Source organism: Vicugna pacos, chromosome 2, assembly GCF_048564905.1.
Source record: "Vicugna pacos chromosome 2, VicPac4, whole genome shotgun sequence".
NCBI lineage: Eukaryota > Metazoa > Chordata > Mammalia > Artiodactyla > Camelidae > Vicugna > Vicugna pacos.
This window is the reverse complement of record NC_132988.1, coordinates 71,841,060-71,962,955: the sequence shown is the minus strand read 5'-3', so window position 1 is coordinate 71,962,955 and position 121,896 is coordinate 71,841,060. Positions and strand designations below refer to the sequence as shown.

General features: G+C 39.1%; 3 protein-coding genes across 16 annotated transcripts; 1 reads left to right on the top strand and 2 right to left on the bottom strand.

Annotated features, from left to right (window-relative positions):
• Positions 1-225: 225 nt before the first annotated feature.
• Positions 226-8,488, bottom strand: ODAPH (odontogenesis associated phosphoprotein). The gene is made up of 3 exons (XM_072948635.1): positions 8,334-8,488; positions 1,936-2,324; positions 226-366 (listed from the first exon to the last, which is right to left on the bottom strand). Exons 1-3 carry the CDS (start codon positions 8,398-8,400, stop codon positions 226-228), a joined length of 597 nt encoding a protein of 198 aa, XP_072804736.1. The 5' UTR covers positions 8,401-8,488.
• Positions 8,489-13,721: 5,233 nt separating this feature from the next.
• THAP6 (THAP domain containing 6) lies at positions 13,722-37,083 on the bottom strand. Of its 14 annotated transcripts, none has more exons than XM_072941498.1 (8): positions 36,994-37,083; positions 35,977-36,079; positions 34,584-34,791; positions 31,132-31,225; positions 21,583-21,706; positions 20,876-20,946; positions 14,338-14,480; positions 13,722-14,189 (listed from the first exon to the last, which is right to left on the bottom strand). In XM_072941498.1, exons 2-8 carry the CDS (start codon positions 36,054-36,056, stop codon positions 14,160-14,162), a joined length of 750 nt encoding a protein of 249 aa, XP_072797599.1. In that variant the 5' UTR covers positions 36,057-36,079; positions 36,994-37,083; the 3' UTR covers positions 13,722-14,159. The 14 variants fall into 14 exon arrangements, 12 of the variants coding, with proteins under 12 accessions (XP_072797599.1, XP_072797606.1, XP_072797638.1 ...); XM_072941505.1 differs by lacking the exon at positions 36,994-37,083 and adding an exon at positions 36,705-36,785; XM_072941537.1 differs by lacking the exons at positions 35,977-36,079; positions 36,994-37,083 and adding an exon at positions 36,140-36,680.
• Positions 37,084-37,144: 61 nt separating this feature from the next.
• RCHY1 (ring finger and CHY zinc finger domain containing 1) lies at positions 37,145-52,602 on the top strand. The gene is made up of 9 exons (XM_006198250.3): positions 37,145-37,316; positions 42,054-42,173; positions 42,413-42,528; positions 46,725-46,803; positions 48,363-48,407; positions 48,514-48,572; positions 48,662-48,688; positions 49,759-49,879; positions 51,930-52,602. The coding sequence occupies exons 1-9, from the start codon at positions 37,227-37,229 to the stop codon at positions 52,056-52,058; spliced, it is 786 nt and encodes a 261-aa protein (XP_006198312.1). The 5' UTR covers positions 37,145-37,226; the 3' UTR covers positions 52,059-52,602.
• Positions 52,603-121,896: the final 69,294 nt, after the last annotated feature.

Here is a 121,896-nt window from a genome sequence, read left to right as displayed (position 1 = left end):
TAAAAAGGACCTCATTGTGAAACACTCCAGGAATAGTCCACTTTCTGTAACAGATGCACTGAAGCTATTACTCCATCTTTCGTTTGTCTTAGTTTTCCTGAGGTTTATATACCACCTAGAAAAGGCCTTCAGGGACTGGATTCCAGAGCAGTTACGTTTTGAATGACAAAAGTTTGAACCTTTGGGAAGAGAAAGCCCTGCCAGAGCCAGGTTGGTTTTGGGCAATCAGAGCGCTGAACAGCTGGTGAACAGAGGGAGGTGAGCGAGCCGTCGTGAAGAGAGGTCCAGGGATGGGGGGAGATTCAAATACAGCACTGATCCATCTTCAAGTTTGCCCAAGGTTGGCCCTTTTCTGATTATGCCCCACTAACCAAAAAGAAGGGGAGAGCAAGTGTATTCAAAAATACAGAATTTTTTACTTAATGAAGACTTCAAAGAAGATACAAGTTTTATTTAATCATAATTTTGAAACAAACACCTGTTCTTAGAATGAAAATTTGCTATAAAGTGAGTGAGGGCAAGGGTCTTTTTTCTCTTTATCTTTCCATATAGCAAGAAAAGAGAACATGATGATTTCATATCTCTTTTCATTTCCCAGGCATTCCCAGTGTCCTCAGGTCTTTATGTTCCTTTTCTTTTCTTTTTTCTTTTCCTTTGTAGAAGCAGCAGCAGCATCTTTGCATGTAGTTCTTGGGAGGAACAGGTGTAAGCACTGACCTCATATGAGAAACCAAAGTTCCTACCTTACAGGCAAGGTGAGTAGCACAAACAGGAGGCGGTATTTTGCGGAATGGCTGAAGGAATAACCGGAGTGCAGTCTGTGGGACTTACTACTTACACTGCATCCTCAGAACACCAGGTTCCTCCAGTTGTGCGAATTTGTGCCTGTGGATTTCTAGAGTTACCAGAACATCCTGGTAAACTTTTAATTGGAATATTGAACCTGGAATGATGTTAAAAGTCTTAGGGGAAGTATATCATTTAAGCTGGTATCCAAATGATGATAACAGAAGAAACAGTGAGACATTCATCAAGCTAATTTGCACACGTTGCTTGAAAAATGGATTTAGATAGTACAGATTAAAAAAAGAGGTTTTTTGATTAGGTAATTTAGTTTATAGAATCTTTTAAGTATTATCTATAGTCAGACTCCTCATTACTTTGTTTTGTTTTAATCTTTGTAATTTCTTTCTTGTTGTTGTTGTCAGAAAACTGAGTGGATTGTGAAAGTTCTCATTACAAGAAAAAGCTTTTTTGTAACTGTGTAAGGTGAGAGATGTTAACTGGACTTATTGTGGCGATCATTTTGCAACATATACAAATATTGAATCATTACATTGTACACCTGAATCTAAAGTAATGTTATGCTAATTATACCTCAATAAAAACGAATAAATAACCACTGTCAAGCAGAGAATAAAGTAAAGCTTTCAGTTTTTAAAAAAATTTCTTTTAAAGTTCACTTTGTCCTGTAAGTTTTCCAGTGACTATGAAAAAGTGTCATTAACATCTCCGTTTGGTTGATGACAATCTCTTTTTAAATGCTCTTCACTCTATTTTAGAAGATGGAGCTGATTCTTCTGGCATCTCAGGATGATAGAAATGACTGGAACCACTCATTTTAGAACATTCCTTGCATAAAATCCTGTGATCATGAGAAGTTGGGGATAAGACTAACATAGTTACTGCTCCTATTTTGCAAAGATGAATAACCTATAAAACAGTATCTTTACTGCTGACAAGGAGAACAGTTTCCAGTCACTGGTGTTTAAGGTGCTTAATCTTCCAATCCAACAGCTTTAGTTTTGAAAAAGAAAAGAGAAATCCTTTCTTCATCCTTCCTGAGGCACTGGCTTCTTTTTTTTCAGTGGAGGCACTGGGGATTGAAGCCAGGACTCAGGCATGCTGAGCATGCGCTCTACCACTCAGCTTTACCCTCCCCATCATGGGCTTCTTTTCCTTCAGTATGTCTGGGGCCTCTCTCTTCGCCCGGCTTTCCTCAGAGGAACTTCCTCTCCAGAGTGGTCTCCTGGGAAAATAACGATAATGAGGAGGAAGGCGCCTGTGTGGCCAAAAAAATGGGTGGATCTGAAAACGGTGGTTGCACGTCGGAGGGTGGAAAGGTCTGTATGGAAACCTAAGGTGGACTCTGGGGCATCGTGGCGGAAAAAAATGCAAGGGACACCTGGGTGTCCTTGTGATGGGCTGGATCCTCGTCACTGGCTTCCTTGTGGTGGGGGGAGGGGTGAGTGTAAAGATCTGGCAGTCTGTAGGGTCTGCATTATGTTGTGAGTCTCCAGGAGGGGTGACCACCCCTTCTTGTCCTGTGGGGAGGAAAGTGTAAGTCAGGAAACAGGCCTGATGGCAGAAGCAGAGGGCAGCCTTCAGGTGGTAGCAGGGGAGTGAGTGGAAGAGAGAACTCAAGAGTCAGGTTTCAAAGAACTGCCCAGGTCAGCAACATGAGACATGGACACTCCTATGACCCAGTGGTCCCACGCTGAGGAATTTACCCAAAGAAATGAGTGCTCATGTCTACAAAAGACTAGGTCAGGAGAGTTCACAGCAGTCTTATTCCTATGTGCCCAAACCTAGAAACAATGCAAGTGTCCATCACCAGGAAGATGGATAAACTGTGCATGCTCATACAATGAAAGACTACTCAGCCATGAAAAGGAAGACTTACTAAAACGACAACGTGGGTGCCTCCCATGATGTTATGCTGAGCGAAAGAAGACATGAAAGACTGCATACTGTAAGATTCCATTTATATGACGTTCAAGACCAAGCAAAACTAATCTATAGCGAAAAAAAAAAAAGAAAGTAAAAAACAGCTTAGGGTTAGGGTCGGTGTTATTTAGTGGAAAAGTAACCAGTAAGTTCTTTAGATCTTGAGCTGAGTGGTTGTTACATGATATGGAGATACACACACATATTTACACACACGTACACAAAAATACATACACACAGACATTTATATGCACACGCACATATATGAGCAATCTGTATTTTTAAGATTTGTGCATTTTATTGTGCATAAGTTATAAATAAATAAAGAAAATTCAGTGGAAAAAAATATAATAATGTTGAGAAAATTAAAAATAACTGCCTCCCAGGGCCCGCCGTGAAGGCCATAACTTCAAAAGACCTCCTTCACTTCCTGAGCAGTGAGATCAGTCCCTGAAGAGAAGGGAAGAGGACATCCACATGCAGCAGGGGAATGAGCTCTGAGGACAAGGATGAAATTAGTCTCTGAGAAGAAATTTGGATCAATCTCCAGTGTCAGGGTCTTCCCTATAGTGGTGTCATATCATTAAATTGCCTATGAAAAAGCAAGCTTTCCTTTAGAAAACTATTTTTCACTTCCTTAGAGACTTACCAATACAGGCCTTGGAAGGCCTGCTAAGTGTGAACGATGGAAAAATGAATTCCTCACAGGAAGTTGAGATTTCTGAGGCACTTAAAAAGAGCTAGATTCCCCTCACCTTTGGAACAGCTGAATTCAGGTTTCTTGGTTGTATTGGATATGCTTACTGCCTGCCTATGTTCATAGCCTCTTCTAGAGATTCTGCTTCACCTGCAGCCCCTGGAAGGGTCAGTCCCACGCACCTTTGGCTACGGCTGGCTGGACTGCTGTCAGACACTTGACTCACTCGTTGGCTGGCCCGTGACTGGATTCTCACTTGAGAATTTCAACAAAGAGACATAGATAGTGGAAGATGTAAATAGAAGGTGGAGGGCAGGGGCTGGAGTGTCAGGTGTTGACCCATTGAATGCTGAATAAACAGAGAAGCCACTCTTTCTATAGAAGCTGTAAAATGGGAAAGGCCTCTCAAAGAGAAAAAGAGACAAGACACCATGTGGTAACAGAGCGATGGTGAGAGTGATCTTGGCTCTTGACTTTCTGAGGGCTGTTTTTTTTGAGGGCTGGCTATACTTAAGGTTCTTGGGACTCTCTATAATAGTCATTCCATCTCCAGTTCTAGTTTCTTTTTTTCTTTAAGCCAGCTTGAATGGGTGTCTGTTTCTTGAATGAAATACTGACCCTTTTCTCCCATACCCACCCAGGCTCCTAAGTATTAAGATCTTATAGTTGAAATCATATTAAGACATTTCCAACTACAGAAGATGATTGATTAAATCTCACATTATTCATTCTTTCCCCCTCCACAATCAGATCGATTCTGAACCTTTGTAACATGAAAATTTCTGTTGAGAATCCAGTCGTTCTGGGAGAAGTTAGTCTTACACTTAAGCTGCATTTTGACATTTTGCTGTCAGATCAGGCTTGGCCTTGGGCTCTGCCTCTCAATTAGCTGGAATCCAGCTTTTAAAAACACCCACCTCTTGTGCTCATTTCATGTCTTAAAACCTTTCGCTACTCTCCAAATCTTCCTTGTGACAATGGGGTGTTAGAGCCGCTAGACAGTGTTTCTCTGACTCCGGGGGGATATCCAGTATTAATCAATGCTCTCTTGAGAATTTCTCCTGGGAATTTCTAAGGGCTCAAGACTAAGATACAAGCTTGTCCTACTAACCAACCCACATAAATCCACCTCATCCCAGCAGACTAGATACATGGCGACTATTTCAGGTCACTGGTTGGCTCGCTCCAGTGTTCTGAGTTTGGGAAACTCACCGGTTCTTTACAAGGTTAAGGCTACACCTCTGAGTGAGTGGGTTGGTGCTATTCATGGTCTCCCCCCAGTTAACACTGCTCATCACTTCTGTTGTTTATCCTTGCTCGGCTCCATTCCCCCTGTCTCCTAAACCTTTGACAGTCTCATCAAAGCCCCTTCAAAATTCTCACTCTTCTTTATTCATTCGAAGAATTCTCTTCAAAATTCTACCTAAGTAGATTACTCAGCTTCATATTTCAGAGAGAAGAATATCAGTGATCGGCCTGAAATTCTTTGGCTCCTGCTTCTCTCACTTCAAAGAGACGTCTACACACGTCTGACCCCATTTTTTCCCCCACCTATTTAATCCATTGGAATCTGACTCTGTTTCCTCCATGCTACAAAAACACTTTGACAAAAATTATCAATGGTCCTGGGCTTTTAAGAAGCTGGTTCCAGGTGCCCGGAGCACTTTCCTGCCTTCTTTGCTCTGTTGCAGATTTCACATCTCATTTCCTCAGGGAGGTCTTCTCTCCCCAGAAGCTGGCTCAAGGCCCCTGGCAGCACGCTGCCGTAGCACCCTTTGAGTCCACTTTCATCATACTGTCGTGTGATTACTGTCCAGCAAATACTGATCATCAGTCATGTGATTACATTCCTCCTGCACTGAAGTAGCTGCGAGACCATCCCATAGACTGTGCCCCTTGTCCCTAGCGCAGTGCCTGCAGGGGACTCGACTGAGAGAAATCTCAGTCTCTATAGTTGCAAAAGTTACACGTTCCTACCTCTCAAAGATGATGCAATCATTAATAAGCAAAAGTTTCTTGTTATGTAACATACTGACACGACACCAAAGGCACTGAACATCAAAGACGAGAACATTTTTGCAAACTTAATTAAACCAAAGTAGGTCAAATGTTTAAATGCAAATTGAAAACATTCTTAGAGGCAGAGTAGCATAGTGTCGAAAAGTATAGGATCCCATTTTATAACCGTGTGACCATGGGCAGCTTCCTTAACTTCTCCGGGTCTTCTTTTCCTTGTTTGTAAAGTGGAGAAAATACTACTCCCTATGTCATTGGCTTGTTGTGTCTGGAATGACACAAGTAAAGTGCTCAGAACATGCCTGACACACAGCACGCGTTTAGTAGTTGTTAGCTGTTATTACTAACCTTGAATGTTACAGAGAACTATTGTTAACATGAGCCTCATTTTCTTGGACCCATATGGTTATATGATATACATACAATTTGTGCACTGTTGATAGGACTAAAGCGTACGGACGTTATTAGAACCAGCCTGCTTGAATATAAGGACTGTGGACACTGTTGGTCACTGCTATGTCCTCTGTACCTAGAACAGTCTCTGGCTTAGAGTGGTGCCCAGTACAGAGCTGATAAACTAAATGAATGGCCAGGCAGATGCTGGCCATTTGAATGAGTTCCTCTCTGTAGACTTTTGTGAAGCTCACTGAGGATTTAATTCTAGTCCCAGGAAATTTGCAACCATAACTTACATTTAAAATTAGAGTAGAATAAAAAATCAAGCCAAAATATTGCTTTGAGTTTGGACATCAATTTTAAGTGGGTTTATTATAGTCTAGACATGAAATTCATAGTATGCCAACAACTAGTACTTTAGAAAAAGAACGTAAGGATGAGATGACCTTTTTAAAAAAATATAATTACCTGTAGTCTGTGGTTATTTGGGCAGACAATAGCTGGTCTGTAGTGAACCATCCTGATTTTTAAGAGAAGTAAGCTTTATACTTGATGTGGAGTATTAGAAAAATTCTCAAGTGCTTTCAGAGTTGAAGCAGAGAGAAATATACGTCCTGTGATACAATTTGCTTACAATAACTGCAACTTTATTCCTTTTGTAGACTTGCGGGGTGACTGGCTACTTGCGGGGTGACTGGCTACTTTCGTCAAACCTCTGGTTTTACAGATAAAGACTTTTGAGCCCAGTTCACACAAGTTCACACATGCCTCCTTCAACCCTATGCTATAGGCCTAGTCATTTCAACAGTTTGCAGGTTCTTATGTTAGGTGCTGTGGCAGGTGCAGAGATGATAAAGACACAGAGAAGTGGGGAGATGCTACAAACACATGGATCTGTAAATACAGGGCAGAATGCAGTGCATGTCATTGGTGATGTACACATGGCTATGGGAATTCAAATCCCTCTGTGAAAGAGAGACTGAAGTTTTAAAATTGTGTCTTAAGAAAGCCTTTGTGAAGGTCATGTCATAGTGACATTTACACACCATCAGGGAAGCGGAATTACAATCAACAGAGGTGAAAGCAGGACAAGGCGGCAGCCATAGCTGCTGCCCTGGAGGAGAGAGAGAACGGGGTGAGTTTGGACTGCCCCACATGACCCCGTCTGGCCAAGCCAGGGCAGGTATAAGTGGGCAATGACCTGGGACCAGGGCTGTCTGGAGAGAGTGAAGCTGCAAGCTGCATTTGAAAGACTTCGATGCCAGTCTGAGGGACAGTGGGGAAGAGTGAGCCAAAATCAGAAGTCAATTCTCACATTTTAAAGATTTTTTTTTAAATGTGAATGAATCTCTGATCTCATTATAACTTATGTAGCCACATAGTTACAAAGTTTCCTGAAGAGTAGTTCATTTTCTGGAAAGGTGTCAGGTGACAAGATCTGTTTTATGATGCATCTCTCAGATGTCACTTTTAGCAGGTGATGCTTATGCGCCTCGTCTTGGGAATTGGGCAGGTATTCTTGGTTATCCATGTCTCCTACCCTCTGATCGCCAGAATTCATGCAGAGACTGGGCAAGGTGCTCTCTGGTAGTCTTACCACCAGCTCTGATGTCCCTGCCCCTCTCCGCTCATTGTGAGCATTGGGAGATGGGCACAGGGAACTTACGGAGGATGACGAGGTTCTGGCTGAACCCATGCAAAGCCCCAGGGCCATGAGGAAAGGGCGGAAGATGCAGTCTGACTCCTGGGACTCTCCTGCCTGACAGTATCTAGTTCTAAACTACGGTGAACTGTGAAATAAACATCAGACCCCAGTCCCCCAGGTTCCCTTGTTCTCTGCCCCCTTCCTTCTCTATCTTTTTCTTTCCTTTCCCCAGGGTTTGCAAACCAATTCTCCAGCACAGGCCACCTGGACATTTTGTAGTGGGGGAAAGGAAAGAGAAAGGGGCGGTGGAAAAATTGAATCTAATATAAGCCTAAAGAAAGAAGTCTATGCTCACCGCTGTAGCACCAAGACACAGCTGACTAAAGCAATTAATAAACAGACTAAACACCCACCATGGGCAAATTACTATGCTGTTGGGGATATACAGAGGGGGCCATTGTTGTAATTCAGGGAGGAAATTGTTAGTTCTATAACAGTCATTACTAGTATTCATACAGTGCTTGAAGCTTGAAGAGCTTTTCTTGCATGACAGCTCTTTTGGTCCTCACAACCCCCATAAGAATGAATATCATTACTGCTGTCACCTCACATTTGAGGAGGCAGATGCCAGAGAGGTTAAGTGAATCTAGGGTCATATAGCTAGGGCTGAGACTAGGACCAAGGTCTTCAGATGATAAAATTCAACCTCTTTCTCTCTGACCACACAGGCTGATGGAAGCTGACGTAAATATTTCCAATTCATGGATATGTATAATCACGGAACCAAATTTTGTCTTTACACACAACTTATTAATTAGTGGATCCACAGTCAAATAAAAAGAAAACCCTTACCTTCTGCCACAGTTACCACCAACCAGCAGACCAACAGGCAGTAGGAGTAGCTGAGTCTGTGAGCCATGGCTTCTGCCCTGAGCAGTCACTACCTTGCCCAACGTGGCTTTAAAGGGGTCGGTGAGTCACCCGCAGCCTGATTCCAGGAGTCTGCATTTGCATAGTGGACCGCAGTGATCAGAGCCTGCGGTGTGAGGGTAAGAAATCAGAAAGGAGATACCAGACAGTATTTAGCAACCAGAACTTCTCGTAATGACAGCCAAACATCATTCATCCGTCCTTGGAGGTGGATTGTGGGCAACCACACCCCCGCTATCCTTTTAATTCCTTCAAATCTTCGCCCCTGTTAGTGCCTGCTCTTTACTTGTGTGTACACAGATCTCCCTCAGCAAGGGAAAGAATCTGCGCAGGAAATGCCCAGCAGCGCTTCCCTCTTTGTAGCTTACTTACTTACTTACCAAAGCCAGACAGAATGGGGAGGGCGTTATCCAGGTGCTTCGTGACCCACGTGGTTTGAAGAGGCTGTTTGTTCACAGACCTCAGATTAGGGATTATGGCTTCTCTGCTTTTGTTCAGGAGCCAAGAGCTGCAGGGGCAGAGAACTACCTTCCCTGGCAACCATTGTGGTCCCTGTCTAAACGACATGAAAATCTGGGGGGATTAACTTAGTGAGTTGTCCTCCCATGGCTCCTTTTGATTCATCAAATTGTCACTAAGATGCCTGGTTTGTTTGCTGTCAGCTGCTGGAGGAGTGGGAGGGGATGGTCACAAGTGATTAAGAGCACAGACCTTGGAATTAGAAAAAACTGGCTCCCATTTTGGCTCCTTTTCAAACTACTGGGTGACCATGAGTGAGCCCCTGAGACTTGAAGGCTCAGGTGCCTCATCTGTAAAATGGGGCTGGTAATATCTCCCTCAGAGGATTACTGTGATGGATAAAAGAGGTGATTGACAGAAAGCTGCAACCACAGTGCCTGGTGGGTGAAAGGGACTTGTGGCTGCAATTAAATTACAGTGACTCTAATTCTTTGTTCTCTTAGGAGGCTATACTTGCTAAATCATGCAATCAAATGCGTCCACATTGGGCAGAACATTTTCCTGACCATTGCAGAAAGAACAAAACAGATCGCAGTCCCTGGCTTTGAAGGGCTGACAATCTAATGAGGGATTCTGTGTAAACTGAGAATGGAAATGAAGAAGAATGCAAACACTCACTAGCTAGAAAATGGTACATTCCACAGGCTTGATGATAATTTGAGGCAAAATTTTAGAACAGAGGATTCAATGGATGATTTGCCAGCAGTTTGAAAAGAAAGTAAGGAACATCTGGAACAAGCTCAGTCCTCCAGGTTCAGTGGCTCTGTGGACCACGTGTCCTGTGCCACATCTAGGTCTGGTGTAGGTGCTGGGGCCACAGAGGGTGTCTGGGGAGGGAGCAGGGAAGGGTCTCAGCCTATGCACGCAAGTTCATGCCCCTCAGTGTCCAGCTGGTCCCTATCAGGGAAGGACCTGTGGTCAGGAAGGTGGCTTTTCCCTGGGTCTCTAGCTTTCTGCCACACCCTGCTTTTTGGATCTGAGCTCAGGACAATGTCGCCTCCTTTCTTTCTCCCCTCCACTGACCCCCTGAACTGGGTAACTTTACGTGTCAACTTGGCTGGGACGTGATGCCCAGATATTTGATTAAATACTACTCTGGATGTTTCTGTGAGGATGTTTTGGGATGAGATTCACAAATGGGTGGATTTTCAGTGAAGCAGAATGCCCTACATAGTGTGGGTGGGTCTCACACAATCAGTTGAAAGCCTGAAGAGAACAAAAGATTGACCTCCCTTGAGCAAGAGGACATTCCTTTGGCCTTGAACTGCAACATCAGCTCTTCCCTAGGTCTCCAGCCTGATGATTGACCCTGCAGATTGTGGACTTGCCAGCATCCCTAAACATGGGAGCCAGTTCCTTCAAACAAATCTCTTCTCTCTCTCTCTGTACACATTCTATTGGTTCTGTTTCTCTGGAAAACACTCATGAATACACACCTATATTCTCTCTCACTTTCATGTGTATATCTGCTGCTCTGCAGATTTAGGGGACTAGCATGAAGACACTTAATAAGTCCAATTCTTCTAAATAAGAACCTGGGAGTTTATGGTTAATGAAGACACAGCCATGTGCTCCTTGACCAGAAATGTGTGGGGTGACTTTAGGAATTTCAAGCAGATTTGTGAGCATTGAGCTGCCTCTAATAAATATGCTTCTGAAATATGTCAGCAAGGAAAGCAGCCTCTCCCTGTCTCAGGACGGCCTTTCTTTCAACTGGAGCCAAACATCTGTGCTTCAGGGAGAATCTCACAGCCAACTCCTACTTTGCTCCTCATCCCAGTCTCCCTCCCCCTCCTTCCTAGTGGTTTAAAAATCTGTTTAGAATTTCAGGGAGCTCAAACTCTGAAGATACTGGGTTGGATACAATAAAAACGGTTTTTGGTAAATAATTTATGTTAGGTGCTCAAATTGAGACCATATAAACCATACTTCTGTAGTCACTGAAATGGAAACAAGCAGCCTGAGATGGGGGCGGCTGGTGTGGGGTGGGTAATGGTGGTGGAATGGGACCAGCCATCGGTGGTTTAGACCAGCGATGCTCAGAAAGACCGGACTGCTCTAGCTGTGGCTTCCTGTGCTGCTCTGCCTTTCACATGCTCAAGGATCTGGGGATGTCTGCCCATGGGATGGTCGCCTGCACCTTGCCTTGCTTATCTCTGCAGTCCTGTGGGGGTGAAGTCCCTGTTTTGCCACCAGAGATTGGAGCAGCAAAGACGAGCTACAGTCATGTCCAGTGTGGCTAGTCTCCTGCTGCAGAAACCGCTGAAGCTGTCTAGGGGAGGTGTTCCCCTTCTCAGGCCACGGGAGTAACTCAGGAAGCTGTCGTTAGGGCCGCTATGAGTCAGGATGACAGGTAATGTGGGGAACGGTGGGTACCGGGCCTGCCCCTGAGTCAGGCTAAGGGAGTAGCGAGCGCTGCGAGGCTGACTTCCCGTAGGCCTGGGGGTGGATCGGCGTTCTCTGTAGGAAGGACCGGGGCTGATGCTCCTTCGGGGAATCTAAAGGTTCTGTGGCTGGCGCCCGTCTGATGGTGCTGCTTCTGGGATGGCCTGCATGACTCTTCTGCTGGGCTTGCTAGGGCATCTTCTGCTAGGATTTCTCCTAAAAGGGATTTCAGGCGATTTAGACACATCTCCAACTCCACCATTTTGCAGATCAGGAGACAGGCCTAGAGATGGTACCTAGCCATCCCAGTGACTTAACAAGAGAATGGCAATAACATCTTGGTCAGGGGCAGAGGGATGCCCACTACGTGAGAGCCCTTACCAGTGGTTTGAAACAGCATGAAACTGGTGGGATAAATCAGTGTTCTCCTTTGCCCCATTAGCGGTGAGACCTTGGACCAGTCAGCTTCACTGACCCTCAATTTCCTCATCTGTATTATATAACATTTGCTGTATTCTAAGCATCACTGTTCTAATTATTGCACCTACATTAAGCCATTTAATTATCAACCCAACAAGGAAGGTACTACTGTCATCCCCATTTAAAGATGAGAAAACTGAGGCACAGAGAGGTCAAGTCATGTGGCTAATAAGTGGTAGAGTCATGATACGAACAGAGACAGTTCGGCTGTAGAATTCTTGGTCTAATCACTGTGCTAGGTGGGCTCTGACACTCTGTCAACTTATGTCTGTAAAAATATCCTTAAAACTCACCCATGTACTGTAGGACAAGAGACTTGGTTTGTTAACAATTTTTTTTTCAAGGCAAAATAAATAAAAGAGTTTTGGGGAAAATTAAAGATTAAAAGAGATTAAAGAGACATATAAAATAATTACAATATTTGGACTTTACTTGGGTCCTGTTTTAAATAAACAAATCATTAAAAAGAAAACAGTTGGAGAAATGTAAACACTGACTAGGCATTTGATGATATTAAGTGATTATTGTAGGTGTGATAATAATAAATGGCTTTGTCAAGAAAAAAAAAACCAAAATAGAGTCTTTACTTTTCAGAGACAGATGCTGAACTATTTACAGATTGTATTTTGTCCTGGATTTACTTCAAAATATTCAGAGGATGGGGAGTGAGTGGGGGTATTGATGCAGCAAGATTGTCCATGTTTAATAATTGTTTAATCTGGGTAATGGGTACACTCAAGTTTATTATACTATCCACTTTTGTTTGAAATCTTATAAAAAATTTTTTTAAGAAGATCACACTGTATAAATTTTTGTTTTATTCTCTCAGAAACGTCAGAGTCCCACCGACCTACTTCACAAACTGGTGGGAACAGTGACTGCCCACAGGGAGAGGGAGGGTGGGACACTGCTTAGGAGATTCACCTTCCAGGGTGTCACTGATTGAAGGTGACTTCCAGTGCTGCCCATGTGGCAGACTCCTAGAAGATTCTTCTGGACTGTGAGAGTGCATAAGTATAGGGATGGATGACTACGAATGAATCTGGTCCCCAGTGAGCTAGAGAACCAGCTCACAAGATCAGGAACAGAATCTAATTTCTGGGCCAAATATAATGAAAGAGTGATTCTGTATGTTTCCTAATGAACCAAATTATGCATTTAAAGGCATCTTTATCTATCACAATCATACCAAGGACCAAAATACTACCATACCTTCCCCCCTTATCCAGCAGACAAATGTGCATAAAGAGATTTATTGACACAAAAATCTTCACTCTGAAGCTATATCCCCACTACTGCACCTCTCAGAGACCACACTGTGCTCTGTTGCCATTATTTTTGCTTGCCCCACCCTGCAACCACCTCAGTTTGTCTGCTTACTCTGAGTTCCCTCGGGGGAACCAACCCTACACTCCTGGCTCCAGGATTGTCTGCAACCTACACCTGCCAATCATAGCATAGCATAGCATTTCTGTGGGCACAGTGATTGGCTTAGGGGTGGGCATTTGACTCAAGCCAAGCAAACCAGGCCCAGTCAAAACTAGCCTTGGGATTTTTGTATAAGTGACTAGAAAAGAGGCACACATTTTGCCTTTGGACTTAAAGTTGGGAAGAGACATACCTATATGAAGGGAGAGTTTGCTCAGTAAAATGGGGTGGAGAGATGTCAGATTCTGATGACATCATTTGAACCCCTGGATCCAGCTATACCTGAAGCCACTCACAGTGTACTGCATGTTTTCTTAAACTGATTGTAAAATAGAACCAACACAGTCTTATAGTAACAAATCACATAGAGAATGAAGATTCCATTTTAAGCCTAGTGTTACTTTCTAAGTAGAAGGAAGAGCTATAAACTTTTAGATTTTTGTATTTGATTACAAACTATAGATGTAGACAGGGAGTAGAAAATTACTTCAGTTCCAGTTATGCATTTAAAGGCATCTTTATCTATCACAATTGGGTTGGGTAAGGCATTTGCAGAGATTAAGACCCATCTTATTATCATTCCATGCATTCTTCTTGAGAGCCGAGAGAAACTGAGTGACTAGACAGACTCCTGGGCAGGTGGAAGCTGTGGAGACCTGAATGTCTTGGCTATGGATGCGGTGACGTGACTTCACCCTGAGTGCTCAGCCGCCTTGCTTATCCTTGTCGGTAGCATCAGACAGATCCAGATTGCGGTGATGAGTAACTATGGGCTTTCCCCAGCTTCAGACACAAGGTGAGTTCACACGTTATCCTTCAGCTTTTCACCACCCCAGCTGGAGCCTCTGAATGGAATGACTGAAGTCTGGCCTTCGGATGTTGTGAATGTTCAACTGCAATTCAGCACCAAGGGACTCGAAAGTGCTAGGTCTGGTGTTATAGATTGGAGTTGACAATACCGCCTCTCTTTACAAAAAGATATTTCAAGAGACATCATTATACATAATGATGAGAATATATATCATTAGATGAGCTGTGAGACTATGGGCAAGTTATTCAACTTTTCTCGGTTTATTTTCCTTGTCTCTAAAAGAAGAATAATAATAGTACCTACCTCACATTTTGTGGGGAATTTAAATGAGTTAATAACATCTAAGCACTTTCGATGGAGATTGGCACCTTGTAAATGTTTGCTATCGTTACTACTAAAAGGTAACGTTCTGTCTCCAACAAACATTTCTTCTAGAACCTGGATATCTGAAACAAAACAAAGAAAAGGCAGAATATGAGGATTTATGAAAATTGGGAAAAGTTCCAGCAGAGTATGCAATACTTCTCAGTATCAGTACTTTGAAGTCCTGTTTTTCAGTTCTCTGAGGCACTGAGTCAGTTGGAAAGCTGAATGGGAAGGTTCTCAGATGGGGATAAAGGGGGTTTTCTTCAGGGTTCTGCCAGGGGAAGAGTCACAGGCAAGCTAACTAAAATCTTTTAACTGTACCTACCCAGACAGTGGTTTCTGTAAATCTCAGTAGTTAAGCTCTCAGGGGTTTGAGAGAGTTCTTTGAAATGTGCAGGAGTTACAGGAAGTGGTAGTAATTTAAGACTTGGATCCAACCTTAGCCAATGTCTCCAGGAGATGATGAGGGACATAGTAACAAGCAACTCCTAGTTTTTCAGAAATGACACGGTTTTGATTTAAATGTGTAGAATGCTGTTAAATTTTTCATTTTCTCTCCCTCCCTCCCTGCCTGCCTCTTCTCTCTCCCTCCCTCTGCCCCCACTCCACACACAAAGTATATGCTCCCCTCTCTAGAACAAACCACTTTTTAACAGTTTGCCATATATCCTTCCATTCCTTTTTCTATATATTTACACACACACATTCAGAAATTTTGTAGGCGGCTTTAAATTTTTTTTATATGAAAGGGATAATGTTTCTAGTTGCCTTCTTAATTATTTCTTTTCACTTAAAATGTGTCTTTTCTTTCTGTCCCAATACATATAATCAACTCCTTTTTTTTTTTGAATTCTTGCTTACTGCTGCCTTATATGGGTGCTCCATAGTTTTATCAATTCACTACTTGATGGAATTTGGGTTGCTTCCCATTTTCTGCTCTTACAAACAATCCTCCTATAGTTCTCTTTGGGCACATGCAGAGTGCCTCTGCCATAAGGTACATTTGAAAATAACTTGCTGAAAGGCTGAAAATAGACTTCGCATATGATCCAGCAATCTCACTCCTGGGCATATATCCAGGAGTGGGATTGCTGGATTTAATTAGAAAAGATACATGCACCCCGATGTTCATAGAAGCACGATTTACAATAGCCAAGACATGGAAGCAATCTAAATGTCCAATGTCAGATGACTGGATAAAGAAGTTGTGGTATATTTATACAATGGAATACTACTCAGCCATAAAAAATAATAAAATAATGCCATTTGCAGCAACATGGATGGACCTGGAGAATGTCATTCTAAGTGAAGTAAACCAGAAAGAGAAAGAAAAATACCATATGATACCATTTATGTGTGGAATCTAAAAAAAGACAAATGAACTCATTTATGAAACAGAAACAGACTCACAGACATAGGAAACAAACTTATGGTTACAGGGTGGGAGTGGATGGAAAGGGATAAATTGGGAGTTCGAGATTTGCAGATACTAAGTATTATATACAAAATAGATAAACAAGTTTATACTGTATAGCACAGGGAACTATATTTAATATCTTGTAGTAACCTATAATGAAAAAGAATATGAAAACAAATTAATGTATATGTATGACTGAACTATTATGCTGTACACCAGAAATTGACACAGCATTGTAAACTGACTATACTTCAATAAAACAAACAAACAGACAAACAAAGAAAAGTAAAAATAACTTGCTAGACCTGGTTTTAGATTTAAATTATAGAATACATTTTCATTTCACTCTAAAATTTTCTGTTCCCTATGGGGCCTTGGTGAGTTTGATTCCTTAATTTTATTATTATTATTATTTTTAATGGAAGTACTGGGGATTGAACCCAGGACCTCACACATGCTAAGCTCATGCTCTACCACAGAGCTGTACCCCACCTCCTTGATCCTTTGGATAGTCACATTTCATTGCTAGCTAAAACTATTCCTTACCTTTTTAACAAAATATGTCCAGAAAATGGGATGGCCAAGCAAAGGTGAAATGGACATCTCAATAAGGCGTTTCCTACTCTTAAGACCCACCCACAAGTGTCCTAGTAAGAGTGGTAGCCAAAATATTGTTTTAAATCCTTTGGATTTCAGAGGTAAGTTCCTTCAGCTGTACAGCCTGGCAACACTTCGTAGCATTATAGTCTCCTTCTTTCACAAGCACCAGTACCCTTCATTTTTTGTGAAATTGCATGTTGAGTACACCTGGCTGGCAAGTCTGCAGCTGATGCCTGTCTCCACAAGGGGCTCATCCCAGGATTTGTGGTTAGCATCTTGCACAGCCCATATGCTTCACTACCTTTGTTTAATAAAACCCTTCTGTTTTTCAGAAAGCATGAGGCCCACATTCACTGAGTCAGAGGTGATGTTATTTTTCAACTGTGCAAGCTCTACCACCAGGATTTGGGAAATTTATTATCTGACACAAATCTGTCGGGGACTCCTTTGCTGTCAACTGACCACAAACCATGGAGCTAAGGTTAATTCCAAGGCTGTTTAGTAAATGACTTGATAACTCTGAGACAGTGCTACCCAAAGTAGCAAGTCGAGAATAAGTCGCTCATTCTAGAATGTAAATCAACACATTGTTTCATTCATGGAGAAAATCTTGCTATGAAAAAATGATAAATAAATTAAATAGTGTGCTCGGTGCTGTAGTTGATTTCCATCCTGGGGCAAGCTCCTTAACTTCTACACTGGTCTCTGAACCACATCGTGAGCAGCACTGTCCGTGGTGCTTGATGAAGTGGAATGTAAAAAACAAGTGAGTGAATGAGACATATCTAAGATAGATTAAATGACCTTTTAGGGTTGACATAGGAAGATGTGATGAAGTAGAATTCCCTCTTTCAGTGGGACAGTGTTCCTTGCCTGCTTTTGAGATGCCACAGAGAGGGAAGGTTTATTTAAGGCACAAGTAGCGCGCCTGGCCACTGTTGCCTGTGCTGCTATACAGCCCATCAAGTGCGTTTTCCCATCTTGCCTTGTGCCCTTCCTGTTCTTGTCTTCTTCTCTCATGCTCCTGCCAGGGATTTAAAGAAAGAAAAACCTTATGTGTATATTTTTAAAAGTTTTAATTGAAGTATAGTTGATTTACAATGTTGTGTTAGTTTCCGGTGTACAGCAAAGTGATTCAGTTGTATATACATTCTTTTTCATATTCTTTTCCATTATGGTTTATAACAGAATATTGAATGCAGTTCCCCATGCTATACAGTAGGACCTTGTTGTTTATCTATTCTGTATATAGTAGTTTGTATCTGCTAACCCCAAACTCTCAGTTTATCCCTCCCCACTTTCCCCTTTGGTAACCATGTTTGTTTTCTATGTCTGTGAGTCTCCTTCTATTTTGCAAATAAGTTCACTTGTATATTTTTTTAGGTTCTACATATAAGTGATATCATATGATATTTGTCTTTCTATTTCTGACTTACTTCACTTAATATGACAACTTCTAGGTTCATCCATGTTGTTGCAAATGGCATTATTTCATTGTTTTTTTATGGCTGAGTAGTATTTCATTGTATGTATGTATCATATCTTCTTTATCCATTCGTGGACATTTAGGTTGCTTCCATGCCTCGGCTATTGTAAACAGTGCTGCTATGAGCATTGGGGTGCATGTATCTTTTCTAATTAGAGAGAAAAAAAATACATGGAAAGCTCACTGTATGGTCTATGTTTTACACACAATTAAATACAATCCTTACCACAATAGGGTGAGGAAAGTATCATTGTCTACTTTGTAAATACTCAGAGAGGTTCAGTAACTTGGCCCAGGTCCCATATGTAATAAACTGGCAGGCTTGGGACTTGGACCTAGGTCTGTTTAGTTCTCTTTGGTTGGTCTGGTCTCCTACTTTGACATCTGAGGAGGGTGCTGACAGAATCCAGGTCCTGGGACAGAGCCTTAAAAGTGCCCACATTGACACACTTAAGTTCCATTTTGGAACTCTGAGGCCCTGTTAATTTTATAGTCACCTACTTTAATTGCCACAGTCCTGCCACCTTGTCCACTTCTATGTGTTTGTGTTATGTACATGTGTGTTCCTGTAGGCTGTGAATGCCCACATCATTTTTGTACCCCTCAAAATAGCTTATGAGGCTTTGAAAGCACATGTCATGGGTGATTACATTAAATATGCTCATCTATAAACTTCACTTGCCTAAGATAAATATTAAATGAATGAGACAGACACACAAACTTGATGATGTGGTGTGAATTCTACTGAGCATGTGTATCTACTAATAAAGCCATGCACAGTGAGGAAAAAGGCATCAGGCAACCCATCCTCCTGAAGTGTACTCCTTGGTATCCCTGGATTATGGCTTTTGGAACTTCTTGCTAGTCTCTAAGCTCTCTGAGGGCAGGAACTGGTCTTTTCTTTGTTGGTTCTCTAGTGCCTAGCACATTTCCTGGCATAACAGTTCCTGGAACTTGAAAAATACATGTGAAATGGTTGGATGTGCTAAATTCTCAGCATTTCCTCTTAAACTGCTGTTACTAGTGCTCACTCTCCACCCCCAGGTGGTTCTTAGATTAAAAATTGTATCTGTCTTCTGCTCCTGGGTTTCCTGGTCCTGATCTAACATTTTCTTCTTCTGACTCCTCCTTTGCATCAGGCAGTATTCCATGATCAGAAGTAGAGCCGGGAGGAAGGAGAGGGATGTGGGAGCATGGGCACCGTTGTTTCTCCTGAGCACATCTCTAAAGGCCTTTTATTTTAACCTGTTGTATCTTTGTATTTAAAGTCACTGCTTGAACACAGCTTATAGTTGAGTCTTCCTTTCCTAACCAGTCTCACAATTCTGTCTTTTAATTGGGGCGTTTAGGTAATTTTTGTTTAATGTGATTATTGACATACGCATTTTAGAGAAACCTTCCTGGAGGCAGACTGGAGACAGGGAAACCAAGGAGTCTGTTGCAGTAATCAAGGTTAAGAAAAAGGGCTTAAACCAAGGCAATGGTCCTGGAGATGGTGTAGGGAGGGGGCTGTATCTGAAAAATGTCAAGAGTATACAATCAATAGAAATGGAGTTTGGGCATAGAGTTGTGAGTCATTGGTGTAGGTACTCGGTGGGTTCCACTGTTTGGAAGATATGTATATTACATGATAAATTTATATAATTTTTAACTGAGGTATAATTGATATACAGCATTATATTAATTTCAGATGTACAACTATATATATTTATGAATATAAGTTTATATATTATCTCTTTCAAACACTGGAATCCAGCTAGGTACTTACACTGATGACCCACAAATCTCTGTCCAGATTCTATTTCTATTGATTGTACTGTTGTACTTGAGCTTTTGTTTATTTACTTATTTATTACCTTATGTATCAGCCCATCTCCAGTTTCCTATCTTTACCTAGACTATGTTGAATCTAATGTAAATGGTACCAAATATTACAAACCATAAGAAGTCCCCTACATGCAACAGAACTATCTTTGAAGAATTCATATTTTCATAACTAGAGGAACTTGATAGAACAGTTTTACTGTGGTGTTGGTTGATGTGTCACTAATTTGACCATTAATGAGAGCATTCTAGAATAACTGTGGGTTAAAGCAAAATGAAGAAGAGTGAGCGCCAGAGAGAGTGCAAGGAAGCAGTGGACACTCTTGATGTAACACCCAGAACCCCCTTCAGGAACAAAGGAAGGACTTATTCCTCCAGCTGCTGGGAGTGACAGCCCTAAGCTCACAGCCCTCTTCAGATACTGCCTCAGTTGAAGTGAACTGCCTTGCCTAACGGCATTCCCTCTTTCTGGGGCTGCCCACATCCAATGACTGATGAAAGGCTCAGATTCTTTGCCCCAGCTCAGGGCGATTTTAGAAGACCGTCTGTGTTGGGAGTCCCCAAGAGCACCCCCAGGTTTGATAAGTCACTAGGAGGACTCATAGAATTCAGCATATAGCTGTACTCATTGCTACATGGCTAGGATTGTCGCAAAACAATACAAAGATAAAGCAAAATCAGTAAAGGGAAATAGGACATGTGCAAAGTCTGGAGGTAAACAGGTGAAAGCCTCCAGGAGCCCCCTTCAGCCAGCATGGAATTGTGACAACACATACGAAATGCTGTCTACCAGGAAATCTCATTAAAGATTCAGGGCCCAAGGTTTTACTGGGGGCTGGTTACGTAGGCACTCTTTGCCTAAGATGTTCCCAAATTCCAGACTCCCAGAAGGAGAGCAGATGTTCAGCATAAACCACATTGTTTCTACAAATTGTTAAGGCACAGAGAGCCCCTCTTACTAGTTAGGAAATGGTGGGAATCCTCCTGAAATCCAAATTCCCAGATGCCAGCCAAGAGCCAAACTTGTAAGCAGGACTTTCTAAAGATAGCGGTCTCTATCTTTAGAGACTTACAGGCCTGCTACGTTAATTCCTCTCTTCACACACCCCTGGCTTCAGATTTTTCTGTGGGGTTGGCTAAGGTGCTACCTTTACAGAACTTCCAGGTTGTACGAGCAGTGGCCCCCATCGTATCTCCATTTAATTCTCCAGTCTGGTTCCTGCAAAATTTAGACAGTTGCTGCAGGATGACAGTGGACTAAGGCAAATTCAGCCCAGTAGTAGCCCTGACTACAGCTGTGTGCCAGATGTGGTATCTTGCCAGAGCCAATTGATGAGGCTATGGGCACGTGGTATGTGACCACTGATCAGGTGGGTGCGTGCTTTTCCACCCGCCTAAAAAGAACAGGTCAGAAACAGTTCACATTCACACGGAAAGAGCAAAAAGCGATGTGAACAGCCTAAGTTATGTTGTAACTCTCTTGCTTCTGTTGTAACTAAAATAGACCTAGACCAGATAAACATTCTACAGAAAAATCACTGTTCACTATATTGACGGATTATGTTAATTGAACGGGATGAGCAAGATGTGGCTAGTAAGTAAATTTGAGGCCTTGATGAAGTACATGTGCTCCAGAGGCTGAGACAAAAACCATGAAATTCAGGGGTCTGCCACATCAGTAAAATTTGGGGGGAGGAGTATCGAGTGATGAGGGCATGTTAGGACATCCCCTCTGAAATAACAGACAAATTAGTACAACTTGCATCTCCCACTACGAATAAGGAGGCACAATGCCTATTAAGCCTTTCTGGGTTCTGAAGGCAGCATATTTCACACCTGAGGGTACTGCTCTCACCTATATACTGGTGACATGAAGGCTGCTAGTTCTGCGTGAGGCCAAAAGCAGGAAAGAGGTCCATAGCAGGTCCACACTGTAGTGGAATCAGGTCTGCCACTTGGGTCATCTAACCTAGCAGACTCTATGATATCAGTTATTGGTGGAGGAAAAAATGTGGAATGAATTAAAGCAAAACCACTGTATACATACTCTTGATTTTTCTCTGCTCATTTTATTGAATAACTGAATGTATAAAAACCACATAGAGCACATTACTGGAAAAAATACTTTATTTTTCAAATACATAATGGATTCTTCACTGCTCAATTATTTCTATAATAATTTTATCTTTTTATTAAAACTAAATATATATTAATACATTTCATCTTTTCTCAAATTAAAGACTATGGTATAATTGTGATTATCTTTAGCAAAGTCTATTTCCAGAGATTCAAAGTTCACATGGAGAAAAACGCCATGACAAGTCCTTCATACCTGATTTGATGCTGAGGTTGAACTGGTGGCCTGGTTTGTTTTAGGACCCAGAGGCTATTCCAAGCCTTAACGCAAACTGCAACCCTTAGGTTGGCCTTGGCTGCTTGAGGAACCTCTGGATGGGGGATGACTGGTTTTGCTCTGCACAGAACAGTTCTTCCTTAGGCTAAGCTGGAATCTCTGGGAACAGTGGGCTGAGGTATATACTGTGTTCAGGTATTTGTTTGGGTGGCAGCTGGGGAAGACCCTATTTCTTATGTCAGGTTTCTACTGGTAATCATTTCTTCATAAAAATAAAGGGCAAATGGGTAGCTCCAGGTCCTTGATGATACCAATACTTTGCCCACAGCTCTCTCTCTCAATGGTACTAAGACTAACGAGAAAGGGGACAAGAGCTGAGTTCACTGTGAACACAAGTAGTAAAAGTGACTGTCGCACCTGTGTTGATAGTGGCAGAAACTGGGGATTTACTCTTGGAAAGGTCTTCTGGGCTTGATTTAGTCTAAGCAGCCAGTAAAGGGCTAGGATTTGGACATACTGTGTTTGGATCGATCTTCTTACTTTTCTTCCCTGTCCACTGACTTTTAATTTTTTTGCTCAAAAATAGAGTGAGGGTCATTCTCCATCTCTATCAAAGAATCTCCATAAAACTAAGATCATACACAAACTCCCCATTAGAGTGTCCATTATGAATTCAAAATTAAATAACTAAAATAAATAATGGGTAGCAAATGAGCTTTTTTTTAAGGTAGCAAAAAGATAGAACATCAGTGATTTCTTCTTAGCATAATGCTAATCTCTCAAATGTGGGTAAAATACCAGAGGGAAGGTTTGGAATCTTACATAAAAATATGACATGAGCTAAAAGAGAAACTTCTTAAATATAAAAAATTCAAGTGACCTTATCTTTACCGATATTAATATAACACAAATAAAATTACAATGAATATTTTAGCACAAAATGCAGTTCATTTCTAGTTAACACATTGAAATAATTGATATTCAAGTTCTAACTATTATAGTATAGATGTGTGAATGAAGGCCATATATGTACATGTGCTTCAAAGTAGAATTTGGCTTTGGGCTAGTAATTTTTAATTCTAATCCACAGTGTTCATGACAGTTAATTTAGTAATTTCAGTTGTTTTTGCTAAGAAGTTAGGAAAAAACTTAATGACCTAAAACCTTCTGACACCTGGATCAATCAGAAAATAACTAAGAGATATTCTTTTGGAAATTCAGTAAGAAGCTATTCTAAAATTGCTGTTTTACTTATCTATTTCTCTAAATAAAAACTCTTGGATAGTAATCTACCCTCCTAATTAAAGGGAAGTATTACAATCCTTTCTCCAATTCCTACTTTAACTAGAAGAACCACATTATTATTTTTAATGGGTTCTTCTATATTTTATATTTTTAAAAATGTTAGTAATACTGCTTTCTATAAAATATGAAACAACATTAAAAGTATTAGCTACTACTGGCATTTACACCTCTATGATGAAATAATAGTCATGAAACAAAATGTTCAGAAAAACTGTCAGAGTAACTAACCATTTAAAAATCATATTTATGACCCTCCTTAAAAATCTGTTAAAGCTATGCTGGTTTACATCAAAGTACTCCTAGTGAGCAGAAATGATGTACTGTACCGAAAAACAGAGACCTCACCATGGATCTTCTTAATTTGGCTCTGAACAACTTTAAAAGCCAAAAGATCTGCACCATATGCTGTTCTCAAGGTCAGTACTATGGGATGCCTTGTAAAAAGATCTTTTGGTATTATTGATAACAGAAGCACCTTGGATTGGATCCAAGATGGGCATGTGTTATAAATGAATTCTGCTTTATAGTAAAATACATTTAAAGTACAATTCAACTTAGCCAAAAATCTGATGTTGCTTAAGTATCCAGTTCTTACTACTACAGCTTAATGTGGCTGATTTGATACCATCTCCTTAGTCCTACAGAATTTTCTTGATCCTTTAACATCTTACAATGGCGATCTAGCACTAGTGTAGGTCTGTAAAAACATAATTATCACAAGTCACACAAAAACATGACAACTAGCACAAATTTCTGCACATCTTCAAAAAAGAAGTCTTTGGATAATAACTCTAATGTATAATGCTGCAGAGGATCCAAAGAATCACTCCAAATGATGGATATTATTTAATGATGGTAAATGAGAATTATTTTCTAAAAAGCTGTACCAATGTCAATTTCAGGTAGAACATAACATAAAATCATTTCATGAAATACAGTCTTGTTCTATGTTTTCCTGATAATACTCCCAACAGAAAGCTTCCAGTCTATTTGCTGTTTCTTGGCTGATGAGACACTCATCCTTTAATTCCCTGATTGTCTTCCTCAATGATTTTTGGAAACGTTTTTCTCGGTCTAAAACGTTCCGCAGACTTTTCTTGGTATCCTCTAGCTCGCTGATCACATGATCTAATTTATGCTTAAGTTTCTTTGGACTGTCCATTACACTGTAACTATGTTCCTAAAAACATAAACATCAAGTTATTAAACCAAACAGACAAGTAGATAAAAGATTATAAGTAGGCCTCCACAGTTTCTCCACTTACTATGCTTAGAGAAGATCTTTAAGTTGGTGATACTAGGGTTTAAAGAACAAAGGAAGAGGAGTGGGTAGAAGCAGTATTCCAGGTGCCTCAGGCCAGGCCCACATGAGAAGGACAGAATCCTGTGGATGGGAATCCCGTCTCATCTGCAGGTAGGTATCTGCTTATGAACACCATGGCCCTTGCAATGACTACACAGCTTTCAGTCCCTAAGTGTAAGGCTGCTGAGCTTAAGTATTACCTGTCAAACAAACTTACTTTAAAACTTTTAACTGAATTGCTTTATTTTGATAAATATTTCACTTTCTATGGGAATGAAAGGAAAGGGACACTGAAGCAGGTCCTCAGGCTGGGTGTTAGGGGATTTAGATGGGCCTCTAGTCTTGGAGTTTTAAAGAGATAACAAGCTTTCAATACTTTTTATGGTTATGTTTACATTTGCTGAGTGTGTATACACACACACACACACACACACATATACATACACACACATATATATATATATTCATTTGAAAATAAGGAAGACAACACTGACATATCTTATAAATGTACCATAGAATAATTTTGAAAACCTGTTACTAAACATTAAAATTAGTTAAGAGAACTTTGCTTCCAGCCAAGATGAAATAACAGAGACTGGATTGACTCTTATCTAAACAAAAACCAACACATGGTCAAAAGACATAAAAATAAGTTTTGAAGATAATGGACATCAGACAAGGAAAGCAGAGATCACAGAGAGATGGGAAACAAAGAGATGAGCCCTATGATCGCTCAGCTTACTGCCCTGATAGAGTTCCAGGCCTCAGTGCAAGGAGAGGAAACCCAGGCAGAGCTTGGTAAACTGAGCCAACGAGAAAGTGCAAAGCACCCAGGGAGACCAAGGTGGCTACAGTTCACAGGACAAAGTACTAGAAAGGAAAGAGCTGCACAGAGAGAGAACCTGGAGCTCTTCAGAGGCTCCCCTTCAAGTATTCCTCTGAGTCAGATCAGAGCATGTGTGTAGGAAACTGCTCACGGCTGAGGGAGAGTGACCAGAAAAGATCAGGAGTGCCCTGAGCTCACAGGGAACAGACACCTCTCCCACCAGCCAGACCAGAATCATGGGGCACTGAGTGGAGTATACAAAAGGATATTGCCTCAGGAGTGGAGAACAAATAGTCCAAGGCTGAGCACTGTTCTAGTCTGCCTAACAAAGCAAAACCTGAAAGGATCAAACTGCCTCCAAATAACTTAACTACCCCAGAACAAAGCTCAAGAATACAGGATACAAAAATATCCAGCAAAGTAAAATCCACAGTGTGTGGCACACAGAATTTACCAGGCATGCAAAGCAGCAGGAAAAAATGAGCCTTAATAAGAGATAAACCAATCAATAGAAACCAATCCAGAACTAGGAAATATTAGACATAGCAAACAAGGGAATTAAGAAAGTTATTAAAACTGCATTATATATGTTAAAAAGTTAAGTAGAGACATGAAAGACATAAAAAAGAATAAAGTAGAACATCTAGAGATTAAAATTACAATGTGTGAGGTGAAAAATATTTGTAGAGACTTAATGGCAAATTAGACATTTCAGAAAAAAAGATTAGTGAAGGTGAAGATATAGCAACAGGAACTATCTAGACAGGACTACAGAGAGAAAAGGGAGTATTAAAAAAAAACAGAATAATTAATAGAGCATCAGTGGGAGGTGACAACTTCAGACAGCCTAGTATACATGTAACTAGACTCCCCAAAGGGGAAGGAAGAAAAGTTGAGGCAGAAAGAAGTATTTGAACAAATCATGGCCAAAAATTTTCCAAGTTTTATGAAAACTATAAACCCACAGATAAAGAAGCTCAGCAAATCCTAAGCACAAGAAACATGAAGAAAACTAAAGTGGGACACACCAAAATCAAATTCTTCAAAACAACTAGAAAAGAAAAATTCTTAAAAGCAAAGCAAAGAAAAAAAAGAACTGTTAGGTACAGAGGATAAAGATAAGCATGATAGTAGATTTTGATTAGAAACAATGTGTGTGAGAATGTAGTGGAGCAGCATCTTAAAAAATCTAAAAACAATCAAACCCCAACACTGTCAATCTAGAATTTGATACCTAGTGAAAATATCTTTTAAAAAGGAAGACAAAATAATGACTTTTCAGACATTTAAAGGCTAAAAGAATTTATCACCAGTACAGCAGCACTGTAAAGAATTAAAGTAGACCTATTTGTCTTTTTATCTTTAAAGTGTGTTTTTTATAGGAAGCATGTACTTTTGGGTCTTGATTTCTTTTTAATATAATCTGATAATTTCTGCCTTTTAATTGGATTATTTAGACCCTTTACGCTTAATATGATTATTATCACATTTCTTTATATTACTTTATGTCACATTACTTAATGTGATATGGTTTGGTTTAAACCTGACACCTTACTTGTTTCCTATTTGTGCCATTTGTTCTTTGTTCTCATTTTATTCTTTTTCTGCTTCCTTTTGGATTAACTGAATTTTTTTTGATTCCATTTATCTCCTTTTTCTCACTCATTAGCCACAGCTCTGTGTATATAATAGTTAAATAGTTAACAGTTTAATAGTTAATAGCTATTTAATAGTTGCTTTTGGGTCTGTAGCATCTGTCTTTAACTTACCACAAGCTATGTGGTAAGTGATACTATTCCACTTAACACAGAGTATAAGAATCTTCCCATAGTACACTTTCATTTCTCCTCTTCAACTTTTTTGCTATGCTGTTATGTATTTATTTCACTTTTACATATGCTATGAACCCCATACCACATTGGTATTATTTTTGTACTTTAAAGATAAAAAGACAAATAGGTTGAAAGTAAGGGTGGAAAAAGATATACTACAATAACTAATAAACAGAGAGCTAGAGTGGGTATATTACTATCAGACAAAGTAGATTTCAGAGCAAAGAATATTACCAAGGATAAAAAGGGCCATTTCTTTATAATAAAGGGGTTAATTTTATCAAGACATAAGAATACTAAATATTTAGCATCTAATGCCAGTGCTGCAAAATGTAACAAGCAAAAACTGACAACTGCAAGGAGAATGAAACAAATCCAGAAGTATACTAGGGGAGTGAACACCTCTCTCTCTCAATAACAGAACAAGTAGACAGAAACTCATTAAGATTGAAGACTTGAACATCATCAAACCATTTGACCTAACTGAAGATTCCAGCTAACATCAGCGGAATATACATTTTTTGCAAATGCATGTAGAACATCTGCCAAGATAAACTATATTCTAAGCTATAAGTCTTAAGAAATTTAAAAGCATTCAAGCCACACAATGTGTATTCGTGCTGATCACAACAGAATTAAGTTGGAAATTAATAATAGAAAGATATCTGGGAAATTCCCCAATATTTGGAAACTATATAGCACACTTCTAAATAACCCAAGGGTCAAATAACAAATCAAAATGGGATCTGGAAATATTTTGAATCAAATGAAAATAAAAACATATCTAATTTGTGGAATTAAAGCACAGGGAGAAATTAGTATCACTAAATGGCAAACATCAGAAAGGAAGAGGCTTCAAATCAATGACGTCAGCTTAAGAAACTAGAAATATGAGCAAATTTTACTGAAATAAGTAGAAGGAAAGAACAAAGATGAGTAGAAATCAGTGAAGTAGAAAGCAAAAATAACAAAAAAGAAAAATGAGAAAGTCAATGAAACCTAGTTCTAGACAAGATCATAAAACTGATATATCTCTAGGCAGACTGATCACCAATAAAAGAGAAAGAAACAAATTACTGATATCAGAAATGAAAGAGATGGTATCACTACAGATTCTACATATATTGAAAGGATAATAAGAAAATGTTTTGAACAATTTTAAGCTAATAAACTTGACAACTGAAATAAAATGGACAAATCCCTTCGAAGATATAAGCTACCAAAAAAACTTTCCCACAAAGAAAACTGTAGTCACAGATAACTTTACTGGGGAAGTTTACCAAATATTTATAGAAAAAATAATTGCAACTCTATACAATATATTCCAGAAAACTGAAAAAGAACACAGTACTTTCTAACTTGTTCTTTGATGTTATTAGCATTATTCTAATATTGAAACCAGGCAAAGACATTCCAAGAAAAGAAAACTCCAGACCAATGTCCACATACAAGAAAAAATTCTCAACAAAAAGTTATATCTAATCCAACAATACATATAAGGGATAATATCATGAAGAATTTATTCCAGAATGCAAGGCTGGTTTAATATTAAAAAAAATCAATTGATGCAACTAATCACATTAACAAACTAAAAAATAGAAACCTTATGATCTCTCAACAGGTACAGGAAAAGCACTTGACAAAACTGATATTCCTTTCTGATAAAAATTCTCAGCAAACTAGGAATAGAAAGTCACCTCCCCGGTGACGACATGGATAGACCTAGAGGGTATTATGTTAAGTGAGATAAGTCAGACAGAGGAAGACAAACACTGTATGACTTCGCTTATATGTGGAATCTAGAAAAAAAAAAAAGAAAAAACATAACAAAGCAGAAAGAGAATTATAGATACAGAGAACAAACAGGTGGTTGCCAGAGGGGAGGAGGAGGGAAGAAACAGGTGAAGGAGTAAGAGTTACAAACTTCCAGTTATAAAATAAACAAATCATGGGTATGAAATGTACAATGTGGGGAAAATAGTCAATAGCTACGTAATTTCTTTGTATGGTGATATATCATAACTAGACTTATTGTGGTGATCAGTTTGAAATATATAAAAATATAGAATCACTATGTTGTGTAACAGGAACTAACATAGTGTTACAGGTGAATAACAGTTCAAAAAAAACCAAAGAAACTCGTAGAAAAAAAGTTCAGATTGTGATTATCAGAGGCAAGGGATGAGGGGAGGGAGAACTGGATGAAGGCAGTCAAAAAGTATAAGCTTCTAGTTATAAGAGAAATAAGTACTAGGGATATAGTGTACAACATGATAAATATAATTAACACTGCTGTATATTATATATGAAAGTTGCTAAGAGAGTAAATCCTAAGAGTTCTTATAAGAAAAAAGTTTGTTTCTCCTGTTTCTTTAACTTTGTTTTATATGAGATGATGGATGTCCACTAAACTTATTGTGATGATCATTTCATGATGTATGTAAATCAAATCATTACTGTACACCTTAAACTTATATAGTTCTTTAAGTCAATTATATCTCAATAAAACTGGAAGAAAAAGGAGAAAGGCACTTGCTAAATCTGATAAACGGTATTTATGAAAAACCTACAGTTAACATCATATTTAATATTATATTAATGTCTTTAATGGTGAAAAGCTGATGCCTTCCTCCTAATATCAGGTCCAAGACATAAAGATCAGTTCTCAGTACTTCTATTCTGCACAGCCTTGGAAGTTCAAGGTAGTGCAATAAAGCAAAACAAAGAAATGAAAGAAAGGCATTCATATTAGAAAGGAAGAATTTAAACTGTTTCTAATGACAGACAACATAATTGTCTATGTAGAAAATCGGATAACCTCAACAAAAAAGCTTTGATAATTAATGTGAGTTTAGCAAGTTTGACAGATACAAGATCAATAAAGAAAAGTCAATTTATTTCCATATACTAACAGTAAATAAAACAATACCATTTAAAATAGCATCCAAATATACAAAATACTTAGGGATAAATCTGACAAAAGAAGTGAAAGACCTGTGCACTGAAAACTACAAAACACTGCTGAGAAGGTTTAAATAATTGAAGAGATATAATGAGTCTATGGGTTGAAAGACATAAAAATAGTCTTATTAAGATGTCAGTTCTTCCCAAATGGGTCTGTAGATTGAACACAATCCCAGCCAAAACTCTAGCAGGATTTTTGTAAAAATTTACAAGGTGATTCTAAAACTCATATAAAAATGCAAAGGACCTATAATATCCAAAACACCTTTGAAAAAGAATAAAGTTGAATGAGTAACATTGCCTGATTTCAAGAATTATTATTAAGTTACAGGAACCAAGATAGTAAAACAGATTTGGATTTCAGGTCTGGTTCTCACATGAAAAGGCAATGAGATGAATGAAATAAATGCAAGCTTCAATACTCGATAATGTGTATGATTCTTCTTCAAGAAAACCTAAAAACAACTATTTTTTAAATTATATATTTTCATATAGGAAGTATGACATCTAAAGGGAGGAATTAATTATTGCATTTTTATGGTTGAAATAGCCTTGTGAAAGTACTCTTTGAACTAAATATATAAGAAAAGATTAACTACCTGTGTATTATTATTGCAAATATATAAAACTATAATGGCCCTGGGAAGCAATATTATTTTTTAATATTACATATTTAAAAAAGCCTCATCTCCTCGTTGTTCAATGTGATTATGAAAAGCTTAATCCTAATGGAGAGGACATGTTCATCTTAAAAATATCAACACTAGCCCAGTAAGTAGTTTTACTTACAAAAGTGAATTGGGACTGGAATTCTTCAGTACCTGAGGAAGCACCAACAAGCTGGTGATTGTGGTTTGTGACTGGAAGGGTTTTGAGGGTGAAGTTTTTCCTACAATGAAGCTTTTCTTTTTTCCCCTGTTAAGAATAGTTAATAACAATCATTGTAGATACCTTTGTCCTTACATAATTGTCCTTACATAATAGTTAAAATAGTATACCACTCTTTTGGAAAAATCTGAATAGATCAAGTGGAGAAAAGCCTTTAGGATAAAAAATGGAATTCTGAGTAAGTGGAGGAAGGCTATAAATCATGAAAAAATGAACTAATTAAGAAAAACAGTTATATCCTTTATATATAATAAACCACAATGAAATTCTATGTACTGAAAAGGTATGTAAGAATGAAAACCATGAGGAACCAGAAAAATATATGGGAAATATTTATATAATCTTAAGGTGGGGAAGGCTAAAGTTAGATAGCACAAGAGAAAACACAGAACTACTTTTAAAAAGTCTGAATTTCAAAAAACAAAACAAACCAACCCCATAATTAGAACTAAAAATAAGAAAAAATAACTGCAACATAGATGGCAGTTAAATGATTCAAATCCTTAGTATCTAGTGTTGTTACAAAACAGCTTAGAAAAAGATGAAAACAAAAGAGGACCTGAATAAGTAATTCACAAAAGAAGAAATACAAATGTCTACTAAACACATGAAAAAATGTAGAAACTCACTAACATTTAAAGATAAATTAAAATAATAAGATGCCATTTTTGCCTATCAATTCTAGCAAAGGTTAAAAACACAACTTATACTAAGGATTAGGGTGGACAGATACTTTTAAGCATTACTGTGGGCCTTTGGGAGGTCTGTATCAAAAGCCAAATCCTTTAAAGTGTGTATAATTTTTGACTCAACAAAATTTATTTCCAGGAATTCAGTTTGAGGAAGTAAGGCTATCTACATAGATTCAACTACAATAATGTTCATCATAATGATGTTTAAAATAGTGAAAGATGACAACCTATATACAATAGAGGGGACTGATTACAATAAACTGTTGTTCATACATATGATCAACTGCTATATGGTCATTAAAAACACTCTGCAAAGATGACACCACCAAGTACTAGCAAGGATTCAGAAGTAGAGGAACTTTTATAAGCTGATGGTGGTTCTACAAATTGGCAAAGCCACTTTGGAAAACTATGGCAATATCTACTCAGGCTGAACCCTAGGACCAAGCAAATCTACTTCTAACAGAAGTGTACACATACTCTGTAGAAATGCGTACGTAAGTGCATTAAAACATGGACAAAAATGTTTGTAGTTGCACTGTTCATAATAGCCCCAAGTGAAACAATCCAAATATTCACCAACAGGAGAATGGAGAAATTATATCTTGTTTATACAATGGAATATTATAGCACAAAGATAATAAATGGACTAGTATCACATGTTACAATGTGGATAAATCACATGCACAAAATGTTGAGCTGAAGAAGCCAGAGTACAGTGTACCTACCGTATGACTCCATTTCTATAACTGATAGGGTAGAAGCCAGTGGTTACCTTTGGGGCTGTAGTGATTGGGAAGGAGCATGAGGGAAGCTTCTGGGTCACTGGTAATATTCTGTATCTTGGTCTGAGGGGAGTTACATGAGTGTATTCACTTCGTGAAAATTCACTGGTCTATACACTTAGGGTGTGTGCACTTTTCCACACACATGTTATATTTCAATAAGAAGTTTAGTTAAAAAGTTTATTTTCTATGTAGGTTTCTCTTAAAAATGTGATCCATAAAGCTGTAACACAATCCTGTGAGGTGCTTGTTAAAAAGTGCAGATTCCTAGACTCCAAACCAAACTTACTGAATCAAATTCTTTGGGAGAGAGGCACAGGATTCTGCATTTTAAACAAGTTCCCTGGAAAATGCTTATGTAGACTAAAGTTTGAAAGCCACTGTTGTGAAAAAATATTTCACATCATGGAAAATAGTAGATAAGAGTGAACTTTGGAGCCATAATGCCTGGGTTCAAATCCAGCCTCTGCCATTTAACAGCAGTGTGACCTGGGGAAGGAATACCAACTTTCTGTGCCTAAGTTTCCTCAAGTGGTCAATGAGAATAATAATAGTATTTATTTCTTATGTTGTTGTGAGGACTAAATGAGTTAATACATATGTAAAGTGCTTAGAATAGTGTCTGGCACACAGTAAGCACTATATGAATGTTAAAAAAAGGAAGAAATATATAAAAAAGGATATACAATATAATTATTTTTGTAAGAATATATAACACAGATGACTTTACATACAAACATACACAAACAAATGACATCAGAGTATTATCTCTGGATTATGTGATTATTGTTAATTTTTCTTTTTTGATTGTATCCATCTAATTTCCTATAACGAAAAATATCTTTGTTATTAGGAAAGAGTTCTTGAAAGTAATTTATGGTTTATTTCACTTATTATGTTCATACTTCTTAAGGTCCTCTTAATATTATAGATGACACCTTGCTACAGGAAAGAAACTCCTTAGAGCAAATTGTACAGGATACTGTACATTTACTAACATGGAAAACAGTGAAGCAGTCTCTACTTGATAATGCACGTGTTGCAATATGAACAGCTGCGGAGAGTGACCAAGACTTCGTGGGAGTAGGCACACTTCTGGACTACTCCCTTGTTTCCAGCTGTCAGGAGGGAGATACTTTTCAATGGAGGTTCATTACTATTGTTGTGGGAACTCACAGGCTCTCCCTGAAATGTCCACATTGGAATCAGTCTGGAAGCAAATACACTTTCAGGTACATAGTCAAGAGAGATATTGAGGGTGAGGCAGCCCACTCTGGGCACTAATATCACTGAGAAAAAACAGATAATTCACTAGAGTTTACTTAATCCTTCTCTTTTCTTTTTCTGATCTTTTCTCTCCTTTCCTTCTCCTGTCCTTATTTCTTTTGATTTTTTTCCTTTTAGTCCTACCTAGGTGTTAAGCTTGAATGTATGTGGCTCTAAAAGTATGTTTTGGGACTGTTAGAAGCTCTGCTCTAGACTTCTGCTCTAATGTGAAGAGGACTGCCAACTTGGAACTTCAGTTCAACCCTCTTATGTTCCTCCATTTTCTGACACAAATCTCGAGCTGTATCAATTCCTAAGGTCAGTCCCCTTCACCAAACCTTAGTAATGTACAGCTGTTTCTGAGTGGCTACTGGTAAAATACTCCTATTATTTTTTGCAAAAGCTGAAATAGCAGTTTATACATCTAAAAACTTGAAGAATGGACTTCAAATTAATAAGCAAACAATAAAAATGTTAGCAAATATGAAGGTTCTTAAATAGTATCATAAAAAGTAATAAACAAGTTTATACTGTATAGAACAGGAAACTATATTCAAAATCTTATATTAACCTATGATGAAAAAGAATATGAAAACAAACAAACAAAAAATTAGTAATGGTAAGTAGCATCTCATCACAAACCTGTAAGTGAGATGGGGAATCAAAGATAGAAGGTATGACTCCAGGTTTCAGTTTAATATTTGGAGCACTTCTGTCAAAATCTGTCTTCTTAAAGTGCCTTGAACACAACACATCTCCTTTTTTAGGCTCCCAAATGCCTGCAGCATTCACATCAAGTCTTTTCATTGCTAATACCCATTTTCTTTTGACCTTTTCATCTGTTGGGAATCTAGAAAAAATACACAAAATATTTTAGAATTAAACACTATTGATATACACTTGAATTAAGGCTGTGATTACATTGATTCTTTAGTTTGTTACTATTTTCAGGAACTAGAATATTTAGGAAACCATCATGATTCATGCTGTCATAACTTTCAGTTTTAACAGTCAGATCTTTGTACCAAACATGCTGCAGGCAGATGGCCCTTGTTTAAATTATACTCATGTCATAAAAAAGAAAAATTTCAAAGAATATTTAACACTTTATAGTAAGATCCACAATTGAAGGTTTTTCTTGGTGATAAAGAATATCACTTGAGCCTTTTCCTATCTGAGGAATTTATCTCAGAGACACTTGTTCTTTCATTCCTCTGACAGCATCAAAAAAATTGCTTAGTACAGCATTTTATAGAAAACGGGTCTATAAATGCTTAGTGAATGAATGCAGAGAACACCTGCAGAGTTCGGAGTTCTGGAGATCAGCACTAGTCCTTTTGAGATCTGGAGGCCAATAACTGTATCTTTTCCGATTTTCCATGCTGGTTCAAATCCTTTTTGGAACAAGGTAGGGTACACATACTCATTTTTGATTTTCTCTTAACCTAGCAAAGTAGTTAGCAGATCTTTCTCTAGCACACAGCACAGTCCGTGGTACAAAAGCAACAAAATGAACCTTTAGCAAATGAGTAATTATTAAATCTTATTGCTCCTTCTTTCCTATGCCAGAAGAATGGCTAAAATACCAAATTAGGACCATCTTGATTTCTCTGCAATACACCTAAAGAACACTTGGACTGAATTTGTAACTTACATTTTCTTTCTCTACAACATAAGCTTCATCTATTTCTAAATAGAAAGGATAGAATATAATTGGGCAAAGATCATTCAGATTGTAAACTACATGTAAACAACACTGAATTTCTTTGAAGGTATGTTAAGATGCAAAGTAACAATATTTGCAAAAATGAGTTTGATATTTTTGTTAATCAGCTGGTGATACCTTGTCAAGTATCTTAAGTTCCCAAACTAAATTGTAAACGGGTAAAAGTATCACTGCCACTTCCAATTCAACTAAAAAGGTTATTTAAAGAGAACTTGGGAACGAAAGTTCAAACTTGAAAATTTAAAGAGAACTGTCTTTTGCTTTTTCTAACATTCAAAAGTACTTGGTTTAACTGCAGCAAAATCTTACACGTGAAATGTCAGTCCTTTTAACTTGGAATTTGGTAAACAGCGAGAAGCACATCCAATGGCCGAGCAACATTTCACCATGATTTTAGCAACTCATAACAGAACTGAAAGAAAATTAAGAGGGCAAGAGTTAGTAACTTCAAAGCTAGGGGGACAATATTTACCTTTCCCAGTATGTTCCAGTACGTTTTAGGTAACATGAAATCACGTTACAAAGCCAAAGGCAAAAATTTTCTTCCAACACCTGCACCTTTGCTCATAAAATTTTCTCTGGGTTTGGCTCTTTAATAGGGCAAGTCATATTAGCTATGCACTGAGGCGCCTGATTTCAGTTTTAAAGGCTGAAACGTTTCCTTTCCACTGCATTTTACAGGCACGACGTTCTCTCTGCCACAAGGCCTTGTCACACTAGCTCCTCCTCAGCCTTCAGCTCAAGTGCTGCTTCCCCAAGGACACCTTCCTTGACACCCAGATTAAGTCAGAGCCCCTCTGGTACCAGCTCTTGAGGAACACACACTTCTTCCTAGCACTTCTCAAGGCTGTAATCCTACATTTATTTCAGAGATTCTCTGATGAACACCTTTCTCCCCTACCAGTCTGTGAGTTCATGAAGCCATGGTGGGGCGTGTTTTTTTTCCTTTTGTCCCCACGGCGTAGCTGGTGATTGGTACGTAGTACTTGTTAATATATATTCTGAAGGTATGAACAGGAAGTAAAGGGGAACGGGACCTAAGCAAGGTGTTCACTGCGATGGAGAGCACCTGAGCGCCCAGCAGAGGCGGCTACCCGCTCGGAGACAGGAGACAGGGCCGAGCTCCGCCCCATTCTCGAGGCTCCGGCCGCCGCCGGGCGAGGGCGGGGCCGCCCTGTCACAAGTGCGGATGCGGCTGGAGGCCGGCCCTTCCCCAGGGACCACCGAACGTCTCCGCGCCGCTGCGGTTCTCCTCGCCCCGAACCACGCCCAGGGTGTGGGCGGGTAGCGATGGAGGAAAAGGAAAAGCAACCTAAGAGTTATTACCGTTAGCAGCGAAAGCCGACTAACGCCGACGACAGAGATTGCGTCTCCCTTCGCTTCCGGCCCGTCGTCCTGGGAACCGGAAATCCGGCTGCCCCGGGTCACGTGATCCACCGCCATCTTGGTTCCGGTGGCAGCTGCAGCCGGGAAGGGGTGGGCTAGAGCGGTGCTGCTGCTGCGGGCTCAGTTTTCATCCTCGGGGAAGGGTTCTTGGATTGCGAGGGGAGGTGGAGGAGATGGCGGCCTCGGCGCGGGAAGATGGCGCCCGCGGAGAGGAGCAAGGGCAGCGGGGCTGCGAGCATTATGACAGAGGATGTCTCCTGAAGGTGACGACTTCAGTGGGCTCTTCCCCCACGAGCTTCCGCCGGGCCGGGCTGGGGGCGGGGTGGGCAGGCGGTTAGGTTGGGCTAACTTTGAGGCCAAGCTGTTTGTCAGAATGCCTTCCTTCACGTACCTGGGTTCCTGCGGTCGAGAGCGTTTTGTCACGGCGACGACGGCTCACCTTTCCTCCTGTTTTGTATTTTATAAGCAGAACTCTTCTTGCTTGGGAAGAGCATGGGCTTGCACATCGGTTACTTTGTCAATGGGTTTAATTATTTAGTCCTTTGCTGCTGAAAGTAGACTGAGGCATCCCCAGGCCTGTGCTGGCTTTTTCCCAGGATCACTTACAGGTGTGTGATGAAATAGCAGAAGCGGGATAAGCAAGTGGAGGAGAATCGGAGTACGATTTTACCTCCCGTAGTAAATACGTTTTATAGCTTGCCAGCTTTATTTCAGTGGCAGTGAGTATGCCTAAGCCTGCCAAGGAGAAAAACCTGTGTGGAATAGGAAAATAGTCATGTAATTGCCACTAAATAGGAACTTACGTATAGGAGAATGCTTAGTATGTATCCACTGTTACTTTTGCTGTTTGAGAAAAATTCCTCGCCAATCTAGAACTTTAAAAACTGGCATCCATTCAGTTAAAGTTAGTTAATTTTTCTTGCAAGAAGCAGTTTAAAGATTTTGCTTAGAAAGCTTCAGGTTTGAAATTCCCTAGTCCTACTCCCAGATCTTAGCTCTGCTCCTTAATAACGCAGTACTTTTGAGAAAACTACTGTTTAAGTGCCCCATGTGTAAAATAGGGGTGATAGAAGTTCCTGTTTAATAAAAAAAAAATTATGAGGCCAGTTTAAAGATTTTGCTTAGAAAGCTTCAGGTTTGAAATTCCCTAGTCCTACTCCCAGATCTTAGCTCTGCTCCTTAATAACGCAGTACTTTTGAGAAAACTACTGTTTAAGTGCCCCATGTGTAAAATAGGGGTGATAGAAGTTCCTGTTTAATAAAAAAAAAATTATGAGGCCTGTAAGGACAGCCTAAAGCCTTTTCTGTAGGCTGTGGTGTGGTGAACGTTGCGCACTGGATGAAGCTCTTTGACAGTAGGTCATTCACCAGGTGTTCTGTAAGGAAACTGAATGCTATCCTTATGATTTCATTTCCACTGAGATGTTCTGTTAGTTTCAAACTTGAGGCCTAAAACTGAATTCAGCATCTTAGCCCTCATCTCATTTCCCCAAGAAACCATGCAGGTAACATTTGTGTTTTAGAGCACTGAGATACTTGACCATGAGTAGAAAATGCTTTTTTGCCTCCCCAGCTTTGTTAAATATCAGAGACCTAGTGAAGAGTTTTAAGGAGGAAGTAATCAACCAAATCAAATGCTGCTGTTTGGGTAAGATGAGAACTGAAAATTGACGTTTAAATTTGGCAAGGAGGTCACTGGTGATCCTGACAAGAAAAGTCTCAGTGGAGGCATAAGGACAAAGCCTGCTTGGCACGGATTCAAGAGAGAAGGGCGATAGTGGAAATGGAAATGGCTTTTGTAGACAATTCTTAGAGTTTTGCTGTGAAAGAGAGCAAAATAAATAAATAAAATGATGCTGTAGTTGCTGGGAGATTGGGATCATGGTTTTTTTTCCCCTTAAGATGGGAGGTGTTGCAGCATATTTGTATATTCTTAGAAATGACCCAATTTATCATGCAGGAGGGAGAGGGAAAACTAGGAGCTCTGCCTTTGAGTAGCCCAGCAGAAGATTGGTTCCAGTGCATGAGTAGAGGAGGTGGCTTTAGATGAAAACATGGGCTGTAGACTGCAGAAGGAAGAACAGTGACATACATTTTCAAGTAGGTTGACAGAGTTTGTGGGAGGATGTTCTCTTTTGATTATTTCTGTTTCACAGTGAAATAAGCAAGGTCATCAGTAAGTGGGGAAGAAGGGGTGTTTGAGGTTTAAAGAGAAAGGAGAAGATGTGAAGTAATCATCTAGGTCTTAGGTGCTCGACTCTAGAAGAATGAGGGAATTGACTAGGGAAACATGGAAGTAAGAGCCTACTTTTTATTAGTGGTTGTGACTTACAAGAGAGACCAGCCAGTGTGGCGGTGCTTTTACTTTAGCCATATTTATCTGTTCCAATGCAGGTTGAGTGGGTGACAATTGGATTTAACCAGAGTTGGGATTCTGGGTAGGTGAGTACGTAGAGGAAGAAGAGAAGGAAGAAACTGGGGTGTGTGCAAGGGAGGAACTGGAATGAGTTGAAAAAGAGAGGGTGGAGTGGTTAGAGAATTTCATACTTGAGATTAAGATACAAACAGGATTCAGTTCTTGTTCTAGAGTAGTGGTTCTGAAAGTATGGTGACTGGCCTCCTGGGGATTCCTGAGGGCCATTAGAAAACTACTTTCTAATACTAAGACATTACTTGTCTTTTTCAGCGTGTGTAAGACAAACAGTTAAAACTGCTGGCACCTTAGCACAAATCAAGGCAGTGGCACTGAACTGTATTACACCTATAGTTTAAAAAAAAAAGTTTCACTTAAAATGTCATTGATAAAATTAAAGCAATAAAATTATCAGTTGTATAAAATCCCAGTCCTTGAAGTCATGTCTTTTTATATGTTTGATGAAATGGGATGTTTTCATCAAGCACTTCTGCAAACTGAAGTTAGGCGATTGTTCTGAGGAGAAGCTCTTATGCAACTGGATATGAACTGAACTAGTTCCTTTTTTTAGTGGCACACTTTTTACTTGAACTGTAGTTTTTCAAACTTGTGCATTTGGTGGATATTTTCTCAAATAGGGAAATTAGACGCTCATTACAAGGAAGACAGTCAGCAGTGACAAAATTCAAACTTTCATGTAAAAATTAGAATTTTACAAACTTGTGTTAGCCTTTCTTAGCTTGAAAGCTTCACAGTACCTAAAGACTTTTCTGATAATATGGGTAGTGATGTTAATGTGATTTTTTTGATACTGCATATCGGTTGTGGGCACATCGGGAAGATTTGCATAACTCAGTGAATTGGTATTTTCCAAATGACCAATGCATGGATAAAAGGTCCATTCAAAATGCAAGATAGATCAATGGATTTTAATGTAACAGGCAGAAAAGTTCACTGATTAATTTCAGATTCCATGTTGTAGCTTGTGGTTTTTAAGAGTTGTTGAGTTTTGGTGTAGTATCAGAGAATAATATCCATAATTCTCTGAAAAAGCTGTTAAAATACACCTCCCTTTTCCAACTGCATATTTGTGTAAGGCCAAAATTTCTTTATATACTTAACCAAAACTGATTGAATACAGAAACAGATATGAGAATCTACCTATTTTGTGGGAAAATGTAGCCATTTTTCATTCAAATATGTTATTTATGTTAACATGTAATTGGTTGCTATTTTAGAAAGAAGTAAGTATTTAAAAAATCTTTTGAGTTTTAATTTATAATATGGTAAGTATCAATAGATATAATTCACATAAACAAAACCTCTTTGGGATCCTTACTAATTTTTAAGAGTGTAAATGGGTCCTGAAGCCAAAACATTTGAGAACCACTGTGGTATGCCTGAGAGTACGTGGCTGAGGAGCCTTGGAGGACAAGGCCATTGGAAGTGAGAAAGGAACGGAGAGCTCAGGGTGTTGGAGGGATTACCATTGAATGTGCAGGTCACTAAGATTTAGGACAAAAGTAGAATTAGAAAGAAAGGGAGCCAGTTGAGTGTTAAACAAGGAAGGAACTGTGTTACAGAAAGTCACAGCATAGGAAGTCTTCAGAAATAAGGGGATTTGAAAGGTCACAGTGTACTAGAAAGTGTTAGGTTAGCTTACTGGCCTGGAAACTTCTTGATGTACTGGTTAGGGTAAGGCTAAGTTGCTGTAACAAAAAGTCTCAATAGTAAGTGTGAACTAAAGTTTATTTATTCTTACCTAACAATTCAAGGTAAGTCATCTAGTTTGGAAATGAGGTTTTGTTCCACAGGATCACTCCAGGGACAGGTCTTTTCCCATTGTGTTATTTTGCCATGTTTTAGGGCATATAGTCATCAGCTGAGTTGCTGCCATATCCAGGTTTCAGTTGTTGGAAAGGGAGAAGGGAGCAGGGAGGAGGCATGTCCAGTTTCTTAATATTCAGGCCTAGGAGTGGCACTGAATGTTTCTGCTCATATTCTGTTGGTAAGAACTTAATCACTTGGCTACAGCTAACATTAAGGAAACTAGTACAGCTGGGTAATCGTGTGCCCAGGAAGAAGGAGAGAGTAGATTTTGTTGAACAGCTGTTAGTCTTTGCCATTCTTGAAAACAAGGACTATCTTTATTGCGTCCTTTAAAGTATCAGGGACATAGTTGATGGTTAATAAACATCACTGAACTAAAATATAATCTTTATAATATTTAATGCTTAGGGGTTGAAATAGGTAAATGAATTTATCTGAAAATGTCTGAATAAAAGTTGCCTGCCTGCCATTTAGGTTGAAAATGAATTTAGGGTGTTGTGAGATTAGTTTTTCAGTCTGTACTGCCATCCTTCACAGTTCTTCTGTCTTTGAGGACAAGGTTGTGTTCAACTTGATACAGATGTATAGGTGTTGAAGGGAAAACAGTGAAATGTTATGTTTAGGATCAGTTTACCAAATGAGTTACTGGTTGTAATCTTTGACCTTGTTCCAGGAGGAGGAGGAAAGACATTTCTTTTTACATTACAAACTTGTCTTCTCTTGCTTCTTATAACTCTTTTTCTCTCCTGGGGTTTAGGCACCTTGTTGTGACAAGCTGTATACTTGCCGGTTGTGTCATGATAAACATGAAGATCATCAGCTAGATCGCTTTAAAGTAAAGGAGGTGCAGTGCATAAACTGTGAAAAAATTCAACATGTAAGATTTTATCACATATTTCTATTATCTTTCTTTTAAAAAATTTACTAAGGTGGTTTAAGAAATTTAAGACTATTGTAAATAAGACTTCTTTAACTCTTAAAATAAGCAATATCTTGGATTTAAATGTTTTCAAACTTATAAAGATAAAACATGTTAACAAAAATTCTGGATATTCAAATAGTAATTCAAAATGTTTTGATACATTTATTCTAATTTTTTAGTTTTTTTTTTTTTAGGCACAACAGACTTGTGAAGAATGTAACACATTGTTTGGAGAATATTATTGCAGTATATGCCATCTATTTGACAAGGACAAGAAACAGTATCATTGTGAAAACTGTGGAATTTGTAGGTACTGTATGTAAAATGTCCTTTCCTAATTACTTGTAATATATCTGAGCAATACAGTTTTTAAAATCAAACTTAATTGGAATATAATTACCTCTTATAAAGTGCATTCATTTTAAGTGTCCAGTTCTGTAGCTTTTGACAAATATATATCCTGTGTTACTACCAACACAAGATTAAAAAATTTCCATTATTCTAAAAAGTTTTTTTATGCCTCTTTTGCCATAATCATTTAACTAGCCCATCAGCAATTTAAAATGTATTTAAAATTTTAACTTTGGGGTAGAAAGTATGCTTTTATAGGAAGTGTTTTGTAGGCAACTAAGGTAGAAAGTTAGGGCAGATTTTTCCTTTTTATAAATTACTTCTTGAAAAAATATCGGAAATTTTGATAAAGTCAATTCAGGCTTAAAAATTGGAAAATACAGAAAAGTAGAAAGAATAGAAAATGAACCAACCTGCAGTCCAACCACTCACTGACAAGCTGCTACTAGCATGTTGGTATATTGGAACTTTTTTCTTTCTAAGAATCCTGAAGTGTTAGATATATACAAAAGCATATATGTAACATATGTGTGTTTTAAAGTATGCTAGTACAACAGGCTACTCATTTTAGGAAATGGAATGTTGCTGTTGGAGCTCTAAGTGTTCTATGTCAGTCCTTTCTCCTTGTTCCCATTCAGTTTGCAAGGAAGGATAAAAAAACATACCAAAAGATGTAGAAATCATAAGCAAACAACCATTTCTAGTTTTTATCTCTAGAAGTTTAATTTGGGTCTTTTTTATATCTTTCATGTCTATACTATTTGAGGTTATGGAATACGGTTATAATAATCGGTTTAATGTCCTTCTCTGCTAATTCTAACATCTGTGTCATTTCTGAATTAATTTTGATTGATTGACTATTCTTTTCTTTTTGGGTTAGGTTTTCCTGCCTCTTTGCATGCCTGGTCATTGTTGATTGGACAGCAAGCATTGTGATTTTTACCATGTTAGGTGCTGAATATTTTTATATTCCTGTAAATTTTTTTGAGCTTTATTTTGTTGTGATGCAGTTAAGTTACTTGGAAACAGTTTGAAACTTTTGGGACTTGTTAGATGGATCTGGAGGTGTGCTTGTTCTAGGAGTAATCATTCCTCACTACTGAGGCAGTACCTTCCGGGTACTCTTACCTGATACTCCATGAATTCTAAGGTTTTCCAGTCTGACTTATGGAAATAAGCACTGATCCTGGCCATGTGTGAAAGGCGAGCACTGTGCCTTCAGTTCCCTTGGATGATTCTTTCCCTGGCCTTGGGTGGTTTCCCACATGCATGCACTGATGTGTATCCTGCTAAACTTGAGAGGGTCCTCCGTGCAGCTCTGCCCTCTCTCGTACTTTGTCCTGTGAACTCCAGCTGCTTTGGTTTCCTTGGACTCTCAATTCATCTTCTCAATCAGGAAGTCTTCCTGACTCTGCCTCACCTCCTCCAGCTTGTCCTACTACCTGAAAATGCTCTAGGCAATAAGCTGGGGCGGTTGTAGGGTTCACTTAATTTGTTTCCTGTATCTCACAGATCCCTGTCTTTCATTGCCTGATGTTCAGTGACACTTGTTTCGTAGATCTTGTTTGGGTTTTGTGGCTGTTTTAGGTAGGAGGGTAGATCCAGTCTCTGTCTGTTATTCTATCTTGGGCAGTAGTGAAAAGCTTCCCTGCAGGGTTTTACCTGTGGAGCTTGATAGGCTGATTGTAAATTTCATCTGGAAGAGAAAATTCACAGCTAAGCAGATTTTGAAAAGGAAGAAAAAGGAGGGGATTGCCTTTGCACATTTCAAAACATGGTAAAGTTACAGTAATTTGAATGGTGTGTTCTTTGTGAAAGAACAGACATTGATAAAGGGAAAACACTTTGTGTATATACATTCACATATTTATAAATATGGATTTATAACAAGTGATATTTCAAATCAGGGGAAAGGACATTAAGGTAATTACCCATTTGGGAAACAAAAATTGATTGCTAAAACTGTGCATTCATTAGAATACGTTTTTAGTGTGTTGCAACAGAAACCCAAATTAACAAGTGGCTCAAGAAAGACAGAAGTTTGTATTTCTCATGGAAAAATCTGAACCATGTAGTTATTTTTTTTGCCTGGCCGTCCATAAGATACTTTCTTGTCTGCATAATTTAAAAGACCTCATATTCTGGTCAGTGGAAAGGGGAAAATAGGTGAAAGAAAGTTATACTCTTTTCTCCTGAGGGCACAGAATAGAATTTTCATTTGTATCTTCTGTTCACAACCTCCAGAGAAGTTAGAAAATAGTCTTTATTCAGGCAGCCCTGTGCCTAGCTAAATGTTCTGTTGTTGTCCAAGAAGGGGATAAAAGAAATTTGGGGACAACTAGCAATCTCATGTTTACTGTACATACTACATTTCAAATGGATGGAAACAAAATATAAAAATTAAAGTCATAGTATTAGAAGTGTATATGTTTATGACCTATAGGTTTCAAAAGTTTTTCTAAAACAAGAGGCAGGAGCATAAGCCATAAAGTAGAGTATCATTGGCTTTTTATTACACAGGCATTAAAATGGCTGTATGACAAAACATACCAAAAAAAAAAAAAAAGATGATATACCAGAAGAGTAATTGTAGCATATGCAAATGAAAAAAATTAATACCCAAGATATGTAAAGAGTTCCTTTAAATTAGGTTCCTCAAAAAACTAAAAATATAACGACCACATGCTCTTCTGTTCCTGGGTAACATATCTGAAAAAAAATGGAAACACTAATTCAAAAAGGTACGTGCACTCCAATGTTCATAAACAGCATAATTTACAGTAGCCAAGATATGGAAGCAACCCAAGTGTACACCAACAGATGAATGGTTAAAGAAGATGTATTATTGTGTATATACATACACATATACACAGAGACACAAAATGGAATATTACTCAGCTATAGAAAAGAGTGAAATTCTGCCATTTACGATGCCATGGATGGACCTACAGAATATTATGCTTAGGAAAAGTCAGAGAAAGACAATGATGTATGTTATTGCTTACATGTGGAATCTAAAAAAATAAAAGAAACGAATGTATATAACAAAACAAAAACCAACTCACAGATACAGAAAACAAACTAGTGGATACCAAGTGGTGAGAAAGATGGGAGGGAGAGATAAGATACAGGGTAAGTGATTAAGAGATACAGACTCCTATGCATAAAATAGATAAGCAGCAAGGATATATGGTTCTGCACAGGAAAACATAGCCATTACTTTGTAATAACTCTAAATGGAGTATAATTTATAAAAATATTTGATCACTATGCTCTACACTTGAAACTAATATGATACTGTAAATCAGTTACATACTTCAATTAAAAAATAAAAAGAGCTCCTTTAAATTGATAAAAAGACAAATACCCTAGTAGAAAAATGAACCGGGTACATGAATAGAAAATCCACAAGAGAAATCCAGATAGTTCATAAACATTAAAATGTGCTCTGTCTCATTTGAAAAATACAAATTAAAATGACATTTTTTAGTTGTCTGTCATATAGGTAACCAGTTTTGGCTAGGGGTGGGGAGCATGGGTGCTGTCACGCACTGTTGTGGAAGTATAAATTAGTATATCTTTGGAGGTCGGTTTGGCAGTATAAGAACTGATGATGCAGTGCCCTCTGACGCCATAGTTTCACTTCTAGGAAATTTATAAAAAGTCATCAACATATAGGTTAAGTGATGTGTGTATACGGGTATTTATTATGTATTGTATTAACTAAAGATAGTAAAGTATATAATAAAGGAATACTAAAAAATTACGACATATCCATACCATGTAGTACAATGTAACTATAAAGAAGAATGAGGTCGTATGTAGTCATTCATAGAATACTCTTCAGGAAAAATTGTGAAGTGGAAAAAAAGTTGCAGAACAGGATGTGTAGAAAGAATCAATTTATGTAAAAAATAAAACGCTAAGTGTGTATGTCTGTATATATATGTGCAATTTTGTAGGAAAAACATGGAAGGGTAGATACCATTCTGTTTATAGTGCTTACATTTGGGGAGTGATGTTGGAAAGGTAGGGGTGTACCTCATATTCCTCAGTGTGGTTTGAACTTTCTTTACAGTGAAACTGAACCTTTGTAATGAACAAATCACTGCAGTAAAAACGAATCTAATCTTTTGTTTTTCATGTATTTTTTAGGATTGGTCCAAAGGAAGATTTTTTCCACTGTTCGAAATGTAACTTATGCCTCGCTATGAATCTTCGAGGAAAGCACAAGGTATATAATTCAGTTTGTGAGATTTGAAAAGTATTACAATGTTTTTGAAAACAGCTTAAATCCTAATTTGTTTAAAAGCATGCTAATTATCAGATATTACCAAGCTCAACCGTATCGCTTTTTATTTTTAAGCATTATTAAGAAGTAGATGTTCTAAAGTATACACCTCAGAATGTCTGGTCTACAGTTCCTTTTCTTTATAGGTGTAAGAATGCTTATATCAATTATTAGTTAAGTGTAGACAACTTCTAAATTAGCTTATGGTACTGGTTTTAAGAATAGCTTTCAAGATGTCTAGTACAGGAGAAATACAGAGTGGTGTAACCTTTTGTTAGCACAGCATTCCAAGAAAATTCAGTATTTCTTTCATAATTAGACAGAAATATTTTTAATTTGGATGTAGCTGTTATATCATGATCCCAGGCCCTTTAAAAATTATTTTTCATTATTTAGGAAAAAATCTAATAAACTGTCATCTATATTACTGATTCTATCCAGTAATTTACAGAATGGAGAGACTAATGAGGGTTTTTAAAAAATAGATACTAGATAATAATGTACCTAAAATCCTAAAGTGGTGAGAGAAATTGAGTTGAGTAATGAACATATGGGATATGATGACAAGGTATAAGGGAGAAAGAACGGGGCTGAATAAAGATGACTCCCAAGGTTTTTAGCCCTGGCTTAAAGTACTTGATTAATAGATTGAAATTTGTAGAAGATACAAGATTGAGTTGGGTTTTACGGACTTGAGTTTGGGGTGATAGCAAGATATGCCATGCTATCTTTAGGAAACTGTATATTTACTTTCTCTTGTGGTGTTTTTATTTGATTTCTCAGTTGTTTTTTACTGTCTATGTTAGTAAATGGTCCTACATCTATTTAAGTGCTTAAAAAAACCTGGGCATCGTCCATAGTTTGGTGCTTTCTTTTACCTCCCCACACCTAATCAGACACTGTCTTGTGAAGTTAAGAATGCAGGCCGTGGGTGCGGACTGTTGGTGCTCAAATTATATTTTTACCTCTTGCTAGTGTGTAATTTTGGGAGTTATTTAGCTTCTCTGGGCCTCAAATACCTCACCTGTAAAATGGGGTAATTATACCTGTTTCATTTAGAGTTGTGGGAATTAATGAGCTAATGCTGGTAATAAACTTGATATATGGCATGTAGTAAAAACTCTATAATATGAACTGTTAACTATTAATAGCATTATTAAGCAGTTTAGCTTTAGAGTAAAAGACATATAAAATAAAAGGGTTCCAAACATTGTTATCTCTGAATGTTTGGTAAATCTTGGCTCAACTAAATTTCCTTATCTGTAAAATAAAGATAATTTGAATAAGGTGTAATAAGCAATTTCATTGTTTCAGGTAATGTGCAAAGCCTGAAATAGTTGTGAGTTTATCAGTCAGTTCTTGTCTGACGTATAAGAAACATGTATTAATGTTAATAATTACTATCTTTAGTAAGTTGATATTGTTTCCATTGTTAGTTTTTATTAGTTATATCATTTCCATCTAGTTAAGCTTGTGGTAATTTTAGTTTCCGTTTTGAACAGTGTATTGAAAATGTTTCCCGGCAGGATTGTCCAATATGTTTGGAGGTAAGCTTAAAGTATTTTTTGCTTTGGAAATATCCTCTCTTGAATTTAAAATACTGGGTATTTATATTGTCTTCATGTAAGCACTAATGTTTGTTTACTTTTGCAGGACATTCACACATCCCGTATTGTTGCTCATGTCTTGCCATGTGGACATCTTCTACATAGGTAAAGTAACCTGTGTTTTTCCTCAAAAATATTTGAAAATAGTGGAGATACTTTTTGCTTTACTAAAATAATGTTATGTTTACTTTCAGAACGTGTTATGAAGAAATGTTGAAAGAGTGAGTATGTGATGGGATTTAAAAAAATTGTAATTGTAAGATGTCCGTTTTCTTTTTTAGTTTTCTTGAGAGGAGGAAGAAATAGGCAAACCTTGCAGTAGGATATGGCACATATATTTCTCAAGATAGGTAGGGTAGATGAGTGGTGTTAAATTGGAGAAAGCTTGTTGGGGGGTGTGGGACTACACCATTGTTCCCATGTTTCTATTATGCCTTGTCTCATCCCACAACGTGAGACAGATTCCTCTTATTTTCTGGCTATGCTTACTGGGGAGTTCAGTCTTTGCCAGTGACAGTCATAGTGTTGTAAAAAGTAAAGATGCTGAGGCATGTTGTGCAAAATTCTGAGTTATGTTGGCCAAGTATAATGACGTGCAAAAAAGTCTGATAACAGGATTTAGTTAATGCTGACTTTATCGTGGGGAAGGGATGGTAAATGAGATGCAAATAGGAAAGAGGAGACTGTGTAAATGTGTTTTGCTCCTGCAAATTAATGAGCAGAAATTTTAATTTTATTTAAGAGCCTGATAAAAGGAAACTTTTTCTGAAGTTTTAGAAAGGAAGTAATATAGGGGGTGGGTATAGCTGAGTGGTAGAGCATGTGCTTAGCATGCATGAGATTCTGGGTTCAATCTCCGGTACCTCTAATTAAAAAAAAACCAAAGAGCAAAAAAGGTAGAAAGGAAATAATATGATCTGAATTAAGTTTTAAGGAATGCAGTCTCTTCTTTGACTGAATATATTAAGAAATTAAGGTTGTTTAGCTAAAAAGCAGATTAATTGGTTTTTAAAATATATAGAGTGTATTCTACAAAGAGCATAGAATAATTTCTCTCTATTTTAGAGAACTGAGGGAAAAAATGTAGATTTTAAAAAGTACCCTATGATCAAGATTTAATAGAAAACTTTTATAGTATAAAGTACCCAGGTTTGTAATGGATTATCTTAAAATATAGAATAATGCCCTGTCTTGGATGGTTTGTGTACCAGTTAGCATGTGTCTTCTTGTTTGCCTGAGCTGATATACTCTCCATTTACTGTTTGGAAAATAACTCTTCTGTCTTTTCTAGAGGCTACAGATGTCCATTATGTATGCACTCTGCTTTAGATATGACTAGGTACTGGAGGCAGCTGGATGATGAGGTAGCACAGACTCCTATGCCATCAGAGTATCAGAACATGACTGTGGATGTGAGTAGAATCAGTGCTTAAAACTATTCAGGTTCCTTGTTGCTGTTCATGTTTATTTTTGCCCCTTTGCTCAAGTCTGTCTGAAAAACACTGTTTTGGCATAGATGCCAATGTGGTGATTACTGGAAGGACAAAGTAATCTTTAAATTTTAGTTAACTGTGAACTCAAAAGACGAAAAAGAAAAATCAAAGAATACCTTTGTGGCAATTCTTCCCAACACTAGATGGCAGGCAAAACTTTATTCTAAATTATTTACACATTACTTAGCAGAGTCAGTAATGTAACTGAGTAGAGGTGGATTACTGATCTGATGTTTTATTTTAATTATGTTTTAATTTTAACTATTTAAAATTTTATTTCAGGCAAACATGTTTGTGGATTTTGTTTTTGAAGGTTAATTTTGGTTTTTAATGTTTATTGTCCTTTTTATTCTAAGACTTTTAAAACCCGGTCTTAGTCTGCAACCTAACATAGAAGTATTTCTCTGCCATTTGCCTTATGGAGAACGATCATCTTTTCTCCATTAATTGAAATGTGCTGTTGTTTAGTCCCAGCCTAGTGATTGAATTATAGATTAGAATTGAAAAGTAGATAGCTTTCTGGTGCTTTAATAATTTTTGGACATACGAATTTTCAAAACACCTTTGGTTGAAACACTTCTACACAAAAGGATAAAAACCACATAAAAAGCCAAATAAAAATTATTTTTTGTTTTATTCACACTGGAGCATTTCGTAAATCATGTGGATAATTGAATTGTTGGTAGAGTCAATGAAAGATGGCTTTTGTAGTACTAACTGATAATCATGTGATGTTGTACTGGAGGCTGTAGAGTGCCACGTCCTCTTCAGATCATTTTTTAAAAGACAGCTTTTATTGAGATATAATTCACATACCATATGACTCATCCATTTAAAATGTACAATTCAGTGCTTTTTAGTATACTGGAGTTTTGCAACATAACCACCATTAATTTTAGAATATTTTTTCACCCCAGAAGGAAACCCCATACCCATTAGCAACCATTCCTCAATCCCCTAGTTCTAGGCAATGACCAGTCTACTTTCTGCATTTAGATCATATTCTTAAAAGAATTATTTTCCAAATTATAATTTATAGCAAACTTGGACATTTTCTACTTATTACGGTGTGACTATTCTAAAGCTAGTACTTTTCTTATGTAGTGATGTATTGATCTATTTTAGGTTTTTTTTTTATTATTCTAATACAGTCAATTACAATGTGTCTTTCTCTGGTGTACAGCACAATATCCCAGTTATGCATATACATACATATATTCATTTTTCCATTAAAGGTTATTACAAGATACTGAAGATAGTTCCCTGTGTTATACAAAAGTAACTTTGAAAAAAAAAATCTATTTTTATATATAATGGCTAACATTGGTAAATCTCAAACTTCTGAATTTACCCCTTCCACCCACTTTTCCTGGTAACCATAAATACGTTCAGGTTAATACCTTTTTTATTTTGGGGGATCTCAGTACTAGAAGAGATTAATTCCTACATGGCATCTTGTTATTTTAGGGATGAGCTAAAAAAGCTTGTCTGTTCAACTTTAGAAAATACTCTTTTGGACTGTAATTCATTCTTGAGGCATGGAAGATTAGGAATTTAGTATATATTAAAGAGTGAGCAAAAATACTATATGTAAAAATTTGTTTTATTAACTAAGATAATTTTCTCAGTGTCAATGAAAAATAATGAAATCATATGTAATTTGTATAGGTGTTGATCTGATTATGCCTATGTTAATTTTTGTGCTGGTACTATTTGTAATATTTGGGAACTATTTTAAAATAAGACTTCTTGGCTCAAATCTACATTTTCATTTTCTAAATTCAAAGCTACCTTAATAGCCTCTTAGAGTTTTCAGTGAACGAATAAAAGATATATCTATTTATGGAAATATTTAGACTTTTAAATGTGTGTTTTCACATCTTCAGTGTGATTTTTAAGAAATTATTTTGAGCAGACAATGCCGCTTTATAAGGTTTAATACACTTAATTTGAATTCATCTCTTTTCAGATTCTTTGCAATGATTGCAATGGAAGATCTACAGTCCAGTTCCATATATTAGGCATGAAATGTAATATTTGTGAATCCTACAATACTGCTCAGGCTGGAGGATATAGAATTTCACTAGATCAGCAATGACCAGCCTACACTACACTGGAAAACTCAGCATTTTCTGATACAGAAAAAGGCTATCTTTAATATCCTGTTGTCATAATGTGTCAGAATCTATGCATTAGTGTTGATGTGTTTTGTACTAGTGTCACAGCATAAAATCATATTATAAGACTTAAGAATTCAGGGTCTCTTTATAGGATTATCATAGCTCTATATTAATTGAAAGCCTCTGTGCTTGTGTTTTGATTGGGAATTCCTTTGGTGTCAGTTGGTTTGAAGTCAGTGATGTTTGCCACTGAAATTCACATCCATAGACATGTATTATACTTCCATGGAACTTTAAGTGACACTATGCACACAGAATTCGTTTCTAGTTCTTGATAGAACTGTACTTAATTCTCAGTATTATTCTTGACTTCTTAAGGGCTGTGCTGTAATGAGAATATGTTCTACCTTACTGTTAAAATCTAATTACATATACTTTAGAATTTTCTAAGGCAGTCCTTTGGAACCTGTAAATGTGAATTCTGATGTTAATAACTGCTAATAAAATTATATTGAAACAGTGTTTTATAGAAAAATTTTTCCAAAGTTATCTCTTTTTGGCTCAGTTAGAGCAATATAGTCTTACAACATGAAAGAAATCCTTTCTTTTGAGGTATTCTTCCATAAGAGTAATTGGGAAAAATGTAAAATAATAGAACTCTTCTAAGCCTTAAGAAAACCATCAGAATTGAAAATAATTTTGATTTGGTTGCTCCAAATTATTTTTCGAAGAATAGTGTATTCATTCAGTCAGCAAATATCTAGTGAGCAACTGTTATGTCCTGGATATAGTTCTGGATGCTTTAGAGGCAACAGTGAACAATATAGACAGAAATACCTGCCCTTGTAGTGTTACATTCTAGTGTTCTTCATACTTAACTAGCTTTTTCCTTGTTTTTCTTTATGTGTATGGTGGTTGTCTTTGTTGTAAATGAAGTGTGGATTGTTTCTTTCCTAAATGCTTAGAAGTAGGTATGGATAAGTAGAAGTGGCATGGAATGTAACTTTTTGGGGGGACTTGTGATAGAATTAATACACTTCTTAATTCAGAAACATGGTACACAAAAATGTTTGATGATCCTGTGCTTGTTTTATAATAGTGTCCTAGTATCCAACTTAGCCTGTTTATAAAAAGCGTTAGGTTAGGAAGTAAAATGTATATGGGTCAATTGACAAGTATATTTTAAACACCAATTATATTTCTAACTTTGAGCTAGTTAAATCTGTGAATAAGGAAGATAGCCTTATAAGTAGAAACATTTCTGGTACATTTATTTCTTTTGTTGAAATCTCTTTACTTGGATACAGGCAGCAGTATTGATTTCCAGCTTTGGGCCCAGGTCTTCTTTATTCTATCCTGCCTTCCTGTCTTCCGTGTTCTGCTCTGTGTTCTCTCCTTTTGTCCATTTCCTTGGCCTGGGCAGAGCACTAGTGCTGATCTTGGTTTGGGGAAGGAGTGGGATATCTTGCTAGGTATCAGCAGTCAGTATACAGATAAGGAAAGACTAGTTTTCAAGTTGTATTACTTGTCTGTTATCTCATCCTGCTAAATAATTTAAATCATATTGTTGCGTTTAACCGTAGAATCATTGAATCTTTGAGTAGGAGTAAGTATATAATAGTAACAGAGCTCTGTTTTGAGCATCTACTGTCTGCCAGGCTTACACATTAGCATTAATCATAATTCTGTAGGGAGGTGTTATCTTCATTTTATAGATGAGAAAGCTGAGGTCTAGAGGTTAAGTGACATGCTTGAGTAAGTGACAGGTACTCATTGTTGGAACTGGGACTCAAAGATTCAGGTGTGTGACCCCAAACCCACTATACCATGCTGCCTTTGACTCCAACTTCCATTTTGCTAAACTACCCTTGATGGCTAAGTCATATATCCTGGAGGAACTCATGATCTGATAGACCTTCGATTTTTAGATGTCTTCTTTTAATTCAAAATTTGGCTACTTATGCCTTCAACTCAGGATCTAAATTTATCCAACATAATGCAGAGTTAGTATGTAATCGCTGTATATGATGTCCAGTCATGTGGTTGAAGCAGTTTTCAGATGCCCTTGAAGTCTGTAGTACCAAGGATTTCTTCAGGAATTTGTCAATGACGTGTCAATTCAGTGCTTAAAATCCTTCAGCAATTCTCATTCACAGTCAGAAGCTCCTTAGCATTTAGTATGTAATACCTAAAGTGGAAAAAATCTTATTTTTTTTTGACATTTTCTGATTCAAAAATATCTTTATTGTAGAAAATAGGAAGAGAAGGTGAAAAACTCATAATCTCATCTTCCAGACATAACTACTGTTAACATTTTAACAGATAACTTCATTCTTTTCTTTTCCTGTTCATAGAGACTTTGAAAAAGCTTGCAAGGAATGTTAAACACTTAGTCTGATTTTGCGTACGATGGTATGGTAGAATTGTGTGTCCCTGAAGTAAGTCAGATTACCCTGCCACAGAGTTTTATGTGCAGTGTACTTATTTGAAAAACTAGTGACTCAGTATGTGTATGAATTTCTTGATGCACAGAAGCTTGTTGGCTCCTTTTATCTTTAACGGAACGTGTGTCAAGTTTATTTTTTATCTCATGTAGTTTTCTAGAGTCTTCTTCAGCTCATATTTGAAGAAGTAGTATGTTCATGGTGTCATAGATTTTAAACTGAATTTTTTCACTAAAACCTATTTTCATATTGTATACATATTTTAAGAAATTTTTGGTCATGAATCAAAATGGATGTCAGTAGTAAGGAGTCAGCATCACTTATAAGTGTTTAATACTTAATCGGTGTTCAGTAGTGAATAAGTCAATTTGAAAATGAATTTATTTGAAATGTGGATGTTCAAAAGTCTATGCCATTTCTTTAAATAATCATCTCTGCTGTAGTTCTCTTACAGTTTTTGCTTTTGGCATTAGTTCTCTGAATTTATTTTTTACTAGGTGGACTTGTTTCTTACTGTCATCTTAATGTGGATTTTTCCCTTGTGCCTGTCCAGTTAACCCTTCGGATTATATGCCTCCTTTGGATTATATGCCACCTTTGGGCAGGTCTGCTTTTTTTGTTTGTTCTTACACATCCCTTTTTGTTCCTGTAGTAGTTTAGTACCAACCTGGTTATCTTCTGTCTGGTTTCAGTTTTTTTCTCCCCTCATATCCATCCTGCCAGATCACTATTCCTAAGATTAAATTTGTTATAATTTTGGTCAAAATAATGTACATGTTTCCTACTGTGTATTTGGTTAAGACCAGATTCCTCACATTGAAGACTTTACAGTGTTTTTCCAATTTTATCTTTCAGTGTTATTTTTCTTTGTTCGTTTACATACGTTTCTTAAACACACCTCCTTTGAATTTTTGGTCTTTGCTTTTGCACACATGGTTCCGTCATGGAATGATTGTTCTCAGAAAAATGTAGTTGTCAAAGAATAAAGAAGACCTGGGCCCAAAGCTGCCTCTTCTTCCTAGTCCAGCTCAAAGTTGACCTTTTCCATGAATGCTAATTAACATCCCAAACTCTTTTGTAACCTCTCCCTCTTCTAAACTAGAGCACTTTGAGTCTTAAAAAGACCTGACATTTACTTTTATGATTGTTCAATTTTTGCCTTTCCCCTTGTCATCTCCGCATTGTATATGAAAAAGTATGTAAAGCTTCTCATGGACAAAATTGGGTGGGGTGAGGATACAACCAAAACCCCTGAAAGCCCTCTAGCAGTTGACTCGTGGAGGCCACACGCTGGCAAGAACTGCAGCGCACGCCTAGGTGGAGGTAAGCCAGGTGGGCTGTGGCCGCACACTAACCCAGTGGGGTTGGGGGTGAGAAAGAGCCTGTTACGTTTTGAGGGCAGTGATGGAGCTTCTCATCTCTTAAAATACCTTGTCATAAGAATTTGTTGAATTTCTGGTGAAGTTGAAAAAACAAACAAACAAAAAAAACTTGTTCCCAAGTGTTACTGTATATAAACCTTTGATAGAAATGTGTGTGTATTTGTGTACATGTATGTGCAAAAATTCCTTAAGAAGACCCTGAAAAGTGTTTAGTCCTAGAAGATACTGACTGAAATGTGATGGGGTTATATGTTTCTCAGACTAGAAGACAGGAATCAAGTCATGCTGGAATCTGGTCAATAGGTTCATCTGTCCGTTTGTCCCATTTAACAAACATTTATTTTGCACCAGTTATGTGCCAGGCACAATATCTAGAGCGGGGCCATTAAAAAAATGAGTGAGACAGTAAATGACCTCAAGTTGTTCCTGGCCTAGGAAAGGTGGGTGTGTGACTGGTGGTGCTGCTGGGGTGCTTTTGCTGATTTCTAAGAGTCAAGTGGCTCAGTAAGTCCAGCCTTTTAGAAACAGCTTCTCCAGGACAGCTTTCTGGCTTGGTTCTGCCACGCAGGGAACACAAAAATACGGTCTTTGGGAGGTTTGTAAACCTGTAACTTACGTGTTCTCTATTTTAGAGTAAGTGAAACTTAAACTCCTATGAATGTCAACTAACAGGCCCACTCTGATCTGTGATGCGCAGAGTCCCCGGTGTAACGCCTGCCGTTCCGCGATTCATTAAGGATCGTCCTTGTCCAGATTTTGTTGCCAAGCATCTTCTCTTGTAAACCTCTGATCTGGATCAAAGCGTCAGGCTGGTTGCACTTTGTTTTCCCCTCAGGGGCAAACAACATGATATTCAAACGCGTCAAAACTTCCCTTAATCACTTACGTGCTTTCAATTACTTTGTCCCATTTTCACATTTTGTCCTTTTTGCCATCTTGCATATCCTCTTTTTCTAGAGTCAGAATTCAGAATGAGCTAAATGTGGGAAACATTCCTGTCGCCTCTGTGGAAGCTGTTGTAATTTCAGCCTTTGCTGCTCATCCTCTTACATAGGTGGGTTTTGTATTGCGAAGTTTAAATAAATTCTAAAGCACTGATGATAGTGCCTGTGCATGACTGGGCTCTCAGTAGACACACTCTTCCCATTTGCAGCATTCAGTGATCTCCAGTGTGTGCTCCGATTGAACTGTGCCAGTGTGTCCAGTGACTGAAACAGTCTAGCCTTACCATAATTACCTAGGTTCTGGTTGAGGAGGGTTTGGAAGTCTGCCCAGGGACAAATGGCCTGCAGTGGATTGGGCTTTGCTTTTTCCTCTGCCTGGAAGGCCTCCCTAAACCATGAGGTTCTCCTAGATCCATACTGGGAATGTGGGTCTGTTCCATTCAGCCTGCATCCCAGCGCTCTCCAACCCCTTGGACATCCTCTTCACCCTGCCCAAGACCTGTTAGACTCATTTTTCCTATTGAGGACAGGAACCAGTTCCTCTGTCCTTCATGAGGAACAGTTTTTTTTTCCCTCTCCAGCAAGTGAACCAGACTTCAGATTTGGAACATCCTGAGTGGCTCTGCTCAGCTGACTGGTTGGTTGGTGGATGAATTGGTCTGGCTGTACAGGCCTCAAACTTCTTAGAGGAGAGTTACTCTCTGTAAAAGCAGCTGATGGATTTTAGTGAGGTGGTGATGAGAGATTACTTTTGGTGTCCTTGTAATACATTTTGAATTCTAAAAAGAACAAAGTTGTTCCTAAATTTAGAAGGGAAAAAATCTTTTAAACCTCAGAATAGTTTTATTGTGGATGGGAGAATTGGATTACTTCCTAATTTTTCTGCTTAGCACAGGGCAGGTAGTTTTCCTGGCAAAAGTTTTAGGTAAGAGCAATGATACCTAATAATAACTCTTCATACATTTAAAGAAGTAACCCCGCTCCCAATTAATAGTCATAATTATTTCTTAGGCAGTAGAGCAGAGTGGTGAAGGACATGGGCTCTGGAGACAAATTGCTGGGATTTGCATCCTGGCCCTGCCATTTACTTGCTGTGTCACCCTGGGCAACTTACCTAACCATTCTGTGTTTCATGGGTTATTTGTGGAGATTGACTCTACTTATGTAAATGGTTGAGATGCAGATAGCTACATCTGCTGCATCCTGAGATTCTCTGCTTGGCTCCCTTTTTCCTTTTCTATTTATTACCATTCAGCTACACATACTGATTGGATTTTCATTCTTTACCTTTACTGTCTTGCTGGAATTAAGCCCCATAAATTTCCTCCCCTCTCTGATTTATGCTTTTACATCTGGGTAAGATGATTGATAGCCTATGGACAAGGATGTTGGAGAATCCTGCAGAAAAAATAAACCCAGAGTACCTTAAACTTTGTTTCCTGACAGCAGAGGGTGCCACAGTGTTTCTGGTGACAGGAATCTTTTGTGCAGAATGATTTTTTTTTTTCCCTTACCTGGTACTGAAAAGTAAGAGCTTTCCCTGGATACTGACATTGAGGACTTTTATTGTCCATTATATAATAATGACATAAACCAACATCAGTGATGCACAGTCTTTGAACAGCTTTAAAATTTAATTAAGTATTTCTATCACTACCATATTTTATATCTGCCTGTTTGTATTCCTTGGGCTAGGTTTGTAAAGGTAGAGTATTGTCAAGGACAATGTTATCTGCTAATGTTACGTCCTTATACATTTTGGAATGGGCAAGAGGGGAGGGAGGAGGAATGATGAGCATTAAGGGGTAGAGGCAGCAGTCTGGGAACAGGCAGCACTAGTGCTGGAATGAGGCAAATTTTGGTGTCAAGGGGAATCTGCAAGCTGAGCAGGGGCAGATGGATGATAGTTCTAGGCAGAAAAGTGCTGTTTGGCTTGCTGATAATTGGGAACTGATCGGAGCCAGAGAAACAAATGTGCATACCAAGGGGGACCCAAAGTATAGCAGATGGAGTTTTCTAAGATAGCTGCAACAAGATCTTCCTTCCACATGCCCATCTTCCAGTGTGACATTGACACTCCTTTCATCAGGACATGGGACCTGCCTTTCTCCCCTTGAATGTGTGCGGCCAGTGACTATGGTTGAAGTGATGTTTTCTAAACTAGGTTATGAAGGTGGTAGACTTGCAACCTGGGATATTATGGGGAGACTAGCTCTTGGAACCTCACCACTATGCAATGAGGAAGTCTGGTCACATGGAGAGCGCACAAGTGGATGTTCTGGCTGACAGCCTCAGCTGACATCCGCACCAACGACCAGCATGGATTGCCAGACTTAGGAGTGAGGAGGCCTTCTGATGGTTCTGGTCTCAATCAGTACCACCTTCTGATTGTAACTATGTGACAGACTGGGTGAGAGCAGCCCAGTTCAACTTAGTCAATCCTAAGAACCATGAGTGATAATAAGAAAATGATTGTTGTTGTTTTAATCCACCAAGTTTTGGGGTGATTTGTTACCCAGCAATAGTAACTGAAATAAGAAGTTAAGATTAGCCAGAGGGTCTGGGATAAGAGAGTTAAATCAAGGCTGAATTTCCAAAATAAAAGCTGAACAGTGTAGAGGAGTTTGAGCATATTTGAAGGATGGAGTTGGATGGGGTAGGTAATAAGGGAGTCTGTCAGGGCTCTGTGATATGGCAGACTACTTACTATCTTGTTCTAATAGTAAGCCCAGTTGTAGCCTCATCCACTTTCCTTCTAACTTTTTATCATGGAAAATGTTAGACACACAAAAGTGGAGCAACTAAAACAGTGAACCCCATATTCACTGTGCAGTTTCGACATGATCAACTCATGGCCAACTGTTTTTATTTATACCTTTATTTGTTTTCTCCTGTCACATTATTTTTTTTAACATTTTTTATTGATTCATAATCATTTTACAGTGTTGTGTCAAATTCCAGTGTTCAGCACAATTTTTCAGTCATTCATGGACATATACACACTCATTGTCACATTTTTTTCTCTGTGATTTATCATAACATTTTGTGTATATTTCCCTGTGCTATACAGTGTAATCTTGTTTATCTATTCTACAATTTTGAAACCCCAGTCTATCCCTTCCCACCCTCTACCCCGCCCCCCACCCCGGTAACCACAAGTCTGTATTCTCTGTCCATGAGTCTATTTCTGTCCTGTATTTATGCTTTGTTTTTGTTTGTTTGTTTGTTTTTGTTTTTTAGATTCCACATATGAGCGATCTCATATGGTATTTTTTTTTCTCTTTCTGGCTTACTTCACTTAGAATGACATTCTCTAGGAGCATCCATGTTGCTGCAAATGGCATTATGTTGTCGGTTTTTATGGCTGAGTAGTATTCCATTGTATAAATATACCACATCTTCTTTATCCAGTCACCTGTTGATGGACGTTTAGGTTGTTTCCATGTTTTGGCTATTGTAAATAGTGCTGCTATGAACATTGGGGTGCAGGTGTCGTCCTGAAGTAGATTTCCTTCTGGGTACAAGCCCAGGAGTGGGATTCCTGGGTCATATGGTAAGTCTATTCCTAGTCTTTTGAGGAATCTCCACACTGTTTTCCATAGTGGCTGCACCAAACTGCATTCCCACCAGCAGTGTAGGAGGGTTCCCCTTTCTCCACAGCCTCTCCAGCATTTGTCATTTTTGGATTTTTGAATGACGGCCATTCTGACTGGTGTGAGGTGATACCTCATTGTAGTTTTGATTTGCATTTCTCTGATAATTAGTGATATTGAACATTTTTTCATGTGTTTTTTGATCATTTGTATGTCTTCCTTGAAGAATTGCTTGTTTAGGTCTTCTGCCCATTTTTGGATTGGGTTGTTTATTTTTTTCTTATGAGTCGTATGAGCTGCTTATATATTTTGGAGATCAAGCCTTTGTCGGCTTCACTTGCAAGAATTTTCTCCCATTCCGTAGGTTTTCTTCTTGTTTTATTTCTGGTTTCCTTTGCTGTGCAGAAGCTTGTAAGTTTCATTAGGTCCCATTTGTTTATTCTTGCTTTTATTTCTTGTAGGAGAAAATTTTTGAAATGTATATCAGATAATGTTTTGCCTATGTTTTCCTCTAGGAGGTTTATTGTATCTTGTCTTATGTTTAAGTCTTTAATCCATTTTGAGTTGATTTTTGTATATGGTGTAAGGGTGTGTTCTAGCTTCATTGTTTTACATGCTGCTGTCCAGTTTTCCCAACACCATTTGCTGAAGAGACTGTCTTTATTCCATTGTATATTCTTGCCTCCTTTGTCGAAGATGAGTTGACCAAACATTTGTGGGTTCATTTCTGGGCTCTCTATTCTGTTCCATTGGTCTATATGTCTGTTTTGGTACCATTACCATGCTGTCTTGATGACTGTAGCTCTATAGTATTGTCTGAAGTCTGGGAGAGTTATTCCTCCAGCCTCTTTCTTTCTCTTCAGTAATGCTTTAGCAATTCTAGGTCTTTGATGGTTCCATATAAATTTTATTATGATTTGTTCTAGTTCTGTGAAATATGTCCTGGGTAATTGGATAGGGATTGCATTAAATCTGTAGATTGCCTTTGGCATTGTGACCATTTTAACAATATTGATTCTTCCAATCCAAGAGCATGGAACATCTTTCCATTTTTTAAAGTCTTCTTTAATTTCCTTCATCAATGGTTTATAGTTTTCTGTGTATAATTCTTTCGCCTCCTTGGTTAGATTTATTCCCAGATATTTTATTACTTTGGGTGCTATTTTAAAGGGGATTGTTTCTTTACTTTCTTTTTCTGTTGATTTATCGTTAGTGTAAAGAAAGGCAACTGATTTTTGAACATTAATTTTGTAACCTGCTACCTTGCTGAATTCTTCGATCAGCTCTAGTAGCTTTTTTGTGGACCTTTTAGGTTTTTCTATATATAGTAACATGTCATCAGCATATAATGACACTTTTACCTCTTCTTTTCCAATTTGGATCCCTTTTATTTCTTTCTCTTGCCTGATTGCTGTGGCTAGGACTTCCAGGACTATATTGAATAGGAGTGGTGATAGTGGGCATCCTTGTCTTGTCCCAGATTTTAGTGGGAAGCTTTTGAGTTTTTCACCGTTGAGAACTATGCTGGCTATAGGTTTGTCATATATAGCTTTTATTATGTTGAGATATGTTCCCTCTATACCCACTTTGGCGAGAGTTTTTATCATAAATGGGTGTTGAATTTTATCAAATGCTTTTTCTGCATCGATTGAGATGATCATGTGGTTTTTGTCCTTTCTCTTGTTGATGTGATGTATTACATTGATTGATTTGCGTATGTTGAACCAGCCTTGTGTCCCTGGGATGAACCCCACTTGGTCATGATGTATAATCTTTTTTATGTGTTGTTGGATTCTATTTGCTAAAATTTTGGTGAGGATTTTGGCGTCTATGTTCATCAGTGATATTGGCCTATAATTCTCTTTTTTTGTAGTGTCTTTGCCTGGTTTTGGTATCAGGGTGATGGTGGCTTCATAGAATGAGTTTGGGAGTATTCCCTCCTTTTCAATCGTCTGGAAGAGTTTGAGAAGGACTGGTATGAGTTCTTTGTATGTTTGGTAGAATTCCCCGGTGAAGCCGTCCGGTCCTGGACTTTTATTTGTAGGGAGGTTTTTAATTGCTATTTCTATTTCCTTTCTAGTGATCGGATTGTTCAAGTGTTCAGTTTCTTCTTGATTCAGTTTTGGTGGACAGTATGTTTCCAGAAACTTGTCCATCTCCTCTAGGTTATCCAGTTTGGTTCCATATAGTTTTTCATAATATTCTCGTATGATATTCTGTATTTCTATTTTGTTTGTTGTAATTTCTCCATTTTCCTTTCTTATTTTGCTAATTTGTGCTCTCTCTTTTTTCTTCTTTGTGAGTTTGGCCAGAGGTTTGTCGATTTTATTTACTTTTTCAAAAAACCAGCTTTTGGTTTGGTTGATTTTTTCTATGGTCTTGTTAATCTCTATTGTATTTAATTCCTCTCTGATCTTTATTATTTCCTTCCTTCTGCTGCTTTTTGGGGCTTTTTGTTCTTCTTTTTCTAATTGATTTAGGTGGTGGGTTAACTTGTTTATTTGAGATTGTTCTTCTTTTTTGAGGAAGGCCTGTATCGCTATAAACTTCCCTCTTAGCACTGCCTTTGCTGTGTCCCATAGGTTTTGAGTGGTTGTCTGTCACATTATTTTGAAGCAAGTCTCAGTCATAATATTATTCCTACATATTTCAGTATAGCTCTAAAAGATAAAGAGTATTTATTCATTTATTTATTTTAACATTTTTATTGAGTTATAGTCATTTTACAATGTGTCAAATTCCAGTGTAGAGCACAATTTTTCAGTTATACATGAACATGCATATGTTCATTGTCACATTCTTTTTCACTATGAGCTACTACAAGATCTTGTATATATTTCCCTGTGCTATATACAATGTAATCTTGTTTATCTATTCTGCATATGCCTGTCAGTATCTACAAATTTTGAAATCCCAATCCGTCCCTTCCTACCCTCCTCTCCCTTGGCAACCACAAGTTTGTATTCTATGTCTGAGTCTGTTTCTATTTTGTATTTATGTACTTTTTTTTTTTTTTTAGATTCCACATATGAATGATCTCATATGGTATTTTTCTTTCTCTTTCTGGCTTCACTTAGAATGACATTCTCCAGGGACATCCATGTTGTTGCAAATGGCGTTATGTTGTCATTTTTATGGCTGAATAGTATTCCATTTTATAAATATACCACCACTTCTTTATCCAGTCATCTGTTGATGGACATTTAGTCTGTTTCCATGTCTTGACTATTGTGCTGCTATGAACATTGGGGTGGAGGTGTCTTTTTGAAGTGGGGTTCCTTCTGGCTATATGTCCAGGAGTGGGATTACTGGGTCATATAGTAAGTCTATCCCTAGTCTTTTGAAGAATCTCCATACTGTTTTCCACAGTGGCTGCACCAAACTGCATTCCCACCTGCAGTGTAAGAGGATTCCCTTTTCTTCAGAGCCTCTCCAGCATTTGTCATTTGTGGACTTTTGAATGATGACCATTCTGACTGGTGTGAGGTGATACCTCATCATAGTTTTGATTTGCATTTCTCTGATAATTAGTGATATTGAGCAGTTTTTCATGTGCTTATTGATCATTTGTATTTCTTGGAGAATTGCTTGTTTAGGTCTTCTGACCATTTTTGGATTGGGTTGTTTTTTTCTTACTAAGTCGTATGAGCTGCTTATATGTTCTGGAGATCAAGCCTTTGTCGGTTTCATTTGCAAAAATTTTCTCCCATTCCGTAGGTTGTCGTTTTGTTTTACTTAGTGGTTTCCTTTGCTGTGCAGAAGCTTGTAAGTTTCATTAGGTCCCATTTGTTTATTCTTGTTTTTATTTCTATTGCTTGGGTAGACTGTCCTGGGAGAACATTTTTGAGATGTATGTGAGATAATATTTTACCTATATTTTCTTCTAGGAGGTTTATTGTATCTTGTCTTATGTTTAAGTCTTTGATCCATTTTGAGTTTATTTTTGTGTATGGTGTAAGAGAGTGTTCTAGCTTCATTGTTTTACATGCTGCTGTCCAGTTTTCCCAACACCATTTGCTGAAGAGACTGTCTTTATTCCATTGTATATTCTTGCCTCCTGTGTCGAAGATTAGTTGACCAAAAGTTTGTGGGTTCATTTTTGAGCTCTCTATTCTGTTCCATTTGTCCATATATCTGTTTTTGTACCAATAGCATGCTGTTTTGATTACTGTAGCTCTATAGTATTGTCTGAAGTCTGGGGGAGTTATTCCTCCAGCCTCTTTCTTTTTCTTCAGTAATGCTTTGGCAGTTCTAGGTCTTTTGTGGTTCCATATAAATTTTATTATGATTTGTCCTAGTTCTGTGAAATATGTCCTGGGTAATTTGATAGGGATTGCATTAAATCTGTAGATTGCCTTGGACAGTGTGACCATTTTAATAATATTGATTCTTCCAATTCAGGAGCATGGGATATCTTTCCAGTTTTTTAAGTCTTCTTTAATTTCCTTTATCAATGGTTTATAGTTTTTCATGTATAAGACTATTTAAAATACATAACCACAGTGCTATTATCACACCTAAAGCCATGAAAAAATGAACAATTATATCTATATCTCTCTTCCTATATATATCTCCCTATATATATCAACTTTTATGTTTAAATCAGAATCTGAAAAGTATCAATAATACCAGTATTGTCATAAAAATATAATACAATCTACATATGGATTTTAAATCCTAATTAAAGAAGTAAAAATAAAATTAACTTTAATATGTTTTATTTAATCTATTTAATCTGTTTTATTTGATCTAGAAGCTTGGGCAGATTTAAATTTTTCAAGAATACTTGTAGGTTATGTTGTGTTTTCCATTAGAAGACACATAATGCCTGGCAGCCATTGGTGAATATTGTCTTATATCTATTACTGTATTAGGGTTGAAGATTATTTATTTATCTTTTATTTATTAGCCTGACATGGCTGTAAGGAGAAAACTCCCCTCATCAGTTTGATAATGTAAATAACAATTATGACTTGATATTTTCATTTTGTAAACTATTGCTTTAAAATATATAAAAATAAGGGGGAGGGTATAGCTCAGTGATAGAGCACATGCTTAACATGCATGAAATCCTGGGTTCAATCCGCAGTACATCCATTAAAAAGAAAAGAAAGGAAAAAATATTTTTTTTAATTGTATAAAAATTGGTAAAAATGTCTCCTTGTTTTGTGGTGAGAGTACTATACAGATTATAGTTTTTCTTAAAATAAGATTATTTTTGTTTCATATGAGTGACACATGTTCATGATAGAAAATATAGAAAAGTAGAAAGAAGAATAGAGAGAAACAGTGGCCTTGGATTTTATCACCCAAAGACAATCCTGTGAACATTTTAGTCTATTTCTCACAATCTCTTCTCTAAGCATTAAAAAATATGCTCAATTTTGATCATAGTGTCATGCATACTTGTATTCTGCACTTTTTCATATAACAGAGCAAACATGCTCATAACAGTACAGTCTCTCTGTAAACATCATTTAAATGTCTTGCACAATATTTCAGTTTATAGATGTTAAGCATTTAGAGTGTTGTTGATATGTTTTCATTTGTAAATGTGCTGTGATGAATAGTGGTGTATTTCACTCTTCTGTGTTTCAGAGACCATCTCAGGAAATGCAATTTATTTCAAAAAGCTATGAAAAGTTAGCATGCAATGTAGCATAACAAAATCAAATAAGAATTCCACAATCTGAGAAATATTCAGTCAATCACCAAATATTTGTTGAATTTCTGCTGTGTCTCACTTTGGGTACCGGGATAAAGTGATAAACAAATAGACATGGTCTCTCCTCTCATGGGGCTAAGAAGTTGAGTCTCTCTATCCGTGGGTTCTGCATCTGTGGATTCAACCAAACACAGATCAAAAATATTGGGAAAAATATTTCAGAAAGTTCCAAAAGCAAAGTGGAATTTGCTGCACACTGGCAATTATTTACACAGCATTTACCTTGTATTTATAGCTATTTACATAGTATTTGCATTGCATTAGATATTACAGATAATCTAGAGATGATTTAAAGTATATAAGAGGATGTGTGTAGGTTATATGCAAATACTATGCAATTTTATATAAAGGACTTGAGTACCCTTGAATTTTGGTAACCATTGTGGGGTGGATGGGGGTTGGATGGTCCTGGAACCTGCAGATACCAAGAGACAACTGTGTTTCCGAGTGTGTATTGGAAGACAAACAATAAACAAGTAAATATTATTTTAGACAGTGATAAATACAATGAAGGAAATAACACATGGAGGGGCTACTTTAGAAAGATTATTTCTTTATGGGGTCTCTGGCTAGAGACTAAGTTTGGAACAGTTGGAAGTATGGGAAACAAGGATGATGGCAGCAAAAAATAGGACAGCAAAGTGTATGAACATTCCATTGGTAAGAGAAAGAACAAATATTTTGGAATTAAAAAAGGTGTTCCAAAAAGAATCTTAAAGTGAGAATCTGCTAGTTTAAATCTGCCAGGCATGAAAAAGACTCTCAGCATCACAAGCCATCAGGGAAATGAGAATCAAAACCACAATGAGACACTACTTAACACCCACAAGGATGGCTATGATCAAAAAGACAGGTAACAAGTGCTGGTGAGTGGGCGAAGAAATTGGAATCCTCAGACACTGATGGTGGGAATGCGATATGGTACCATTTCTTTGGAAAACAGACTGGCAGTTCCAAAGGTTAAACATAGAGCTACCAGCAATTCTACTTCTAGGTGTATACCCAAGAGAAATGAAAACGTATGTCCACACAAAAATGTGTACATGAATATTCATAGTAGCATTACTCATATTAACCAAAAAGTAGAAACAACCTAAATGTCTACTAACTGATGAGTGGATAAACAATGGTATAACCATATAATGGAATATTATGCAACCATAAAAAGGAGTGAAGTGCTGATATGTGTTACCACATGGATGAACCTTGAAAACATTTAGCTAGATGGAAGAAGCCAATCACAAAGGGCCACATATAATATGATTCCATTTATATGAAATCCAGAATAGACAAATCCATAGAGACAGAAAGTAGACTGGTGATTGCCAGGGGCTGGGCGAAGCGAGATGGACAGTGACTGTTGGTGATTATGGAACTTCTTTTTGGAGTGATAAAAATGTTCTAAAAATTGATTGTGGTAGTAATTGTGCAACTACATGAATATACTAAAAAGCATTGAATTGTTTACTTAAAATGGGTAAATTTTGTGATTATGTGAGTTATATCTCAATAAACCTGATATTAAAAAAAATCTGTTAGCACCACTGTCAAAAATATTTCCAGATAAAATGATATGATGCCTGGGATTTCCTTCAAAATACTTCGTTATTGGGAATAAGGTTCTAGATGAAACAAGATTGGCCATGATTTGATAATTGTTGAAGCAGAGGCATGGGTATGAGGGAGTTATTTAAAGACCTTTGGTTCTAGGGTAGTTATTTGCAGGTCATAACCATGAGAGTCAGAATGGCTCTGTTAGTAGCCAGGCCTCTGGAGGCAGCTATTGTATTTTAAATCCTAGCTTTGCTATGTGACTCTGAATAAGTCATATAACTTCTTTAAGCCTCAGTTTCCTCATCTTTAAAATGGAGGCATAAAGCACCCACCTAGGGATGTTGTCAGAATTAAATAAGTTAATATCCACAAAGTGCTTGGAACATTGTCTGATACCTAGTAAGCATTATGTATGTTTACCTTTTCATTAAAAAGGAGAAGGAAGCTGGTTGCAACGCACTAAATTGATTTTATGACAAGGAATTCACTTTTGGCAACATCATTGCCATCTTGGAGCTCAGCTGTTTCCATCTCAAAATCCATTTTACTTTATATTTCTGGTATCTTGTGCATAAGGATGGTGTTAACACCTGCACCTCTGTCCTCTTGCTTCTCTGAGTGTGGATGTCCTCAGTGTAATGAAATATGTTGGTTTGGGGACATGACCATCTCACTCGAGTGAAACCCTTTTGATTGACTGCACATAGTTGATCACAAACAGAATGAGTTCTTCCCTGTTTTTAAAGAAAGTACTTTATCTTCCCTTTCTTCTCACTTTAAAATTGAGAATATGCTTTTGCTTTTGAAACATTTGCACTTGCTATTCATCTGCGGGGAGACAAGTGCTGTTAACACGCCCAAAAGAAAGTGCTGCTCAGATGCTCAAGTAGATCAGGAACTGATGGGCAGTCTGTCCTCAGTCTGCTGTTCCCAGACACTTAGCATCATTTGTCACATGCCCTGGGAATAAATTTCCATAGAACGTGTTGAAATAGGCAGGTCCCCTCCGGCTGCTGTTCAGTGCCACCTTACACTTACAGCCGACCCTCGCAGCCATTTTCCTGCTTGCAGTGGAGTGGGAGGAGGGAGGAGATAATTGTATTTCTCAGCCTGTCATTATGTTAAGTGTTTTCTGCTCTGGTGCTTGAAAATTCTCTCTCTGCCCTGAAAGCGTGCTGTAGCTCCAGTTAGAGGGCTAGGTTCAGGTTCTCTTATCTCTACATTGATGGGTACTTTTGGTGTCATATTTGTCCTTGTTAGGAAAGATTTTCCACTGCCTTTTCCTCTGTGACTGAAGCATGACTTTGGCTCTGATTCTGACCTTGGGAAGGGTCCATGGACGACCTCCATGGAGATATTCTTAACTTCGGAGAAGGCAGCATCAACTTTTCCTTGCCATCCGCTAACCTATCTCTCACCCACTTTCAACCCCATGAACCCTAGACATGCATCCATTCCTTCAACTGTTCAGTAAGCATTTATTGATTTTTGCACTACTTGTAGAATGCTAAACTCAAGGCTTTGGGGTCTCCACAAAAATGATTGAAGGAAGAAAGATGAAAAAGTAGTTCTTGTCTTTGGGGAAAACCAATTTTCTAGTTGGAGAACTACAATGTATATGTAAACTTTTCATAGCAAATTATTAGTGTCTTGGAACACTTTTCTTGCTTATATTTGTAACATTTATAACATCTTCTATCAGGCATTGTAATTTTCCATGTGTAATAGAAACTTTCCCTGTCCTTTATTCTACTTCTTCTCTTTATTCGAATCCTCCTCTATGAGACTCAAGCTCTTTATTTTGATGCTTCTGTATCCTTCACCTACCATGACACATGCCCCCACATGGCAAGTGTGTTTCCCTTACTCCTTCCTTCTGTCCTTCCTTCCTGGTATTTGGATTGTGGTAAAGATTTTATGTAAAGCATTGATATACTTAGGGTTACTCTTTTAGGTTTATCAGACCAACATGGCTTCACATTGGCCCCTAGTCCCATCCTGGCAGGAGATGGAGAGGCAGGAGATGAGCTTGAAGACACGAGCCAAGTCAGATGATGTAGCACTCTCTTGGCATACGAAGTTTGGATTTTATCCATAAAGTAACAGCTGATCAGTCACACATATTTATTGAATATTTACTATGAGCAGTCACTGTTCTAGGTGCTAAGGATATAGCAGTTAGATGAAGTCTCTGCCTTCAGGGGGCTTATATTCCAATGGACGAAGACAGATAACAAACACAGTATGATAATCTCCAGGTCCATCTGTGTAGCTGCAAATGGCATTATTTCATTCTTTTTTTTATCACTTAGTAGTATTCTTTCTTCCTGTCTGTCTGTCTGTCTGTCTGCCTATCTATCTATCTCACATCTTCTTTATCCAGTCATCTATGGATGAACATTTAGGTTGCTTCTGTGTCTTGGCTATGGTAAATAATGCTGCTATGGACACTGGGGTACATTTATCTTTTTGAATTAGAATTTTCTCTGGATATATGCCCAGGAGTGGGATTGCTGGATCATATAGTAAGTCTATTTTTGGTTTTTAAAGGAATCTCCATACTGTTTTCCATAGTGGCTGCAAGCTACATTCCCACCAACAGTGTAGGAGGGTTCCCTTTTCTCCACAGCCTCTCCAGCATTTATCATTTGTGGACTTTTTAATGATGACCATTCTGACTGGTGTGAGGTGATATTTCATTGTAGTTTTGATTTGTATTTCTCTAATATTTAGTGATAGTGAGCATCTTTTCATGTGCCTGTGGTGCCTGTGTCTTCACTGGAGAAATGTCTGTTTAGGTCTTCCACCTATTTTTTGACTGGGTTGTTTGTTTTTTACTTGTTATTGAGTTGTATGAGCTGTTGGTATATTCTGGAAATTAAACCTTTGTCAGTTGCATCATTTGCAAATATTTTCTTCCAGTTCATAAGTTGTCTTTTTGTTTTATTTATGTTTGTGCAAAACTTGTAAGTTTAATTAGATGTTTATATTTCTTTAACACTTTTTTGTGTGAATTTTGAATATTTTGAAACATTTTATATTTTATCCCATTTCAGTCATTTACCATATTCAATCAGAGAGACTGAAAAGAAAATATTAAATTAAATACTTATCATTCAAAATATACAGACCTAAATAAGTATAGAAGAAATTTAAATACTCCAACAGTCAAATTAATTTTTTATAAGTATGTAGAATTTATGGTTCTGAAGTTGTTAAAGCTTAAAATTACATGAAGACTTCAGGGACATCCTTTATTTACTTACTTGACTAATCCTCCTTATGTAATCAATTTCTCATCTCTTCCACCACACCCTCCCCTGTGTGACTCCCTCTTTGCTATATCCATTCTTCCAACCTCCCATGCCAGGCCACTTTTCCACAGGGATGCCCTGCTCACCCTGCTGGGACTGTAACCCCTGTGCCTCAGGGTAGAGGTGACCTCTTACCCTGTCTAAATTGGGCCCCTTGCCCTTATCTTCCTCGGATGTCAGCCCTGTGCTGTGGGCTGCCATGGCTTACCCTCTCTCCATTCCTGATGTGTGGATGCCTACGTCTCTTAGAAGTGGGCTCATCTAATACATTTAGGACTGAACTGTTCAGGAAAGGAAGGCAGGAAAATAATGGAAGAGATAGAAAGAGGAAGAAGAAGAGAAATAGTTAATTTGTTTTTAGCCTTTCATCAACATATTCAAAGATATAAATTTCCCGCTAAGTACTATTTAGGTGCATCTCACAGATTTTAATATATAGCACTTTCATTGTGATACAGTTTTAAGTAACTTCTAATCTTCTGTTTAACTCAAGCATTATTCATTTGTTTAAATAAGATGAGACTTTCAATCAAACTCTGTAAAATGGAAATCTAAAAGTCATTTTACTTTTACTTTTACTTTTTTTCTCTAGGCATGTTAAGTGCCAATGATCCTCTTCTAGCTTAACAAAGAAAGTCAACATGTATTTATATCTCTAAGATGCCATTTTAAATATTATCACCAGGGCAACACATTATAAAACAACCAATCAGCATTATAAGCTTCTTAGAGATGAGGAACGATTTCCCCAGGACACAACAACAGTTTCTGAAGTCTGGATGTCTTACAAATCTTTGTTAGAATTAAAGTCGTCAGGTCAGTTTTATGATGCAGAATATTCTGTGCTACTCTGGCAGCTTCAGGGAAAATGGAAATATTTGCTACTTATCTTGCAAAGACTTTTCACCAGTTAGAAGAGTCTCTAGTTTTTCAAGGCTAAATGTTAAAATGTATGAAAGGGAAGAGACAGTTCTGAAAAGCCCCCAATTCAGTTTGGAATGGGTTATATAAATTTTGCATCTATTTTTAGTAACATTTTTTAGTTTTAATTTGATAACTGAGTGTTCTATATCTTTGCTGTTTTTCTTCTACTTAAGCTATTAGTTTCTGAAAATGGTGACTTAAATTTTTCCAGGTAGAAGATTAATTATTTCATTGTTCTGTCAGTTATTGTTTCATATATTTTTAAGCTATATTATTAAGTATATATTCATGATTATTACATCTTCTTGGTCCCTAAGGCTAATGTATTCTACTCCTATATACCCCATATTATGTTTTTCATTTTGCATGTCCTTTTTTGTCTAGTATTAAAATTGCTATACTGGATTTGTGCTGGTTTATATCTAACTAGTTTATCTTTTGTCACGCCTTTTTAAAAATAGATTAAAAATTTTTTTAACTCACCACCTGACTCAAGAACTAAAACAGTAACAATTGCACCTACTGAGTGCTTCTCTTCCCCATCCTTCTACCCTAGTCTCCTATTTCCCTCCAAGGTAATAGCTATGCTAAATTTTGTGTATGTCATTACCTTGCTTTAAAACATTATTTTACCACACATATATCATATATACATATATGTATCATATATATAAACAATATATTGGTTTTTATTATCTGATGTTAAACTTTTAAGAAGAGTGTACATGCTGTATATAGTCTTCTGGGACTTGCTTTTATCACTCAACATCATGCTATCATGTTCATCCATATTCTATGTTACTGCAGTTCATTCATTTTTACTGCTATAAAGTATTTCACCATTTGTATTTATTATCCTATCAAAGGATTTTAACCTTTTTGCTATTACAAACAATGCTGACATGAGAATTTCTGTACAAGAGTTTCTTTTGGGCATATATTTAGGAGTGGTATGGCAAAAGCATAAGCTATGCAAATACTCAACTTGACAAGCTGATTTAATTTTGTCCTTTATTACCTACCTATGTATAGACACCCATCCTTTGTTGGATATGTGGTTTTCAAATATTTTCTCCCAATTTGTAGCTTACCTTTTCATCCTCTAAACTGGGCATTTCACAGAATAGAAGTTTTAAACTTTGATAAAGTACAGTTTATCAATTTTATCTTTTATGGATTGTGCTTTTGGTTTCAAATCTAAGAACTTGTTGCCAGCACTAGATTCCAAGGATTTCTAGTTTTTTTCTAAAGTTTTATAGTTTTTATATCTTACATTTAAGTCCACGATTTATTTTGCTTAATTTTTGTATAAAGTGTGAAACTTAAGTCACGGTTCATGATTTGCTTATAAATATCTAATTGTTCCAGCACCTAGGCTATCTTTCCTCCATCGAATTGCTTTTGCATCTTTTTCAAAAATCCATTAGGCATATTTTTTCTGAGTCTATTGCTAGATTCAATGTTTTGTTCCATCAGTCCATGAATGTTTCCCTCTGCTGATACTATACCATTTTGATTACTGTAGCTATACAATAAGTCTTGAAATTGGGTAGACCGATCCTTCTACTTTCTTATTATTTTTCAGAATTGTTTTAGCCATTCCACTTTCTCTACCTTTACATAAATTTTTTATAATAATCTTGTCTCTATATACAATAGGTCTCTCTAGGATTTTAATAGGAATTGCATTAAACTTGTATATCTATTTGGGGAAAATGAACATCTTTACTATGCTGGGTTTTCCAGTCCATGAACATGGTGTGTCTCTGTATTTCTTTAGATCTTCTTTGACTTCTTTCATTAGTGTTATGTGGTTTTCAGCATACAAGTCCCAGACATGGTTTGCTAGATTTATGCCTGCATGTTTAATATTTTTAATAGTTGTAAATTGTATTATGTTTTAAAATTTTTATGTCTATATGTTTGTGTTGGTATATAGAAATAAAACTGATTTTCATTGTTTATCCTGTGCTCCGTGATCTTGCTGTATAACATATTAGATAAAGAGGGTTTTTTTTTTCTTTTTAGTTTTGTAGATTCCTACAGAGTTCCTTTTCTTGCCTTATTGCACTGGTTAGAACTTCCAGCACTATGTTGAATAAAAATGGTGAAAGTGGTTATTTTTGTCTTGTTCTTGATCTTAGGTGAAAGTATTCAATCTCCTAACATTAAGTATTAGAGTATCTGTGAGATTTTGTTAGATGTTCTTGATTAAGTTGAGGACATCTCTATTTCTATTTTTCTGAAAGTTTTTATCACAAATGAGTGTTGAATTTTGTCAGATATCTTTTATGCATTGATTGATATGATCAAATGATTTTTCTTCTTAGCCTGTTAATCTGTTGGTCTACACTTATTGATTTTTTTTCCATTTTTAAAAATTGAAGTATAGTCAGTTTACAATGTTGTGCCAGTTTCTGGTGTACAGCATAATAGTTCAGTCATACATATACATACATATATTTCTTTTCATATTCTTTTTCATTATAGGTTGCTACAAACTATCAAATATAGTTCTCTGTGCTATACAGTACAAATTTGTTTATTTATTTTATATATAGTAGTTAATATCTGCAAATCTCAAACTCCAATTTATCCCTTCCCACCCTCTTTCTCCCCTGGTAACTATAAGTTTGTTTTCTGTCTATGAGTCTGTTTCTGTTTTGTAAATACGTTGGTTTGTATCTTTTTTTAAGATTCCACATATAAGTGATATCATATGGTATTTTCCTTTCTCTTTCTTGCTTACTTCGCTTAGAATGACAGTCTCCATGTCCATCCATGTTGCTACAAATGACATTATTTTATTCTTTTTTATGGCTGAGTAGTATTCCATTGTATAAATATACCACAACTTCTTTATCTAGTCATCTGTTAATGAACATTTAGGTTATTTCCATTTCTTGGCTATTGTAATTAGTGCTGCTATAAACATTGGGGTGTATGTATTTTTTTGAATTAAAGTTCCCTCCAGATATATGCCCTGGAGTGGGATTGCTGGATCATATGGTAAGTCTATTTTAAAATTTTTTGAGGAATCTCTATACTGTTTTCCATAATGGCTGCACCAAACTACATTCCCACCAACAGTGTAGGAGAGTTCCCTATTCTACACACCCTGTCCAGAATTTATTGTTTGTGGACTTTTTAATGATGACCATTCTGACCGGTGTGAGGTGATATCTCATTGTAGTTTTGATTTGTATTTCTCTGATGATTAGTGATATTGAGCATTTTTTCATGTGCCTATTGGCCATTTGTATGTCTTCATTGGAGAAATGTCTGTTTAGGTCTTATGTCCATTCTTGAATTGGTTTTTGTTGTTGTTGTTATTAAGTTGTATGAGCTGTTTATTTATTCTAGAAGTTAAGCCCTTGTCAGTCATATCATTTGCAAATATTTTTTCCCATTCTGTAGGCTGTCTTTTTGTTTTGTTTATGGTTTCCTTTACTGTGCTACACTGATTGATTTTGGAATATTGAATAAAATTTACTTAAACATAGCGTGTAATTCCTTTTGCACATTATTTAATTCTAAATGCTAATATTTTGTTAAAGACCTTCATGTCTATATTAGTAAGCAAAATTGGTGTCTAGTACCTTTTTTTTTGTACTGATTTTGTCTGTTTTTTGATATTAAGATAATACTTGCTTCCTAAAAGGAATCAGAGTTTCCTCTTCTAGATTCCAGAAGACATAGTATAGAGTTAGTGTTAAATTTTTTTAAAAAATTTGGTAGAATCCTCCAGAAAGCCCATTTAAAAAAATAGACTTTATTTTTAAATAGAATTTTTTAATTGATTTTTTTCATTGTCCAAGTTTTATTCCCATTTTTTAAATTGAAGCATAGTTGATTTACAATGTTGTATTAGATTATGATGTACAGTATAGTGATTTCAGTTCTTTTTCATATCCTTTTTTCTTATAGGTTGCTACAAGATATTGATTATAGTTCTCTGTGCTATACAGTATAAACTTGCTGTTTATCTATTTTATATATAGTAGTTAGTATCTACCAACCCCAGACTCCCAATTTATTCCTCCTTCCCCTCTTCCCCCCTCAGTAACCATAAGTTTGTTTTCTATGGCTGTGAGTGATGAGGAAATTTCTGAATCTCTACAAGGACATATCTCTGGTACTGCCCCAGTGAGGGGCAAGGTTATCTTATTACTGCTGGCTGGAGGTGGAAGTTCTGACTGACATATGGTCCCCACTGACCTAGTGAGGGAGAAGGCTTGTTACTGCCTGGTGGTAATGAAAGTTCTGGCTCACCAGAGGCTTTCTGTCCTGATGCTGGTGATGGGGTACCTCATTACAACCTTGCAAGGGTGGAAATCTAGACTCCCCACTTTACCTTTGCTAGCATGGATAGTTGGTGGGGGCACAGTATTTTCTGTGATGTTGGACTAGACTAGAGTAGTCATTGATGGAAAGTTTTCTGTCTTGCTAGGTGACCCCTTTTCTGGTCCTTTGGCTAGAGTGAGCAAACTTTTGTCTTATTTTTAGTCTGTACTCATGTCAGTTTGCCATCTTCTTTGGCTCCAAATCTGGGACTTATGAGGCAAAAATAAAGCTCATGGAGTTCACTGCTGTGTTATTCCTTAGGTCATGAGGTCCCTAGCTGGTTTGCCTTCTCTCCACCTTTCAGAGTCTTCTTATATAATTTTGTATTTAATTTTTAGTCATACTTAGTGGGAATAATAGGGAAAATGATGTTTATTGCAACCTCCCAGAAATGGAGGACCAGAGTGGGTTTTAACATTTCCATTTTATAGAAGCAAAAGCTGATATTAAAATATGTTAATGAATTTGTCTGAGGTTACACAGAAAGTGAGCGATAGGGAAGGATCAAACTCATGCTTGAAGTCCTGAATGTCAGAGTTGAGGAGCCATCCTTTTCCAGTACCTTTTCCAATACTTGAATCCTCCCTCCAACCTCCCTATCAAGTGGTCATCACTGAGGCCATGCAAGAAAGTTGCATGACTGCTAATTTCCTGCTGCTTGCACCAAAACATGGTCTCTCACTGGATAGCATAAATCTCAGCTTATTGTATAGGACAATATGTCCTGTTATTTGATGTTTCCACAATTCTTGCTTCTGTGCAAGGCACAATGTTGATCAGTAGCCGCCAGTTGACCTTGGGATTAAAACCCAGCCTGAAAAGCTCTAGGCAAACACTATCTGAGATGTGTGAGGAAGAAGGTATGACTAACTTCACTTTTTCTTTTATATCCATCTCCCCACAGTTCCCCAGTCTTCTCCAGTGCAGTGTATAATGGTGGTGCTCTGCTCAGATCCCCTTGGATTCCATTTTACTATTTTTGTGCACCACCTGGTTTTTCTGTGCTTTCCAAACACTGTATTTATAGCCTTTCTCTGGATTCTCTAACTCCCAGAGCCTGGTTTTCCTAAAAGTCAGAAAGCTGAAAGTACATGGGAATTATGTCCCCTGGGGTGGCCTTTAACTAGTGACAGATGGGAGCAGGCAACTCTGTAGTGTAACTTATATTCTGAGTTCCTCCGTGGGAATAGGCTGACGCCACCCTCTGCAGGACTGCACTTGGAATGACGTTTGCTACTCGCTTTCTCCCTTTTCCCGCCCCACCCCTGCTTCCTTCCTGGTTTCCCTTGGGAGCACTTCTTTAATAAATCACACAAATCCTCATCTCAGGGTCTGCATCTGGGGAACCTGACTGAAACATCCGTCAAAGAAGTTCCAGGGTGAATACTAGTCTATGTGTAGCATGAGAGTGTGTAGCATAGTTACTGTGGTCACTGCCGAGGAGGAATAGGGAGGAATCATGGCCAAGTTGCCTTCATCTTGTCGTTATGGAGACAGACGTGCTGGGCTTTATCACAAGGCTGCTTTCCTCCAGGTATGACGTTGCTGTGGAAACACAGCACCCAAAGCCTCAAAGAACACTCTGTTCTAATCCCAGCTGCTTTATCCATCTGCTTTGTGTCTCATTAGCAGAAGGAGCCTAGCAAGACAGGAGGCGTTGACCACATCTCTGTTCAACCCAGTAATCTAGAGAAGGGCCCCAACCCTGGACTTTTTCCTGGGTGAGTGAGAATCTTGGGGTATTTTTAGGTAATATTTGCTAAATTAGATGGAAACAAAATCATCCTGTGCTGCATGGGTTTTGAAATGACTGCTGGCAACTGCATTTACTGCCTATTTATTTCAATCTGAGTTCAAGTGGGTCCCTCTTAGACTCAGCCTTATTTTGAGCCTGTGGATTCTTTCAGCATTAGCCTCCCTGTTTCCAGAAATGGGAATAACTATGCTCACTCATGGTTAATCTTTTCTATGTTCAAGAAAGCAAGAATTTAAACAGAATAGTTATAAAATGTGTTATCTCTCCATGGGGATAACACTGATGATGGATTCTGAGCACAGGTATCAGTGTGGCCCAAGGCTATCTCCCCAGTAGGTGATGGTGTTTCTCAATTACAGTGCAATGCAGTAGATACAACCTCATGGTTAAAAGCATGGGCTTTTTTGTTAGATGATGTCTTAGTGCGAGCAGCTATAACGAAGTCACATAGCGTGGATGGCTTACGTTAAAAACATTTATTTCTCATAGTCTGGAGGCTGGGAAATTCAAGATCAAGGTGATGGCAGATTTAGTGTTTGGTAAGAGACCTCTTCTTGGTTTGTAGATGGCTGGCTTCTTGCTGTGTCCTCACACTGGGGAGAGAGAGGACTCTGGTCTCTTCCTCTTCTCATAAGGGCACTAATCCCACCGTGAGGACTCTACCCACCATGACCTCATCTAAACTTAATTACCCCCTAAAGGCCCCAACTCCAAATACCATCATATTGGGGATTAGGGCTTCAATATTTGAATTTGGGAGGGAGGGTATACAAACATTCAGTCTGTAGCAGATTGTTTTAGACTGACTTTTGAGTTAAGGAGAGAGTCATGAAAAAGAGGTCTCTTTTATTGTAAAAAGTGATTTACTTTGCCATTTAGAAATGCTAATGGCTGCAGTTTTTCACTGTTGTTGTTACTATTGTTGGAATTAAACTTTATCGATGAATTAGAATTTCTAAAGTTAATTCCTGGCATTTTATTGCCTGTATTTCTCAAAGATATCAGCTAGATTTGAGAGTCAAGACTAATTTTCAGAGAAAAACAGTAATATCAGTTAGGATTCAGGCAGGAAAACAAATTATTCTAGGTGTTTCAAACAGAACAGTATTTAATATGGGGAATAAGCTGTCTACCAAAATCATTAAGAGGAATGAAGAAGCCAAAGTCAAGAGGACAACCATAGCTATGGTCCACTGGAGAACCCAGAGAGATTCTGATGCCTCCCAGAGGCTAGGGACTGACAGGAAATCACTGCTGACCTCATAGCCTCTCTGCAGCCCTTAAAGGGGGTGAATTTCAAGGGAGCATGGAACCTATTTTTAAAACCTTTGTTTGTGAAGCCCACGTGTCTGCTAAAGCTAGCAGAGGAGGAAGAGTAATTCCCTCCCTTTTCTGCCTTCTAAGTCTTGCATGAGTGTAACTCCTTGTTGTAGACTGAACCATACCCAGTACCCAGCTGGCAACTGAATATGTGGCATTTAGTTCCCAGGCTTTCCGCCCCTGGGAGATAATAAGGGATAACAGAGAAGGGGACAGAAGAGCGTGCAGGGCCAGTAGACAATTTATGGTTATTGCTCATTTTATATGCTTAGTCCCCAGCATCCTAATTTTATTTCTCAGCGCTTGTAACTGTGAATCGTGATGTTTGTGAGCTGGATGTTTCTAACTAATCAGCTGTAATTAGGCTTTTGCCTTTGAGTGGCTCTGTATATCAAATAGAGAAAATTCATGATCATATGCACAATGGATTGTTTGATTTTACGTCGACTAAAAGTCAGCATGTATTTAGTTAAAGCTGGGGACCTGAGACTCAGTGATGACAATGCCATTAACTATCTGGGATGGTAGAATAACAACGGCAGCAGTGATCATGATGACGATAATGACCGTCCCTCACCACAGTCATAGGTAGTGCTTTTCCTGTTTTACAGATGAAGGCACTGAAATACCAAGTGGTTAAATACATTTCCCATTTCAAACAGCAGAACCGGGATTTGAATCTCAGACTACTCTTAAACACTACAAAACACACAAAAATTCTAACAGTTATACAGGATTTTTATTCATTTGTCAGTTTATTCTAAATTATTTTATTGGGTTCCATTAAAGTACGAGTTTTCTCTGACCCTCCTTTCTGTTTACCTTTGTATTTTGTGATAAAATTAGTGGCTAGAATTTATTGAGCACTTTCTATATGCCAGACAACATGCTATAGGATTTGCAGGTAATACATCATTTAATACTAGCAACTCAACTTTTCTCTCTGCTTTGTTGTCTTCTTTCTATGTTGACCTGCTTATTCTGCCTCCCAGCTCATGGTGAAAAAACCCTTGATTGAGCGGAGTTGCTGGGTCTCCATTCAAAATTTGCTGAAGGAGGACCTGACTGGCTGGGCTTTGCTTAACTATTCTCCCTTAGTCCAACTAATGAGTCAAAAGAAGCAATTTAAATAATATGACTGAAATAGAAGTAACTTCCTTTGTATTTTTTACCTGCTCTTCTATCATATGTGGTAACTTCCTCAACTCTTCTGCCTCTCAAAATAATTTTAAAAATGCTTTTACTGCTCCATAATCATGTTACAGCTCTTAACCTGGTAAAGCAATAAAGTTAACTACTTTGTTTAAGGATGTTCCCAATCCGGATGTCCTGAGAAGTCCTCTTGGGTTTGGCCAGTGTAAGTACCTTTTATTGTTCCTGTCTTTTACATATAAAACTCAATTAGACTCAGAGGCTTTGTTCTATTTTCCCAGTACTCTTGCATTCTGTTCACATACAATTTTTTAATGATACTTTATTAGTTTGTCTTTAGATAGAGTGAACTATATGGTTCTAGAAGGCCAGGGCTATGTTTTACTTGTCTTTACTGTTTTAATGCTGGTGCATAATACACTGCCCATAAACATGTGTTGAATGAAAGAATGAATGGCACTACATTTTCTTTCCAAAAAAAGATAGGTTTTATATTTTTATAGTCCTTTGTCTCTATCACCTGTTCTGTGATCCTTTTCTAACCTACCAGTACTGTTTTTTAAATAATTTGGGCTTTGGACTGTCTTTCTTAGGTGGAAAAATATTCACTTAAGATAATTTTTAAATACTCAAAATTCATTCATGTAAGTGATGAGACTTGGCTGTAGAATTGCGCATTCCCTCTGGAAGGACTTCTCAGCAGGGATCACCCCATAGAAATGCTCTACAGTTGGTTCCTCTGAAGGGAGCCTGTAAACTAGAGAACACTGATTCAATCCCCTGTTGATCTCTGTCTTGTCAAGGGTTTCTAAACTAAATTATGCAACCATCTCTTACTGTCTGGTCTGGCTACTCTAAGCTTTCCTCTCAGCTGTGTTCCTGCGCATGATTATGCCTAGAAAAAATTCAGGATGGAGTGGCCAATTCAAAGTCTGCTGCCATAAGTTTAGCTACAGAAGTGGATGTTTTGGCCTATTTCCCTGACTGCAGGATCAGATTCACTAAACAGTAGTCAAATCTCTGCTCCACATTATGCTATGACACTAAAACTCAGGAGTAAAATAACATTCCTGACAATTTTGGAGTTTTGAAACCTCGACAGCAAAGATTGAAAACTAATAGTCCAAATTCTTCTGCAGTTTAATGCCGTAAAAATTAAGCTGAACTTTCAACTAAGGGATTCTAATATAATCTCTTGTGCTAGCTTTGTTGTTAAGGAATGAGTTTAACTGATTCATATATTATATGTAAATCGACCAGGTTGGGATTGCTGTATTAGTACTATGAAGAAATTGACTTATTTCATCCTCAAAGTAAGGAAATTTCCATCTAGACCAGTAAATTAAATTATTTTCCTGGTTTATATCAAACATATGATATTAATTGTCAGTGATCATTTTATGTTGAAAGACATGGCTCTATTGTTTTTTTAATTAATTAATTAATTTTTCCTTCTTATATGTAAAACAAATTCTGATTATATTGTACTCAATTGTACTTCAAATGGATTGTGATGAGCTCTTTTTTTTTAGGATTAGTTTTTTTTAAATCATTTTTCAGTTTTATTAGGTACAATTTGACTGCACATATGCAATATATTGTATGTAAATACATATATACAATATACTGCACATATTTAAAAAATTTACATATATGTACTGTTCATTGTTTCTAAGAACTATTTAGAGCTTTAGGTTTTTAAAATTACATAGTTATCAGAAGAATAAAGCCAATCACAAGATAAGAATCAACAGAATACAGTAGTCCAATCATAAAGGACAGTCAAATGTGCTTACACATATTTAAGAAATCAATCATCTAAGTTATAAATAATAAGTAGTTTATTTGTGTCCCTTTTTTTAGATTCCGTGTATAAGCAATATCATATGGCATTTTTCTTTCTCTTTCTGGCTTACTTCAGTTAGAATGATGATCTCCAGTTCTATCCATGTTGCTGCAAATGGCATTATTTTATTATTTTTTATGGCTGCGTAGATACATACCACATCTTTATCTAGTCATTTGTTGATTCACCTTTGGGTTGTTTACATGTCTTAGCTATTGTAAGTAGCACTGCTGTGAACATTGGGGTGCATGTGTCTATTTGACTTATATTTTACTTCAGGTATATGCCCAGGAGTGAGATTGCTGGATCATATGGTAAATCTGTTTTTAGTTTTTTAAGGAACCTCCAGACTGTCCTCCATAGTGGTTGTACCAGTTTACATTCCCACCAACAGTTTAGGAGGGTCCCTTTTTCTCCACACCCTCTCTAGCATTTTTCGCTTGTAGACTTTTTAATGATGGCCATTCTGGCTGGCGTGAAGTGACATCTCATTGTAGTTTTGATTTGTATTTCTCTAACAATTAGTAATTGTGAGCATTTTTTTATGTGCTTCTGGCCATCTGTCTGTCTGCTTTGGAGAGATGTCTATTTAGATCTTCTGCCCATTTTTTGATTGGGTTGCTTTTTTTTTCATATTAAGCTGTATGTGCTGTTTGTATATTTTGGAAATAGTTCCTTGTCAGTTGCATCATTTGCAAATATTTTCTCCCATTCTGTAGGTTGTCTTTTTGTTTTGTTGATGGTATCCTTAGCTGTGCAAAATGGCTCCACTGTTCAAATAGTGAAAAAAATTAATAATACAGGTAACATGTATTGAATGCTTTCTGTGAACTTTACATACTTTATGCTGTTTGATATCCCAACAACTCACAATAAAATTTTCCCCGTTTTACAGATGAAGAAACTATCTGCTCAAGGCTAATAGTAAGCAGCATAGCTACTGTCTGAACCCTCATCTGCGTGGTTTTAAAGCCTTTGCTCTTTCTAATCTCCTAGTGACTTCCTTTGCCAGTTTTTCTCCTCCCTTTTCCCCCTTTATGTTCCTTAAAAATTAAAATATAGAGATTGAATATGTATATAATGAAGTCTAGGGGTAATTTTTTGGATATGATGAAGATAATGATATATTTACAAAACATAATTCAAAGTACAGTTATAGGAGCCTCCACTGGGGTTACAGCCAAAGTCATAGTGTTTCCAAACTAGTTATGTGCGTCCTGGGGCTGCCTTGTGTGTCCGCAGGAACTGAGAAAAGCCCGTGGGCCCTTCCGCGTCCCCCTCCTTCCGTGTCTCCACACTATCTCTTCTATGTCTAAAGGCCCCTCTCCCTTCACATCTGGGCCCTGACTTTGTCATAGGAGACCTGATGAGGCTGTTTGTTCAGTTTTCTTTGCAGCTCTTCTGCCCTTACAGTTAAATCTTATCCCTGAACTCCCGCACAGACTGCAGGATTTAAGGGTCTCTAAACTCTACAAGGGAGATTTTATGAGTTTTACAATGCGCTTTGAATTGCTAGTTAGCTAACCAAAGCCCGTCAGTTTCTTTTGTCAAGGTTTCTAAATCTATTAAATCAAACCAGACAGCTTCACAATCATGATAATTATTCTGAGCCCCATACTTTTAAGTGTCACCGCTGGTGCCTACTCCAATGCTCCACTTCCTTTTGCTCCTTTCCTCAGTACCTCCTCCGGCCCCGCACCTCAACCCCAGGTGGTTGCGATGCTACTGCATGCCATGGTCACTCAGCAACAGCTATATGGTCCTTCTCTCTATCTGACCACAAGAGATTCCAATCCAGAGTCCCATCTCGAGGGTCTGCGTTGTAGGGTCACTTTTGGTAACTGCTAGCTTGGTCTAGGTTCTTCTTGAAAGCAGTGCCAGAGACCAGGTCTTGCATTCAGGGAAAGAGCCAATCCAAGGGTGCATTGTGGCCTCCAGTATGGGACCCCAGGACTTGATCCTTTCTGGGAGCTTTGAGGAGCTGTGTGAAATGTACCCCAGGATTATCTTCTTAAGGGACAGATGAGAGGAGAATTTATTTACTGCGTCTCATCCCCAGTTGGCAAAGGGCTGCTCTCTGGTGTTAACTCCCTCCCATTTCCACACATCTGTGAGATCAGAGGGGCTGGTTTGCAGCATCTTACATGGCTTGACAGTGTCAGAGAGAAGCCTGGGGGCAGAAAGTGGGCAGCATATTTGGGATAGCTGACTTAATATGTGGTCAGTTTACACCTGAGCATGGTTGATTGTGTCCGTAATGACTGGAGTGAAAAGGTGGGCTGAGAGCATGTGACATGGGGCACAAGAGGTGTCAGATACAGATATGATCTTGTTCTATGGCCCCAGCACATCATTATACAATAGCCAGACAACAGGACATTTCCTAAAGTCTAGATTAGTTGGTATCAAACCAGACCACGTACAGGCATTCATGACGCCGTCTTGTTGGGGTGCTTTAGTTCCTCCTCAGTTCCTCCCTTCAAGCATTCACAAACGTTGTGGTACAGGCTCAAACACAGATGTCCGGTGCTTTATCTAAACCAAGGCTTATTCACATTCCTGTGGCTAGTGTCACACACATGGATATGTCTTTGGCATGATAGTCACGTGGTTGCTGATGTTTTCTAAGGACTGTGTTGGTATAAAATGTGCTCCTCTCTGGGCCGGAGAAGACAAAAATAGACTTAATTGAACTCCAAGTTGTGAGAGAGCCCAGAACAAAGATGCGTGGCTCCAACGATGGGAGTGAATTCAGTGAGATCCACTTGGGAAGCTTTTTGTACAATTTCGTGCTCTTGGCAGGGGGAAATCAGGCGAGAGCAAAGAGGGAGAGTATGTGTTGCTTGAAGTCACTCCACAGGTGATTCTGCAACACTCCACCTATTTTCTGTGGAGAACACTGAAGTGAGTCAATTTGCCCAGTGGCTAGCTGGTGTTTCGCAGGATGGTTGGCATCCTCATTATGCTCCATCAGATTACTGCAGCAATATCCAAGGCCAGGAGAGGCCGTGCGGAATGAGGGCAGCTGTAGACAAAGCTTCTGAAACAAAGAATTGATGTGATCTGATTAGGAAGCCGGCAGAACACTTGCACAGACTTATGCATTAGTCAGCTTTTGAAAACCCTCAAGTGCCTACTTGGCCTCTTGGCCACACGCACTAAAGGTCTCCTCAGTCTTCACCACGAATGGACCTGGATCTGATGCTTTCCTAACCCTGACATTGAGGCTGGCAGCGGGCCGTTTCTGTACCGCAGACCATCTGCGTACTCTGGGAGTCCTGCCTGCCACCTACCCAGCCTGGGTGGCCTCCCGGGATGCTGCCTTTGGCAGACATGTCTTCCAGCTGGGCCAATTATTAGTGAGTTTCTGAATTATTTATGTCAATGCTCCCTTTCATTAGTGTGAGCTGTCATGAATTGGTGGTAATCAGAATGATTTAGATTGGAGGAACAAAAGTGTGAAGTGCATCCTTTGTTTAACGATATGACTTGATATGACTTGTTGGGCTTTGTCATTGCTCTGAAAGCTCCTACCCACATTGTTAGGAGAAGCCATTTGGAAGGGACCCTGGACTTGGAGTCTGGAGACCCTGGTTCCTGGACCTGCTCTCCTGCCCTGGACTCAGATTTACAGTACCTTGGTGATCACCTGTATAGTGTCCTGATACTGCAGTTGAGCAAACAGAGGCCCAGGGAGCTTAGTGGTACAACCAGAATGAGAAGCCAGGTGGCAGAATTCCCCCTTTGCTCTGATCCTCATGATCTCATGGACTGGTTGGGCATTTATTTAACGTGTCAGGACATAAGCTAGAAGGCAGCTGTCTGCAAACTGGAAGAGAGTCCTCACCAGAAACTGACCGTGCTGGCACCTTAATCTCGGACTTCCAGCCTCTAAAACTGGGAGAAAATGAATTTCTGGTGTTTAAGCCACTCAGTCTATGGTATTATTGCTAGAGAATAGTTCCTTGTCTCCCTCAGGAAATAACTCAAAAGCAAGGCATAGTAAAGTGAAAGTAAATTTATTCGGGAAATACATACTCCACAGACAGAATGTGGGCCATCTCAGAAGGCAAGAGAGACGTCCCTAAGAGATACACAATCCATAGACAGGATGCAGTCCACCTCACTCGGAAGGGAGAGTGGCCACGAGGTGTGGGGGTGGTTAGTTTTTATGGGCTGTGTAATTTCATACGCTAACAAGTGGGAGGATGATTCCAGCCATGCTCGGGAAGGGGCGAGGGTTTCCAGGAATTGGGCCCCACCCACTTTGTGACCCTTTGCAATTAGCCTGGGAACTGTCATGGCCCTGGTGAGCATGTCATTTAGCATGCTAATGTATTACAGAGAGTGTATAATGAGGTCGAAGGTCTACTGGAAGTCGAATCTTCCACTGGCTTGATTCTAGCCAGTTTGTCCTAACCTCAACTGCTGTGTCGTTCCTTCAATGGTTGTGCTCTGCCCCCTTCCTTCCTGTCTCAGTATTCTGTTATGGCAGCCCCAACAGACTAACATAAGGGGTCAGGCTAGAGAGCATAGACTATCAGAAGTGGAAGACAACTTGTCTTTGTTTGAGTCCTTCCAAAAGCAGATCCTGAGATAAGGATTAGAGTGAAAGCAGTTTGTTGGGGAGGAGAGTCCAGGAAGCAATGCTGAGGGTGTGAGGAAGTGAGACCTAATCAATATGGCTCATCACCGTGGGCAACTGGAGTCTAGTATGCCTGGAGAACCTCTGAAAAACAATGTGGAATGTGCCTCAGAATTTCCCTATTTAAGGCCAGGAAAGCTGTCCTGCTTGTACACCAACCACTCGCTATCTCTGTGAAGGCAATAAGTTCCCAGCACTTCTGGCCTGCCTGGCACCTCCCAGCCTAGCAGCAGGTTTCCTGGGTCAGAGAGAGCCATCAGGGAGATGTGCAGCAAGACAAGCATGGGAACTGTCTCAGGTCACCTCCAGGGTGGACCGAAGGGACAAGAACACAGCGCAGATGACATCTATTGCGGTGGAACTCCCACACTTTAAGGTGAATGCTGAACATCTGGGGGTTTTGTGAAAATACAGATTCTGATTTGGTAGGTCTGGATGAGGCCTGAGATTCTGCATTTCTAATCAGCTCCTCGTGATGCCGGTTTGCCAGTCCGTGAATCAGACTCTGAACAGAAAGAGTTGCATGCTCTTTCATGAATGAACATGTATTTACCGAACACCTGAAGAGCTGGACCCTCGGGCCATCTTGTGCTTGCTGTAGGGACTAGTGAGACCAGAACAGGGAGCAGGTGCTGCATCTGTTTTACAGATGATCTAAGGGTCAGTCCTGCTTCCGTTGTCCAGGGTTGGAAGCGCTCCCTACATAGTTGTTGTAAGAAATGGAGGAAGTGGGATTCCTGAACTGTTTCTGTCTCTTGGACAGAATTTTAGCCTATAAAAATGGCAAAACCATTAGCACAGATTTACCTCTAGCAATGTCTTAGTAGCAGCCTTAGTAGCAGCCAATGTCTTAGTAGCAGCCTCTCTGGAACCATGGGAAGGTTTTCATAAAGCCTTTGCTCATGTTAATATTTTAAAATAAAAAAAGCTAGAATTGTAATAAAAGTAGCAACATTTTTGCAGTACTTCACAGCTTACAAAGTGTTTTCCACCACATTATCTCACTATGTCCTTAGCAGACTTGAGAGAAATCATCTATAAATGGCTTTTAAAAATAAGCGTGTTGCACATTAGGGCAGGTACATTACACAGCTGGGTACATGATATTCCAGATTCAAGATAATGAAAAATACACTGCATCCCAGGGCACTCAGGTAAACTCTGCATTAGCTGAAAAGCAGTTCAGACTCATTGTTGTTGGTTTCTCACTTTTAAACTTTCCACAAGGGTCTTATGAACACTTTTGCTCTTTGTGCAGATCTTCTAGTTTGACTGCTTGGCTTTTCGTCCTGTTGAGATGCTTTGGACCATCTGTATGCCCACTCTCAATTCAAGCACCAAAAGTGTGGCTCGTACACATGGACACCTGGCTGTCAACCTCCTTAATTGGATAGCCAATGGGTTCAGACAGCCAGATAAGAAAATGAAAATGAAGTGGTGAAGACTTTCTTTAGGCATTATAAAATGACCTGGTGTGAGGACCTTTGTAAAGATTAAGCTTCATACACCCATGAACTCTAATTATATCTACCAGATGTTATTGATAGAGATTATGAATTATATCTAATTTATAATTACACCTAAGTAAAAGTGAAGATTCTATTTATAATAATATTCAATGATTTCATTTATAATAACTTCAATAACCTTGGCATATTGAGTAAAAGGGAAGTAAATGGATATCATTCATGAATATTTTATCAGGTAGGATGCTTTTTGCTATACTAAATGGAATATTTAATCAAACCTAAAAATAAGAGTTCATGGTTTACACAGCCCAAGTCAGGAAATGACAGTTCCGAGGTTTGTTAATCCAGTAGCACAGCTCATGTGCGGGCTCTGGGATAGCTTCTCTTTTCTGTGATTCTTTTGATTTCATTTTATGGTCACAGAATGGCTGCCACAGCTCTAAGCATCATGTCCTCACACAACTGAATTCAAACAGGAAGGAGAATGCTTTCTTTATGCTTTTTTAATTTTTTTAAATCATGGAAAAAAATCATTCTGAGAAGTCCTCAATAAGTTCCCCTCAGGTCCTTTTGACCAGAAGTGGGTCATATGTCCACTTGCACAACAATTGCTGATAAAGGAAATGGGATTAGCGTGACTTAATTATGTTTAATCTCCTAGGGCTGAGGTGGGGTCCAAACTTCTTAAGAACATTGCTCCCTCAAATCTGAACAAAATAAGTATTATTAGTAAGGAAAAATGGGAAATGATGAGGGGGAAGGTATAGCTCAGTGGTAGAGTGCATGCTTAGTGTGCACAATGTCCTAGGTTCAATCCTCAGTATTTCCATTAAAAAAAGGGAAATGGCTTTTGGGGAGGAAAGCCACATTGTCTGATGCTCATATTTTCGATTATTTCTTTGGAGGTTCTTTGGTTTCCTATTAATTGAAATGGAGACACATTCAGGGGTTAGAATCAAAGTCTAAGATTGAAAACATTACCTTTTACTCTGTTCTACAGAAGTATAAAAATATTTTGTGGGACAAGTTGTGTTACTTGCTAGTTTGGGTTCCTTATTAAATGGAAAACTTCCTGTCCAGACCTCAGCCCCCATATGTGTCCCCATCATACTGCTACATGCCTGGGGTCTTCATCAGGGTAGAAGGAGAAATGGAATGGCATGAGGGCTAAAGTTACTGGAGAAGCTCTTAGGAGGGAATTTTTAGGGGTATTTGGAGATCGAGGGAGAGCAGAGCTGTAGGGAGGGAAGCAGACATGAGGGGAAAGAGGATTTGAACGTGTGTTACTATGAGCAGGTATTCACTCCCTTTATTATTCAAAAACACAGCTAAGAATGTGGGCTAATCGAGCACTGATGCCTGGTAGCCTGTGTCTCTTTTCAACATTGCTCTGAGGGTTGTGGCTTCAGGTGGGCACATTCTCATAACTGATATTAAGGAGTAAGCATAATCTTTTCCCCATGGACTCCTTTCCCAACTGAAAAGCCAATCTAGACCTGTTGGTACCTCCATGCTCAAGATCATCCCAAGTTCCAAGATGGCAGCTCAAGCATCAGCCACCTCATCAATATTCCAGCATGCAGGAAGGAAGAAAAGGGAACAAGTAGAGGAGGCTAAGGGCAGTGCTAATTGGTTTCATAAGGATGATTCTTAGTAGCTGCCTCATTATACATTCACACATATCCCATTAATCAGAATTTAGTCATGTGGTCCACCTTGCTATTTGAGAGTCTGGAAATTCAGTCTTTATTCTGAGCAACCACATAATTAGCTAAAAGTTCTATTACTATGGAAGAAAGGAAGAATGGATATTGGGGAACAAGAAAAAGGAGCCTCTTCCAGACCCACACCCCTCTCTATGAATGGGAAATAGACTAGCACTTTTATATCTGTTTACTTTTGTCATTTATTTAGCATGGAATGTCTTTTCCCCCCTCTTTATCTCACATACCTTTCTAACTCCTTTGTTGTTTACTGAATTTTTTCTCACCTTTAAAGCTTAATTCAATATCACTTCCTCAAAGGAGTCTTGTTAGACTCTACCAATTAGAAATAACTTCTGTGTTCCCTAGACCTTTTGCCCCCTACTTTCATTATAGCAAAGTGTTCATTCTGTTTCCCATTATTAGGAGTTGTTTATTTCTTCCTTTAGATTGTAAATTTCCTGAGGGCTGGGTCCTGGATTTAGTCACCACCAAAATCCATACAGTGCCGACATGAAAGAGAAGGAAACTCATATCTTGTTTAAACCAATGTAATTTTGCACTTTTAATCATTCACAGTTAAGCACATTCCTGACTAATACAGGATCCTTCCCTTCTCTTTGCAGAGTTGGACACCACTCTATTTCTGAACTGATGATTATACAGATGCTATGTTGAGAGGGCTGGAACATTAAAAGAAATTAAGGAGTGGAGGAAGGTTGGGAGATAGTCCTAAACTGGAGCTCTGTTCTCGGTTTTCAGTGCTAGAGGGGTTCGTAGGGTGTCGAGGAAGGAGGAAGTCTTTGTAATCTGACGTATCTGACTTAAAATCTTGGTTGAATGACTTACAGATGTGTGACCCCCAGGTAAGGAAATTATTCTCCTTAAGCCAGAATTTCAAGACCTGTAAAATGGAAATGAAAATACTTATTTCACAGAGTTGTTTTGAGAATTAGGTAAAATGTCTGTAAAGAGCCTGGCACTTAAAGGATACCCATTCCTGGGCATTATTATAATCATCATACTGCAGATTTGGAATGATTAAGGGAAAAGCTCTATGTTGCCCTATCCCAGAGCCACAAGCTGATTACACATGGGTCAGGGGTTCTTGGAAAGAGATTTGCTATAGAAGGCAAGGAATGTTATTACTAGTAACAGAAATTGAGAGCATATCATTTATGCCCCTATAACTGAGATGAAATTTGGCATATTGACATCAACAGCATTCCTCCAACATCCATTTTTAAAGTCTCCGGATGAAAAACTTAGACACAAAGTACAAGCAGTCACTGATGCTCATGATAGTTGTAGCAACGTGTAGGGTAATAGTAAAAATGATGAAAGTGGCAATTGTATTGAAATCCGGGCTGAAGCATAGCTATTAAGTTGAATCCATAGTTAGGACAGCCTGGGCCTTTCATAGTTCTCTAAGGAGGAGCAGTTAAACCCCAGATTTCGTCTTTATTGACAGCAATATAGAAGTTATGCATATCACAGACCACAAGCAATTGGTGACACAGCTGTTGGAACTTGAAGGTCAGAATAAATGAGTAACTGCTGCAATTTTAAGGAAAATTGGAGAAATTTATGTGAAGACTTGGTTTAAAAAATGGCTTGTGGACTCCCCAAAGCATATGAGTAACTTTTTTGGATTTGTACCATGTAAAATCTCCATGAAGTTTTTGGTATCCTTTGAGGCTAATACCTAAGATGTATTCAGCATTTTCTAGTTTATTAAATGCTTTGACACACCTTCATGAATTTAGTTATTATATTCATTTTCTATTGCTGCATAGAAGGTTACTACAGACTTGACTGTTTAAAACAGCACACGATTATCCTCTCACAGTTTCTATGGGTCAGAAATCTGGGCACAATTTAGCTGGGTTCTCTGCTTTGGGCCTCACGAGGCTGTAATTTAGGTGTCAGCTGGGCTATATTCCCATCTGGAGGATCAACTAGAGAAAAAAAAAAACTTGATTTCAAGTTCACCCAGGTTATTGGCAGAATTAATTTCTTGTGGTTGTAGGACTGAGAGCCCTGGTTTCTTGCTGGGCCCTTGGCTACTGGCACACAGGCTTTCCCGACTAGTCTATTGACTTTATCAAGCTGGAAAATAACATAATATAATCAGAGAGTGACCTCCTGTAACTTACACCATATTCAGTTGTCCTTCCCACACTCAAGGGGAGGGAGTTAAACAAAGGCATGGACACCAGGAAGAAGGGATCATAGTGGGCCACCTGGAGAGTGTCAGCCACAATTATCAGCAGAGTCCTCTGAAAAGGCTTGGTAGGTGTTCTCACTTCTGTTATACAGATGGAGACACAGATATTCAATTATAGAGGTTAAATGGGCTGATAAGGAAGATGACACAGTTAATAGGTGGTAAGACTAGACCCAGGATCCCTAAGTCCTAGTTCTATGCTCTAGCCATCAGTATCTGTCTTCCATAGCTTTGTATCTACCTGACCATCCATTCATGTGTCCAGCCATCATAGTCTAGTGTTCTTTTCACTATACACTTCTTGTATCAATGTGAGCAATATTCAGTAAACTCATCTCTTTGAACCCAGCAGAACTGCCTCATTGTCACTGTATTAGACTGGTTAGATAAGAGTTTCCTGTGGTAAAAGATAACTTCAAAATCTCAATTATTTAACACAACAAAGGTTAATTTCTTGCTCATGTTATACATCCATTGCAGGTCAGCTGGGTTATTTGCTCCACGGTTTCTTACTTGAGGATGCAGGCTGTTGTTGTAGTCACACTCTTGAATGTTGCCAATCCCTACTCCACAGGGAAAAGAGAACTCTGGTGAGTCTTGCAATGGCAATTAAATGCTCTGACCTGGAAGGGAAACATATGGCATTTGCTTAAAACTCAGCTCAGAACTACTCAAGTGACTCTACCCAACCATACCAGAGCCAGAAAGTCCAATTCAAGGCTATTCCCAGGAGTGGGGAGACCCAGGAATAATTGGCATATGACTAGTGAAATAATGACTGCCTTAGCCAGGAAGCTAGTCCACCACAAAGTGAGCCCCTGTCACCTTTGCATTGTTCAGGCTCTGACCTAACACACTGCTTCTAGCCCTGTTCTTGATAGCTTCAGCTTTTGACTCTCATTTACTTGACTCTTGACTTATTCATATCTTCAGAGCTGTATCTCTTCTAAACCTAAGGTTTTCAACCACTTCTGGTACCAAATCAACCTTGGGTCCTCTCTCCTGTGACCAGTAACGCCAATCTACTGACACCAGGATGTGGTGAAGGAAAGTGCGAGGTTTATCACAGGGCACCAAGCGAGGAGTCCAAGCAATTAAATCTTAACAGACCTGAACTCTCCAAAGGCTTTTAGGGAAAAGTTTTTAGACGGTGAGGGAGGGGGGTTATGGGATATGTGATCAGCTCATGGACATTCTTCTGATTGGTTGGTAGTGTAACCTGGAGTCAAAACCTCAACCTTCTGGTTCCAACCAGTCTGGGGTCTATGTGCTTGTGGGCAGCATACAGTTAACTTCTTCCACCTGTTGGGTGGCTCAGGCTCTGCAAAGCATCTCAAAGGACATGGATCAAAATATTATCTATAGCCCTTGAGGAGGAACTAAATGTCCTTGATTTTGTTTAATAGCCAAACTATTATTATTTTGTCTTGCTTGACTGTTTTTCTTGTTTCTTGTTTTCTTTCTCCTTGTTTGAAACTAGGAGAAGGCTGGGAGGCTAAAGTTTCTCTACAAACAAGAGGCAGGTGAAGGACATGGCAGAGTGTGTGGCCTGTCACAGGAAGGCCCCATCGGGTCCTGCTCGGTCACACTTCTCCCAGTCTTTTTTCTGCTTTTCTTCTTGATCAAAATTTTATCTTTGTATTCTTAGTAACATTGTTTTCAGTCATTCTAGGTAAACAATTCACCACTTCTTGCTGCACTCCTGGGACCCTAAACCCAGATCCAGACCTTATCAAATGATGCCTCTGTGAAGTTGAGCAAGTCATTGATAATGCCATGACAATACCACGTGGGGAGAAATACATGATTATATCCTTCAGTATTCCTCTGAGTGTCTTTCTTCAGAGATTTGTAGGCACTGATTTAAATTCAATTAACAAGTGTCATAAAAAAGGGAAACATCAATGAAAAAAAGAACCAGATCAAAGGATTAGACATGACTCAACCCAGCAGGAGAGCAGAGCTGACCACTCTCAAGGTGAGCAATTATCTGGAGAAAGGTGAACAGCAACAACAACACAAACTATCTGCTGCACACTCCTTTTTGGCTCAATGGGAAGGCTGCAACAAGTGAGCTAAAATATTAATGCCATGGGAAACCATCTCAGAAGAATACTGGATTAGCACAACAGTCTCGGTGGGGGCCTGCACTGCTGGAGCAAGGTATTAAAGAATAAAGAAGCAGCTGGATGAAACATATGTTCACAGCAGAAGGAATATTTTTCATCCCACCGCTGTATTCTATTTCATCATTTTAAGCATTTCTGTCAACTTACAGACTAAATTGTGTTCACTTTTGTGGTGTATAAATTTCATCACCACTCCAGCACAGGAAAGAAACTTGCTGAGAACGAGGAAAGTGATGGATTAGGAGAAACAAATTGTGGGAAACATCTCCTTTATTAGTAAACCCTAAGATTTAGCCCAGATAGAGTACTTGCTGGTCAGGGGGTGACTGGCTCAAGAACGCCTCTTCTGCCTCTGAGAAGCTCCCAGTTTGATTCTTGTGATCATAGTCAGACTGTGCAGCCCTTGAGTGTCTGAAGATTTCCTGGTTCAACTTTTAGGCTCCAATTCATACCTAAGCAAAAGCACAGCCAAATTTCTCCCCAGCACAGCCAATGAGTCTGAACTATTAAAAACTTTAAAAGAGCAGAGCGATGCATAAACCTTTGTAAGTTGTCTTATAAGTAGAGGTCTTAAGATAAGATCTGTATTTTACAAGACTAGATCTTTTCCGCAGTTTGCTAGGGCTCACTAGTCCTGTCGCCTTGCACTCTCCGTCTTGCTGTCTTTATCTGAGTTTTGCCAAAGTCAGCCCCTGAACCGTGGCTCTGTATTTGGCTTATTTTGGGCGGTTATCCCAGGAAGCACAGTGAGGGAGTGAAGAAGTGAGGCAGGCAAGAGAGGGAAGCCAAGAGAGTTAATGAGTGGTTGCCACTCGAGGGCCCTCCGAGACAGTGTAGAGCACGCCTCAGATTGTCCTGCTGAAGGGAACGGAAGATGGGGTGTTGATCCACCAGCTCCCATCCCTCGCAGTTGAGAGTTGGTCCTGGGGATGCTAACTCTGCAGCATTTCCAGCCTGCCTTGCATGTGTGGTGGGCACACTCCTGAAGAAGGCCTTCAGCAGAGAGATGGAGGTGCTGGATGAGGAAGCCATTAGGAGAGTGAACCCTCCGCTGAAGCTATAGGTGCCCTCCGGGGTGGGGCTGCCCAGGGGATATGGGTGGGGCCCCAACAGCATCAGCTTCAAGAAGCCCTAGTGGTTCCACATACAAGTGATAACATATGGTATTTTTCTTTCTCTTTCTAGCTTACTTCACTTAGAATGACGATCTAAGATTTGCAGATACTAACTACTACATATAAAATAGACAAGTTTCTAATGCCAGGGCAGGGCTAACAATTGCTGTCTTATTCTCCAACAATGTGCACTATGTCTGTTGGGGGCAGCTTGCTTTTCAGTTTGTAGGTTTCCAGACTGTGAGAAGCTGCATTTAGACCTGATGGAGAAGACTGCACATCGCTCAGAGATCCTGGAGTTGGAATTGGATGCTACTTTGATCAGATTTTGTGGTATCACCCTTGGATACTTAGATGCTAATGGATATTTGCATGGTCAGAGGTAGTCTGACAGATATTTCTAGGTTGCTTCTATTGGTTCTGTGTCTGTAGAATTCATGGTCTAAAATGAGACACATTTAAGAGTGAAAAGGGACTTTCAGAACAATCAACACTGTGCAATTATAATGAATTAAAATTATTACCAAACAATCAAATCAACAGTTGTAGATTTACCCCAAGCATTAAATGACTGTAACAAGAGAATTCAGACCGCTATCCTGCACATCCCATGTCAAGACTGCTCAGCTCCATTTCTGCACATTTATTTCATGTGCACCCACCCTATCATTTCCCACAGGCTCCATTGACTGGTGGCTTAGAGGCTTTGTATACCTCATAGCCTGGGGCGAAGCTCACAACGTAGCTGGCGGATCCATCAGTGGCTGGCAGAGACAGCAGCAACAAATATTTTGCCACCATTACCAAAGATCAGGAGGAGCTGGCTGTTGAACCTGCTTTTGTCTGAATACAATTTATCAGTGAGTTCTCAGCATTTGGGGTCTTACAGGGAGGCGTTAGCTCGGTTGCATCTGTTGCAAAGGATGAAGAAGAGAGAAGTGGGTTATTGCTTGTTGTCTTTGGGACTTCACCAGGTGTTTATGTGAGTCTTCACAAGCAGCTCACACACTACCAGAGAGTTCCTGGCACAGATGAAAAGTGGAACTCTACCAAGCCCTTCCCAGCTTATTTGAATACAATATTCGGTAATAATTCATTTCATAAAAAAGGAAAATCCCAGGACAAATGGTAAACTGTCAGGGACATAGGGATAATGAGCTGGAATAATCTCTGGGACAGTCCCAGGCCAATCAGGGTACATGGTCAGACCATCTGAAATCCATTCTCTCCTCATGCTTTAGTAGTAGTGTCTCACTTTCTAGCTGAATATGTGGCTACCCAGAAAGAATTCAGCGGGGTGGCAAGTGAGCCATCTAGTTTCCAGGTGTGGAGTGGCAGTGGAACAGTGGTGTCATCCAGGTCCTGGTGCAGGGGTGCCAGCTGCAACACCCAGTGTGGGGCGATGACCTGATAGTGGGATTTTAGCTGTGGTGTTGGTGTCCCTCCTGTTTTCTGAGTCTTATCCTCTGGCCTTCCTGGTAATTCTGTTAGCTTTCTAATATTATTTCAGTAAACATCTTTCTCCTTGAATCAATGTCTGTACTGTTCAAATAAGAGCACTGACTGACTTAGGGAGCTGACCCTAGATGACATTTTCTGGTGGGTAAAAAATTTCCCTAACATTCTTTAAGGCCAGTGTATGGACATTTGCTGTTTTGGTCCTTTTAGCATCCACACCCCCTTGGCATGTAACCCCGGCCTGACCAGTTACACATAACACTCCATTCTCTGACCATTGAGGTTTGTCAAGGATGGACACACGTCTAGCCAGGCCAACCAAAATCTTTCTCAAGAATGGAGAATTTCACCGAAGAAATTGGGAGAGATGAACTCATATTCTCTCTCTCTTCTTGCACCAGGAGCTGCTCAGAGTCTAGTGTATTGGCAGCAATGTCTCTGCCAGACTGATAAAGAGTGTGGAGTAGATTCTTGATGGAGAGAGAGAGAGGAGTAGAGAGATAGAAGAGGGAGGGGGGAGAAAGTGAAGAGGAGGGGAGAGAAAGGAAAGGAAGAGTGTTTTGACAATCTCATTTGAATTCTTAGGCCCAGCTGAGTCTAAAGCCCAGATCCAATCCTGTACTTCCTGATTATGTGACCCAGTGTCTTCCCTTTTGTCTTAAGCCATTTGAGATCAGTTTATTTAATTCACAGTGGAAAAGACTCTGCTCACTGTAGCTGGATTTGTGTAAGTCCTTGGCTGGACTAGATCCTCCTAGGCTGGGAAGCAGCAGGTAGGGGTACTAGTAATGAACTAATGTTTTCTTTCTATCTAGTTTATGCATCTGATTAACAATCTTTATTTATTTAGGGGCATTTTTTAAAAACTTTTTTTTATTGAGTTATGGTCATTTTACAATCTTGTGTCAAATTCCAGGGTAGAGCACAATTTTTCAGTTATACATGAACATACATATATTTATTGTCACATTTTTTTTTGCTGTGAGCTACAAGATCTTGTATATATTTCCCTGTGCTATACAGTATAATCTTGTCTATCTATTCTACATATCCAAAATATATAAACAGCTCATATGACCTAATAAGAAAAAACCAAACAACCCAATCCAAAAATGCGCAGAAGACCTAAACAAGCAATTTTCCAAGGACGAAATACAAATGATCAATAGGCACATGAAAAAATGCTCAATATCACTAACTATCAGAGAAATGCAAATCAAAACTATGATGAGGTATCACCTCACACCAGCCAGAATGGTCATCATTCAAAAGTCCACAAATGACAATGCTGGAGAGGCTGTGGAGAAAAGGGAACCCTCCTACACTGCTGGTGGGAATGCAGTTTGATGCAGCCACTGTGGAAAACAGTATGGAGATTACTCAAAAGACTAGGAATAGACTTACCATATGACCCAGGAATCCTGCTCCTGGGCTTATATCCAGAAGGAACCCTACTTCAAAAAGACACCTGCACCCCAGTGTTCATAGCAGCACTATTTACAATAGCCAAGACATGGAAACAGCCTAAATGTCTATCAACAGATGACTGGATAAAGAAGATGTGGTATATTTATACAATGGAATACTATTCAGCCATAAAAATGACAACATAACGCCATTTGCAGCAACATGGTTGTCCCTGGAGAATGTCATTCTAAGTGAAGTAAACCAGAAAGAGAAATAAAAATACCATATGAGATCGTTCATATGTGGGATCTAAAAAAAAAAAATACAAAACAGAAACAAACTCATAGACATAGAATACAAACTTGTGGTTGCCATGGGGGTGGGGGTTGGAAAGGGACAGACTGGGATTTCAAAATTTGTAGATACTTATAGGGGCATGTTTTTTGTTTTCCAGTTCTATTAGCATAATTAAGAAGAGGAGGTCTTCCCCCCAAACTCTGCTAAAACAGCTTTATTGAGAGATAATTTATATACCATCCAATTACCCATTTAAAATGTAAATGGTTTTTAGTATATTCACAGATATGTGCAAAAATCACTATAGTCAATCTTAGAACATTTTAATTATCTCAAAAAGAAATCCTGTACCTTTTAGATATCATGTCTTATCCCTGATCTTTCTTCCCAGATCTAAGCAACCACTACTCTACCTTCTGTCTCTAGAGTCCTTATTCTGGACTTTCATAAGAATGTAATCATACAGTAGGTGGTCTTTTGTGACTCCCTTGTTTTACTCAGCATGATATTTTCATGTTTCATCCATGTTGCAGCATGTATCAATATTTTATTCCTTTTTCTTTGTTTTTGTTTTGGGGGGAGGTAAATAGGTTTATTTATTTACTTTTTTATTTAATGGAAGTGCTGAGCATGTGCTCTACCACTGAGCTATACCCTCCTTTCAATACTTCATTCATTTTTATGACCAAATAATATTCCATGGTATGGATGTACCACATTTTGTTTATCCCTTCATCTGCTGATGGACATTTGGGTTGTTTTCAGCTTTTGGCTACTATGAATAATGCTGCCATAAATATTCATACACAGGTTTTTGTTTGGACATATGTATTTATTTCTCATGGGCATACATCCAGGAGTGGAATTGCTGGTTCACATGGTAACTCTATGTTTAATCGTTTGAAGCACTGCCAACCAGGTTGTTTTCCAAATGGCTACATCACTTGATATTCCTATCTGCAGCGTGTGAGGCTCCCGATGTCTCCATATCTTCACCAATACTCATTAGCGTCTGTCTCTTTTGATTCCATCCTAGTGGTTGTGAGGTGGTATTTCATTGTGGTTTTGATTTGCATTTTCCTAATGACTAGTGGTGGTAAGCATCTTTTCATGTGCTTACTGGCTATTTGTTTATCTTCCTTGGAGAAATGTCTATTGAGATCTTTTGTCCATTTTAAAATTAGGATATTTGTCTTTTTTATTATTGAGTTGTAAGAGTTCTTTGTATATTCTAGATACAAGTCATTTATCAGATATATGATTTACGAATACTTTCTCCTGTTCTGTGGGCTGACTTTTCACTGAATGGTGTTTTTTAGTTTTCTAGTTCTAGTTATCACACTTAAGTAAAGAGGGCCTAATGTTCTTTGTTTCATCTCTTTTTATGTATTTCTCTACCTTTGTAGTCTAAAGTCAAGCAGAGGCCTTTCCATCAAAAAGTACTTAATCATTTTTCTAACTCAGAAAAAGTATGAAACCCACAAAACAAACTTCGGAATAAAAAGTGGCTCATCCTAGGCTGGTGCTTTGCACAGGCCTTCCAGGCTGGGAAAGGACACAGTAGGGAAAAAAGCCATTTCTCAGTACCCTTCACATTTTATCTTCACGGCTTGAATACAAATTTGTTTGGAAATTCGGAGAAAATATTAAATCACTGGTATATTAAGTGATATTTGTCAAACTTCTGGATTGTTACCAGATTAGAATGGGCAATCAGCACTTGATAGAATGAGCAATGACGAAAAGGAAATAACAGACCTTCAGGATAAAAACCCAGGATAGAGGAGTAACTCCGACAGCTCTGTTAAGAGTATTTACCCCACTCAGCAATTTATAATGTAATTCAATAAACAGAGTTTGAGCACTGTGATATGAGAGGCTCAGTTGGCTGCTTTTGTGGAGGTAGTGGGTGGGGATGGAAGTGGGATGAACACGTGGGAAAGTCTGCCCGTGAGTTGACATTTTATGATAAAGGAAGTTAGAAGAGATGTAGGCAGCTGTAGAGGAGGGTAGAATGCTGTGAGGATGATAAAAGAGGCACAGCACACGGAGTCATAGTGATGGGAGTCCTACTCAGGATAGAGACTCAGGAGAAAGCGCAGGCAATTCTTGAAAAGCTTCAGTGTGTAGCTGAGTCTTGTGGTGGTGTTGGGATTTCTACTGACGGAAGTGGAGAGGGAGAGCACTGCCAACATTTGTAGAATTTGGAGGAAAGGACTGTGGTTAGTTGGGCTGGAGTCCAGGTTCCTGTACGGGGTGCTGGAAGTGAGGCTGGGGAGATGCTTGTAGCAGAACAAAAAGGGCTGTAAACCCCTGCCCATAATTGCTGAGACCATGTGGAGCCACTGAATCGTTGAACAAGATGCATTTTGCAGCTGGAGGCAGGATGAGTGGAGAGAACCCGGATGCAAAGAGGACGTGAAGACTTCTTTAGGCACAAAATGTGACAGCAGGGTGAAATCAGACTTCGGTTTAAAGGACAGCCCTTGTGGAATGACAGGCTGCCAAAACCCAGCGGCAATGACTAGTTGGACTCCCTGGCTGAAGTTGCCACCCCACTTGATCCCACTTATCAGGGTCAAAACTAATTGGACATATTAGGTCACATGGGAGCTGTACAATCAGTGCCAGGGCTTTGGAAGTGCCAGTTGGTTGATCACCAGTGTTGATGGAACAAAAGATTGCATGCAGCTGGCTGGGCTGAAATAGTCACCACCTGGTGTGGGGGTGGGGTGGAAGGTGGTGCTGAGGGGAAGCAAGGGGCCCTTGGCCATCTGAGCTGCTTACATGTCACATCACAGCTGCGGGAGTGAAAGTCGGCAGCTCCAGCAGACTGGATCTTTGTGAGAGAGCCGCAGAGCAGAGCCTCAGCTTCTTCACCTGTGAAATGGCCAGTATTTTGAGGATTCAATGAAAGAACTCAGGTGCAGCACTTGGCAGAGGGCCTGGAACATCACCAACTATTTCTGTGCCCTAGGGCTGCGCCCGGGACAGCCTGCCTGTGGAGCTTGGGAGGACTCTTCATTTCAGAGCCGTGTCCTTCCATCTCCGGAAGGTGTCGGGACACCTGGCTGTTTTGCATCTGCGGTTGTAGCACAGAAGCAGCCATGGGAGCTGATCTGATGCCCCTACTTCATGGCTCTGGGACAATGCTTTCATGCAAGTCACTTCATCGCTTGTACAGCCTCCCCTTCTCTTCCACTATCTCACCTGACTCTTACAAGCTCTTCTGCCCATTTCCTGGCATCTCCTTTCCTGCCATCAAGAAACTGCTGGCTCCTTGCTGAAGGCTCAGGGGTCTGTCAGTCTAATCTGGGACCCAATCTGCTTTTGGGTGCTAATCAGAGAAGAAGAAAGTATAAAACAAGACCACATCACATTTTGGAGAGACATGGAAAGTCTAGGGAAGCAGAAGAGCAAGAACTAAGTTTGTTGGGGACTATTTGGGCTGCTTAAGTACCATGGTGCTAGCCAGAGTTCTTATTTCCTTCTCTTGCTCCCCTCCCTTCTACCTTCCATGAGCAAAGGAATAAGACAGACTTTGCCTTGCAGCAAACTCCAAGAGGGAGAAAGGCATGCACACAAATGACCCCAATGGGGAGGGATGCATATCCGAGAAGAGATCCAGATGATGTGATCTGTAAGTTCAGAACGGGGAGTGATAACTACTAATTGGAAGGATTTCAGAAGGCTTCAAGGAGGAGGTGGCAATGAACTGGGTTGTGAAGAATTTTTGATTTAAACGTTTGAAATAAAGGAGGAAGGCAACACACAACATTGTAAAATGATTATAAATCAATAAAAAATGTTAAAAAAAAAGGAGGAAGGCAACAGCTCAAAAAAGGTACAGAAAGGAATAAAATGGTGGTTGGATAAAGGAATGAATCTTTACTTTGGTCAGATTTCTAAGAGTGTGGAGGGAACAGGGCGGCAGATTAGGGAGCAGTTTGGAAACTAGAGTGGGGATTGGGGACTTTAGTCCATAGCAATAGGGAGCTGGTACTGATATCATCAGAACTGTGTTTCAGGAAGATTAATCCATTGACATTGGGTAGAATGGATGGGTGAGGGCAAAGGAGCAGGGAGATGGTTTGAAAGTATTGCAGTGGTCCAGGAAGAGCTATTGCTATGAGCTCAGTACTGTCAGAGGCATGAAGGGGAGTTAGAGATGAATGGGATGCATGCTGTGGCGTTAGAATTAGTAGAAACTGGTAACTGATTAACTATAGGACCTAAGCAGGAAAGAGGAATCAAGAAGGGCTTTTCTGCCTTTTCTCACTTGAACTTGTCTGACTCCACTTGCTCTTTAAGGATACTGGCCACTCTTGGGTAAACAACTAATCTTCCAAGCGTCCCGTGTGTGGGCTTTGCCCTCCTCCCCTCCTCCATCCCCACTCACCAGCTGTTCTGGTGTTGGTGTGAAAATCCTTCTCACCACCGCCATATACAAAGAGGTATTCTGATTTTACAACAGGCCAGGGCCGGTTTTACTGTCACAGTTCCTGAGGCTTTTGCAAATCCAGGAAGGTTTTCACAGTGCATTTGCCCTGAGGGGAAAGAATCAAGCTTTCATCAGTCTTAATGCTGGTACACGGGTTCTTAGGTCGAGCGTTTAAGAAGGGCAGAGCTTGCTTGCGGGTATTGCTAACAAAAGGCTTTGTGAGTGTGACAGTTTTCTTTTGTTCACTAAATGTCTCCTTCAGAACCACAACCAATTAGGCCCGGGGCAGCAGCTGCTCATCTGAATCGAGCTATCCTCCCAGTTCCCATTGGAGTGCCCACATTTTCTCCTGCCATCTACCATCTAGGTCTTGTTCGAGTCCACTGAGTGACAGACAATATGCCAAACACCCTTCTTCCATTGAAATGTCTCTTGTCATTGATATTCTAAACATTTTCTTTCTCTTGTCCTCTCTCTGTCTCCCTTCCTCCCTCCTTTTCTCTCACAGATATGAAGATGTGTAAATGTATCTTTTCAAACATTTTTGAGGGGTTGCTTAAAACAAAGGTGCATTCCTCAGTCCACGTTGCAGCCATGGCTCTGTGGTCTTCTTCACTGTGGAATACAAACTGAGGAGCCACCCCAGTCTTTTTCTCGTGGCAAAGGTAAGAAAAGCAATGATGGATGGATCTAGGCAATGGCTTTCAAGTTTCTGCTCAAAGATGGCACAATCACTTCAAAAAAGATTTTTTTCTTAAACCACCTGTAACCTGGTCCCACAGACAATGCCACATAGTGTGTTTCTTCTTACAGCAGCAGCCCATTTCTTTATGTGTCAGCCTTTTCTAAGTTATACTGCAGTGGAAACCACCCCCACATCTTAGTGGACTGCAACAACCAAGCTCTCATTCTGACTGCACTCCAGACCAGGATGCCAACTCGGGGCAAAGCCGGCTCTTGGCCTGTGACTCTGCAAGTATCTTCTTCATTCTGGCTTTCAGGCGGGAGGAATAGCCCTTCTCGGAACAGAACTTCCTGTGCATGATGTGCCAGGGCACGTTTTTCTTTTCCTCCTGCCGTCTTTCCTTATGAGATCTCCATCCCGGAACACTGCCCTGTGCCAGCCTAGGATAATGGAAAAGGGTATTTCCCAAAGGTGAAAAGATTTAGTACCTCTGTTGGCGTGATGATGTTTTTAGTTTTGCTCTGAAAGTGAGTGATGTTAGTAGGACAGGGTTTTTCTTGTGCATATTTTGCTTCGAGTTTGGAAGCAAGAATTTCTTTCCTCTTCATCGTCTCTACCTCCAGTGTCTCTTCCTCAATTCCCCTCCCCTTTTCCCAGAGGTGAGGGGAAAAAGAAGAATTCTAGGGGAAGGGAAGTGGGTTGAAGAGATGGAGGGGACAGTGAGGGGAGAAGAAGATCAGGAAGGGAGAGCAGAGAGGCTGGATTCTCCAGTGCTCTCCTCTGAGGGACTTGGGACCCAGGGGAATAACAAAAGATCTCTTCGGCCCAGCCTTCGTGTGTGTGTGTGTGTGTGTGTGTGTGTGTGTGTGTGTGTGTGTGTGTGTGTATGGTTATCTAATAGTATGGATTCTGTTTGGAAATGGTTGTATCTTACTACTTTTCCAGCACTTAAGGGCATAGGTACATAACCCTAGTGTATTACACAGGTAAAAATAGGGCTGCTTACACTATTTACAATAGCCAAGATATGGAAACAACCTAAATGTCCATCAACAAATGACTGGATAAGAAGGTGTGGTGTGTATACACACACACACACACACACACACACACACACACACAATGGAATATTACTCAACTATAAAAAGAATGAAATAATGCCATTTGCAGCAACATGGAGGGACCTAGACATTATCATACTAAATGAAGTAAGACAAAGATCATATGATATCACTTATATGTGGAATCTAAAAAAAAGATACAAATTATATTTACAAATAACCAAAAATAGACTCACAGACATAGAAAACAAACTATGGTTACTGAAGGGGAAAGGATGGGAGAAGGATAAATTAGAAGTTTGAGATTAACAGATACACATTGCTATATATAAAATAGATAAACAATAAGGTCCTACTCTATAGCACATGGAACCATATTCAATTTCTTGTAATAACATATAATGGAAAAGAATCTGTAAAAAAAATGTGTATGTATATGTATAACTGAATCACTTTGTTGTACACCTGAAACTAACATTGCAAATCAACTACACTTCAATAAAAAATTAAAGAAAAAAGTAGGGCTGCTTTGGTGGGGGATGGAGGACACTACCATCCCCCCACCCAAACACTCTGCAGAATTCTGGGACTCTGAAAAATGTAGACTGACCATCTAAAGGATAAAGCCATAATCCTGTGGTCCAAGATCACAGAACCATCAAAAGTGACTTCTAGAAAGCAAATGCTAGGGTTCTTTTTGCTGTTGTTGCTGTTGTTGTGGTGGCTGGGAAATGAGGTGCAGTGATAACGCCCTCCCTTGAAGACTTCCAGAAGGTGGAGGACATGTGCTCCGAGGCAAGGATGCTCTTCTACATAATTTATGCTTTGATAAAGATAAGTAATCTACAATGGGAAGATTTTGTTGTCTTGGCCTCATCTAAAGGAACTCCAGCCATGGAAGTGGCCCAACAGACTTAGCTGGCTTGGAGGAGCCGCTGTCTGTAGAGGTGGGGGATTTGGAGAAGAAGTGGGAGATCAGTCGGGAAACTGGCTGGAGAGGAGAGAAACCGCTCTCCCCCGGCTGGTGAGCCTTCATGGCTGGTTTCCGCGAAAGCGACCAGAGCTGCTGGCTTCAGCTTATTTTTCAGGACTCGTCGGCAGTGAGGAAGTGTCGTGTTTTCTTGTAAGTGGGTAGCTCTGGATCATGAACCCTGGACTTAGGAGCTGTGTGGACTCGTACTTCCTCACCTCACAGTGGTCCGTGACAAGGCGTGTGGTCTGGGAGACACAGAACTGTGGCGAGGCAGCCCCGAGGGCTGAAGAATTTGTCTTTCTTCCTGCCAGCTGCCAACTTGGGGAAGGCAGGGCTTGTTCCTTCCCTGAGTCTCCTTCAGAGAAATGTGTATTTCGTGTTTGCAGGGGGGAAAGAGAACGTTCGTTTCTCTCTCTCACGTCTGTGGAGATGTGTTAACTGGAGGGAGGAGGAGGCAGCAGCATCTTTTTATGAGGATTATTCTGGCAGCTCAGGGGCAGCACGGAATGAAGGGGATTTGCAGATTCACTGTTGGAAGGTGCAGACATCTACGCACACTGTTCCCAGCTGAGAGAAAGCTAGGGCTGGCTGCTGCAAAGGTCAATGACAAATGTAAATGCATCTTTTTTCTTTTTCTTTTTTTTTAAAGATAATTTCCATAGACTTTTTTCACAAGTGTTGAATGACTTTCTGTTTCTCAGGAAAAATAGTCATTCACATTTCTATTTCTCTCTCATGAGTTATAATTATGTTGTTATAAATATGGACACTTTAAAGAGATCCTGCTGAGGAAAAAAATGGGCATTTTTTTCTTCCTGACAATGAAGAGAAAACAGGGGTGACTGATCCCACTTAGCAATGATTTCCAACAGCAGGCTTTGCATTTGAGGTGTGTAGGAGATTCTAAGTCTGCTTAGTCATAGTTTTGAGCTATTCAAAAATAAAGAGTAACTATGGAGTTAAGAAATTGAAGAAAAGTCTCATAGTTCAAATTGGTTATAATGATTTACAGGAAGAAGTTTTATGCAGTAGATTGGACACTTAAAAACAGAGAGGTTCCTCCCAATAAAATTGTATGGAAATGGCAAACTTGCAAGGCAGATCAAGGAGAGATGCTTTGGGTGAAGGGGGGCTGGGGGCTTAGAACCCATCTTGTTTGTCACCCTTCCTTGACTCTGGGGTGACCACTGAGGCACTTTTGTGGGGTCCCTGTAGCTCTGAGGATTCCAGTGTGAACATAGTGGTTTGGAGAGCAGGTTTTCTTTGCATCCCAAGCCCCTGGCATTTGGTGATAGCCTCCGGGCCCTGAGGAGTGACATGAGCCATTTGGTGTTTGGGCACAGCCAGCATGAGTGAGCCCTCCTGTCCAGCACATGGGGAGCCCCGGGTTTAGGCACAGACTGGGATCTGGGAACTGGGTGGAGATGTGGAGTGGGACCCAGCCATAGAGGCAGTCATGGAGTGAAGGGGAATGAAGACAACATCCTGCGTGAAGGACCGTTCAAGGTCCACAGGAACTGTCCAACGTCCGAAGTCCACAGCGGGGTGGCAATGATTCAAGGACAGAGTCTGAAGTGAAGGGTCTGCCCCTGAAGTCAGGTAAGATCGGACTAGGGTCTGAGAGTGGGAACAGGAGGCAGAAGGTGGATTTGGGACCTAGGGAGAAAGACTTTATGGGGTCCTGTGGTCTTGCCTGTGGGCAGGGAGGTAGCTTCAAGGGCCCTGGGGGATTTGGAGGAGGCCCTGGCTGTGGAGGGATGGGGCTTGAGCCGCCTTGTCCTACAGTCACTTGGGATCTTGAACACATTGTGAGCCAGCACCCCTGGATGCCTGTATCATGGGTCCGTCCCCCCCGTCTTCCTCTATCTCACTGAGGATGGGGATCTGGTCACAGATGGGCTTCAGAACTGACCTTTGACAAGGAGTCAAAGTAATTCCCCACTAAAACTTAGTATAGTTTAGCTCTACTGAATAGATCAAACAAAGGCATATGCTCTCCATTTGTATACCATAGATACCTGTGTCACTGCGATTTTAGTCTTTTGGCAGTTTTCTTGTATTGTCCTGATGGGGCTGTGGGTGGCACCCAACTCACAGCCTAAAGTCGTGTGCACGCAAGGACTCTCCCAAGGCTGAGGGGCCGGGGGTGCCTGCTCTGCAGCGTGAATGTGGGCACTGTCCACCTGGGCTGTGCTTGGGAGGGTCATTACCGAGGACAGCCAGAGAGGGGAGAGATGGTTGAAGGGGGAGAAACAAAAGCTTACGAATGCTCATTTTCTTTCTACTTTGGATTTATGAATTGTTTCCTTTTGTAAATGTCCTTAAAAAGCAGGCTTCTCCACTGAGGCTCAGCAGGACAGACTCCATGGCAGGTGGAAGCATTAGTCTCTGAAATGCAACCTGGTGCCCCTGTGATGAGCTTTAACTTCTCTTAATGGTTTTTTAATGTGTTATTATTGATTTAGAATTTCTTTTTTCTCTTTTTTTATTGAGGTATAGTCAGTTTATAATGTGCCAATTTCTAGTGTACAGCATAATGTTTCAGTCATACATGTACATACATATATTCCTTTTTGTATTCTTTTTTGTTGTAGATTACTACAAGATTTTGACTATAGTTCCCTGCGCTATACAAAAGAAACTTGCTGTTTTTACCTATTTTATATACAGTAGTTAGTACCCCTAAACCTTGAACTCCCAATTTATCCCTTCCCACCCCTCTCTCCCCCTGGTAACCGTATGTTTGTTTCCTATGTATGTGAGTCTGTTCGTAGCAGCACTATTTATAATAGCCAAGACATGGAAGCAGCCTCAATGTCGTAATGAGTTCTTTCGCCTTCCTGCTGCCTGTGGCTTACATGAAGCTGTAGAGAGAACCCTAAAAGCAGATGTCATTTTAACTTAAGACTAGAAAACACTAAATAGAATTTTAAATTTAAAGAGAAACTATACATCAGTTGGCAGATTAGAGAATGGAGGCTCAAAGCCCAGAGTCTGGTATTTCTTGTTTTTCAGGTCTGGGGCCACCTATAGTGGCTACTTGAGGCTTCTGGGACTATTTTTCCAGGGCTACTAGGAGGGCAGAGGAGTATCTGAATAAGGAACAGATTCCTTGGACATGGAGCTGGCTCAGAGGTTTGACTGGCCCCTGACAATTTGGAGTCACATTTCTAAGACCCAAGTGCTGTAGGAAAGCTTGAGTAGAGGCCCCAAATGTCAGGGTCCCTCTGGAGTTGATTGACATAGATCTGGCTAGAGAGAACCAAGCATAATCTAAAGTCAGTTAAATTCTAGGAAACTCAGAAGGGACAGAAGTGAGCAGATAACCCTCAGGAAATCTGGAATCCAGTTCAGACCGTGGGCCTACAAAGAGATTTGGAAAAGAATGAATCAAATTCATGTGGCAAATTGGTGGCAGGGTCAGGTTTAGAGCTCCTGGCTCTTTACTGACTCCCGGTTCAGTGATCTTTAATTTCGACAGTGCTACCCCTATCTCCAGCTGACTAATATGTGCCTAAAATTTGCCTCGTGGGAGCCGATCTCCCTTCCTTCCTTCCCTCCCTCCCTCTCTCTCTTCCTCTTTCCCCGTCTTCCTTTTTTCTTTCCTTCTACCTTCAAACATTTGGTGCTCCCTGCATGCCTGGATCTGTCATTTTTTGAAAGATGAAAATGAGTAATACTCAGTTTTGGTGACTTAAAATTGTAACTGTGTGAACGTCTCCCTCACCCAATGATCATCATGGCCCCAGTGAGTAAATGACTGGTAGTGGCAAGGGATGGTTGGTTGTTGGAAGGAGGGAGGTAAGGGTGAGAGGGATGTGGGTAAAGGCCTGGGCAGCCACAGGTCAGAGGAGACAAGGCTGGAACCAAGATGGAGAGTGTCATGGCAGACACTGGGGACCCACGGCAGAACATTCTGCTAAGGGCTTAGTGCAAATTCAGAGAACCGTGAAGAGCAAGTGAGGGCCACAGTCCAGAGAGAACGATGCAGCTGGAGCTGTTGGGCAAGACAGACTTGGGTCAGAGTCAAGTCTGCAGCAGCCACAGTAGTCCCTGAGCCAGAGCTGCCGTGTTGAAGAAAAACTGGCCTCATGAAAGGTTTGTATTCTCACCTGTGGCTCAATCAGATGCAGGGCCTGAATCCTCTGGGTGGAGGCCTGCAGAGAAAAACAGACAGCTCATGTAGGCTGCCTCCAAGCTTTCCCTGTTGTCATGGCTACTGACTTATTAAGGAGAAGATGTAGATGGGGTCCCAGGAAACGCATTAGTCTTGAAAAGTTGCTTTTGCCTTCTCCCCTCCGCCCTGCCTCCACCCCCGCCCTGACTGCACAAGGCAAAGAGAAATCTCTTCAGAGGCATTTTATCAGAGGAGTAATTTCAGTCCACTTACACAGGGACACAGAAGAGCAAATGCATAGGACGGTGACATGCCCGCAATTTGAGAGCTTTGTTAAGGGAAAAAAAATATTCTACAGTGTCCTCCTTAGTAAACAGAAATGTGTACTGGTGGATGTGGTGATGAAAAAATGCCTATCAGAGGAGAGCACTGAAAAAAGGCATTCTCTTAGAAAAGGCATCTCCTTAGGTGTGTAATCATTATTCCAGAAAAAGGAAAAGAAGGGAGAAGTATGACCCCCCAATTTTTTGGCTGAAGTAACTGGGTAGATGGTTGTGCTGTCCCTTAGGGAGGAACAATTAAATCAGTTTGATACTATGGAAATAAAAGGACTAATTGGTGTCTTCAGTGGTTTTAGAAAATCTCCAACGTTTGTTTAGGGGTTGGGTAGACTCATTTTCCAATTTGACCTCCTTCCGCAGTTGCAGGCACCCTCATCTCCATCAATAAGAAACAGCAAAAGAATATGAAAACAAATACATGTGTGTTTATGTATGATTGAAGCACCAGAAGTTGACACACTGTAACTGACTATGCTTCAATAAAAAAAAGAAATAGCAGCTCTCTGGTTCTGTGAGGAGACCTACTGGGTCCCACACAAAATTCATCATACTGATCACAGATGGGGACCCTGCCCTCTAGTTGTGTCCTCAAGTCATGTGGCCAGACAGACAAAATCAGATAAAAGAAAAAAAGACTTGCTGGAGAGTTGCATGGTTAGATCAGGTAAGGGCAGGTGGAATTTTCTCTTCCCCTTCGAGTTGACCTATGTGCCTGCCATTTACCTGTTTTCCTCAGATCCAATTCCCGTCCTTCTCTTGCTCTGCTCTGCATCACAGGGAATTATATTTCCAGATAGGTTTGGCCCATGGGAAGAACTGATAGAAGATCCTAGGGCAAGAATAGAGGAGAAGTCAGTGATTTCTTCTCTTGTTCTGCCCTGAGTGAGGCTTATCTCCCATGAAACAGTTTCCTTTGCGATGTCCAGCTTCCATACGGCAGCCCCAACCCTGGCCCTAAGTCTTCCAGTGGCCTATGCTTCTGGGCTCTGATGATGCCACATCCTTGTACGATTTCTCCTGCCCCAGGGTGGTAGTGGATTCCATTTCTTCTTTGCTTTCTGGGTTCTTCTATCACCTATTTAATCAATCCCATGGATTTAATTTCCTCTATTTTTAAGATCCAGAGTGGTTCCTTAAGAGGAAACTGATGGTATATATTTTGCCTGATGGTTCCTGAAAACCTAGAAGTTAAACCATCAGCCTTTGAAACTCTGCATTTTCTGGTTCTTCTCTAGCCCTCTGACTTCATCGCCTATAACTTTCCTTCTTGCTCTCCCCTTGTCTGCCCATTAATCGTCTTTTTGTTCTATGACCAAACTCATTCCCTGTTCAGGGCATTTGCATCATTGTCTTCTCTGCCTTAGAAAGTTCTACTCAGATCTACACCAAAGTTCTCATTCTTAAATCAACTGAGTGTCTAGCTTTCCAGGTCTAACTGTGAACATCTCCACTGGATTGGATAATCAAGACTTCCCCAAATTAGCTTCTTTGCACATCCTGTTTCCAAAAAGCAAACCCACAAGCACTTATTTTTTGGAGAATCTACTAGTTGTATTTGAGAATTCTGTTTAGTTTTATGGCTCCTTGGTAGCACAGACCTTTGAAGTTTACACATCAGAAGAAACTGTCAGATTTCATGCATTAACTGACCTTGCTCAGCAGTTGAGAGGAAAAGAAAATTCTATTTTGTTTTTGGCTTATAATATTTTCTGGATGTGTTGTGAAATGTCTTTGTTTTGGTTAAAATGCCTTTGGTTGGAGAACAGTAAAAACCTTTGACAAAGCTTTTTTTTTAAAAAAATAAGATGAGAAAGCTGTGATAAGAGGAGACCAGAAAGGCTCTTCTGATAGAGCATATTTTGCCCAAGGGTCTACTGTTAGATTTGCGAATGTCTGGAATAAGTCATGCTTGTAAAATGCAACTGCCCTTTGGAGAAATCCTATCATTCCTTGCTGTGCTGTTGTAAATAGTACAATTAACTTTCTTTTTGGCTTCTGGGTAGATCAGATTCTGAGGACACTAGGAGTTTAGAGGGAGTGGTAAAGGGAAGTAGGGTTGATTTTCCAGGAAGAGGGGCTTGTCCAAAGAAGCCTGACCAGGGCATGTTGGAGTGTGTGTGCACGTGAGCACGTGCGTGTGTGTATGTGTATGTGTTTGCATGCTCTTTGATGAGCAGGTGCCAGAAAGGGTGGTGGGCAGAAATCATGGCTTTTCTTTCACCTTTTTTCCCATGTCTGTCTCTAGAGGATGGTGTCCTCTCTAGAGAACTGAACATTCTGGTCCTTGGAGGATATGTTTTATTTTATTGCCTCTTGTCCTTCTACACTAGACAGAAATTCCACTTTGGCAATCCTTAACTTTGATAAAGAGAAGAACAACTTCCTGGAATGAATAGAATTAGGGTTTCTCACCTTGTTTACACATTCCTATGAACATTTATGTACATTAATACAGTAATTTCCTCAAGTGGTTGAGTGTTAATGAACCATTAATAATAAATATTCAAATCTCATTCCTGAGTTTACAGGTGTTGGTGGGAAGAGTCAAGGGCTAACCTAGTTGTCTAAGAAAAAAATCCTGATTCTGGTATATCTGATATGTACACGTTTGTGTACTGTCTTCCATCTTGGGAAATCAAGATGCTATGCTGTCAGCAAACACCAGACAAGATGGCTATCTCAATATCCAGCTTGCTTACGTTGGGGAAGAAACAGCTGTTCATAAAGCAATTTATATGCAACAGGTGCACCGTGGCTCTAACTAATGGACGTGAAAGGTACAGTGGAGATAATCTGTAGAATGCCATTCTGCCATTGTCTCCTGGACCACCCAAGATTTCTAAAGAAAAATGCCATTTATAAATCATTGAAATTTTTTTTTACCTGCTTAATGGCCATTTGCTTCATTTTCTGGACCTAGGCAATGATTTACAGCCAGCCAGCAATCAAGACTGTATTTTTATTTTTCTTACCCCTTGTGTAATAACTGGATGGAGAATGGAGAAGAGGCTTATACATTTTTGGTATTTATCCTCCTTGTTGAATTAATGCATTTCATATAATTGTTTATTTTTGATATACTGGAGACTCATTATGGTGATTAAAGAGGGATGACAAATGGCAGTTTAGCCGTATAGCTGACAAATACCCTGTGACGTGAGGGAGCCAGCACAAGCACAAAACGCCAACATGCCAAGAATGGTGGAATAAAGGATGTGTTAAGCCTGCATCCTTGGTATTGTTGAACCACTGCACTGACCTGGACTATATTTTTCCAGATTTCATATTGTGGTCATTAAATGTCTGTTGCTTACACTTTGCTGGTTGAGGTTGTTCCTTTCAGCCAAAGGCATTCTTAGCTGATCTGCTATCTCAGACTGGGTTCCTCGCTTCCCGCCTGCTCTCCTGTTCTGCTCCTCTTCTGTTCCCTTAGTTAATGGCATCCACCAATCGCCCAAGTCAGAATCTTGGGGATCTTCCTCAACTCCTTTCTCTTATTCACCTACCTCCTTGAATATAGGGATTATTTCTTGCTCATCCTTTTTCTCTCTCATCCCTAGTACGATTCCTGGTACACAGAAGTCACTCAAAGTTATGTGTGTTGAAATAAATTAAATAAGGTTGACTAGAATTTAATGTCATGGATTTGTACACAGATACCGAGTAAAGTGAATAGGAAAAGCTTGGGGGATACTTTATTTAATAGGCTATGGTGAGTTTTGTTAAACCAGGCTTGCCCCTTACCATAGAATATTTTTCTAATGACTAAACTTCATTTGCCCCTTTGATTATGTTTTTCACCTACAACAATGTTGGATGAGCACTGTCATATTTTCCTTCTTGGACCCTTGTTTTAGATTTGTCCATGTTGAAATTCCTCTCCCATGACCTTTTTGCTCCATCAATCAATACTATTGATTGTCACAGTTAGTGTTGCTCTTCCTACCTTTGTCCTGGCAGACATTCTGCGTCTGTATGAGGGCTTCTGCTGATGTCTGCTCTCTTCTCTTACACTGGTGGATTGTATTAATCTTATTTTCAGAATCTTGGGTAACTGCTCTGCCTTTCTATATACAGGGTGAGGATAGGATGACAAGTGAAGGGGTTCACAATCTGGTGGGGAATTGGAGAGAATACCAGATTTGAAGTGGAAAAAAAACCCTTGGGGTTTGTGTAGCAGCAGTTCCTATATGTATGATTTTAATGTCAACAAATCCATCAATTTTGTTTTCTTACATTTCAACGGGAAGCCGAGTTACAACTATCCCATTCACATCACAAGACTGTTGTGAGAATCAAGAGTGCTGCACGTGTAAGGTTAACGCCATGTGTGTGTTCTAGGATGTGATGACTTGTACTTGAACCACAAAGACTGAGCAAGTTTGGTTATTGTAGAAGGGGAGACAAAGGGTTCCCCAATGGGAGAAAGGTTGGGCAAACAAGAAATAAACTTCCCAAAGAGCTGGCTTATAGAACCCAGGCATATTGTGAGATTTCTTATGCTTGAGAAAAGTTGCCAGTTTACTATTTTCTATATGATGTAGGAGAAGTTACTGGAAAAAGGGATGGGAGGACAAATTGTTTCCAGGGATATAAAAACCCTTGACAGAGATCCGAGTCCTGTTTAACTTTTCCCAGGATGGCCACACTTAGCTCCGAACCTCAGACTCCAAGGAGGGCTCCAAGCCAGACCTCAGGTAGAGTAATTAGAACTGAAGTGGGACCCTTGCCTAACTTTCTCATGTAACAATGAAGAAACTGAGATTCAATGAAGGGAAATGATTTGCTTTAGATCATTGGGCTAATCGCTGTATGATCAGGACCTGGAACCCAGGTCTCTATGCTGCTATGCTGAGAGATCCAACCATGTTACCATCATTTGTAATGTGTTTCCAAGTAATTCATTACAGGTAAGCATTCAAACACCAAGATTTTTGAAGGATTTACTTTTTTGTTTAAAAAAATGAGAGAAAATTCAAGGTTATCCCTAGTCATGCATATATTCCTTACTTATAATCCATCATTTCTTGAAGAAGAGAGAAAGTGGCAGGGATCTCCACCTTGGATACATCCATGAGTCTTTTGCACATATGAGCATCAGTTGTGTCCCAACAGAAAATGTTTAAATACCACAATGTCAGATCATATGATACACATGAGAGCCTCTGAGCAGCTGCCTTTCTGTGATTTCTCTTTCCTTTAAAGGAAAAAATGTGACCTGATTTTCACTAGACACATTGTTGGATGGACGAGGACACTATGCCCCTGAATACCCACCACTCTAGAAGCATCAGCTAATTTTTCATCTCCCTTCTTCAGATTTGGAGCCTCAGATATCATTAGATATTTTTGCTACAAACTTCTGCATACTTGTTTATTAATTTAATTCATACTTTCATCTATCAGCAAATATTTAGAGTGCCTCTATATGCTGGACACCAAAAAGGGTAGATTACCAAAGAAAGAGATAATTTGCTGATGTTTATATTTCTGTACTTTAAGGTTCCAAAAGTGAGTAAAAATGATTTAAAAAAAAAAAGCCCTGGAACAGTATTAAGTCTCTGATGTGCTATTTTCTTGATGAGCCTTCTTTGACAAGCTGTGCTGCTGGTCATGTTAGAACATATAGTGAAGTAGTGTACATTTTAGTGGGCATTCAATGACTTTTTTGTTTATTTTTTGGAGGAGAGGTAATTAGGTTTATTTATATGTATATATATTTAATGGGAGTACTGGGAATTGAACACAGGACCTCGTGCATGCTAAGCATGCACTCTACCACTGAGCTATCCCCTCCCCCTCTTTAATGACTATTGATAACGATGGTGATGATGATGATGACAGTGACCTCAGGGACAAGGATGAAGTGATCATGGAGCCTTGCAGTTAGTGGTAAACAATGGCAATTACATAGCAACTTCTGTTGTTGTTGTCCTCTAGGCAAGTACCTGAAAACATTAATTAACTGGAGAGACTGCTGCAAAGTCTCTTGGTAAGAGGCAGCCCTTAATCCAGACAAACAGTAGAAATCGGTAGTAGCTGGATGTCTGGAATAAACCATAAATTGCATGAATTACAGTGTTTTATGGTAATGACCAACCTCCAGATCTCTTTGGAGGGTTTCAGGGTGAGGTCAATGTGGTAATGAGAACTGGGCAGGATCAGCGTGGACTCTAGAGTTTGATTCAGCAGCCGCTGAGCTGCATCTTTGATGAATCGCCATGGCGTTGGATCCCAGTGGTCCCATGGCTTTTGCTGTTGTTAGATCATGGGTAGTTGGTAACAGGACTATGAGTCAAGTACAAAGGAGGAATATCTGCTCTAACAGTGTTACCGAAGAACCTGGATCTGTTGCAAACTCTGGGGCTTGTCTGTTCCCATCTTACATAAATTATTTGTTGGAGGGATGAATGAATGCTTGCTTCTCAGATTACTAGGGTGATAGAATCCTTGGCCAGCCTAACAGACTCAGATTTTATCCACAAATCTATAAAATCTTATGTAATGTGTTCTGATATGGCATATTTGCTAAGCCCATTTTCTTTATATTCTAAATTATTTCACACAGGGGGCTAATTTAAATCATATGCCAAGCAAAACAAGGTCACTTGATATGAATCTGTCCTCCCAAGTCTTGGGCGAGAATCTGTCCCCCCCAGATTTGGGCCTTTGGAATATTTCTTTTAAACTAAGACTTGAATGAAGACATGAAATATTACCAACAGTGTTTTGTTACTTGCTGTATCTTCTTCCTTGGGGGCAGCCAGGGCTAGTGAAAGTCAAGGAGAGAGACTGAAAAAGCTGGAAATAATCTTTTTTTTTGGAGGTAAGGGAAGATATGGGCTGAAGTTTGTATTGACATGGAGTCAACTCACTGGGCTGAGAAGATGACATAAAGGGGTCCAGGCATCTGTCAGTAGGGGAGGGAAGAAGAATGACTACACATACATTATAACATGATCCCTTTTTTCCCAGGAAAAAAGTTTTTTTACAGTGATGCCGTGTATTCCCACGGCTCAGGTGCCCAGACCTCACCCCATCAGCTTCAACAAGTTGCCTGGAGAAGGCAGCAAATCTTCACAAACACCCATTAAGGAGGGGAGTTTTTACTACTTTTCAGAGATGATAATAATAGATAAGAGACTTTGCAAGTGGTTTGCACGAGTGTTGATGTCATTTATACTCCAAACACACCTGTGAGGCAGGTTGCATCACTAGCTTCGTTTCACACATGGGGAAACTGAAGCTCAGAGATGTTATGTCAGTTGCTGGAAGTTTCACAGGCACCTGAAGCAGTCTTCCCTGACAGCCTGTCCTGCTGATTCTTTGTTGATCCAAATGGGGAATGAGGCTCAGAGAGGTTCAGTGAATTGCTCAAGATCATATAGTAATTTGCAGAATTAGGATCAAACTTAGGTCAAATATTTCTAAGTTTAATGCAGCAGTGTTCTTATTTCTCATCCTTACAAACTTGAAGGATATGACTTAGCAAAGTGGTGTCAATAGTGGCATACTCATCATTTGAAACAGCCCCCTAAGTCTGATATCTTTTTCAACCCATATTCCCTAGAAAATAGAAAACTAGGCAAAGCTTATATGCTAAAATTTTATTGGGAAGTATAATTGAAAGATACTAAGCGGAAAAAAGGGACATGAAGGATGGAGGGAGGGGAGGCAGATATAGGGTAGCGATGACCTGTTTGACCACAGCTTCATGAGAAAACACAGCCAAGTACTCATTTATGAGGCAGACTCCCAGCCAAACCATAAAGGACCATAGCACCTTAGAGCAAGGAAGGGAGAAGAATTTTTCTTTCTTTTTAAAAATTTTTACTTTTTATTTTTTTACTGAAGTATAGTTGATTTATGGAGTTGTGTTAGTTTCTGGTGTACAGTGTAGTAATGCAGTCATACATATACATTCTTTTTCATATTCTTTATCAATGCAGGTTATTACAAGCTATTGAATATAGTTCCCTGTCCAACAAGGAGGACTTTGTTTTATATCTATTTCATATATTACTATATATTTGCAGTGTGTCTCTGCAAATCTCAGGCTCCTGATTTATCCCTCCACCCCTCCTTTCCCCGCTGGTAACCATAAGTTTGTTTTCTATGTCTGTGAGTCTGTTTCTAAGTTTTGTAACTAAGTTTATTTGTGTCATTTTTTAAGATTCTACATATAAGTGATATCATGTGAAGTTTGTCTTTGTCTTACTTACTTCATTTAGTATGATAATTTCCAGGTCCATCTATGTTGCTACAAATGACGTTATTTTATTCTTTTTTATGGCTGTGTAGTATTTCATTGGATATATATCCCACATCTTTATCTAGTCATCTGTTGATGGACATTTAGGTTGCTTCCATGTCTTGGCTGTTGCAAATAGTGCTGCTGTGAACATTGGGGTGCATATGTCTTTTCGAACTAGTTTTCTCCAGATATATGCCCAGGAGTAGGATTGCTAGATCATATGGTCAGTCTTTTTTTTAGTTTTTAAAGGAATCTCCATACTGTTTTCCGTAATGGCTGCACCAAATTACATTTCCAACAACATTACATTCCCTTTTCTCCACGCCTTCTCCAGCATTCATCATCTGTGGACTTTCTAATTATGGCCATTCTGACTTGTGTGAGGTGATACCTCATTGTAGTTTTGATTTGCATTTCCCTGATAATTAGTGATACTGAGCATCTTTTCATCTTATTCTTCTTTGGACTATTGTGTTTATAACTGGCTTGCTCTTCTAAACATAATGTCATCATTGTGTATGACATTACTATAAATTATTGGAAAAGTCTAGGACCCTTTACTGGTGACCATTTTTAAAGTATTGGTACTTTATTTTAGACCTATGTTGTCATAAAAAATTAGCATATACGTTTCATTTGGAAGAAACATGTTTGCATGCCAATACAAATAAAAAAGGGGAGAGAGGACTGGGATAGAGAGAAGGTGAAAGAGACGTTTTGCAGTTTATTAAGGTATGATAACATCCCTTATGCTCTTAGTCTTGGAAGAGTGCGGTGGTAGAGTGCATTGCTGGGGAAAAGTCTCATTTTAGCAGATCCAGGTGATGTGCAGGAAAATCTTTACTGCAGGCTGAAGTCAGTGGCCATCCAAGTTAAGATCCTCCTTGGGATGGGAAACTGTGAATGGTTCATTTACTTTGTTCAGCTCATCCCACTTCATCCTGAATGTGTATGGTGCTCCTTCACTAGTATGGCGTGGTCCTTAATCTGCCACATCTCCTCATCCAGTCCAGGAAAGAACATCTTCCTTATGGGTTCCTTGTCTTCAACTTGGTCCACCTGGTTTCTCCAAAGCCTTCCTACCCTGACCCCAGCTTTAATCTCCAACCCCCTACTCTATTTTTGGCCTTAAAGATCAGTCATTCAGCTGCATTTAATTTTACCCAGTATGAAGAGGATGACTGGAAATGCCACTCATTGGTCCAGCCTCAAGTATCTATACTATCTTTGGACCTTTCATAATCTCAACATGGTTCCTGGGTATTTTTATAGAGAGACAATATAGTATAATGGTTAAATTGATGAGCCCTGGAATCAGATTGCCTGGGTCCAAATCCCAGCTCTGCCATTTAGCTTGTGACCTGGGGCAAGTCTTTAACCTCCATTCCCCAGTTTTCTCTTCTACAAAATGAAGAAAATAAATACACCTATGATGTAGGACTTTGTGAGGATTAATAAATTAATGTGCACAAACTACTTAGAAGAGTGCGTGGCACATCCTAAGTGACTTATAAGTGTTTGCTATCATCTCCCCCTCCTCCTCCTCCTTATCCTTCTCCTTCTTCAAGTGAATATGAATCTTCTCTTTTTCCAATTGCATTTCAAAAGATCATCTTCTGCTATCCCATATAGGGTGAAGCCAGGCCTTAGAAAGAGGGTGGATATATACTATGTTCAATCTGGAAGGAGAGGTTAGAAAACAAATCCTATTAATAGAAAAAACATTGGCAAGTCAATATATAAAATAATAGGAGAGATTATAACACTTTGTTAGGCCCTGGAATGTGAAGACATTAATTTACTTAAAAGCACTAATGAATCTAGATAGTCAAGGGTGGAATTATAAATGATTTATTCTGGTAAGCTTGATCATGTGTGTATTAATCATTTGAATACTTACTGATTTATACATTTGGAGAAAGGAAAGCTGGGAGGTCCTGGAACACTGTTAGAGTCTTCTCCAACTTTTATCACTATGTATTGTTTCTATTGCCAAGTGGAAGAAAAAAGTCAAGTTACTCTTTTATTTTTGAAGATGATGTGATTGGTATGTGGCAATATTTAGTTTAGTACACTGTGAAGAAGTTTATGATGAGTTAAAAAATCAGGAGATAAAATTTCCTTTCACTTTATGCATTTAAAACACAGCTAGAGTTTTATTTTGTAGTTTTATTTAAAGAGAAATTAAAATTCAAGAATAAGCTCCACATGTTGCCGTAGATGGTAAAATCTGAGGATCAGTTAGCTGAATTTGATGGCTTGTTACTACATGCATTCAGATGTTCTCCCACAAACACACAATTACTGAGAGCAAAAGAATTAATTTCTTTCTAAAAGGCTTCTTTTCAAATAAAGTTTTGAATTTCAAAAGGAAAGAAAAAGCAAAGCCATTTCTTGTAGCATTGGCACTTAATAAGTACTTACGTATTTGATATTTAAATTGAAGTAAAGACATATGAGCTTAATGTTGTAGATTGTTTATGTAAATGACTGCAATTCTTCTTCCCTGTATGTACGCCCTTTTGCAAAGTGACTCTGGGTTCTTCCATCAGAAAGTGGAGTCTGTTTCCCCACTCTTTGAATATGAACTTGTCTTCTGATTTGTTTCAATAAAATACAGTGGTTGTGATGCTGTTCTAGCTCCAAGCCTAGACCTTAAGAAGCCTTCCTCATTTTAGTCTCTTTGGAGTCCTCTAACCACCATGTGAAAATCTATGCTAGCCTGGTGGGGAATAAGAGGCTTACTAAATGCCACATAGAACAGTGGCCATGGTGACAGGTAACCAGTCACCAGGCATGTCAAAGGGACCATCCCAGATCAGGCAACATGCAGAAACAGAATTACCTAAATTTGATCTGCAGCTGTTTGCAGCTTCAAGAGCAAGTCTGGTAAATATCAGAAGAACCACACTGCTGAGCCCAGGCCAAATTTTCTACCTACAGAATAGTGTGATAAGTAAATGGTAGTTAGAATCAGGGTTGGAGCAAGAGCTAACATTTACTGAGCACTTACTATGTGCTAGGCACCATTCTACTTGCTTTAAGGTTGGTTATTGGCTTCCTTCATCCTCATAACAACGCTGTGATAGGTTACAGATGAAGGAAGTAGCCTGAGGCTATCTGTTGGTCACAGTCAGAAGTAACATCTCAGCAAGGCTTATTAGTGTGCCCTCCTTCCCCCTCCCCGCTGATAATG

Coding starts and splice junctions, on each gene's coding strand:
- ODAPH (XM_072948635.1), bottom strand. CDS start 8,400: ATGGCTCACAGACTCAGCTACTCCTACTGCCTGTTGGTCTGCTGGTTG. Junction 2,325..8,333: donor GGTGGTAACTGTGGCAGAAG/GTAAGGGTTTTC, acceptor TCCTCCCCACAG/GACAAGAAGGGGTGGTCACC. Junction 367..1,935: donor AGAAGCCCATGATGGGGAGG/GTAAAGCTGAGT, acceptor CTTTTTGGTTAG/TGGGGCATAATCAGAAAAGG.
- RCHY1 (XM_006198250.3), top strand. CDS start 37,227: ATGGCGGCCTCGGCGCGGGAAGATGGCGCCCGCGGAGAGGAGCAAGGG. Junction 37,317..42,053: donor ACAGAGGATGTCTCCTGAAG/GTGACGACTTCA, acceptor CCTGGGGTTTAG/GCACCTTGTTGTGACAAGCT. Junction 48,573..48,661: donor TGTGGACATCTTCTACATAG/GTAAAGTAACCT, acceptor GTTTACTTTCAG/AACGTGTTATGAAGAAATGT.
- THAP6 (XM_072941494.1), bottom strand. CDS start 35,322: ATGGAAAATCGGAAAAGATACAGTTATTGGCCTCCAGATCTCAAAAGG. Junction 14,481..20,875: donor AACCTGGAAGTTCTGTAAAG/GTAGCACCTTAG, acceptor GTTTTGTTTCAG/ATATCCAGGTTCTAGAAGAA. Junction 14,190..14,337: donor AATTCCCCACAAAATGTGAG/GTAGGTACTATT, acceptor CTTTTTGTAAAG/AGAGGCGGTATTGTCAACTC.